We start from the raw sequence: 144179 nt of genomic DNA, 5'->3' as shown, positions 1-144179 counted from the left end.
ATTCCCAAGCCTTTCCTCTCCCATCGTCGCTATAAGACCTATCTGTGTCGGTGCGACTTAAACAAATAGCGAAAAGAATGACGATGATAATAATGCCGAATGTTTAGCCTCTCCGCGTGTTTAATTTGACCGCCGACTCTACTCTGGTGCTCTTAACAGCAAGTTAATGAACTTTTATCAATAAAGTCATACTTTGGAGAAGAGAGTGCCCTACTTTTATATTTGAATAACGGAGGTCTCCCTCACGTGAGGAAATTAATTAGGTAGGAAATAATTTCTTAAGTGTGTATTGGTAATACAGTAAGAAGTGACATTGTCATGCCACCCCTTTTTTATATGGAAGTGACGTAAAGTTAGTCTCGAACTGTGCTTTAAAGAGGCGAGACATTTCGGCTGAGAGGTGGTCGTCTGTTTGGAGGCAGTGCGGTTTATGGGCAGTGACGAGACTCGACGATATGGGACTGGATTCTAATGGACGATGTTAAGGAGACCTATTATCATGAAAGGTAGAGAGAGTACCTGATAATTTGGACTTAAACTTTGGGAAGCTTCCTGTGGACTTTAATTCGGGAAGATGTCTTCGAACTTGGAGTTATGATGAAGATGCCTAGAAACTTTATTATAAAATTCTGTATTTGTTTGAAGTTAGATAGCTCTTCGGATTATTCCCTGATGTGTTATTAACATTTCTCTGAGGCGCGAGTAGAGTACCTTTGTTTACCTTTATTGAATTTGAATTTCGGGTGACTAAAATTTTCTTTTTCTATTTTTCCCCTCATTATTTTGGCTTTCTTAAGTCACCCGGTAGTAGGGATTAGACTCTGTTTCTACGGGATTTGCCCACCTAGGATATTTTCTACTTTTGTAAGGAGCGCTGTCGTAGCATCAGGCTTTTGCTGATTGATTGTTTTTCCCCTGTACAGTCTCATTCAACTGTAGTGAGGGACTTCTGCTCCTGCCTCACTGGATCTTTTGATCCGTACTTATTTTCGGCATGAATAACAAGTGTACTCTGTTCACCCTTAGGTAACATTATGAGGCTAGTAGCTCAGAAAATTGTTATTTACTGAGATTAGTCTCCATTTCTATTGTACAGGCCGGCCTCAACTTTGGACTTTGTCACAATGATCTATGGATCGTTTACTGTTGTGTAGGAGCTTCACATCTGTCTTACAGATTCCATTGTGTAAATGTGGTCTTTTTTCAATTTGCTTTACGTCGCACCGATCCAGATAGGTTTAGATGGGACAGGAAAGGTCCAGAAGTGGGAAGGAAGCGGCCGTTGCCCTAATTAAGAAACAGCCCCTGCATTTGCCTGGTGTGAAAATGGGAAACGACGGAAAACCATATTCAGAGCTGCCGACAGTGGGTTTGAACTCACTATCTCTCGGTTGGAAGCTCACAGCTGCGCGCCGGTAACCGCACGGTCAACTCGCCCTGTATGTGCAAATCTTTACGTGGAATTCAAGTGTAATATTCAATTTAGTGTTGTGCTCCTTTTAGGGAGTGTTTCGGAGTACTTTCCTACTATTTCCTGATGATATTATTGATTGTGATCCACGGGCTTTTCCTGTTACTTATAATTTATATTGTGACGTCGAAAGGAGAAATAAAATTTAAACTTTCCGACATTTTAGTTATGTGCTCCATCTGCCAGTCAACCTACGCGCTTCCTTTCACTCTGTGATGCATGATATTACCGTAACTATAATAGCAATAATAGTAATACTAACCATCATTACCATCTCAATCTTTTGTCCGTGGGCCGATGACCTTCGATGTTAGGCCCCTTTAAACAACAAGCATCATCATCATCATCATCATCTTTTGTCCGTGAGTTACCATGTGGAGGCATTTTGATCCAACGATGTATAGACAACAAACCCGCCAATGTCGGCGTTCCGCTTTTCTCCATTAGATGGCACAAATACGAACGTCTAATAAGGGGGATCTATTAGTAGATTGGTCTGTTAAGATAGCTAACTGCTCAATTCGATCACCGCGACCAGTAACCATTGTCCGATTCGACGTAAGGAGATGGATTAGCAGAATACAGTTTCAGTCTATTACTGAGCTTTAGAGGTAGTAGATTCTTGAAACTGTCGAGTAAAATATCCAACGAAGCGTTCGAAATTATAAATCCAATAGATCCACGACTTACACACCCAGGAAATTTCCCCTACGATCATCACGACGCCGAAATTAAATGCCTGCCCCACTACGCTACATACTCATAGCTCATAGCCGATTTATCCTGCACATTTGATATTGTTATTTAATCACACGTATTTAAATAATATACTTATTTAGAGTAGTCGGTCCAACTCAACCTACAATGTTCAGCACCCTTTGCAATTTAACTGCTTTGTCACAGCCTGTTCAGAATTGTAGGTTCCAGCTGCTAAACACATATAACTTATTTATTTTATTTCGTGTGGAAGATAACCAGTTCCTTTTGATTGACGATCTCGTTATGCAATATTTATTTTACTGTTTCCACACGTACATAGCGTATACCTTCTTGAGAATCAGGGTGATTAATTTTCCTGATCTCATCTAATATTCAATTGCCAAATTATCTCATTTTTGTTCTGCATATGCCATTCATTCAACAAAAACGGAACGTCAGCTCTATTTTTAAATTCACAGGTAAAAAACAGAGGTACGACACCCAGAAACTTCTCTCATCTCTCTGTTGCTTTACCGTTCCAAAGTATTTTGGATCCTCAAATAGCAACAGCGGATGTTATGCAGTTAAAAGAAATGTACAAAATCCATTAACAGCACTATAATGAAGGAATCTCAAATCCATCAAGAATAAATAAAATAAATAAATAAATAAATAAATAAATAAATAAATAAATAAATAAATAAATAAATAAATAAATAAATAAATAAATAAATAACTTTCTGCTGATAGGACACCTCACTTGATAACTTACGTCAACGAAGTTCTGGACATTGTTGTTGTTCAGATGCTGGTCGCCGAAGTAGAAGGATTTAATCTTGGGAATCATAGCATCCCCACAAGACTCATCTCTACAGATTCTCAGCTCAGGCTTGAAAACTTTCGGGAAATCTTGATCGATCTCTTGCCAAGTCCTGTGCGAAATCAATACTGCGACTGAAATATAAGCGTGGAAATAACATGTGATCAGTTATTTACTTCTAGCCCATTGTATGTATTTGGTCAATTAAAAATACTCCATAGTCATTTAATGTTTGATATAGCTGTTGTACCTGTCGTGACAGGTTGGATGTTGTGTGTTTGTAGACTTGCAAAAAGCTTATCTTTTTCATTTAGTCAGTAGAGATGTAATCTAGCGAAAGCGAGTTGCAATGGGAGCGATGAAGTACATAAGTCAACTAACAGCAGTCAGTTCAATGTATTGTCGTTACCCATCACCAGTTACCTCGGAAAATTGTGGACAATATCGCCATAATGATTCCCCGTACGGTAGAAAAGTGCGAAACAGGAATTAAATGATACATTGCAGAACTTTTATGAAGTATTGTTCAGTTTTCAGTACACTTAACATTAACGGAGGAAGTTGACCTTTTATATTTTGGCCCCATACGCCACGGTATACTAGTCAAATAATACGTAGCCTAGTTTACAACCTGGCGTTTGTTTAACTTAAATACAGAGTTTCAAGAACTTCTGCCTTTTCCTCTGACGTAAGAAAAAACAAACAAACATACAAACGAACATGCTGAGAGACACACAAATTGCAATGAACCTACTTCTGACTTTCCACGAACCTACTACGCTGGCGTAGCAGGGGGAGAGGTGATACTCCCACGTGGCACGTCCCAGATGGCGGATAGGTGGGGTCCTAACCGGCATGCCGGCGGACTTGAGGGAAATAAAATACCTCTCGCGGACCAAACACACACCCCCTGTGGGTGGGGGAGGCAGACGAATAATACACCCACGGTACCCCTGCCTTTCCTGAGAGGCGACTAAAAGGGGCGACCAAGAGATGATTGAATTAGAACCATGAAACCACTTTCGATTCGTACCATCACGTGGGGAACACCATGGGTCGCCTTTACTTGCGAGTAGTACCACTCTGTTAGGTACTGAATAGTTTTGTGATTCGTAGCACTCAAGCGGGGTTCAGTGTGGGTTTCCAATACCCGTGAGTCGTACCCATGTGAGCAACACCGCGGGTCTGGGCGTTGACTGTGAGCTGTACCACTATATGAGCGACACCGTGGGTCTGCGTTGCCAGTGATTAGTACCTACTATGTGAGGAACACCACGGGAATGCCGGCGCCCGTGCTTAGTACCCCTAGGTGAGGAACCTCATCGGTTTGCATTGGCTATGAGTGGCCCCATTGTGTGAGAAACACCATAGGTCTGCGTTGCCTTTACGACTTACAATACTTGTGAGTAGTACCTTAATGTTTGGAACACCGTGAGTTTACGCTACCTTTGATTAGTACCGCAGCTTGAGAAATATCATGGTTCTACTTTACTCGCGACATGTACCATACTGAGGGGCCTTAGACCTTGTTTTTGAACCCCTTTACACATCAAGCATAATCGATTCAGGACTGTGCTTTATAAGTGGTCCCTCGGTCAGTAATACTATTATTTATGACCGTTTTGAGTCGGATCCACTGTTTTGTGTTTGTTTGTTTGTTTCTTTTTTGGTTCATGTCCATCCATTCATTTTTCTTGACATTTTTATTTATTTTGGTCAGTGGATTTTTTGAACTTTTTGTTGTCACTTCATTTCGTACCATTAGGGGCCGATGACCTCGATGTTAGGCCCTTTTAAACAATCATCATCATACTTCTGACTTTTGCCGGGCTGAGTGGCTCAGAAGGTTGAGGCGCTGGCCTTCCGACCCCAACTTGGCATGGTCGATCCTGGCTCAGTCCGATGTTATTTGAAGGTGCTCAAATACGTCAGCCTCGTGTCAGTATATTTACTGGCACGTAAAATAACTCCTGTGGGACTAAATTCCGGCACCTTGTAGTCTCCGAAAACCGTAAATGTGGTTAGTGTGACGTAAGAATATAACATTATTATTGTATACATAGTCCGAGATTTAAAAAAAACTCAAAATACAAGGAAAAATTAATGAAAGTATTCGTGCAAAATTATAATTTGATTTACACAGATACTCTGCACGTTATACAAACCAAATTATTTTTACTTATAGATTTAAGAGTAACGGCTTCATTATCACAGTCCAAGTATTACATGTAACCTGTCGCTTAACTTTTTGCAGCTCGGATCAAACCTTTCGATAATTTCAAAATAACTATTATTTTGATTGATCAGTCAATAGGAAACGGTACATTATCTTGAACTAACCTGTTCGACTCTAAGTAACTACCGTTTTCTACTTCTTGTTTTCACGTCCTGGCCTCCCCATATCATACTTCCCCTCTAAATTTCCTTCGTAGATGAGCTGAACAAGTACTTACTTTCTCCAGACGTGTCCTCTCAGGTTCTCACTTCTTCTGATAAAATTGATATAAACACTTTTCTCTTATCTTCATTCAGTACCTTTTAATCTGAGATCCGAACTACCCATCTCACCTTAAACATTTTTCTATAAGTCTCATTTCAAATGCACCTCTTTTCTTTCTTTCTTTCTTTCTTTCTTTCTTTCTTGCTTTCTTACTTTCTTTCTTTCTTTACTAGTTGCTGAACATGTTTCATCTTTATACATTGACACATCTCACACAAAAGGCTCCATAAACATTCTGTAATATTAAATCTACGTTTAAGATGAACACATTTACTTTCTGGGTTGAGGAGGTGTTCCTTTTTCCTTGTTAGCCCGCATATTTATTTACTTCCTTTTTTATTGCTAGTAGTTTAACGTTGTGCCATTTCACTGTTACCTAAAGATACAACCGGAACAAAAATGGAGTCTACATTGTCAAAAACGACGATATTTAAACATCAGACACTATCACAAGCCGAGATGGTAATATTTTCGCCAAGCGCTCGGAGAAAGAACGAAACATAGAAGGCAGTGAAAAAGGAACGAAGTAAGAAGATTGTTACGAGCTATTATTAAGAAAAAATTAGAAAGAAAATTTCATTCATTCACTTAACTTGCTTATGAGAGGAACGACATAGTCGGTTACCAGAAGGAGGATATCAGCGTATCGGAATTTCATTCTGAAAACAGGAGGAAGATTTTATTTACGGCTATACTCTACAGTATTAGCGGGATACATTACTTCGCTCCGCGAAATTAAATTATTTTTAAAAATACAGAATATTCCACGGTGATACGTCACACCACATTCCTTAGACGACGTATTAGCCGATACTCCCAATTTTAAACGGCTAAAGGATTGGATTTTCGGCAAGAACATTGAGAAAGAATATATATAAAACGCAATTTTCACATTTTGAGTGGAATAATTAATTTCACCTATCCCAGACTGTTAATTATTTCTAACATCAATTCTTCCAAGAACGACGTTTATTCATCATAGGCAAATAGTAACAGAACATAGCCATAAGATTACGACGTTGACTGAAATGATGTATTATTCTGTTCCAATTGCTCAAGCCATTACCATGATGCTCTAAGAAGACGGAAGGCGAGACTACCCAGATGAACGCACCGTAGGATGACGTTGTCGCCCCAGGATGACCAGTAACCAGATGAGACGGTCCCGAACGTTCCCAAACACCTAAGGGAGATGAAAGGAGCTATGTCCGCATGTCCAAACGCCCGGACATGAGTTGACTACAGGAGTTGCTGAACAAAGATAAGTCCACTTTGAGTTCAATGTACAAGTAAGAAATCATTCATTTTTCTTATTATTAAAGTGCTATTCTAGTTAATGCAAGTGCGATAATTAAATACGAGTAGTTGGTTACCAAAGTTAGGTTAAAGGATATTACGTATTCTTCAAACCTTAATCGTCAAATCCATATGTAGGGAACAGTCATCCTGTGATAAGAAAGCCTTCGTTCGTAACGCTGTCAACATAATGTGAGAGGAGGCTAGTTTTTAAAGTATTGGTGAGTTTCATACGACGTTGTAATAGAAGTTAGGCATGTGTGAGAACTTATGAGACTGAAGAATTGTAGGAAGGAGATCGTATGTATGAAGTGCTTACTATATATATAAATGTGGTAATATCTTTTGGAATTATGAAAGGATTAAAGCTATGACAGAGTAGATAAGTTCACGAACCATGAAAAAGGTAAGAGATACGTCGAATTAGCATATGATAAGACATATACGGTGAAGTGAAATGTGATATTTATTTGAAATGTGAAATGGTGATTATTTAATGTGAGTAATGATATGAGATATGGTAATTAATATTGGTGGTAGTTGCTATTCTTCGCGAATATAGTCATGGTTATGTTGTTGTGGACATAATGTTCCAGGTTACGTATTTTGAAGTGATTAGTGAACTTATTCTGTTCTCATTTGATTACTTACCCATGAGTAAGCCAAGAGTAGGATAGAATGCGATCACAATGCCGTCCGTATGTTGACATTTATGTGTAAAATCATCAAATGATTTATAATGAGGAGGATGAATTTAAACTAGCTAACACCCTTCTATATCTTCTAATTATAAGATTCTTCTCATGTGTTAGGCAGACTTTGAAGTTAATTCTAAGGCATTACCTAGTATCACTGGTGACTTGACTGCCCAAATAAGAGTTACTAATTCGAGGTAGAGTCTTCGCACAAGGTAGACCACATAGTAATCGTATATTTTGATGGGAGTATGATGATATACACTTGGTAATACAGTGTAGTAGCATGGATACGCACTTGAATTTATGAGTAATCTCGAGTTAAAAGAGTAATGTATCTAATTTTCTAAATGTGATGTTTGATCATCCTTTTGAGAGTATACATCAATTTAAAGGGGACTTGTCGATGTTTATGCAACTGGATGCTTCAAGAAAAATGAATATTACTTGCAATACAACATCTGTAAAATATTATAAATACTATGAGGATATTTTCCAGGTTAATTTGATTGTGTATCTAGACACAAAGAATTAGAAGCAAGAGAAGTTATTGCATTTCCGTAAATCAACGTAAATAAGATGAGAGAAAACAGAACATTTGAATTTAATTTTGTGAGATTTCATGTAGAAAAGGTGTGATTCCAATTTCGTTAAGAGGTTTACTGCAAAATACGAATCAGCGTCCTATATTTTCTAAAACCACCCTCAATCTACGACACTGTACATATTATGTTGTAATGTAAATTTTATTTTTCTTCATTAGATGCATCTAATATCTTACTTAGTCAATATTTTAATCATCTAATATTTTAATTATCTAATGTTTTACTTATCCAATATTTTAATCATTTAGTACTTTAATCTGATATGTTAATTACTTAATATTGTCATTACCCAATATTTCTTTATCCGATACCGTCATTTAATTTAGTTTCTTTCCTTTTCAAATAGAGACTTTCTAGACAAGTAGTTCTTTGATTGAGATCTTTTAAGATCGTGATTATTTATTTTTCAAGCGTCCTAACTGGACATTTAGTTTCTTTCGAGAACCTTAACTTAAAGTTTTCAGAAATGAACTTTTAGATAGAGGCATAGCCCAACACTGATTACTTTTATTCCCAAAGGTGAAATTATGATATTCTTTCTACGGGATGAACTGTGAAATAATTGTAGTATATTAAAATATCAACCTTTCCTTTAATGGCTTTTAGAGTAGTTACTTAGTTGTAAGTACCTATATTTTTGGCGATCTGGTAAACCATGGGGAATTCTAGCTAATATGCGAGTAGGAGACGTCCTTCTACGTGAGTTAGATATTTCCTCGAGCATAATTTGGTGTTCTTCCTTCTCAACCGGAACTCATAGCCCGTAAATGACAAATAGTGGCAAGTTTAATTATAATTTGAGTTAGTCTGGATCTTGTGCGTTCTTACCTGGACGCGGGAACGGCGCAACGTCGAACTAACAGGTAAAAGGTTTCCGTCGACAGAAGGATGGGAAAGGGCTGGGATTGGGAAGGTAGCACTTGTGGCTGTTGTAAAAATGGAAAACCACTGAACACCGTCTTCGGGGATGGCGACAGTGGGGTTCGAATCCACTGGGAACATGAAAATAAATGTAGGGAATATGATATAAAATGTTCAGCCACGTGTTCAAAGTCTTTCCATTCTAATCACCAGCCATTAAAAGTATATGAAGTCTCACAATAAAAATAAAAATAATTTTATATCGTCATTGCGCCTAGATTAACCGCTATGTGTTAATATTTCAGCTTAGAACTCTGACCAGAAACGTTCTTCCATCTAACTTTCAGTATTGTATGAATTATTTAATCGAATTTTCGTTCTAAGTAATAGATGTACTGCGGGTCAGTATTTCTCCAATAACGGTATCTCGAGGCGCAACGACGTCATGACTCACTGATCTAGTCAGTCGGAAATACTAATTCATTATACCTGTATATTGAAATAGTCCTTCAGATAACGTCACTCCTGTAAGGAAGGGTACTTTGTGGAAATTCCCTTCGTCCATAAGAATGAGTGGATCCTGTGTAATGAAGGCCGCTTCTCCTGCTACCACCGGCTCCACTGAAGGTCGTACGTGAAACATACTCGTAATACGGGGCTTATCCTGTACACAAAGAAAATTGCGTCAGAGAACACCAGAAAAACTGAAATCAGGAGTGAAGTGATGCAAAGCTAAATATTTTGGTATGGCAACTCTTGCCAGAAGATTAATCGGATACGAAAATTACACAGAGGATGAGGGATTTGAACTAGCATAGCAAACTGCATGCTAAATTGAAAAAAATATTATGCAATTTAATATGAATAGATGAAGTATTGTGATAAAAGTTGTCTCTAATAAGTTACATGAATCGCTCCTGCATCATGGATCTCCATTATAAACAGTTAAACTTATCGGCACTCAGTCTGCAAGGCTCTCTGAGTTAATTATACTCCTTCATATAGCCTTTATATTTTAATTACGAGTTCCCTCCATTGTTGCCATCAGCACATATTCTCGCAACTTTCAGGTCTGCTACTTTAATTTATGAACATGATATCCTGAGGTGACCTTTCCGTTCAGCAAAATTTGACTACAATAGAACGATATAAAGTAAGGATAATATTTCCGGGTGCCCGCTTCTTTCTTGTAGAATATCCTTGGTCGAAATGCAAGATATCTAAAATAGCTTTATTTCATAATAAGACGTAATTGCCTTCTTCCCGTACTCACAAGAGTGAGAAAAATGGCACTTTACCTTACTGTAATTACTTTCCGGTCCACAGTAATGTAAACATGGATAATCAGAGATGTCGTGAATCAAGAACACCAAACAGTTGTTGAAAGTTTTGTCAGCCTGATTGCACCAATGTGGATCCATACCCATCTACACAAAAATGGCGTATCTGAATTCCCAGGCCAAGCAATCACAATACTGACTAATGTATAGGTTAATCCATTTCCAACAAATAAGCATGGCATATACCACAGTATGTCACAAAGGTCGTATTACCTTGATTAATACAGGACCGGAGGAGTATGTCTCTGGTAGCTTAGCAGACTGTTGACTGCTTCAAATTACATTATTTTTATTACAACATAACCTCACGTACACACTTCTAACATCTTTCATTGCAAGACACGAACAACAAAACCAGAAAAAGTCAATGCACGGATCATACAAGGACGATTTGCTTCGCGACGAATCAAAATTATAATTAAATTAATGTCATTTAAAATAAGTAAATTTACCATTGAAATAAAATATTGTACCCAATAGCAACTAAAGTGACAAGTTTAGTTTACACTTTTCAAAATTCCACCTTCGCCTGCAGCTCGGGCATAAACATATCGCTCTTAAGTTAAAAATAGGCTCACTTTCTGTGGGAATGGCGAAAATAACTATTGCTACAACTTGATATTATTTCTACTATCATCTCGGAATAATGCATGTCCTAAGTACTTGAAAGGATCTACCTGTTTAAGTTTCATATTGTCCCTACTTTCCATGCAGTTCTCTTAGATTTCATTCCATTTGACATTATTTTGCTCTTTAAACTGATCATTTTCATATCGTACTCCCCACATTTGTTTTCCAAGCTCCCATAATTTAGACTGCATGTTTTCAGCACGGTCTGTCATCGGGACCTAGTTGTTAGAATAGGTCAAACTCCACACTACATTCCTATCCGACAGAACTTCTCCCGGTTATTTCAAATGTTTCAGTAAATTGTCCATGCAAACTTTGAACAATAAGAGGGAATGATTTCAGCCTCTGTAAATGCTTTAGACCAAGAACTCATTCTGCCAACAGTTCTCACAGTACTGCTTTCTGGGAAAGGGTTCAGCAGTTACATTTTATGGAGGTCTATTTTCGAAGTACTAAATGAAGTTAATTATAAGAGATTATTAAAATAATTTGATTACCGTAATTATTATTATGATAATGAATTGCGATAAAATGAGTTTGTGTCAAAATTTAAATTCCTAGAAGAAAACTATTCCTATGTCTTTAGACAGATAATTGATGTTGCTCTTGAGAATCATAAAAACAAATAGACTGGAGAGGAAACAAAATGAAAAAGGGGTTAGGAAAACCGAAAAGTAATGAGAAAGATAAACAGCTCACCTCTTCGTTTATGGTGACGAATGATGTTGAGAGTAGTTGATCAGAGCTGACGTTGCGGAGGAAGTTCACCAGGTCCTGGCTGGATTCTCCAGTAAATCCTAGCGCATCTCCAATGAGAAAAGCATTTTCTCTGGGTTTCCTATCAACGGCCCAAGCACAGGATGTTGCGCCACTATGAGCAATCGCGCTGCGAAATAGTCCTGAAATATATGGTCTGCCATCATACATTTGCATAAAAATATCTAGTATAGTATTACATCATTCATGGTGGCACCTGTTCGTGGTGAATATTTTTGAATAGTTTCATAATTTTTAAAAAGCTACTTCTGTGTATTTTTTTGCTATTTTTATTTTATATCGTCAAGAATTTCGCTAAATTTTATTTCCAGTTATCAGCAATCAACCAAAATGTAGTTATCAGAATATTTGAAGTAAAACATACTTTATTTTTACATAAGTTATGTACGGAAAAAATGAGAGTTATGCTTATGTCGAAAACATATCTATATATAACATAACAGTTTGTCTGAACATTGCTCAGAATTTAAAAAAATGGTATTTCTGCTTCGGTCATGTCCACAGTAAGAAGGAAATGCACTTTTAACTTTTCCGTAACTTTTATCTGTCTGTCTGTCTGTCTGTCTCTGTGTGTGTGTGTGTCTGTGTGTCTGTCTGTCTGTCTGTCTGTCTGTCTGTCTGTCTGTCTGTCTGTCTGTCTGTCTGTCTGTCTGTCTGTCTGTCTGTCTGTCTGTCTGTATTGTCCCCTTTTGTGGGGTCGCTCAACCGGCTGCACGAGCGTTCCAAAGGTGGTGAAACGTTCGTAGATCCGAAATTGCTATATCAGGACATTTTTTATATAATTTTTATTCGCAGGGCATTGATGGCAGGATAGGCGAGAGCTGGAACAAGAAAATGCACACAATAAAAACAAATGGACATCTATTTAACACAAAGATAATTCTAGACATGGTTCTCTAAATAAAATGTTAACCTTTTCTTCTCAGCAAAAAGGATGCATCTGGATGTGCTAGGAGTAAGTGATATTCGGGTAAGGGGAGATAACGAGGAAGAGATAAGAGATTATAAAGTGTACTTGAAGGGTGTTAGAAAAGGAAGGGCAGAATCTGGGGTAGGGCTCTTTATCAGGAGTACCATTGCACGCAACATAGTTTCTGTTAGGCACGTAAATGAGCGAATGATGTGGGTAGACCTGTCAGTTGGAGGAATGTGGACTAGAATTGTCTCCGTGTATTCACCATGTGAGGGTGCAGATGAGGATAAAGTTGACAAGTTTTCTGAAGTTTTATGAAGCATTGAGTGACATCGTGGTTAAGGTCAACAGCAAGGATAGAATAGTGCTTATGGGCGATTTCAATGCGAGAGTTGGGAATAGAACTGAGGATACGAAAGGGTGATTGGTAAATGTGGGGAAGATATGGAAGCTAATGGGAATGGGACGCGTTTGCTAGACTTCTGTGCTAGTATGGGTTTAGCAGTTACGAATACATTCTTCAAGCACAAGGCTATTCACCGCTACACATGGGAGGCTAGGGGTACCAGATCCATAATAGACTATATCTTAACAGACTTTGAATTCAGGAAATCTGTTTGGAATGTTAGAGTTTTTCGGGGATTTTTCGATGATACACACCACTATCTAATCGTAATTCACATACACATATTCACACAATGAACTAGCAACACGCATGTTCTAATTAAACAACACCAAAATGAAAGTAAAGATCAAATCTATCCCCTATGTTCCTCCATTTGAAGAAATTAATTAATATAGAATACAATCTGACGAAATCTACAGAAAAAATATTTAATTGGTATTCATGTTTCTTGATGCAGACTGATTCAGCTGTGATGTGTAGACGTGAAGCCAGGTCTCTTTGTGAAACAGTCTAGAGGATACAACTTTGTCTTGTATACTACACCTGGAGACTTCCAACACGTCTACGCAATCTTATGGACTTTGTCTGTAAATGCCTTATGAATTCGTATTTCGACTTTGAGTTAGAATTTCATTCAACGATTTCGTGGATTACTTCGTTCTGAAGTAAACTTGGAACACTTCAAGTCGTCGAGAAGAAATTATTATTTCACGAGTGAATTTGTGAATCCGTTGAACATAAAGTGGATCAACATAGAAGATTACTACAGGGCGTAAGTCAGCTAGAGACAATTTCAAGCAGTTTATGGTGAGAGTTATGCTATGGTAGGACATTTAATCAAGATATTAGCTAGGGTTTATACGTATTGGACACTATTCCAAGGTGCCAGTGAATGAACGGAGGGTTAAATGTTGTACACACCGAGTTCGATAGCTGCAGTCGCTTAAGTGCGGCCAGTATCCAGTATTCGGGAGAGAGTAGGTTCGAACCCCACTGTCGGCAGCCCTGAAGAAGGTTTTTCGTGGTTTCCCATTTTCACACCAGGCAAATGCTGGGGCTGCACCTTAATTAAGGCCACGGCCGCTTCCTTCCCAGTCCCAGCCCTTTCCTGTCCCATCGTCGCCATAAGACATATCTGTGTCGGTGCGACGTAAAGCCAATAGCAAAAAAGAAAAAATATTGTACATGTTTGCGTCAAGAAATAGAGAAGTTAACCCTTTGTTGCCTGAATAGTGAAAAATAATAAGTATACTTGATTTTTTCACCTTGTTCTAATGGAATATATTCAAATAGTAAATACTAATACTTTCAGATCATAATTTTAATTTTTTGTATGTTTTTGAGGCCTGGTACTTTTAAGTACCGTCAGGCATATAGGAGGCTTCATATTTGGGTAGATAAGAATGTTCACATTTTGGAATTTTATCACATTTATTGTCTCAAAATATTAGTAGAACATGTTTTTCATACCTAAAACTATTACAAAAATGTAAAAGAAAAATTTAAAGGAAATATGTGTAATAAGAGTGAAGTTTCCTAATATTATTGTTCATATGTAGAACATCTTGCATACATCCTATACAGCTGACACATTATGATACTCTGCAAAGCAGTTCTTTTTTTCATTGCAGCAAAGAAAAACACTACATGTAGTAAACTTTGAATGCGGTCTTGACTGCACCTTCTTTCTCGAACACACTTCTCATCGACCACGGTTTTTTACAAAAACAACAAAATGATTTCCACGATTACTTAGTCTGATATCACTGGGCACAGAATATTCTGTTTTCCTCCTTTTTGGTAGACAAGTTTGCTCTGGTGACTTTGATGACCTCATATCACGTGAAAGTTTTCCTGGAAGAGCAATTTCTTTCTGGTTCATCAGTCCTAGGGCCACATTACACCGGAATGCCATTAGCGGGATTTTTTCTTGCAGATTACAGTATATGATGTAGGCATTGACATATGCTATCTCAATCATTCCCCAGAATAATCTATGCCACCATTTTTGGATCGACGGTCTAAACCATGTACGCCTCGAAGTCTGTCAGCATGGTCCACTCCACCCATGTGTGCATTGTAGTCTTGCACAACAACCGGGCAATCAACAGTAACATTACTTCCATCCTTCTGTTTCCTAGAAACAGTTGTGGCTTCTGTTCATTGGAAATTAGATGCTAAGCACACACCCTTACTGTCTTTCCATAGAAAACACTGATGTCCATCGAAGGAAAGCATTACTTTCGGTTTTGGATATGACTAACATGAGACCCTCCATATGGCCTGACGGTACTTCTAAGTACCTCGCCACTTACTAGCTATATATCCACACCAATTGCAAATTTCATCGATTTGAGTATTTTATTGCATTACAGAAGCATACTTGCATGTACTAAGATCACTTGCAGGTCGAAGAAATAATCAATCAAAATGTCATTTGTTTACAGTGGTAACACTATGACTACACTCCTAAGAATAAAACGATCTCCCGCGTTTTTCATCAATACCAACCTAAAAAATGAAATATCTCTGTTTCAAGAATTAGTTACCTGAAAGTACCATGAGGAACATACAAGGGTAGGATTTACTGAATAATTCCAGAGCCATGGAATATGAGATGGTACTTTAAAGTACCGTCAGGCAACAAAGGGTTAAGCATAATACGATGTAGTGCACAACTTAGTGATATCATACAAACGGATCAAATATCTAATTTGAATCTTAGTTTCAGCCTAACTACGAGAGCTAGATCATCAGTCATGGATCGTCGAGGGAGGATCTCCTCGAGAATTTCTTTGAATTATCGCCGCAACATCGTATTGTCTGACTTTGTGGACATCATGTACTTCTAAGTTGTGATTGTCAGAGCTAGTCCCATGAAGTTGTATGATATGGTCGTATCTGGTTAATTTTGGTCATTTTATTTCTGCGCCCTTTCTCTCCCTCGACGCCAAGGGGGATTGAACTTGGACTTCAAAAATCCGGCGTGTCACTATTCATATCTTTGACCCCGAAGATTATGGATTCGACACTATTTTTAATTATTTTTACAGTGTAACTCATTCCCCCATCGCCCCCACCCAAACGAGTGCTGTACGATGAATTAAAAAAATTCTGGAGTGTTACTGTTCATGTCAGCTACCCAGAAAACTATGGATTCCACACTATATTCGATTATTTTCGTATCTCACTCCCCCTCGCCCCTACACAAAACCGGGCTGAACGTGGACTTTAAACAATTCCGGAGATTTACCATTCATCTCAGCGTCCTCGAAAACTATGGATTCGACACAATTTTCGATTACTTTAACATCTCACTCCCCCTCGCCCCCCCCCCCAAAATTGGACTAAATCCGGACTTAAAAAATGTGGCGACCCTGAAAATTATGAATTCCACATTATTTTTGATTATTTTGTACCTCACTTCCCCCTTGCCCATCACATGAAAAGAGGCTGAACTAGGACTTTATAAATCAGGAGTGTTACTGTTCATCTCAGCTATCCCAAAAACTATGGATTCGTCACTATTTCGGATTATTTTTATATTTCAATCCCACTCGCCCCCTACCCAAAAGGGGGCGATATACGACTTTAAAAATATACGGAATGTCGGTATTCATCTCAGCGACCCCATAAACTATGGATTCCAGACTACAGTATTTTCGATTAATTTTATGCCTAACCCCTCTGACCCCCCACCTCTAAGGGAGCTAGACCTCGGCCAAAGAGGCTGAACTTTGACTTTAAAAAATCTGGAGTGTCACTATTCATTTCAGCGACTCCGAAAGCTACGGATTAGACACAATTTTCGATTATTTCTATATCTGAACCCCTCACCCCCAACCCTAAGGGTTTTTGTAGATGCGGTGTTAGTCTCCTGATGTTAAGTCGTAAGTGGACCAAGTTTGGTTCAAATCGCTCCAGTAGTCCTTGGCCAATTGTTGTTCTTTCTGAACATTCGAGGCCTAGGGAGTATTTAATTTTTACGTCCATCGTAACTCTTGTCTTTCTTTCCCTGATTCCGTCATTTTTCGAAGTGAGGGATCCCTTCCATTTTTCCCTCAGATTAATGTTAGTAGAGGACGGTTGTCAAGTTGCACTTCCTCTTAAAACAAATATCACCACAACTACCCGATATCAATAGATTTAATATCACGTGAATTAACTCCAGAGAGAAAAAATCCCGCACCTCGGCGTCTCCAGATACCGCAAAGTGGTCATTGAGACACAAACCCAATACGATTAATTATTTATGAGTAATTATACGATTTAGTGCGCCTCTTGTGAGAACTTAATTTATGATATAAAAGCCAAAAGAGTCCTCTATCGAGTGGAAATACATATCTTCCTCACTGTACCGCCAGAGTATTGCTTTAAAAGGAAGCTTGCAGTGGTCTCAACGGTGCAAAAGTCACCAACGTCTTGAAAAGATGCGGCAATCCCACTAAGGCGTGCACTGCCACGCCAGGACACAACGCTGCTAATTTCATAATTGAAGAGATTGGATACTTTAAAATAACACGCGGTTCGCATCTCCGATGTTCTTCTGTATCCAGCGTAAGGCTAAGACTTTGTTCTTCAATACTTCGTTAAGAGATTTAAATAGACAATTGTAGATTTCTTCATGGCATGAAAATTTCAAAATGTCAAATTCTTTTTATTGTCAGAGTTCCACGTCGCCTGAAAATGAAATTTAAAAACCAGAACATTGTAGATTTCTTTGGGGGGCGTGAACATTTTAAAATGTCGAATTCTTTTTTATTTTCAGAGTTCCACGTCGTCTGAAAATCAAATTTAAAAACTAGCACCACTGCTATCATAGGTTTTTATACAGTGATATTATTATGATAATGATGCGTCGCCTACGGAAAGGGCTGATTAAGGAGTTTGGAGTCGACGCCCATATATGACCCGTGAGTCTATGAGGATTAGTTCCAAAGTTAAGAAGGACACCTTTTCTAAGCAGGAGTGTCATTGAAGATAAAAATCACCGAACCAGCCGGAAATAGAGCCCGTGATCCCTTTGACCAAAGACCAGCATGCTGACAAGTTGGCCAAGGAATCGGACTTAAGAGTAATAAAAACACTTCGTACTTTCCGTATCAGATTACTTAAGCCAAGAGCATCGTAATTCCGGACAGCAATGATAGCTCAGCTGAATCAAGTAAATAACTGGTTCGCAATGAACTGTTGAAAGACATTTCTTTATATACGTATTTTATATTTTGTAGTGGACGAAAATGCTCAAAACCAAAATTCCTCGGGAATATACATTGGATTTGAGGAACATGACATAGTATTTAAGAAGTGTCCTTTACTGAATAATCTGTGGTAACATCTTACCTTTGGACATAGGCGACAGCAAGTGGTACTGTACAAAAGTTCCACCAGCGCTCTGTCCGAAGATAGTCACTTGGTTTGGGTCTCCACCAAATGCTGCAATGTTCTGCTGTACCCAACGTAAAGCTAGTACTTGGTCCTTCAATCCAGCGTTGCCAGGTGCAGCTTCATCTTCCGTACTCAGGAAACCTGCAAAAAAATAGAAAGTTTGCAAGCACACCAAGGTCTTCCACTCCGAGACAGACAAGTAGCAATAGACTCTGCCGGAAAAATAATCAGGACACCCTTTGTGAGGTTTCCAGTTCAGTCACGATTTCTTTCAGAAACCATACGTATGAAGAACATGAAATTATTACATTGTTAGATCAATAGCTCCAGCGATTCCGAGTTTCCAGGTATGAACCCTTGCTGAAACGGCCATACTAGTACCTGGAAAAGCGTCAAAAGGTGGCAATGCAAGCACTGACTCTGGCATGCAGTCCATCATACAGGTGGCAAATACTGTCTTGGGATACCTTACTTCATGCGTGATTGACCTGTTCGCATAACTCGGTAGGAGTTATGTGTCGGCGAGTCGAACAAGTCACACTTGTCGTCCACCATGCCCCGTATGTGCTCGATTGGAGGTAAGTCAGGTGATTGTGCTGGCTAGGGACGTTTTCACACGTCTTACAGAGCACGTTGCGTTGCACGGGCAGCGCATGGACGAGCATTACACTTTAGGAACAGCACATCACGTTTCTGTTGCGAAAGAACGGCTGGAATAACGCGTCTGATCACCGTTCACACACACCAAAGGTGAACATCGGGTGCTATAGCTTTCCGCACCCACGACCATAAGGCATGGGGTGGGACCAGTGTGTCTTGGACGAATCATTTTTACGAGATAGCGATCAGTATAGGGGCTGCCTGGCCGAGGCACGGAAGGACGTAGGTTCGAATCCCCGTCAGGAAGTCGTATATTTCAAGAAATGAGATTTCCACTTCCGGAGGTACACATGGCCCCGAGGTTCACTCAGCCTACATCAAAAATGAGTACCAGATTTATTCCTGGGGGCAAAGGCAGCCGGGCGTAGAGCTAACCATTCTACCCCATCAAGTGCCGAGGTTACGGATAGTGGAAGCCTTTACCTTCCACCCCTTCAAGGGCCTTCATGTCCTGTACGGAGATGACTTTGCTTTAGCGATCAGAATGTCTACGTCGTTCGCGCGAACGACCATCACTTGCATACAGACAGAATCTGCCTTCATCGCTGAAGACCATGGGCACCATTCCGGGTAATCCTCTGACGCCATCAGTCGTGCCATGCACGTCGATGCTGTGGCTAGACGTGCTAGAAGTGTGCGCGGCCCACTGCCTGTAACTGGTTCCCAATATTCCGTGTTGACACTTCTGGGGTCACATTTGCTCTTATCTGTGCTGTGTAAGCTGTACGGTCTGCCACTGTTGCCCTTACAATGCGATGATCTTGACGGGCATCTGTTCTGTGTGGATGTTTGGAACTTTGTCTACAAGTGTGCAAATATTAATTTGTCCACTGCTCACAACCTCGCTGCCCAACTGACGTGACACGTCCGGCTTGTGTAACAATTCCCCAGAAGGACCATCCCGCCGCTCGGAAGGTCACAATTTGACCTCTCTCAAATTAGCTCCGTTGGCTGTGGGAAGCACGAGTTCTCATCGAGGCATAGTGTCTGCTTGCTCTGAACTCGTTGGAAATGTGAACGAGTAATAAAGTAGACATGCACTTCGAGGGAAATAACTACACACATCCATAATTAAATCACTGTGCTGAAAGGATTACGTATGTCGCCCTGTACATGACCTCCAAATCGCGAACAGGCAGAATCCGAGAATGTGAAGCAACGACTGAAGCATGTGGCTCAGAACAGACCCGAAATACCTTCAGCAGTTACTGAGAACTGAGAATGTCCCATGAAATGAAATGGCGTATGGCTTTTAATACCGGGAGTGTCCGAGAACAATTTCGGCTCGCCAGGTGCAGGTCTTTCGATTTGATTCCCGTAGGCGACCTGCGTGTCGTGATGAGGATGAACTGATGATGAAGACAACACACACACCCAGCCCCCGTGTCAGCCAAAATTAACCAACGATGGTTAGAATTCCCGACTATGCCGGGAATCGAACCCGAGACCCCTGTGACCAAAGGCCAGCACGCTAACCATTTAGCCATCAGGGTTATTAAGCCACATACCAGAACGATCAAGCCTGAAGAACAGCATTCGAAGAGAACGGCAATTAGACCAACCAATAAACCCTGTAAGCTTAACGGAACTTGCTGAAATACCGATAAGGTACCAAAGGACATTACAAGGAAATACGTCTTGAAGACGAGAATAGGAATCTTAACAATGGAAAATCACGACGGAGTTTAGAGTTTTGAATGAGATGTCATGCTTGGTTACTTGGCGGTTCTCCAAAGTGTCTCCTAATCTGTTTGCTCAATAGTTTATTATTATTGTATTAATAACACGTCCAGACCTTCATCCGAAAGATGAATAAATTCAACTACCTTTACCCTTTTCATTTGCCTTCTTGACCTCCAAGAACACAACATGTACACATTAGTAAAGGAACAGATTATTTATTAATTCGGTTTGTTAATCCAGACTAGGTTATGACCGATTGTGAGAAACAATTGTGCAGTAGTGCAATTTATATTTACTTGGTACGAATATTACATGAGTCTTTCTTTCAATTTGTCCAGAACATTTAAGAAACAAATCGAGCAGAAGGTCTGCAAGAGTTATTTAAAGATATAGAAAATCGAGGTTCTAAATTGTATATGCGCATGCTCAGTGTGCTGAAAGGATTACGTGAGGGTTCCCGTTGAGGACCTCCAAATCGAAATACTAAATTGCACATGCTCAGTGGGTGTGAAAGGAATATATATAACACTTGCTCATGTTGAAGAAACATTTGAAGAACTGACGAAATTTTGATTGATTATGAATTATTTGGAATATTTTATTACTTCGGAATAACTTAAGTTGTTAGAAGAGCACGGATATGACGAAAGGGAATTCAACCTCAGTACCCTCCTTAACTGTGAAACCAGTATGAAGCAACAATGAAGGACAGTCACAGAACCAACAATGTTAACAAAAGTCGGCACAATAAATGTAATATTGTCATGGGTAACGTCATCCGGATATGTGCAGCACTCTGGATGAAAGGCAAACTGAACGGTGGGATATAGAAAACATTTTAAATGAATTAACACTACGAAAGTCTGTTAGGTCTCAGTTGAAAAAGAAATGGCTAGCAGTTCAAAAACGATTGAGAACAGCAGCATAACAGCATAGAGAATACAAAGAAATTAGAAGAATGGACTTTTTCAAAACTATATCATATAACATTCATTTTTAGGAATTAATAAACTTAGGAAAACAGGTTTAGAAGATTTGTATTAGTAAAACTATGTTTAAGTTTAGTACATATATTTTAGGAGAAAAAATGCGTTCGAAAATTTATTTTAGGAAAATTATTGAACAAACAGTGATATGGAATGTACATGATGTCAATGATGGTGGCGATGGTGACGCTTATTACTTTCTTGAGGGAAATTACTGGATTCCACTTCATGAGGTACTTGGACAAGAAAAATAACAGGGACTTTTCTGAAAAACGACTACTAAATCTGAGTGCAGAAATATGTTACGATTTTCTACAAGAACACTGAAAGTAAATGAATTAACCACGTCCTCACATTGAAAAGGAAAATTCTGTGAAATTTCTGATGACAAATAAAAAGTCGTTAATTTGAAATATAAGAGAAAATAAGTTGACTGCGGTGTGCTTGTATACATCGAGGAACTAAGACTGTAAATTGTAGGTGAGGTGAAATACGTACATAGGCCTACCTTGATGCCAGGAGTACCGTGACAAACACTTATGTACTTGTGCACCACACAAATCTCACCGCAAAGTATGACACTCTAATTCTGCCTATCTTAGCATAGATGCTGTTTGCTCTCGGAGTCCCTGGAACATTTGTCGGACACCTTTATGTTCTACTATGCGACCGGCAGGTCGTAATAGCACACAATGACAAGTATTGACCTACGACCCACCTCCATTGTGTTTCCCCAAGGTTCTATTTTGGTACCTTCCTTGTTTAATATACACAGCGGATCTACTGGGGATATTCCACCCTACAGTGCGCATTCTCCAATATGCAGATGATATATACGGAAGGAAGCACTATTGAACCATTTAAATAACTGACAGATGCAAAAAAAGAACTTTCAAGTATAATTCACCGAACATGGTCTCAGCATTTTACCAGGCAAATCGGCAATCTCCTTCTAATCTGTACGCAAAGTTCCGGATTTACAGTCTATGGAATTGGATACGTTTATATTTCCATATAATATATATATTCTCCATATTGTTCACAAACTGTCGTGGTCCAATCATACTAATCAAATCGACCGGAAATGTTTTATACTTCACGTTAATATAATTAATATATTTAAGCCTGCGTCTCAGGTTTCGTGTACTTTAATATGTTAGAAACATGTCTTTGGATAATTTTTTTATTTTAAAATTCCATGGATGCATGTAGATACGGAAAGAGAAGTTATACTACAGGTTTCACAAAATCTGTCTCCTAATCTTGACTGAATGTTGCGATGTCTGTTGCTGGTAGTTACTTACCGAAAATACCCAGACGGTAGTTTATGCTCACATAAACTACTCCTTCATTGAGGAGGAACTCAGGACCTTGTCCGTCTTTGTTACCAGATCCGAATAAGAAACCACCTCCATGGATCCAGACCATTACGGGCCTCAGGGAACCTGACCCAGGTAACTGAAACAAAATAAAGGTCAATTTGGAAACAATTACATGGTCTCTATAAGAGCCACAACCTGCCTGGGAACAACCCACCCAATGAAATTTTAAAGAAGTAAATGGTGTCCACAAAGGCCACCATTTGCCTCAGAGAATATTCTCCAGTGAACTGAAACAATCGTACGGTTCAATTTAGAAGTAATAAGCTGGTGCCCATAAAGACCACCGCTTGCCGCAGGGGAAACTAAATAGAGAGCTGAAATAACTCCACAATTCAATTTAAAAACAACTAAGTTACTTTCTCAGGAAAAATTAACAAGAAAACTGAAACAACTCAAGGTCATTTAATGACTTCTACTGTTCGGCTCCATAGCTAAATGGTTAGCGCGTGCTAGTCTTTGGTCACAGGAGTCTCGGGTTTGATTCACGACAGGGTCGGTAATTTGAACCATCACTGGTTAATTTCTCTAGCACGGGGGATGGGTGTATGTTGTTTTCATCATCATTTCATCCTGGTTACGAGGCGCAGGCCGCCTACGGGAGTCAAATCGAAAGACCTACACGTGGCGAGCCGAACATGTCCTCGGACACTCCCGGCACTAAAAGCCATACACCATTTCATTTCATTTCATTTCATTCCTATGACTTCTATTAACGCCATCATATGCCTCATGAAAACCTAGTCAACGAACTGAAACAACCCTACAATTCAATTTAGAAGCATGAAAAATTGTTTCTAAAAAATATCACCTGATTAAGGTAAACAAAACGAATGAACTGAAAAATCCCACAGCTCAGTTTATCAATTAGTAGTGCAGTTTAATAAATTTATTTATTAGTTCACTAGAAAGGCTAGGCATAGCTGTTAGAGGTAAATTACGAGTATGTATACGATGTTAGTGTGTTAACGTACAACAATCATATAATTACATTACACACTTACATTAATTAGAATAATGATGTTTGGTAAGTTTCTTTTTGAACACACAGGAAATGGGGAAGTCGTTCGGACTTCTTCGGGAAGTAAATTTCATACATTTTCAGAATAGCACCTTAATGTATTTGTGACGTACGTTTAATTAATTAACATGGATTTTAATATTACCACTACTTTTCTAGGAAAGGATATAGGTATGAATTTCGTTACACTTGCCGTATTTTTTAACTTACCTGTTTTTTAGATTATAAATAATTGAGGCTGGAGACTTTTGACCGAAGGCAGAAAGTGGTAGAATATTACATGTTTTTGCATAACTGTACAGGTGGTTTAACCAAATGAATCTTTAAAAAAAGATGTTCGTTAGTGCAATATGTTAGCAGTCTCAAATACCTTTTTGTTACAACATGTCCAAATATGTATCCTATAGGTAATACGCCTTTTTTTTACATCTGATTTATTTACATATAAGAGTTAGTACATAAAATGGTTTCAACTGTTTAACAAATGTACACACAATTAGACAGGGAAAAATAAAAGCAAGAAAACCGTCTTTACAACATCTTGTTGCCGAATGTTCATGAATTATTTGAAGTCTCAGAATATCACAATAATGCCCATCTGCAGACGACAAGAATTAAAAAATGAATGAATCACACAAAAGTATATCACAAGTTCATACAATATATCTAAATGTATTTTATTTTATTTTGTTAATTTATCCTTGGATCATCCAGCATTTCACACATACAGAATGCCCTAAGCTACTCTACATATTCTCCCCACCATCTCTTCCTTTCCGTATACTGAATGCACATTAACACTTAGTCACTTATCTCGGACCTTCTTTTGAGCTCACTGTAAGGCTCGGAAGATTTCAGCATACAGTCGCCATAACAACCTAACAGTAACACGACAGTACTGTTCAGTTGCGGTGATTGTAAACTAAATGCATGGCGGATCACCCATTCAGGTGCGATATATGTGTTCATACGTCCTATGATTCACTTCAGCATCTGTTTAAATTTGTTCCATGTCGGTTGAATCTTCGTACAAGTTATGAGTCTGTGTTGGATAGTGTCTTTATTTTGACAGAAGTTGCACAAATACGTCTCCTTCATATGAATATGATGAAATATATTGTTTTTCGGTATAATGTCACGGATAGGGAGCGGATTTTTATGTACCAAAAAGTGACAAATATTTATTTCTTATGTGTTGAAAAACTTTAAAATATTTGACAATAAAATAAAATTATTTTCCTTTAAATATCATACAACTACTCGCGCTCAAGAAGTAAATAAGTATAACGTTTTGTATTAGAATATGGTGCTACCAAACGTACTCCTTAAGGCAAATTGATGTCTGTGTATGGAAACGTGCAGTATGGTATATTAATTTTTGGTATGCCAGAATAAATGTTATGAATGGTAATTTTTTAAGGTATATTTTGTTTAAATATGTCAAAAGCAACCTATCATCTTTGAAAAACTGGTACCCGGTTGTACTCACCCATTACACGCTGGAATATTAGTTGCTAGAAGTAGTCTCAGAATTGCAGTGAACAACAAAGGTCATCTTTAAATTTTCCATAAAAAATGCATGGCGATTATCTCTAAAGAACGCCTTATAATGCGAAAACGATCGCTCCACATCACAGGAAGTCAGACGTGTATAGTTAAAAGGAGGAATGTCACCAACATTAACGCCATCAATTTCGCCAACATGATCACCCTCTAATACATTAGAAATTTGGCACATTGTTTGAAATCCTCTGTTTTTCCTGAACAATAGGCAGAGGTGGAAGCGCAAGATCCGGGGTTTTCTCTTTAAACAGATCGATTCTTGAGGGTGCTTTTACTAAGTCTATTTTTGCCATTAGACACTAATTTATCCACTTGAGGATACTGAGCCCGCACAGTTTCACATAACCTGTGTAGAGCATGAACAACGCAAGTTACGTGTATCACTTTCGGAAAGCTCACAGAAAGGCCTTCGGCTGTCTTTTTCACGTAAGCTGCACTATCAGTAAGGAAAAGCAATACGTGGTCGTATTTTATACCTTTTGTCCAAAGTAAGTGCATGGGTTCATGAATAAGGTAGTTACAGTGACGTGGTTTGCAGCAAGTATTTCTTTACACGCTAGCAAATAAGTACGTTCACAAGCAGTTTTGTCATTCTTCAAAACACCAACTACAATATTTCCTACTTTTCTGCCACTTGAATCAGTGGTTTCGTCAATACTCACCCACAGTTTTTCGCTATCACGTACTGCCCGAATTATCTGTAAAGTTTCTTCATAACATTTTAAGAGATAGTTTTTCCTTAATGTGGATACGTCTGGAGGCTCAAAATTAATGTACTTTGTTAAGAAATTTCTCAGTCCTGGATTATTTATTTTGCCAAGAGGAATGACGGCGAAAACAAATGCTTTGCACACATCTAAATAATACTGGGAACATTTAGATGGGCCTCCTAGACTGTAACGTCGTTTCGAAGACGAGGGAGATGTGATACGATGAAGGAGATGTTGGAGAAGGTGAGAGGGTTGTGGCCGTGGCCTATACTAGGAACAACCCCGGCATTTGTTTTAGTGAAGGAGAATGGAAAAGCACTTAAAACTATTCTCAGGACAGCCGACGAGGGTAGGTACAGTATATTAGATAGGCCATTCCCGCTCAAAGCGCTCTCATTGGTTGACCGCGCGTGACGTAGACTGGAGGGCTAGGAGTGCGCACCTGTATTTGCTTGCATTTGTTTGCATGCAGCATAAGCCTCTTCTAAAGGTTGGCCTTATTAAAATAAAATGGTATTTTACATACCATCCGCAATAAAATGAAATGTCGTATGGCTTTTAGTGCCGGGATATCCCAGGACGGGTTCGGCTCGTCAGGTGCAGGTCTTTCTATTTGACTCCCGTAGGCGACCTGCGCGTCATGAAGAGGATGAAATGGTGATGAAGACAACACACACACCCAGCCCTCGTGCCGTAGGAATTAACCAATTATGGTTAAAATCCCCGACCCGGCCGGGAATCGAACCCCGGCCCTCTGAACCGAAGGCCAGTACGCTGACCGTTCAGCCAACGAGTTGGACACCATCTGCAATCAGTCATATAATAATGTAGATAGATAATAGAAGAAACTCTGAGTAATAACATCTTAGAAGCCGTCTGAAAAACAATACATAAATACAATCACGGGAATAGTGGTTGGTTTAGTTGTATTCAGAACTCAAGTTTTGATGACTTGGGAAGTTTTTAAAGAAGCTGAAGTTGCCCACATCTATATGATGATTATTTTGTTGAGTTGACGTATTCTAATAAAAGTCCTAGTTCTGACTAAAGAGATAATATTCTCGTCTAGTTTGGGAAATTTTGATTTAATTATAGAAGTCAGTCTGCATCACTCTCTCACAGTTATAAATATAATCAGTTTACCATCCAGGGTTGGCTTTTCCCACGGGACTCAGCGAGTGATCCCACCACTACCACCTCACCTGCAGTGTCATGAAGCATGCGACATCTGGTCGGGGATACAACTGGGGAAGAGAGCTAGTAGGTACTTTGCCCATGTGGCCTCATCTCCTATGTTGTAGAAGGGCCTTGTGGGGGATGGGAAGATTGGAAGGAATAGGCAAGGATGAGGGAAGGAAGCGACCGTGGCCTGAAGAAGAAGTGGGAAACCACGGAGAACCACTTCAAGACTGGCAGAGGTAGAAATCGAACCCCCTCTACTCAGTTGACCTACCTAGGCTGAGTGGACCCCGTTCCACTTTTTCAAATTTCGGGAATCGAACCCGGGCCTATGCATACCTAGTTCATTGCTTACGAAGTTCAAGAAATCTTCCTCATTATCAGCATCAAAATAAAATCTACCCGTACCACTCAGCGTTGGATTTTCAGCTTCCACTGACACACTACTGGAGAGAGGGATTTCGTTATTGCCTGTAAATTTAGAAGTCGAATACTGCTATGAACTTCAGGCAAGAACGGATTGCTATAAAAAACTCTTAGGCCACAGAGAGGTTAAAAATAATTCTCCAAGCAGTCTTACTTTAATCTGGCAGTTAAAATATAAAATATTATCATGTCTTCAAAAAGTCTCAAAAGGGAGTGTATAGAAATTACGAACCCCTCCTGAAACGGAAGTAAAGTATTCCGTTTACCAACTCTCACCTGTGTAATTATCTCCAGAAAGCAACACGTCTGGTGGCCATAATCGTTAAGGCGTTGAAGTCTATATGGTTTGACATAATCGATAGGCGGTTCGAGTCCCGTTGGTCGAAACAACATTCACCATCAGAATGTTGACCGACAGTTGCGAAATACAATTTGTAACCACCAGTTCCGTGCCAAACGCCTGGATTAAATTCCAAATCTCTTCACAGTGCCCATATGTAGTGAAGTCATATGATGTTGATGGTGATTCGTCCGTCGGATGGGGACGTAAAGGTATGAGCCGGTCCCTTGGTGTTATTCGACAGGAGTAGGCTATGTGCCGACACCGGGTTTCACCCTCACTCTACCTCATTACCATCGTCCCACAGGTGGCCCATGTGCGTCAAATAGAAAGACCTGCAACGAACATCTCCTCGAACACTTCCGGCGCTAAAACCATACGATAAATAAATAATAACCTTCAGAAAGCGCTTCGGAGTATTTTCCCGGCTCCTTAAGTTTAAGCCGTATCCACTCCCAAGAGAAGTCTTTTAATTTCAACACTTTCTGTAGCAAGGCAAACATTTCACCTTTATCACCTAAGCTGGCATCTACAGAGAGACATTTGAATGCCAGGTAGCCAGAAAAATATTTGATGTAATCGCATCCTGGTTTACGTCTTCAGTTTCGAAGTCCTGGCTCAAGACTTCTATCCTTAACAACTCCGACGTTTCTTCCTTTCCATCTATGGGTCCAGTTGTTAAACCCCGATGAAGATCAACCTAGGACGCTCTGCTAACGAGGCGTCAGTGATGGATATCGAAATACATTTGGGTATCCTCAGATGACAGCATGGTTATACACAGCAAATAATAAGTAAATCCCATGATATTTCTAAGCATGAAAATCATAGGTGTCGCATTTATATGTAAGACTCCACTTTGTAAATATAATTTTTCAGCATGCTTTTTGACATCTGTTATTACGTGTAGGTGACGCAATATGCGTGTTTCAATGGAGTAAAGTTTCTTTATTAGTTTGATTTTCCACTTTTTGTCTTCTGTGATTGTGGGTTAATCACAAAGTTATTCTATGGATTTTTTGCATGAATTAGTGTTTATGACCCCATTGTGTATTGTGTTTGAGTGAAGCATTCGTAAGTGTGAGTTTGATAATTCAGTGGACTTCGTAATCCATTCCAAATTCAATTAGCTGAGTTGGGTCTTCTCAAATTTTCAAATATATAGTATTTAAATTTTTCACGACTTCAATGCATGTATACAGCTACCTACATTTTAATCTTAAGGATGCTGACAACTGGAAGGAGGAGATGATGATTCGAGGCGCGAACAATGATCTATATAGTTACGCGAGTGAGCGTTACGTTAAGGAAAATACCTGTCGAGTTAGGATCTTCTCAACGTGTAAATAACTTGGGTTTGAGGTACATGTGTGTGAAATGAAGGGTGAAACGGTATATGTGAAAATGTTTTTATGACGACGGATTAAGAATATGACAATATTAATAACGATGATGAAGTGAACCAATACTGAACATGGTTGAAGCGTTGAGATGAAATGATATTTGAATGTATACATAAATGATTAATTGCCTGGAGAATACGAGAGAATTGAACTGAAAATTACGTATTTATAATATATTTGGGTGCGAGTGAAAGTATTATTCCAGCCTACAAAGACAGGCTGTATCTTAGAGAGAGATTTGTGGCCTTCAGATTGAAGGACAGGAGGTAAAGCGCCCGGCCCTCGAGGCTGGTCCGTTATGTCCGTCTAAATGCTCGCAAGAGTCACATAGGAATGTTTCCCTCATTTTCGCACTGTATTAAATATTCACGTGCCAATAATGTGTTACCATGAACCGTTGTATGTTTCGGGATCCGATAGGCGAAGTTATTCTCTAAGTTTTTAATTCACATGAGATCGTAGTAGGGATTTCAGGTAGCACCTCGAAGTCAAACTAGCATGGTTCGATACCCGATTGGTATCGACGTCCTTGGACCGACACCAGGAGACCTGAAAGAGGTCACAGTTTCAGAAGACATTAAAGTGCATACTATACCTTGTGCTGATGTATTTACAGATGATTCCTTCATTCTTACATGTGTTTATATTTACGAGTTGTATCAGTGTATGGCGATTTATGGTGATTTACAGTATACCAACGTCGTGTGTCCGCTTTGTAATATATTAAAATAAGGTATTGCCCCGGAGAAATGCGTGTATGCGATAGTGTGATGAGTAATTAATGTGAAAGAGTAGATGTTGTTAGAAACAAGCGGTATTTGATTTTCATTATTGGGTAAATATACGAAGTATGCGAAGCTGTAGTTCATAAAATGTCCTAATACTACGACATTGTAAGATAATATTGTTTTTCTCACGAGAATGCCACTCTTTTCACATAATTTATGTGTTGTTAGGTAATAATATGGCGGATACCTGCGTGTACCGAAAGTTAGATAAGGGTACAGATCCCTATTGATTAAAAAGTGTAATGTATATGTGTGTAGTGTTGATAATCTGATCTGGGAATGCCAGAATGAGATTCAGAATTGAAAAAGACTGATAAGAAACATTAACGGCATTTCCCATATAAGTAAATTTTTTGTTAAATATTTCCACGTAGGCAATAATATCGCATTTCCCGTGTGTATAGATATTTTCATGTGTCTATCAGTTATTGCATTTATATTTTGAATTGGGAACAATCCGTTCTTATTTAGTAATATGGCGTTTTCTCTTACTATAGCACCCTACATTCAATGTATTTAGATTAAGTGCCCAATTTTCTTACGAACACCACCAATGACCCGTATGCTCTTGAGCGTAGCCAATGTGCCAGTTAAAAGTAGGGAGGATGGGACTTCGATTCCCGGGTTTGAATTCCTAAATTCCTTATCCAGAAGGTTTCCATCCAAATATTTATTTGTGAAATGAAATTCTATATTCAGCGCTCTGCCGACCCCGGGACAGGTGCAATATACACCAGCACGGTGTAAAGTCTGTCCTTGAGCTATGTTCATCGTCATATCGAAGGCATAGCGTAGGAAAATGACTTTTTAAAATGAAATTGAAGAGTGTTGTTGATGGTGTTAAATCAATTCTAAGAATCAAAATTCTCTGTCCAACACTTAACCCCGTAATGATTTTTAGATTCAAACAACTGTTATGAATTTCTCGTACAACTAATCCTGCTCCGTTTAGAAGCCCCTGTGAAGCATTAAAGTTTCTTAATAATATTACAATTGCTCCAGATCTTAATTTAAGCACAGTAGGAGGCAAGCCAATTAATTCAAGGCTATTCGCAAACTCTATGGGAAATTGGAGGGTTTCTTTGTCATCATTTACACTGATAAACGTTCCGGCCGTTCCGGATAGAGATACTTAATTTACGGAATTGATTTGATCACAGAGCTCGATTATTGGGATAAGAATGCCAATTTTGAAGAAACTTATAGCAACTTCTGGTGACTCAAATTTACTCTCGTAAATTTCTTGCTTCGCGATGGTAGAGGATGGTCAGTCAATAACAGATTTCTCTTGCAGTTCATGATTTACTGAAGGATAATCTCTGTTACCAATTTTCAGCAGAAATATGTTTTGGTCTTGCTCGAAAACTGTATTATTAAAAAGATCAAGTACTTTAAATTCTGATCAAAGAGGAAAAAAACCAATACGGATATGAATAACAGCTTGTTTGGGAGCAGGTGGAACAACAGGGAAAATCCGTCGAAAATCCACAGATAGAACAATAACATTCGCTGCAAAAGAGATGAAATTACTTATGATGGCTTCCAAAAGTCTACTAACGTATATCAGGGCATGCACATAATGAAGTGTAGCCTCCGGAGAGACCTAGCGCAGGGCTTTCGATCTGACGCCTTATTGCAGACCTCCATGTATGTAAAGATGGAGCCTAATTTCTGATGAATTCTAATGATGAGGATGGCACACACACCCGACTCTCAAGCCATCGAAATTAACCAATGAATGTTAAAATCACTAACCCAGCCGGTAATCGAACCCGAGACTCTTGGATCAAAGGCCAGCACTCTAAACATTTAGCCAGGACAAAATGCAGATGGTGCAGCGTGTACAATTTTTATCACATCCTATCTCTCCTTCCATTGCTAAATCTCTGGAATCAAGCCCGTACCTTCAAGGACGGCAGCTTTACGCTACGAAGACGGACACTTGGATGAATATTACTTCGTTTTTATCTAGCAAACTTCGCAAAACTGTGAATGATCTGTTGGTTGCCAAATCTCACGTCGGCAGTACTGCACCCGGTTTGACCTCCTCTTTTTATCTCTCGGAAATAATCTAGCCCCTTTATATCAGCGACATCTACAATTTAGATTGACGCAATAATCTTTATAACTTTAATCCCACTGTAATGGATGACATGCTGACGACAAAAGGTATAGCCTCAAAATCGCCGATGACGCAAGTAATTCTTGGAGCGTGACCAGACTTTTGTTTATAGACCAACTGTGTCTTGTGCTTTGGCTATTTAAGTCAAACGTACACGATGTCTAAATAATTATATTGAACAATTATAGTGGTACTCCAGGGAATATGGTTGTAACCTTTCGTTCTAAAGGATACGTCATATATACTCGTTTATATCCAACGATTTTATTGTTAAGTTACGCTTAACCACAACAGCCAAGCAGGGTTAGGATTTCTTGTTCTATTCGTATGCCACTGTATGACGATTCTCCTTATCCTTTTCGAACTACCCTACAATCAGCTGATCGTGACGACTGAAATCATGGCAGACGTTTGTTCAATTAGCTTCAACCAGGCAGCGCTTAGCGCTCTTTACGTTCATCTATTGTAGCTTACTGATATAAACCTTGCTAGAATCGTTGCCTACGAGAATGTAAATATGGTATTGCTTTCTGTTGAATTCTGAATGAACCACTGTATTGCCATCTCTTGTCAGTTGTTGGAACTGCCTGAAACTGCTTTTTGAAGCCGAAAGGAAGCTTAATCCGAATAATAAAAAAAATCATATTAAACAAATAACTATCAACGAGAAACGCAGTGATGTGGAATGTAGAGATAGGTATCTTTAATTTAAAGCAAGCAATTTGAATATCGGCCAAGTAGAACTTGTTGACGGATTGTAGACAGAAACCATACTAGTATATGGGCAAATACTATCTCCAACTACCTTTAGTACCATGTCTGAAGTAAATATTTCAGCAATGATTGCACGAAGGAGCCATACCAACTGAACGAGTAGTTGCTATAGTAGAGTAGCTCGTGTGTAAAAAGGAAAAGGTGATGAGTCTAAAGGTGATAAGTCCCACGATTACACGCCAGTCAAATTGGCATGTGTTGCATGTAAGCTCTGGGAAAGCTGTCTTTGAGATTATATTAGATACATTTGCGAAATTACTAACTGATTTGATAGACGATAGTTCGGGTTTGGGAATGGTTACGCGATTGAAGCTCAATTTATTGGATTTAAGCAAGATATAGCACGCATTATGCGCATGATAATTTCCTAAAATAATTGGCCATAATTGGCCACGGCTGGTCCGTGGCTCAAAAGCTCTGCACTCTGTCCAGCCAACCGAGCAGAGGAGGATTGGCCACGGCTCTACGGTGGCTCTACGCCTCTGCATTCGGGAGACAGGACAGGGCCGGACCTCACGGGTGGCCCCAAACGTCCGCTGTCCTGAGGATGGTTTTCCGTGGTTTTCTATTCTCCTGCACTAAGACAAATGCCGGGACAGTTCATTGTATAGGCCACAGCGGCCAACCCCCTTACCTTCTCAGAGCATCTCCTTGAACGAAACAAATCTTCCTGCCTCATAGACGACGTCACCGTCTAAGAGGCCCGCCTCGCCCTTCAGGGGAGGAATGACAACATTTTAGTAGTAGTAGTAGTACTAATAATAGTTTAAATAAAGAAAACAATAGTATTGGCGCATATACATGTAGCTACCTATCATGTAAATCACATTTAATAAAAACCGCTCCCGTAAGGAGTTGTTGGCGGATTGGAAAAGAAAACGCCTTGAGTTTTAAATATGCAGATAGCTTTTTGATCTCACCTCCGGCGTGTAGACATTCAGGAAGAGGCAATCTTCATCTCCTACTAGTGATGCCGTTCCCGTCGTGCCTATTTGCTTGCACACGTTCCCTTCCTGTAGAGCTTCCAGGGTTCCATTCCACGGCTCAGCGGGGACAGGAGCCTGTAAAACAGATGGAAATAAAATGAATTAGAATGATATTCCTTTCAGTAAGTAACAATGGTAACAAGAAAGTGATATTTTCACTGACTCTTCAGGCCTGGTGGCGGTGGTGCGAGAAGAGGTGGTGTCATGGTGTTGGTTATTATCTTCAGATAGAGTACTGCTGGATAACCATCCTTCTTATCTGTAAACATAAGGAAAATACAAGATGTCTGACACTTCTAAGAATAAATATGGAGGAAAAAGGAAGGGAAGGATCACAATGAAAGACTCACTAGGCCTCGGAAACCTAATCCTGTCGGGATCGGAAGAGAATAAGAGCTGACCAGTGGAGATTGGACAGGAAAGATGAATCAGTTAGCCTAACACTAGTGGAGACAATGTCAGATTCAGCTACGGGAACCGTGGTAGCCAACTCACGCTCTCAAGCGTAGACCGCCTGATCCTCCTTTTAGTTGTCACGTACGGCAGGCACAAGATACCATGGATGAAATCCGACGTCTCTATCAACATAGGTTTTTTCGGATTCTTGATAACCTGTATTTAATTTAATTGCTGTGCATCCGTTGTTGAAGACAGTTGCACCGCAGTTCGTTAGAATTGGTTAGGGGGGAGGTATTTACTTGTTGCAACCATACTGAAAACCCAGGAACAATCAACCGGCAAAGAACAAACCCATAAGATTAAATACACAATCGAAAAAAGTTTATTTTAGGAGAGTCCATTATTTAACGAATACAGAAAAGGTGGAAGTTTCCACATGTACTCTCATAACCCACCCCTCCCTCACCAATTGAGTACTCATGCAATCTTCCTGCTTGTATCTGGGTCCAGGATTTGCGAAAAGACTGGTTTATATGTCTTGAAGTGCATGATGTATTCACAAGTTCCGGCAGAATATCACCTTGAATCGTGTAAACTGGCTTCAATCTCTCTACCGGTAGACTCACTACAGCTCGATCAATTTTTATGGGGAATGTCCAATCGCTGATAAACTGAATGGCGTTTTATACACTGCTGAACAAAAATTAAGGATGAAAGTAACATTCGCATGTTGTGTCACTGACAAGTAACATATCACGATGAAACTTGAACCATATATAGGACGAACTGCTACAGCATGGCACGGTAGGCAACTGAAATAAATATGCGACAAGACAAACATAAATGACACATTTATACAGAGACAATAAATTGCACGTAAGACACTGTGACTCATGATGGTCCTCTGGATATCACAAAAGAAGAGAGATTTTTGTTTAAATGGTGTGTGGTCATCACGGACAATAATGCATGCTCTGCAACGTATTCCCATGCTGGCTACAAACTGGTAAGGAGTTCTTGTGGTAGGGCGTTCCATCCCTCCACCAGCGCGGTTGACAACTGCTGGATGGTCGTTGATGCATGTGGATGTGCTGCAACACGTCTGCCCAACATGTCCCACACGTGCTCGATGGGATTTAAGTAGGGTAACTTGCAGGCCAGTCCATTGCCCGAATATCCTCACGTTCCAAGAGCTCCTCCACCTGCACTGTTCGATGTTGTCGTGCATTGCCATCCATGAACACGAAATCAAAGCCAAATGTACCCCTGAAAAGACGCACACAGGGAAGGAGTACACTGTCACAATAACGTTGACCGGTGAGTGTACCCTGTTCGAAGATTTAGATGTCGGTACGCCCGTGTAACATGTTACCTGCCCACACCATTACACTTGGACCACCAAAATGGTCAGATTCGACAACGTTGCTGGGTGCATTATGTGTTCCCACCTCTCGTCAGATGAGGGTACATCTAGAATAACTACTCATACTGAATCTTCTCTCATGTGAGAAGAGTACGCGACCCCACTCATCGTCGTTCCAGACGTGATGTTCTTGGCACCATCGCAAACGTTGCTGCCGGTGTGCGGGTGGCAACGGAACACAACGTAATGGTCATCAGGCAAACAGACCATCCCCATGCAGTCACCATGCCATTCTGTAGCGTGAGACTGAGTGCCTTGTAGTCCCGTTAAATGTGGTTGTAATTGCACCCGCTCTTTGACAGGAGTGTCTTGCGCATTGTAGCGGTCATGTGCTGCTGTACTTGACCGTGGTCGAACCCGTCCTCTCCTTCGGCCAGCAGTGCCTGTGGTTCGGAATGCTCTCCATGCACGTAAAACAATGCTGTGAGCAATAATAAACTCCTGGGCTACACTCGTCACAGGTCGTTCTCCTTACAGTTTCCCGATGATTCTTCCAAGTGTGAAGTCATTCAAATGTTGCCTCCGGACTGTGTTGTAATGAATAACATCAGCACAGTGCACCGTAACAGCTCGCTTATTGACTCACACTGTCTTTTTACGTTCCTTCAACTGCCTCGTTTTGTGGGGCCGGACTCAATTGGCGCTATAGTAGCGCTGAACTCACGCCAAGTCCCTATGCACGTGTGGGAGACTTCTGGCAACATCTTACCGCACTTTCAATCATTTCAACCGAGTAGTTGATATGTTATGCTGCTTTTTCTATCTTATGCTTAAGTTTTCCACAGCTGTACATTTCTGAATATGGTTTTTGCAAAGACATCTCACACTATCATTCCTCAGAAAAACGTGAGAGCAGCAAAACATATCTCTATAAAAAATGCGCTTCATTTCCTTTATTATGATTGGTTAGAGTTAGTTTAACATTCTCATGTGTCTTCTGAATTTATTCACAAATGATTCAGAAGTTTGTGAAACTAAGCGTTCTGAAATAAAATTTCTGGGTACCTTTAAAAGTTGTACTATATACCAGTTCACCAGATGAGCAAGTATGTAACTCCTCTCATGTTGATATCTGTCTCGGCAACACTTGATGCAATATTTTTTTACAGTGACACATTAAAGCAGCCCTATGAGAATGATGGTATCTTCCTATTAACCCGTTTTTAGGATGATATGCTGTCAGTCTTGTGCACTGACAGTCAATTAAATGTAAGGGTGATTTAAAGAGCATCTCGATCTGCTGTGATTTGTTCCGGGCATCCATACCTCCATATCCAATGTTTTTTGTAATTCAGGATATACAGTGTAATCTTTTATCTCCTTTATAAGAACTGCTTCAGGCGATCGCGTAAATATGTATATAATGCGGTCAGGCAATAACGATAGCCATGTTACTGTTGAAGAACGCCAATAATTATGTCGAAATGAAGATGCTGAATAATCAACTAGGAATAGGGAGGTTTATTTCCTGCTTCGTTCGTGACACTGAACATTACTCAGTTGACATGCAAACTGTGTTAAAAAAAACATTAAATGCCTGTTCGTGATAATGAGACAGAGGAATGATGTTGATAAGAAACCTGAAACGTTCTTTAGAAATGTACACTCAACAGCACAAACATATTGCGAATGTGGAAGGATTCCAAGTATCATTACTTCGCCCACAGGCTATCAAAAGTTTATTAATATCCTCGCATTTCGAGAATGTATAAAATTAAATATTCCTTTGCCGGCCAATGTTTGTGCGTTTGAGAGTACAGCCATTAGCAGGCAGCGCCCATTTTTAGAATTATCTGTGCATGAAAAACTACCGTATCACATGTGTACAGGTTTGTTGTCAAAATGGATAATGACGCGAGTATTCTAGTTGAAATAGCAGATGACTTCTAGGAAGGCGAAAGACTGAGACTGCTATGGTAGCTGTGAAGACCCTTCAGGAACTCTGAAAAGCAGTGGGAAAAGGGGCTCTGATTAAGACGCAGCATGTCGTTATGCAAGTTAGGTACCAAAATGTGTTAAAAAAACAATGCAAATTTAAATATTATAGTATTTGTATAGCCGTAATCCCACATACTGTATATGATTTGATTACGTGTTTAAGTACAGAAGATATTATTAGTAGAATTTTGTAAAAAATATAAATTTATTAAGTATGAGCTGTATGTTTAATAGAAAAATTGTTAATGTAAATGTATATAAAACTCTATTTTAGGAAAATGCTTTTACTTTTAATTAAAAATTTAGTAGTGTATCATTTGCCACTGAGGTAGACAGCTCATTTGCAAATGTAGTACTTTGATTTGATTTGACGCCTTCGGTTCAGAGGGTATCGAGTTCGATTCCCGGCCGTAGGATTTTAATCGCGTTTTAATCGCTCGTGGACTGGTTGTTTGTGTTTGTCCCATCATCTTCCTCTTCATATTCAGGCAACACACCACACTACCAACACGCAGTGGTGATTACATCCCTCCACATTGGGTTGGAGTCAGGAAGAACATCCGGCCGTAAAACATGGTCAGGTCCAATTGTGCGACGAAGTTCGCTCCAGAGAAGCCACAAGGTGTGTAAAAGCGGTAGTATAAGAAGAATTTGTGCAATCAGCATGTAATTAGGCGTACAATTCCTCAACCATAGTAGATTCAATGAAAGAATAGAATGTTTAAAATTATAAATGGGCGAGAATTTTCGCCAGGATAGAGATCATGAGCAAAATCAAAATTGTTGTGAACGTTATGGCACTACTGACATGAAAATATGCTGCTAATCACCGAACGTTTGGTAGCCGTGCCTGAAAATGTGAGACACTCTGCAGATTTCGACAACCATTGTACCAGCGAAATAGAGCCTTTGGGCGACGTAGTCAGCAATCAAGTAGGTTCCAGTGGAGTTTAATCTCATGGACGAGTAAGCAGCGCAGCTTACGCAATATATATTTTACATTTTGCAGATAAATTTCAGTTTCACTGGTCTACTTAACTGGACGTCCATCATGTTTCTTGCAATCTTTCAGGTGAATGGGCGAAGGAATTAGTATACCTGCTGCATTCTTGACGGTACAACGTGTTACAATTCAGCGACCCATGTATGGAAAGTGAGCATCACAAAATCTTGCTCTGGGCTCCGGTTCAATTATGAGCAGAACATTAAATGTAAATGTACTATTGCATAAGTTGGAACTTCACATACGTCATCAGGCTGCGAGGATATAAGGAAGGGAAGATCGCATCTAATGTAGAGGAGGTTAAAGATGTGTGGAAAAGGTACATAAAGGAAATATACGTCTCAAATAACAGAGATGTCTGTAACATTGGACTAGAAGAAGAGGAGGAGACTGATGAGGATAACAGTGGCAATAAGGTTACAAAGGAAGTGATAAAGAAAGCAATAGCAGACCTAAGAGGTAATAAAATGGTGGGTTGTGGTGGATATACTGAAGGTGTTGGAAATAAAAATAATGGGAATACTTAAAGATTTAATAAAAAATATGATGATCTTTTTAATATAGTTGTGATTCCCATTCCGAAGCAATACATAATAATAATAATAATGCTATTTGCTTTACGTTCCACTAACTACTTTTACGGTCTTCGGTGACGCCGAGGTGCCGTAACTTAGTCCCGCAGGAGTTCTTTTACGTGCCAGTAAATCTACCGACACGAGGCTGTCGTATTTGAGCACCTTCAAATACCACCGGACTGAGCCAGGATCGAACCTGCCAAGTTGGGGTTAGAAGGCCAGCGCCTTAACCGTCTGAGCCACTCAACCCGGCGAAGCAATACAGCGCTCAATCTAGGAAGGCCTACGGAAGTTTTCGTTTGATAGCGTATTTGGCAAAACCAGCTGCGAGAATTATATTCAGAAGGACAGAGAGAATGATAGAGGAAAACATGGGAAAGATTCAATTTGGCTTCAGGAAAAGTATAGGCCCTGGAAGGAATTTATGGGATAGTGTTTGGAGAATAATGAATAAAAGCGATCAAGCAATAAGAGTGAAAAGTTAAGGAAACTGACAGGAAATGGTAGACAGTTTAAAATAAACTGGGGAACGATGCGGAATGATTAACATAACTGAGTCAGAAGTCATATAAATAATGCACAGTAGAGTTTTCCACTTATTCAATACTAACGAGGGAACACACACATGTGTTACACTCGGATTCGGTTCAAATTTGTTAGGAATATTCGTGGGAGGCAGTAGAATGTTAAGGTTAAAAGTGCATGTGACCAGCGCAAGTTTAAATGCCAAAATTGAACAAATAAATAGTCGTAAAATTAGAAGTGCCGCGGGAGAATCGGGGTGTGGCGGAGAGGTAGGGAGGAGCGAAGCAGCGGACGTGAACCAACCGGACTGCGTCGAGCTGTGCCTGCATTCCAGGCAGCGTATAGTTAGCGCGTTCCCCTTAACTTCCCGATCAGATGTGCAAAACGTAAATATGAAAACAGTACATGAAACAAGTATACAAAGGACGCTGTTTGAACAACGATGCCAATAAGGTTTGAAAAGTTCACGTCCGAGTTCTTGTTACTCGTTGTATTCGGAAGGTGTTGTGAAATGGAATGGAATAGAATGGAAGCTGTACAGAAGAGAGAGATAAAGAACAGGATAAGAAGCAAATATCACATACGGAAAAGTGAAAGAACTTCCAACGGCAAGAACTGCCAACTTAAGGCTACGGAAAAGATTTGCTAAATGTTTTGTATCGAGTGCAGTTTTATATGAGGTACAGAAACGTGGACGTTGACTTAGAAAGAAGATAAATGCTGGTAAGTGCCTGTGGCTAAGGACGGGGAGAATAAAACCGACAGTTAAGATACGGAATGAAGAAGTTCTAACTAGGTTTGACGAAGGAAAAGGAATATTGAAGCAAATAAGAAAACGGAAAGTTAGTTGGACAGGACATATACTGAGAAGAGAATATGTACGAAAAGGTATTGTAAAGGTGAAGATAAATGTAAGGAAGGTTTGAGGACGAAGAAGGATCGGAATATTAACAGATTTGAAGAGGCGTCGAATGCGTGGTCCTTTGAAAGAAGACTCTAGAGATAGAAGTACTTGGAGGGTGCAGTTTTGTTCATACATGTTTACAGTCAGATACGATGATGATAAAGATGATGATGGTTTCTATGTGATCTACATTCAAAATCTTCTTTGTTACTTACAAAATTAGTACATTTAAAACAAATATAAACTATTGTACCTTAGATAGGCTTGTGTCCTTGAAGGACTATTAACTTTGCCTGACATTTATAAGATGATCGCCCATCTCGTAAGCAGGTTTAAATCCTTTTGTGTTGTTTTAGATTAAAAGTTTACCTTCTATACAGGTTTATGTGTTAGTATTTTTCTCACATTATTTTTTTCTCCTCTAGACATCGAGTTACATTTTCCCAGGCTGTAGATCTATTTTAGTAATGCTTCTTCTTACTATTCTTATGTATATAGTAATGTCTGTATGCTCGCATCCGGGAGATAGTGGGTTCGAACTCCACTGTCGGCAGCCCTGAAAATGGTTTTCCATAGTTTCCCAATTTCACACCAGGCAAATGCTGGGGCTGTTCCTTAATTAAGGCCACTGCCGCTTCCTTCCCATTCCTAGGTCTTTCCTGTCCTATCGTCGCCAAAAGGCCTATCTGTGTCGGTGCGACGTAAAGCAACCAGCAAAAAAATATACCTCTTGTCAGTATATATTGGTGACCTCTTGATTCTTTTCATCTCACTATCCGCAACTAGTCCTGAGACACGGCGCTTCTTATACTGCCGTAATACCGTAATATTTTACTACCATAATACAACAAATGACACATGCAAGGGACAGCACACAGTCATTGTTTAATATTCTTACCTTAAATCGGAGATTTCCTACTGGAGGTTTGGCATATGGTATACCCAAGAAACTGTAATATGGTGAGAGGTTTCCTGGCGTAAATTTTCTTCCTTTCAGAGTGCCTTGAGGTAATGTTATGGTCGGATACTCATCGTCAGAGAGAACCTCAGCTAGCTGATGAGCAACCAGGAGCAGGAGAATGGATACAAGTGCGGCTGTAGCCATTTCTATGTCGTGCAGGCCGCAAATCACTGACAGTAATATATAAATGATATGAGTTCATTTGCGGTAGATATATTGGTGGTCGCTGATAAGATTTTTCTGGCACAACACATCAAGTACGGTTGATAATAACGTCTGGTCAAGGTTTATAATTCGTCGATAAGACACTTCTAATATCTCTCACGCAAATATTGACTCCTCACTCCAAGAAACTACTTGACTGCTTTGCCGTTTGCCAACCTACCGACTTATGGTAGACTTTCTTGGACAGAAATGTGTATGTCGTGCCGGTACGGTCATCAGGGTGAATCCCTCACTGTTATGTTACTCTCTTTGATTGGACTTGTTTGGTATTGAGAATATATATTATCTTAATTGCCCTCGCGAGCCTTAGAGAGTTTACGCTTTAATTCGTTTAAGTTCGTTGCGAGGAGAGAGACCGTATACACAGGTTCCTGTACTAACTGTGTTAACTGCTGTACACTAGCTTCTAGGGAAAAGAGTTGGGTAATACCGAGTGGGCAATATAAAATTCGCCCGGAAAATATTTGCAGTAGGACTGATGTAGGGCTGACCGATATTCATGAACATGAGGGAAGATGCTGGAAATTACCTCTTCTGCAGAAATGAAAAAATAATGAGGATCCAAAAATCCTGACTCCACTTCAGTCAGAAACCACCGGCAGAACTCAATATCCGAAGGTTCGTCTGGACGTTTTAAGGCTTACACAACAGAAAATTTGTTAGGATACAGATGCAGGTCCTTCTTGATAATGTTTCCACACGACGATGTCTTAATTCCGACTTGCACAGAGAAACGGCGTTGAGATTTCGTCGGTCTTCGTTCCAGGCTTTCCGTCACTCGAGCAGAATTTTCTAGTGTTCAAACTCTTTTCGGATAGTTACGGTTTTTATTCACTACAGAACGCAATTTTGCCACTAAGTTTTAGATCGATTACTTTACTGGAGTTTTTTTCAAAACACTTTAAATCTTGCGCACACAGTTCCGCTCGACTTTTCCACGAATCGCGCTTCGCGTAACACTCCACAATGAACACGCGCTGTTTTATCGTGAGCACCATTTTGTGTTGCATTCAACTGGTCAAAAAACACGACTGCCCCTCTCACTCACTCACCCGTAATAATACAGGACGTACTCGTGAAATGCTGGGGATGCGCAACGCATAGACATTTGTCGTCAACCAACTGGAGCATCGAACTCGCAGTTTCCAGCATTTCCTGTGATGGTCACTTCACATTTTCATTAACAAGGATCAATTCGGCGTCAGTCGTATAAATAGTTTACGGGCGAGTTTTATTTTTCCCACATGGACCATTTTTTGCTAGTTGCTATACGTCGCACCGACACAGATAGGTCTTATGGCGACGGTGGGATAAGAATGGCCTAGAAGTTGGAAAGGAGCAGCCGTGGCCTTAAAATTGAGGTACAGCCCCAGCATTTGCCTGGGTGAAAATGAGAAACCACTGAAAACTATCTTCAGGGCTGCCGACAGTGGAATTCCAACCCACTATCTCCCGGATGCAAGCTCACAACCGCGCGCTCCTAACCGCACGGCCAAATCGCTCGGTCTACATGGGATTAGTTATCCTTGCGAGTACAGTAAGTTACAGGAAATTCTTCATCATAATATTTCCTTCATACGACTGCCACCGATTCATCTTCTTCAGACATGACGTCCTTTTGAAAAGGACACCAGTATGTGGCATGTGTATGTTTTAAGGCACATTTATTCTAAGAATACTAAACGTTGTTCAAACCTCTTTTAGGACACATTACCAGCTATCTGTGTCCACTAGTTCATCAACAGGGATGAAAATAGGAATAAATTACAGTTAAAACTCAATTTCTGCAATAACTTAAAGTGCAATTTTCACAAGTTATTGCCCTACCTTGAATCTCTCCTCACTTGGTGAGCAGTCGTGACTAAGAGAAGAGCATTCATTCCTTTATTCATTCATTCATTCACATCCATAATCTCCGTCATTTTGGACATTCCATTCACCCCTTCTCAATGTTCATTCCAAATGAGGCTGAACTTTGGACTTAATCGCCACCGAGAAAGTCACAGTTCATCAAAGCGCTCTTGAAACATGTGGTTTTGAAACTTATATCGGTCGTTATACACTAGAATATTATTTTTACATTCCCCTCCCTCCCCTGCTGATGCTAGTGGTAGCGGTGTCTTACCCCTATAGTAATTTTTCCATATGTGTACTGTGCCCTGACAGCAATCCCTGTGACCATATCCGCAGGGAACTGTTTGATTATTGCTCGTACCATTTCTGTTTCTGTAGGTGGAGAATCAAGCTCCTTCAGTCGATGAAATTGCATCGTGAAGTATTCGGCAAACCTACTCGGTCCCGTTAAAGAATATTTCTTTGAGTATAGATCGAGTCTGATTCCTTGCTGAACGTCGATCCCCCAGAATTTGTCCAAGAAAGCTTGTTTAAAGCCTGCATAATCTTCAAAAACGTAGCGAAAAGCCTTAAACCAAATGAGTGGTGCACCCTCTAGGTGTTTCTCCACTGTCTTTAACTGACGCTCTGTAGATACCTTTGCTTCCCTAAAGTATTCCTCAATCTCTCTTAGAAAACCACGAGGAGTCATACTGGATCCTATATTTCCGTTAAATTTCTTAGGCCTATCTTCATAAGTGCGTATAATGTTAACAATCTGGGTTCCACTTCCTGTATGAATTGTCCCGTTGTCATTAATATCAACGCAAAGCTGTGGTATCTCAAATTGACTGTTTACTTCAGTCTTCCTTCCATCCTCAATTATCGTCTGTCGGTCGTTCAACGATGATACCAAATTCCTATTTGTTTCGTTTTCAATCCTCAGGTTCTGTACGTCCTTTTGAATAGCATTTAAGTCGTCTTTTAATCCTTTTATTTGCTGATTCATCAAAGCTTTATTCTCTTCAGATTCTTCCGTTATCAAATTGAATCTGTCATTGATCTGTTCTCTTGCTTGGGTTATCTCTTTCCGTATATTCTCATTGGTGATATTTACTTCATCCGATACCTTCTTGAGTTTTCCATCCCAATTATTATCAGACTCTTTTATCTTCTCCAGCATCACATCTACTTCTTCTTTGAGCTCTTTAAGGTCATGGTCGACTTGAACTCGCAACTCTTGGATGCTTGACTTAAAATCATCTTTCAATTCTTCGAATTTTTCTTGAAAATTCCTCTTATTCTCATTCATCGCCGCATTCACTTCTTCTTTTAAATTTAATACTTCTCCTTGTACCTCAGCGACTTTCGATCCTAACGATACAATCTCTTCTTGCATCACCTTCATATTTTCTTGCACCATATCGGTGATTCTGTCAAAAGTTCCTTGCATTTTCTCCCGCGATTCGTGGATTTCTACTCTAGTAGTATTCTGTGATTCCTGGATTTTCCTCTCGGTATTTTCTTGTGCCTCCTGAATCTTTTTCTCAGTATTCTCTTGCGACTCACGTACCTCCTGAATCCTTTTCTCGGTACTTTCTTGTGCCTCCTGAATCTTTTTCTCAGTATTCTCTTGTGCTTCTTGAATTCTCTTTTCTGTATTTTCTTGCGATTCTCGTACCTCTTGAATTCTCTTTTCTGTACTCTCTTGCGATTCCTGCATTTTATTCATTTTTCCAGCGAGCTCCTCCAATAACAGTTTTACTTGAGCAAGAGACGCCATCGTAATTTCCTATATCGTTCCTTATTAAGAATATATCACTTTCAATCTCTTTCTACAGTCCTTATCTAGTGTTTCCACAACACCTATACCTGTCTAGCACCTCACGAATTAGATTCAATAAATGAACGTATGGGTCTCTCTGGATCTGACCCGAAATATGACGGACATCCAACAATAAGTGACACGGAACAACCTATCGCTCTATCCGAGTTAAATGACTCATTATCCCGATTAACAAGAGCTGAAACTTTACGGAAAATCCTTCCATAATGTCATAAAATAAAACTAAGTAAAATCGTAGTACTGATTAACGGCCAAATCCTTCCAATATTACTCATAAAATATATGATTAAATAAATATTTCAAACATTCTTCACCAACAACGTTGTAGATTCAATGTTCTCTGATTACCAATGTCTTTTCGAGTTTTCCTTTCTTTAATGAAATAATCTCTACTCTGTTCTCTTCGTCACGAATTCCACTGATAAGCATTAAACGATGATGTATACAGCTCAAGTCCACTGCCAAGCGATAAGTAATTCGACTCTAGTCGTTCGGTAATAAAATAATTCAACTCTGGCCCCACAGTTGGGTGTCAAGTAAAATTATTATTCCTATATGTGCCCTGACAGCAATCCCTGTGACCATTTTTGTAAATTTTAATTCTGTATCTCAGTGCTGGGTTAGGCCGCGGCGAAGCAATGCAGTCGGAGATCCATGAAGGCTCCACTCAAGGGACGTGCAAGTCCGACGAGTTGGGTCACAGGTTAATTAAGTGGACTGTTATCATCGTGGCTTTTAACGTAGAATGTAATCATCATTTCTGCCTAAATTACGTGAATATTTCGCAATAGAGTATTAAGAGATCGAGAATATTGGCATTTTTGTTAAGATACATTGACCATCATTTAATTTTATCTTAAATTAAATAACTAACCTAGTGTTCCTACGCTACTTTAAATGAGAACTCCGTAAAATGTTTTATTTATGGAAGGATTTTCCGTTTAATGATTTTTAAATAACTTCAGATGTATCAATTACATTAAGAGCAAATTATCGGCAACACAAACGGATATAGAAAGGAAAATATTATGTTAAATTGAAAATAAACACCTAACTTCAAGCTCTTGTTACAAATAAGTTATAACATCGTCAATCGAAAAACAAAAAGAGACAAAGTGTCCCTCTGCTGAAGGCTTACAGTGAAAGATCAGTTATCAATCTCGCATTTTCAAAATAAATCACTGGGAATTATAGAATCGTCCACTACAGAATGCTATTTTCTACCCAAATATCTCATAATATTCCGTCATTTCTTTCTTAAAAAATCACCGCATTATATGTCGGTATCTGTCTATCTAGCAACTTGAAAAATAACGTTATTCTAACTTCATAAAATCACCATAAATGCAATAGAAATGTTTGAAAGACACAGGATCGTAACATGATATGACATCCATCAAAATCATGCATTTAAAAGACAGACTCGATCTTCTCGTACATTCATCGGTGACTGCACCTAGATAAAAGACATCAAGAGACATTGCAACGTCTACGATAACCTTGTCTAACTACGTTGATTCTGCGCCTCCGGATACCACTGCGACGTTTGACCTGGAATACTACATTAGCACTAGGCGTCAACTCAAATGATCTACAAAATCCAACTAGCAAAGAAATGATTTACTTACCATGGAAGATCATATTTCCTTTACGACATGACCTCAATATCTTTACGTTACCGATTATCTTGCGAAGACCCTAAACATCCCTTTAATATCGTGCGCACTGGTCAATCTTGTATTTAAATAGAATAAATGTGACGACCAACTACTAGTGTTCGTGAGTGCAACATCCTATGACATTATTCTAAAATACGGCCTCGTACCTAAATAAATTATTCATCACGACAACATCAAAATTCACGCATGACCAACATAGTTCCTACCGTCAATACCATCATCAGGACCTTCACATAACATCATCATAAAATTCGCAATCCTAATGACACGTCTATAATCATCACATCTCTCTATCCACGTAAATACTTTCAAAGATCCTACCGTAACTAACACCTTATTACATCGCACAACTCGTCATGCACAGCGAATTCACAATACTAAAGAACAATCTATTCAGGCAATTACGTAAAATTACTAAATACGTTGCCGCATTAACTCCATATCACCACAATAGTATCACACTTCTATTATCAAACACTGTATTTCCGCACAAGCACATAACATTTTGAAGACCACAGAGACGCGCGTCGCAAAATACCGAGCTCCTCCGAGGTATTCTGAGCTAGAAGTTAAATTAACGTTCAATACCATAACACCATTACGGTACCAATAACATCCATGCCGAAAATCTATCGTAAAACCTTGCTAGCAAACATTAAAGAAATCTTACACAACCATCGCATATTATCACAACGTAGTCTGGCTCACCACACTAGACGTAACGATCATAAGTATTACAACGCAATGTCCAACAAATAACGGTCGCTTTCAAGTTAAAATTGTTCATGTCAAATCGACATTAAAATGAATACTACTCTACATCTACAATAAGCAATTACGTGGCGGAATATATATAAGATATTCAAGTACTCATCCTGGGTTGTTGCTCCACGACGGTGTCACCTTCCGAGTTCAGCTCTCACTCAATAACATTATCAAGTATTGTCCATCACATTTCTGGTCAGATCCTTTGAGGTCCCTCTATTTTAGTTGTTCATGTTGATACGTGCATTCATTTCATCTGAATAATTAATTGCTGACGGTTCCATATTACCTGAAACTCAGAGATATCAATTAGAACAAGGTTATACACCTTAATACAATTTTTACAGTTCAAATGATACACTTGCCTTTTTCATTCAATAACAAGATATCTTGTTTTACAATATTATATGTTTATAATATGCCAATATCTCTCTAATATTTCCTTTCAATATAATCTTTTCCCTATGAATTCTTGCTTCCGATCTTTCTGAGATGCAGATTGAGAGTGTCAACTTCTTCAGAGACAAAACAGATTCTACTACAACATAATAATTGCAGACGGTTTGCTTTTCAGAATTCTTCTCAGCTTCTAGCTCCCATATGTTCTTGACAATTGGAAACATTTGACACATAATGCAAGACGATCTCGTACAAATCAGCTGTACTAGCAAAGGAACTTATTTAATAATTGCCGCCTCGTATTTAGGTTAGTAATCGACAGTTTCTTTTCTTCATCTCGATCGTCGGATCGTGCGAGACTAGATGTACAAGGTATGGCCCTCTCATATGAATTTATTATTTACATATTTCATGGCCCTCAGTAACATTCTGTCATAGATATTCTGCCGTTCATGCATTTCGGAAACTTTACTTGAGGAATACGTATTATTCATTTAATCCTGCCCTATGTTTCACGATGATTAACTGTCAACTCATATTTCCGAGATACCACGGGGTTTAGAGCTTGTTACCAATCCGCTGATATCTTCAATTCAGCGATGCCGTTCACGTAATTAGACAAGTCAACTGCCCTCTAATTCATCTGTAGGTGTGATAACCGGACATAAGATTTCATTGACATTATTTCTCGACATAAACTTCCAATGTGTACACCAATCTCATCCTGACATACATTGGAAGGTTATAGTACCAATTTCGGTTGAGAGGTATGCTGGAACATACACACATACACTTGTGATCTCGGTCATTTTGGAAATTTTTCATCTCTTCTCAACCGCATTCGAATGGGGGCTGAACATGGACTTAACCGACATCCGGAGTATCACTATTCAACTCAGCGATCCCAAAATCTATGGATTCGGCACTGATATTGGTCGCTTTTAGTATTTTTCATATAGTAAATCATATTTTACCAAGATTGGTTGAAAGCTATGCTTGAACATACACACATACATTCCTAACTCGGTCGTTTTCGATAAATTCCTCTTTTCACCCCTTCTCACCTCCATTCCGATTGGGGAATGAACTCGGAGTTAGACGACATGCAGACTGTCGCTGTTTAACTCAGTAACCCCGAAAACTACGGATTCGACACCATTTTCGATTATTTATTTATTTTACCCCCTCTCTCCCCCACCCTCTCAGTGTTTGCCTCTAGATAGAAAGTCGTAAGTGTACCATCTTTGGTTTATGTACCGGGCGGTACACCTCCACGTCGCTAATTCAAACCTTGCGCCAGTTGAAACTCCCCTACTGGAAGAAGTCTGAACTTTATCAACTGTATTAATTTTCAAGTTTCTCAGAAGATGTCACTACTTGGAAATTTTGAAGTTTCTGAACTGGGTCGTTTTCGATGTATTTTTGTTTTACCTGTAGTAAGAAGTGTGAACTTTCTCTTCTAGAGGACACTACTGAAGAACTACAATGGTGCACCCTAGTGCGAAGTGAAAGAACTGTTTTTTGGAGAAATTTTATTTTCAAAAGGTTGTTCCTTGTTAAATTTCTTTCTGTTATTGTTTAAGTTGGCTGTATAACCCTTTCTTTCCCCTTGTTTTGAATTTAGCCAATCCCGAATTTCTTTAATTAATTTATGACCAATCAGGTGTATCTTCTCCAACTTGAATATCTTGCTTAACCCTAGCCAATAAAGATTCTGTGGGAGGGTGTTCTCATTCCTGAAACGCCTCGAACTTTCTGCGAGAGTATATAAACTGCTGATTTTCGGGTCTCCGGGCCACTTCTGTAACATCTTTCAGTGTGTAAAGTACGTAGCAGGGGGCGGGAAGCGCCTCTTTCTTCGGGCAGCAGTTCATCCACAAGGTAATGGCCTTTTAATAACTTCTTTTCTTGCTAGCTCAGCAGTTTAACTCTTGGGGCAGGTCCGAAGCCTTTTCCATATAACTTTCCTTTAATAATGTAAAGACACTCGGTATCAATTCTTTCTGTTTAACTACATATTGGGATAGAGAGTGCTTAACCCTCTCGAGCTCCCACTCATATTGCATTGAGGTGAACTTATTTTCATAACCTTTCTTCCTTAACGTAATGTAAATTGTTTCATTCTATAAGTCACCTCTTTAGTATGGGATTAGCCCTTGCATTAACGGCCTAGTGCCAAGTAGGTTTTAAACAAAATGTATTAGGAGTGCGGATCGCCTCCTCTCAAGTTGGTATTTTAGAGGCCATGTAATTAACCTTTTCTCACTTAATAGGCCTCAGTAGGTTGGGTATTTTACCCCTGTGTTTATGTCCTTAGAGGACAGCTTGAAGGTGGAATTTGGTGTGGCCTTTGACAGGCTTAAATTTTGAGAGCGAGTTGCTCTTTCTTGAAAATTTTGTTTTCTTTGCGCCTCAAGGAGGCTTTTCTGTGTAATTTAGAGCAAGTGCTCCTGGGCATGAATGGGGTTTTCTGCCCCTCTGTTAAAACGTGTTTTGGGGTAAAGTTGGGCTAGTTGCCCAAGAATTGTGAGTTGGGGTCTCGAAGCCCAAATCCTGAAAATACTGTAATTGTACTTTTGTTGCCTTGCTACTCTGTACCTGCCATGCTTGTTATTTCTTGATTTTGCAAAGAAAATATAACCTTGTTAAATTTTAAATTAACTTTAATTTCGTAGCCTGAGACCTGTTCACCCCCGCACCTTCTTTCACCTCTGCTGTTCCACAGATATCTCGGAACAGTTTAAATTGCTCCACTGGTTTAGGACGGGATGTGGACTATACATACATACATACGTATATTTTTATATATTCAGGTGACGCGAGTATATTTTTATCTTTACTAAAGTTATTTGGGTGTTTCAATATCTGGTGTAAGTTTTTTTTTTTTCCAATACATGCGTTTCTTTATGTACTTTAATGGTATGAAAAGTAATAGGATAGATAAAATAATCATATGTTATGCGAATGTTGGCCAGCATTGTGACGTGGGGAAAGCGTGTCTGTCTCCTACTCGAAGGCTTCTGGTTCGATTTTCAGGCAATCCGAGACATAAATTCAAGATTGAGGGCTGAAACGGCTTCACTTAACGACATGATGCATACCAAGGAGCTGATGATATGAGAGGCAATATGGCTGAGGTTTTTGTCTTTCTGAAAACACAACACTGCCTTATTTTCAGGTTATCTGGTTGGGTGACAGTCGTCTTTTGAAAGAAAATTATAACGATTAACTGTATACTGCGTATAATAGATTGCAGAGGTACTTTAAGCAAGTAGCAGATTACAAATTTCAGTTATCAATCTCCAAATGTGTGATGCTTGGGTCCTAAAACATAATATATTATGGTTAATTTTATTTACTTCAAATTCACTGGCACGATTCGTTCGCCTTTTCGTTCCAAAACAATTTAGCTATTAATTAGTGTAGAAGTTGTGACAGCTGCTAATGAAGTTTGCCGAGTTCAGTTAAATTATACATCGTCCGGTAAGACGCAACTGGAAACGAACTGTGCGTCCTTTCCATTCCGACTGTAAATATTGTCGCCAGTGTACTTCAGACCTAATACAGTACTGAACAACCCAGACAAGTAAATTTATTGTGTTGATGGTGGGTTCCATCTACGCGTACACACACACACACACACACACACACACACACACACACCTCCTTTTGATAAGTAGCCATTGGCAGGCCAGTAGATGAAGGTCGTATCAGGCATGTGGTGTGCAAACGTTTCTTGAAGTCAGGTGATCTAAAGTAATAAGATAACTTTTTTTGCTCCATTATAGAGGTACATTATCGAAGAAATTAAATCTCGCCAAAACACTTGAAGTTCAGCAATTGAGAGATAAATCTTATCACAGTTTTCCACTTTATCTACATCAAAAGTTCTTAATCATCTATATATAACTGTAAACGATCCGCGGTCTGCAGAGCATAGACATGAAGGGCACAACAGCAGTACTCTGGACTTTATTCGTCCTGGGCACCAGTCAGGTGGCGGAGGTCTTCTCTGATGACGAGTATCCGGTCATAACACTGCCGCAGGGTACTCTGAAAGGGAGGAAGGTGACTCCAGATAATCTTTCTCCTTATTACAGCTTTCTAGGCATACCTTACGGTAAACCACCGGTGGGAAAACTCCGTTTTAAGGTAAGAAACTGCCAGAAAAATTGTGATGTTTCTTCATTTTGCCATCGAATTTTTAACTTGAGGGAAGTTGGGGCGTTTAAAAGTATTGAGGTTTATGGGTTTCCTCCACACAAAATATAAAAATTGTACCATGATGATGATAGTGAAAATGAGGTAGGAGAATGTGAAACCTGGTGTCGGGATGTAGCCTACTCCTGTCGAATAACACAAAAATCTTAAAATCTACATCGGACGGACGAATAACCATCAAAAACTTCATACGCCCCCACTTGATGTGAGGAGTGTGGAGAGCTTTGGAACTGAATCCAGGATTTTGGCTCGCGATCTAGTGATTAGAAATTCTGTACCGCAAACATTTTACACCAACGGGACTCGGACCGGATACCCACGGTGTCAGACCGTAAGTACTTGACGTCTTAACAATCGTATCCACCAGATGGGCACATTTCCTGATTAAATTAATGTATTAGATGTTACGAAACTCGTTCATAAGTGATGAGTTTCTTTTGTGGCGACAATTTCTATAAAATCATGCTACACACATTCGAACTTCGTGTAAAGAAATCATGTCCTCACATTAGGGCTTATAGCTCTGGAGCTAAAGATGCGATTCCAATGTATTACCCTAAAATATTTTGCAAAATACGGTTCATTTGTACTGGATATTCGTAATAAAAATAAAGATTCGATTCCGATGGCTAACGTAACGTTTGATTGAACATGGAGGAGAAAATATCATATTCACTGGGCCTCAGTTCAATGCACGTGGCGAGGGCGCCTTTCAAGTAAGTGATGATTTTGTGGTAAAAGCTTTGGTCTGTGATTAATAATCCTTAATGCAAAATATATACCAAATGGTTAAGACGACTAAAGATAGAAAATGTTGATGCCTTTCATTCGAATAAAAATTGATTCCAATTCCCAACGAGTAACATGGCAAGGGAGGATCCCAAAATATGAAACTTGACAATTATTTGAAAAATTGATGATTTTATTTTCTGAATAAGAATTGCGACGCCTCGTGAGGTTTACCACCGGGAAGCTTTTTCCGAAACAAAATTAATGATGTCTTAACAGTTTCCTTACGACCCTTAGGGAAAAGTTGTACAGAAGTCAATTAGGTGGGGGTTCATTATTTGCTCCCTGTCTACTTCTGAAAGTATATCCTTGCGATGATGTATTCATGATTGAATAGAGAAATTTACGCCCATCATAATGGTATCACTTTGGCAGAAATTACATCGTGTACAAAAGTTCTAAAATTACATACCACATGTCTTGAAAAAACACCGAGTTTGATATCACTGGAAAGGAGAATTCGAAGAGGATTGAAGTGAGCCATATCAATTTTCTCAGAATTCAACTTCACAGATTAAAAGAGAGAGGAATCATACGACTAAGTGCAAACACAGAGTGGTACTTAATGGTAAGATGCGAAAAGATTCGCGCATGATCGGGCTGTATACTATATTTAGACATCCGTGTTGCTAGATGACCGGCCTGATAGGTTAGAGAAAGTATCAGCTCGTTGAGATCCTTCTGGTAACGTATTACATATCCTCATCACTCTATTATCAGTGGCACGAAGTACATGTCCAGCCCACTCCGATCTCTTAATCTTGATGACCTTAACAATGTCGGGTTCATTCAATAATCTGTTAATCTCGTGATTATATCGTCTCCTCCATACTCCGTTTTCTTCTACTGGCCCAAAAATGTATCTATGAATTCTTCTCTCGAAGATTCCCAGCTGTCATTCATCAGATTTTGACAGGGGGCAATTTCCGGAACCGTATGTTAGCACATATCTCACTTTATGACGAATGTGTATCTCCTGCATTACCATATGCAGACAACATCTATCAGTACTGTCATATCCCAAACGGGAGCCAATTAACAACGTTATGTGTATCAATACCAAATTAGATCGACTTTTCAAGTATTTATTGTATCGTAAACATTTGATCGACAGTATTGATATTCCTTTTCGGAAGGCCACATTGGCAGTCTCCAATGACATCTTTAACAAAGGGAACAAGCCTGTTAAGCAGAATTGTAGAAAATATTTTATTGGTAGTGCCAAGTAAAGTAATTTCTCTGTAAATGCAACAGCTCATGATAACACATTTTTTGTGAATTGGACATATTATGCTCAAATTCCGTTCATCGCGTACTTCTTCAGCAATCTACCCATCTTTATCATTAGGTTAGTAAGGAGTTTAGTATATTCTGGTCTTATATGTTTCACTGGCTCCGAATGAATGAGGTCCATTGCTGGAGCTTTGTTGTTTTTGAAGTTTGTAAAAGCAAGACATGCTTCAGCAATGGCCGGCACTGGTTCCTGCACTTCAGTTTCTAAGCTGTCTGGGTTTTAAGCTATGACTACCCTTCCTTGATTCTCAGGTATATTTCCATTCAACAGTCCATTAAAATGCTAAGTCCACCTGAGAAATCTCACGATATTACTGATCAAAATTGTGCCATCTTTACAAAGAGTTGTCCTTAGTTGAAAATTCTTCCCACTCTTATTTAACTTTTGATAAAAAGCCTTTGTTTCACTGGAGTTTTTCAGATGCTCTAAATCCACGAGCTCTCTTCTCTCATATTTTCTCCTTTTTTGCAGTCGATTTTCTTTCCTTCTAACCACTATGTATTCTTCCACATATTTTCTGGTGTGGTTCTCCGGCATCCTCTTGTATGACTCAATTATAAACTATGCCACATGCTTGCACTCTACATCAAACCAGCCATTGCACTGTTGCCCATCTGTCCTTCCTAAAGTATTATCTACAGCGGAAACAAGGACATCCTTGAGGTTCCTCAAGATCTCACCAATACTCTAATCATCAGAGAGGATTGCCATTCTTTCCTTATAAAACATGTGAGGTACGATGAAAACAACTCAAAATGCTGCTAGAAACACAGAACGGTTTTGACATCAAGTGTGGAGAAAATGAAGCATGAATAACTTTATTATGTTATTAGTCAAGTCTCTGAAACAGTCAGTTTTCCGACCTAGGTTTGCTACGACTTCACTCCCTGTTTCAGCATGCTGTACTCAACCATGCAGTTTACATCAATAATATTGAAACATTCTGATATGTGTGTTCTTTTTACTACTTACGTATTTGATGTGATACTCCATGATATTCTCTTTTATAATAATGATGTATATATGTCTACCCCATAGTCCTATTTCCTGATACGCGATGGGTAGCATATTTCTACGGCAGGATGCGCATTTTGTCACCAGTCTTACTTGAGGAGCGAATGAAGACAAACGGAACATTGGTGAATGAAACTGAGGAAGTAAGTGAAGGAATTCGATGTGGCCTATGAACAGGAACTGTCCCGGAATTTGTCTGGAAGTGAAAATGGTAATCCAAAGGAAACTATTCTCAGAACAGGCGACACCTACAGTAGGGAGGGATAAGTTTTGTTCCGGGCACTACGTCCTTCACAAAACATACTATCTTTATTCGCGAATTGGATGTAAGGGACCCAGACAAATAGTGATATGGTACACTACAAAATGTGAACTACCACGAATGGCATAATGGCCAAACGGATATAAGACGGATTGGAAATGAAAATAGCTGGGAAATAGGACACTTAGGAACCAAGCAGGATTTTCATAACCATTTAAACACGTGATGTAACAAGTTTAGGAACATAATATTGTGTTAAATGATAGATTCTTTTATGAAATACCTTGTCAGATAAGAATATTAAAAATTTGCGAATTTGGATTTTGGACACTTTGGAAAAGATCTTCAATTGTAAAATTATTCAACACTATTTCTGAGAAATTTAAACCTGTTGATTCACGACGTATATAGAATATCATTGTACAGGCGATTATATTAAGTAGACCGAGTGTGGCTGTTATTTTGCTTTCGGGAGATGGTAGATTCGAACACAACCGTTGGCTGGTCTGAAAATGGTTTGCGGTTGGTTTCCGATTTACGCACCAGGCAAATGCTGGGTTTGTACCTTAACTAAGGTCTCGGTCACTTCCTTCCCAGTACCAGCCCTGTCCTATACCATCGACATTGTAAAACCCGCCTGAGTCAATACGACGTTAAACCAACGGAAAAAAGAGATGAAAGAAGATATGTTGAGTAATTTCCGCTTGGTGATATCAATAACACTTTCTGGATTATATCGGTTTCCTCGACGAGATGTGACGGGCTTTGAGCTACTACATAATGAATGGTATTTCATACATTTCCACATTGCAAGTGTTATTACCTACAGAGGCTGCAAACGTATCAACCTTGTGGCCATAATCGTTACGGCGTCAAGTCTTTGTGGTCCGAAACCGACGTTAGTCGGTTCGAATGTCGTTGGCGGAAATATTTTTACGATGAGGTTGTTGACCTTCATGGTAGGGGACGTGGAGGGGTACAATCACTGGATTGCGTGCTGAAAGCCTACCCGGAGTTCTCATACGCACTGAGGCCAAATGACGCGGTTGATTGTGACTCGTCCATCGGTTGGTGACATTAAGCCTTCAGAAGAACACTTGGTGTTATTTCACAGGAGTGGACAACGCCACAAAACTGAGTTTCACCCTCTTTTTACCTTCGTATCAACATCTCAACACACAACGTACAACCATCACACCAGACACAGTGACACACAGTCACATAATGTTCTTCACTTTTGAGGATAAATGTGATCAAAGATGGTGTGCAGAAAATATCACGGCCTACGGACTCGCACGCGCATATATTATGTATATTTTTCAACTTATTTATAAATAACTTGGTGGGCTAAGTTCAAAGAGGAGCACAATTTTCCTTCTTCGTGTGTAGATTTTCCACAAAATCAACATGAACACGTAGTGAAGGTGCATAATAATGCATTCTAGATTGCATCCGAAAACTATAACCGTCGTTCCTTCATTTCCCAGTAAATCTACGAACACAAGGCGGGCGTATTGAACACCTACAATTACCTCCGAACTTAGCCGGGATTGAAACCGTCAACTTGGGCTCATAAAGCCTGCACTCTACCGTCAGAGCTCTCGGCCGACTATATCCATATTATTATTATTATTATTATTATTAGTATTATTATTAGGTTTCGGTAGCTAAGTCATTTCGTTTCTTGTTTTTATGTCCTTGACAGGCCCCTGTCCCTGCCGAGCCCTGGAATGACACCCTGGAAGCACTACAGGAAGGGAACGTTTGCAAGCAGCCTGGAGTCTCTGGTAGTGATGAAGATTGCCTCTTCTTGAATGTATACACGCCGGAGGTGAGTAAACAGGAGTACATTGCCTCTCTGCAATATTAAGACGAAATTGGAAGTTTGACGCATTTTGAGAATGATTATTAATATATACATATGCTCTCGAACAACTTTTACTTTGTTTAGTACTTCAAACCAAGATTATGATTTACACCCCATTTTCATTTATTTCATTTAATGTCGACTACATGAGCGGAAAAGCCACTCGGGAGCGTAAATGTACTTACATCACTCATAGAAGCAAGACATCTAAGGCCTTAGTAGCAGTGTGAGGTAAAGAGATAAGTTGAATGAGCAGGAATTAGACAGGCTTGATGTGTTTCAGAGAGATAGGTTAGAATTTTCTGTTCACTGTTGGCCACTAGAACAGCTCGGACAACAGTGTGCGTCGGTGTTGGATACAGTGGCAAAGTGACGGCACACGCACGCATCGAGAAGGATCGGATCGATTGCGGCGAACCACCAACGGGAAGGATGGTTTCATCATATTACAAGCTGTAAACACTCCACGCGCTCCATCCAGTGACATGTAACAGCAGTTGGGGATACGTTTATGTTCAACAGTACAATATCCAGGCACTAGCAGAGCAGAATCTGTCATTGCGACGTCCCCTACGACGTCTACCATTATGGCATGAGCATTGCCAAGCACGTTTGAAATTCTGCCAAAAACGGGTCGTTTGTCAGATTACGGATAGACGAAAAGCAGTGTTCAGTGACAAGTCAATGTTCTGTCTGGATCCGGCCGACCACTGAATCCGAGTCTGGACACGACATGGCCGCCTCAATTCTCCATACTTTACTGTAGTGCGGCACACTGACCCAAAGATAGGTGTTAGTGTGTAGGGTGCCGTTTACTGAAGTTCCTGCTCCCCACTCTTGGCGTTTGAAAAACATGGTGGCTAGGTTTTACGCCCAGGAAATTCAGCGACCCGGTGTGCTTCCTTTCCTGGTGCAACTCAACAACCCCGTTTTCCATCAGGATTAAGCCCGGCCTCAAACAACGGCCGTAACGTGATGACAACATGCTTCCTTGGACTGCAAGTTTTCCAGAACTCCCACTCATCGAGAATTTTGGGACTAGATTGGACGGCAACTACGGCAGATTTAGAGAGTCAATTGTGCCACCGAGGCAGGATCTCCCTCACGAGAGCATCCGACGCCTATATATCTCGACTACCGACCGTATCACCGTCTGGCTCCATGCTATGGGTGGTCGTACTAAGTGTGTCCATCAAATGTTCGTTCAATCAATCAATCAATCAATCAATCAATCAATCAATCAATCAATCAATCAATCAATCAATCAATCAATCAATCAATCAATCAATCAATCAATCAATCAATCAATCAATCAATCAATCAATCAATCAATCAATCAATCAATCAATCAATCAATCAATCAATCAATCAATCAATCCATCCATCCATCCATCCATCCATCCATCCATCCATCCATCCATCCATCCATCCATCCATCCATCCATCCATCCATCCATCCATCCATCCATCCATCCATCCATCCATCCATCCATCCATCAATCAATCAATCAATCAATCAATCAATCAATCAATCAATCAATCAATCAATCAATCAATCAATCAATCAATCAATCAATCAATCAATCAATCAATCATCTTATAATTCCCTATGGATCATACGGTCTTCACGAAGGCCCCCACAGCACTATATTCTGGGCTAACATTTTTGTGTCTTGCCTTGCCCTTTTGGCAACTGCCAGTTCTTGGTCCGTGGATCTCATCCACGCCATTTGGGGCTATCGCAGTCCCTCTGTCCTTGCGCGTTTCATTCAAGAACACGTTTCGCAATTGATCCTTCGTCTTGTCTCAAGATGTGCCCAAACCACTTCCATTTCTTCTCGATCGGCTCCCCTATCGGTCATTGATTGGCTATTTCCCACAGATGGATGTTGGGTACCACCTTTGGGCACCATATCTCTGATTCGTTCCTCAATCATATTTTCAACGTAGTCTGGGGTTTGTGGGTCAACCCTTTCATCAATTTTCACGATTCACACCGATGCAGCAGCACTGATATTACATTGCTCTGCACCGCGAAGCCTTTAGTTTTTCAGGGGGTCTTAGTTGTGCGAAGGCACGCTTTGCTTCGTTAATGCGGTTTCCAATGTCCAAAACATGTTCAGCTACCGAGATAGCAAAACGTATCTACCTTCTGTACCAGCCGCCATTCCAACAAAATCATCTCTGCAGATATTCAGTTGATGCGCATGTATTTGGTCTTGACAATAAGTTTGAGAAGCGAAGTTTTGGCTGCTTGTTCTCTAGACTCCTGAGTTTTTGACGATCGCGAATCTCTGAGCGAACATACATAAGTCATGCGCATAGTCTATGACCTCAAGTTTGGACTTCGGTTCCACTGTATTCTACGGTAGTGCACAATTCTTTCTTAACCCTCAACTGGTATCATACGTCTGTGAGACGGCCGAAAATTTTCCCAAGGCCATCACCTCTCCTATCCTCAGCCTACTGCTTTCTTCCCTTGTGTACCTCTCAGTTGGAGTGTTGTTTCCCTGCAGGGAAGGTGATGTACCGCTCGCTTTGTTTCACCTTGAGTAAGTGCGTAGGAAACTTACCGCGCCGTCTGACAGACGTATGATACCAGTTCCGTGACTATTGTTCGCGAATGACGTTATTCAGTATTGGGTGTTTATTGAGATAATGGCTAGGCTTCATTTTATGAAGACACTTGCCAAGTCACTGGTCTACCTTCAGATGCATTGGAAGCTTACTGAGGTGAAGAAAATTCCACGTGAACTGACATTCTGCATGAGGATTCATCAGATTGATGACGAACAAGAGGAACCTGAATTCTTCGAGGTTCGTAAAACGTGCTACTTTTGTGATCCTCAACTGAAAAGAAGAACGAAGTACCAGTGCCAGAAGTGCGGAAAACCGATCTGCTTGGAGTGCGCCAAAAAACTATATCCTGTGATAAGGAAAATTGTGCTTTCTAACAAACAGTGATTTTTAACCTTAAAATTTAAATTTATGTTTCGAGTTTTCCAGTAATTTTATGTTTTATTTGTTTGTATGGTCTTTGTATAATACTGATATATCAGCGAAATAATCGTAATAATAATATTTTCTAGATTTTAAGAAAAGCGGAAGCGTCTACATTTTTGGGGCATCGTTCTAATATTTTTAATTTTTTTCTGGGTTTGTAATTTTTTTCTTCTACTTTTTGCACTGACATGTTTGCAAACATATATTTAAAGGAATTCAGTTGAATAAATAACAAACAAGTAAGAACAAATTGTTTAGTTTAAAAGTAAATATCTGGAGTCTGAGAGACGTATGATACCAGTTACGTTACAAACATAGATGATACCAGTTGAGGGTTAATGACCATATCAAGTACCATCAGGAACAAGATAGGTGACAACAGACATGCTTGCCTCACTCCTGCTTCCATACTGAAACTTCCGACAGCGTACTTTGATGTTCAGCCAGGCACGTATAGGTATCCTGTTTGTTACCCTGCGATAAATACTTGGTGAGGTGCAATACTTCGATGTTTTCCGTATGCTAACGTGTCCTGTGCCTGTGCTATGGCTACTTCGTAGTGTACAATTCCTATTAAAAATGAGAGTATTTTGACTGATTCCTTATGAGTTGTGGGTAATTCCAAAGCATGTCATATCTAATTCCGCCTTAGTGGGTGAATTCATTGCCATAATACTGGAAATGTTACTACGTGAAAGTAATAAATGAATATGTTGAAGTAGTAATTTTAATGAAGCCTGTTTTCCAAACACAGAAAAGGGATAAGTACTGAAGTTTCTTGATGCTACCACGAAAGGGATCCACTGGGAAATTTACATTCTTCATCACGAAAGTACAATATGTTTGAGGACGTACACAATCCGAACATACCTTTTCGTCACTCTAGGGTAAAGCCGCACTAAAATTAGCTTTCAGTTTGTGTGACATTAGCCATACTACGAACTTAGTTCAGCAACCTCTTCGGGGTGAATTAATATGAATATACACCTGAAAATTCTCGAGTTTCGTTGACCCTCTGATCCGAAAGCCAGTACGCTGAACGTTAAGCCAACGAGTCGGACAATAATAGCCATAGTGGCGTAATACTGTTACTTTGTACAGGCGAACCGCCCATTTGAGGCACCCACTCTAATAGAGGGAGATACATTAGCATTATCAGTAGAATCAAATCATTTTCTTCTTCTCGTCCCAAAGAAACTCTAAATTTCGGAAAATACAGTAATATCATGTACTAAAACAAGTACATCCCTAAATTTGCCTAACTTTATATCACTGTGCTGGTGAATAAATCTTGCCCACTTCCATTTTAAAATACGGAGTTGGTATCAATATCTTCGTTATTAGTGAGCGTTCGATGGTCATAGTCACTCACTACAGTCTAACAGGTGTTTAATGTTCGAAGGTGAATCAGTGTGGTGTATGAAAACGTGAGTCAAAGCGATCAACCTTGAATAGAGTTAACCGCTTTAATACTGAAGTTTTGAGTAGAATAGTAGGATCGCTTATTTCCACTTGGTCAATGGACTTCTTGTCCAGTATATAGATTGACCAAAATATGGCTTCCGATTGAGATAGCTAAAATTAAAATTCAGGAAACTCGATCGCCAAAAATTGCCAGTGTTTCGCCCAGAGTGTGGCATGGGCTCATCAGTTGGATACCGCACCTTTTCCAAGACACTGACCGGCTAGCACGCCGGTAGCGACACCACTGAAAGCCATACATGTGATAAGCACAATGCAGTGCCGACGTACTAGGGGAGAATTACATCTCCACTTGCTATATTGCCCTCCCGGGCTAGCATGACCAAAATATTGCTTCCGATTGAGATAGCTAAAATTAAAATTCAGGAACTGAATGCTAAATATAAAGTTTGGTTCGAATATCTTCAGTAGTTTTCAAGTTGTAAGAAATACGCTATACACGCACCCGCTCTTGAGTTAAGTCCGGTGGGACTTGTACCGAAGAACGGTCCCTTAGTGATATCTCCCTTATTAATCCTCGTATCGAAATGATGCACACGAGAAAAATGGTTTAGAAATTAATTTCCATTAAGGCAGGTAGATTTCCATTCAGTTTGGTTGTGTATATTTTGTGAGTTTCGGTTTCGTACAAACCCCCAGTCAGTTCAGGGATTTAGAAACAATATTTGCCCTAATATCTACCCAAGGACAGGTGGATTACAAATATGAAGTTTTGTGGAACTATATCCAGTAGATTCTAGCACTCGCGTACATACGGAGTAATTAAGGAGGAAAATAAAACAGTTAAGAAAGTTGAAATTAATTGAAAGTGGATTATAACTGAGGTCAGCTGGATAACGACAAATATGTGAATCCCAAGTGAATGTATTGGAAAATCAAATGCCCCTCAATAAATTATCCTGGTGTGAGTTATGAATATAATAAAGCGGTAACAGAGGAGAAATTTAGGCGCAGTGATTCTTAGGTAAACAGATAAGAAGATGACTAATGGTGTTATTACTTAATCTATTCGAGGGCGGTTATAACCTCCAACGATATTCCGCCAATATCCCAAAGATAGGCCGATTGACGCCTCTCTTGCCTTCTACCCAAGGAACAACCAACCACGAATTGAAAAGCATGATGAGGAAAATGGCAACACGTTACTTCCCTACTGGCAAGCAGTCAGAGACGTTGCCCATGGTAACCTGTAGGTTCGCTGTCGGTCTGTCGGTCAGTCAATGCAGAGCATGATACCCGCAGAAAATTGTAAATTTCTCCATCATGTGAAGAGTAAATTATGAACATAACGAAAGTTTCTTATAATGAAGAGACGTTTCACGTACGGTCCACGGAGTTTACAGAAAATCGATAGTATAAGAGAAAATGGAGGAAAACCGTTCTGGTTTTCCTATACACTCCCCGTCTATTCAAAGATTTTAAACTGATAAGCATATCGAAACCTTCCCCGGGATGAGTATACTCTAAATATGAAGTTTGGTTGAGATCTATCCAGCCGTTTCGACGATGGTGGAACAGACAAACAGAAAAACAGACAAACACAAAAACCGACAGACAGACAAACAGACAAACAGACACGACAAGTAAAAACCACCGATTTGGTCTTGAGTTGACCTAAAACGGATAAATATCTTAAAAATTGGCAAAATAAAAGAAATTACAGACAGTGGACCCCCTACAACTTTATTTATATAGATTCAAGTTCATGGAAGTAAAGGAATGCAAAAGCGATCTCCGATCAGACACTGACGAATGGAATGGAAGGTTAAATAATTAATCCACTATTTATAGTCACAGCGGCTAGTAGGATGGAGTGGTTAGCCAAGTTTGACTTTCATACGGGGTGTCGAACCCACGACCTACCGAGTGAGCCTACCACATCTTTACCGCTTTGGCTAGGTGGACCACTAATGAGTCTAAAATTTGTCACATATTCGTCATCATGAAGATTTAGTCAAAACTTAAGATAGGGTTCTGTGATGTGGAAATCATTTCGCTCGCTTTTAAGTTACACTGTTGCATTGTTTCAGCTTCCCGGCTCAGGCTCCTTGAAACCGGTGTTGGTCTGGATCCATGGAGGTGGTTTCTCGGTGGGGTCTGGTAACTACGAAAGACAAGGTCCCCAGTTCCTCATCAATAAAGGAATAGTTTATGTTAGCATAAACTACCGCCTTGGTATATTCGGTAAGTGACAATCACTTGCTTGTAATTCCCTAAACGCCAATGATTCGTTTCTTCAGTGCACTAGATAATTTTCTCAAAGTCTGATAAGTATAATGTCGAAAAAATGGAATATCTTTAAACATCATTCCCCAGTCGTGGGAAACACTTAGTAGCAAATTGCATATCCGTACCTCCTTTACTGATTGCCCATGGTAATATCAAATGTTTTAAATAATAAATATGATCATGATGTATTTACGCCCACGGTAGAGTGAATAACTGCCTGCCAGAAGAAAGTGAGGGAACTCCACACAACTCGTGCCTCGGCCGCCTGATTAGTAATTCATTCAGAAGGGGCGGCCTACGGCTGCATACGATGCTTGTTTGAAGACATTTCATTTTCTCGACAAGTAATAGACACATATCCAAAATAATAGCTTCCCTGTCCGACTCGTTGGCTGAGTTGTCAGCGTACTGGCCCGGGTTCGATTCCCAGCTGAGTCGGGGATTTTAGCCTTCAATGGTTAATTCCAATGGCTCGGGGGCTGGGTGTTTGTGCTATCCCAAACATCCCTGCAACTCACACATAACACTATCCTCCACCACAATAACACACAGTTACCTAGTATCACCAAAATGATTTTCTGTTATTGAATCAGACCATGGTTAATATTGTCACTTAAACAGAATTTAGATCATTAGTTTCCGAGTTACAAAGTTTGACAATATCAGGTTCCATTATCTGTTGTTACTCTATAACCAGTGAGTTCAATGCCACAAGTCTTACGTCATATGTTTTGAATAAGGAATTATGCGTCTTTCTTCCTGACTAAGACAAACATTAGAAGAACACGTCTCTTATGTTTTAAAAACTGTGTCTTAACCTTCAGAAACGGCATAAATTGTGCAGAGACTACTGTATAACCATCCCAAGTGACGAATAATTCTATCATACGGGGCAGCGTAGACAAGTATAGGCGGGTTGGTAGTTCATACTCTCCTCAGTAGAATGCAGGTAAGGGACGAACTAAGAAAGGGAACTTTTATCACCTAGACCTGTGAATGTACCACCTAGGGATATTCGTTCTCAGATACGTTGAAGCATCTTGGCGTCCTGGGAATCGGAGTGGCTAGCTATCCGAACTCCCTATAAGCTGAGATCAATTAAGAAGACAACTAGTGTTTGGTGCTCCTCTTTCCAGCATTCAAGGAGATTGGTCGTTGTTTACTGTAGGTTGTGGATAGCTCATGGAAATTATAAAAACTCATGCCACATAAAGAGAAAATATCCTCAAGTGTGTTCTTGTGGCGCTGACTTCAGGGGATACGGAATGGGTATTTTGCCAAAAATTTGTCGTTTTTATATTATTGTTATTTATTAATATGTGAAATGTCCTCTTTAAAATGGTGTATGGATTATGATGATATGATAACTACAAGTGTGCTTTTTAAAATAATTTATATGATGATGCACGCTAGATTTCTGCTGTGAGTAGACATGACGGTCTATTGTAAGTCTCTTGACCAACGTTCTATTCAGTGGTTCAATGGTAGGTACTTGTATTACTTAGGGGATGGTGACTCAAAGGCTTCCAAAGTGGTTCAGGATTCTAAACCCTATGGAAATGATTTAAATATAGCCAAACTGGAATGTGTTGGTCAAGTTCAGAAACGTATGAGGACAAGATTGAGAAGACTAAAATCAAGCATGAAGGGAAAGAAACTTAGTGATGGTAGCACATTAGAGGGTAAGAACAGATTGTCTGATTCATTGATACTCTACATAATTACTATGGTCTGGCCATGAGGCAAAATACTGATAATGTGGAAGCAATGAGGAAAGCTGTCTGGGCATCATTCAACATTTATTTCAGTAATGAAAATCCTGTACATGGCTTGTGTCCTTCAGGGACAGACTGCTGGTGGAAATATAACAGGAGCAAAGTAACAGGGGAGAAATATAACCATTCTCACAGTTTGCCATCAGCCATTATGGATGAAATCAAACCAGTTTTCAGGGATCTTTCTGACAAACATCTCCTAAAAAAAATTCTGCACGGCAGGACACAAAACCAAAACGAATGTATCAATAGTGTCATCTGGAATCGCCTACCCAAATAGTGTTTGTGGGTACCAGCACACTTCATTTTGGTGTATATGGTGCTATTACAAGTTTTAACGAGGGAAACATCAAGTTCTGCAAGTTAGGGTTGAATGTTAGGTGTCGTACTGTTGATGCAATGCTGCGTAGTGACCTGGTAAGACTAAGGTCTGCTGAAAATGCCATTAAAAGTAGCTCTTCAAGCCAGAAAGGACAGGAGAGTTGCCAAGAAAAGACTACAAGAAGAATTTGAAGAAGATCCAGATAATCCAAGCTATGGACCTGGCATGCATTGGTGTGTTAACTTTGAAGCCCGTTTCCCGTAATTTTACTTTTTTAATACTTAAGGTGCATTTTCTCAGCCAGTTTTGAATATATGAACTTGAAATTTGTAGGACATACTTATAAATACCTCTTTCAACTGCCGAAACAATAGTTTTTAATTTTTCTGTATATTACAAATTTTATTAGCAAAAATATATTCTAAAAATACAAAAAATATCTAGTTTCAAAATAAAAAAATAATATCTTCCTCAAGTGGGTCGTTATAAAAATTATGATTGTTTCAGTAGAAGTCTAAGATATTCAACTATATGTTGCAAAAATTTTAAGTGTCTACCTCCAGTGGTTTCAGAGAGAAAGTACAATATAAACAGCCGATTTTATCATTGGAAGCATAGGGCATTCCGTACCCCCTTCACCGTGGCCCACATGCTCACACAGTGCGCCGATATCTCTGAACTTAGACGGAACATCGGCCTGCAGGAGACACTCGAACTCATGTTAGCTGACGACGCGACTACTGTTGGCTTCGTCATTCGCTTTATGTGTGGGGGTGGAGTAATCCAGTGTATATAATTATCAAGAGTTCTGTTACTCAGGGAACTTACGTTCCCTTTTTTGCTGCGTTTGATATAATTTTTATTTTATTTTTAAACCATTTTCAAATTGCTACATTGAATCATTTATTTGATTATTTATTTTAAATGAATTTGTTTAGAGAGGATGATTATTACCTAGTTGTACTTCCTATTGCAACAATAATCACCACTACAACCACCATCTAGGACCAAACCCTCTCAAGGAGGAACAAGTAATGTTTAGCTGAAATAACAAGCAAATTTTGAGATAACGGAAGAGATAAAATTTAGAAGAAAACTCTTTTTCAGTCTGAAAGGCAAATTATTGTTACGGTAAGTGCAACGAATCTCACAGAATAATTGCACTGGAATTCAGGACGAGTGATTCTTCCGTGACGAATACAAGTATGGAATTTAAAGTAGGTCGTGAAGTGTGTGATAAACTACTCACAGGCCGGCCCAGACCAACATATCTGTGAAGACAGACGAGCCACCAAAAGTCTGAAGGGAATCGCAATTATTCACTTCCTATCGTTTCGAGAGAATTTGAAGACAGGGAAAAGGAGGTAAACAATGAGTACTTGTCACAGATTAAGAAACTGCGGACTGTATTCCTAGGTATGGCTCCGGAAGCATTTACTGACAAAACTTTATAGGAAGGAAAAGCGGGAGAATAAGGTGGAATTACACATACTTTCCATGTTAGGAATTACAAAAATAGTAGTAGAGTAGTATAGTAGAGTGTGTCCGACTCGTTGCTTGAATGTTCAGCGTACTGCTCTTCGGTCAGACGGTCCCGGGTTCGACTTCTGGCCGGGTTGGGGATTTTAATCGCTTCTGATCAATTCTTCTGGCTCGGGGACTGGGTTTTTGTGTATATTACAACACTCTCCGTTTCATATTCGGACAACACACAGAAATGCGCAATAGAGATTACATCCCTCCATATAGGGTCTGTGTCAGGGAGGGCATCCGGCCGTAAAACAGGGCCAAACCCTCATATGTGTGGCACATTTCGCACCCGGGACCCAACAGGTTTGGGAAAACAGTAAAAAAAAGAAGAAAATAAGTTGATGAACTGGAGTGCTTGGCTCCTTGCTGAATGGTCAGCGTACTACTCGGCCCATGGTTCGATTTAAGATCAGTCGGAGGGTTATCTCTGTAAGGTTAATCACTGTGTGCTTTTAATTGTCATAATAATTTCTTTTTCATCTATTTTCATCTATACACAACTCACCACACTCCCAACCACCAGAGAAACACTCAAAAGAATACATCAGTCCATGTAATTTTAGCGTCAGGAAGCGCATCGGGTCGTAAAAATGACCTAAACCCATATCGAGAGCCAAGGAGAAGTAGCAGAAGAAGAAGAAGAAAAAGAAGAAGAAGGGAAATAAGTTGGTGTAGTGGTTGCTTCAGGTACAAAGGCTACTCTCCGGTAGAAAGACTGGCCTACCTGGTCCGCTGTAGGAGCTTTCATGTGATGCCCAAGATGGTTACACGCAACTACGCTAAGTTGGGAAGTTGCCCTATATTACAGGGCTTGCAGACAAACCCACAACACAATAAATTGGCTGAAACACTGCGTGAGAGCTCTGTGCATTGCTCGTGGCCATGGCTCAAACTGGCGTACTCAAAATCATGGCATTAGAGTGGGGAGTTATACGTATGAAGAATTTGTGGATGTATTGTTTATAACTAGAAAGTGTCATCACAATGAGGAACCAGTGGTAACCAGACAAAAGACATCTATATTATAGTATGTTCCGGAAGTTGAGAAGAGACTGCGCCATATTGAGAAAATAATCTGTTCCCGGAAAACCTCTTACAAGTACTAGAGTTATGGCACGAACTTGAAATACATCATCTTAAAGAACATTGAATTATTATTGAACATAACATGCACTTGTATCCATTGAAACGGCATACAATTCAACGCCTATAACTTGATGACCATGCCCGTCACAAGATTTTCAGTGAGTTGGCCGAGGAAGTATTGAGAAGCGCACACCTGAGTATGTATCTGAAGCTGCCGGAACAATGAAGCAGAATGTGTATCATTTTTAATGAAAAATATTATAATTTAATAGATCAAAAATTTTCTCTTCTGTCTCATTCTGAAAATATTTACTGCAATTACATGCAATGTTAAGAAAACGAGTTATTTTTCCTGTGGTTGAGGATAAAGGAAATACATTTTCAGGAGTCTGCACTAAAGCAATATGATATACTTGTCAATAAACTCACAAATGTTTGCCGTTACAAAATAATAACTAATGTAAGTGTGGTCTTACACTTTTGTCAAGGACTGTAGTAGTACAGTTCGATTTTAAGGAAACGAAAGTTAGAACCGTTAACTCAATACGTATTGATGCACAGGAGAAGTACGGCAACTTCATGTATGAGTCCCTTAGTAACAAAACTGAAAGTAAAAGCAGATTTTCTAAATCTTTGACAGTTCACGAATTATTTGAGGTAGACATTTCAACTGATACATCCCATATAACAAATGCCCTATTGTTAACCATGATATGTACTGTACCATTACGTTACATTAGCGGCCGTAATTGTCATGGAAACAGTGGACAAATATGGCGTACAATAGCTTCAGGCAATATGCAAATGCACAGAGTAGAGATATAGTAAATCGATATCGACCAGTCGCAAAGAAAAGAGTCTCAAGATTAAATAATGATGGACCATAAAAAAATTTGAATGGAACCGATTCTTGACTACCTTGAAAAAAGTTACGAGTTGAAGAGGATCAGCACAACCTACTGAAGGAGAAGAAAAAGATTAGCGCAACGTTAAATATTAAAGTAATAATATACAGACATCGTTGAAGACTTTATCTGCAAAATATCGGCAGGAAAAACGAAGATTTGAAGGAGAATATTTATTATTGCAACAGCCAAATTCAGAAGCAAAAAGAGACTACAGCCGAGTCGAACATTGCCGAAATAAATATTATAGCGGCAAATTTATGCTAAGGAAGGCATAATTTATTGTTTCCAAGTGGGAAACAATATCTGTTTAGGCTAAAGAATTAACAAAAAGTAGGCCGAGTTAAAGAAATTATCAAATTAAGAAAGCTATTTACGACCAATACGAGAATCACAAGGCAATTAATACGTATTGAATAACCTACTGATCACCAGTGAAATATGCATTCTACCATGTATTTGTTGTTTTATCATTTCATGAGAACTGGTGACAAGATGGAGTCAGCTTAAACAGATGGAATTGATCGCTCAAGATGAAAATAGCTCAAGCCAAGATTCCCAGCCGGAGCCGCAGATGACGTAATCTTTGGACTGCAAGGGCTGCTTGTTCCAAGATGTCCTAGACCAGGAGAAATCCAGCAGCAAAATCCCGTTACGAGATAAGTATTATGAGTTGCATCGTATTGAATTTGAAATTAGTTGATGAAAAATATTTCGTATGTGTGCAGGAGTGCTAGAAGTAAGAGATTTAGTGCCAATGAACGGATATCAGAGTATAAATGCCAATTATTAACCGATGATATGTGCCAATTTCTGCAGTATAACTATGGTGCTTATGAGATAATTTTAGGTTAATGGAAACAAGGTCAGATTGAACACATGTGCATGTGTAGTGTTAATCTATACGAGCAGACCGTGAAACGTTAAGCCAGTTGTGGTTGTAGAAAATGCATGCGAGATACGAGACGTAACCTAATATTTGAGGTCAATATGAGTTGCAGTCATGGCCAGTACGATAATTGTATTGTAAGGAAATGTTGAAATATTACGGAGTTGCAGTGTGTGAAAAAATCAGACATCGTTGAAGATTGAATTGCGAATTCCTGTGTTACATATAATATTTATATTAGGATTAGCACTGCAAGTGAAGGATTCAGGCCATGTTAAGTTGAGTGTATGACTTGAGCCAAACATAATATGTTTCGTAGTGACTTTCAAGCTGAAGGTATTCAGGCTATTAAGTATTTCTACCGTAACACAGAGGTTATTTAAATGGAGTTAAATGAATATGTTTTTAAATATGGAGATATATATAAAGGAAATGGAATATTAATGTGGCAAGATGTAGTTAGAATGAGGATATATGTTTTCTGTTCGTTGCATGAGTAAGGGATAGCTGATTGAATTGCGAATTCCTGTGTTACATATAATATTTATATTAGGATTAGCACTGCAAGTGAAGGATTCAGGCCATGTTAAGTTGAGTGTATGACTTGAGCCAAACATAATATGTTTCGTAGTGACTTTCAAGCTGAAGGTATTGATAGGTTACTTGTTTGTTATACGTTACGTAATATAAATATACAAGAATAAAATGGAGTCTCGCATATATATATATATTTGAAGTTCAGCGCGTCAACGCTAATATGAAGAACGGTTTTCTTTGACAAAATCTTGACACAGCGAAGAGATATTTGAGAATAAGTAAATACATTGGCATATGATTAGGAATTCGTGGCACGATTTTCGCAGGTTAGACTGATTTACTATTATATCTATGGCACTCTGTGGTAAGGATATTTGGTTTATTATGTACATATGATGGTGTACAGTTTTAATTTACTCAATTTTGGCTATGCTAGGAATGTTAATAACTGCATTGGTGTTTTTGAACCCAGATTTAAACAACGTAATGCTTATCTCGTGACGTGATGAGTCAGAAGTGAGAATCCAAACAAGTATCCAAATAAATTCAGACAAATAGACCGAAAAGAAAGATGAAAACCTAAATGATGCCCCAAAGACAATCCCAAACAGTAATAACAGGAAAATATTCCACTCCCCCTGGATGAATAAAGTTTTGTTCCCTACCTTTCCCCATGAATCAACTTATATACTGAAAATATGATATATTATTGAAGGTTAACGTAAATTTAAACAAATATAATGGTAATTTAAAGATTTACAACTATATTTATCTCAGAAGTCAAGAATTTAAGAATGATCTTTGTAATTTCGTACGATTTCCTTTTCTTTATTGCCGATAGATGCATTGATATTCCACTTTATAATATATTAGCATGCTAATAAACTATATATAGTATTAATATTGCGTTTCTATTCCTAAAGTAACTTATAGTACGTAGTAATAAGATAATATATGGATCAATTGAATTTGTTTATGCCGAATACTAAGCGTGATCAGGCAATTTCCTAAATGTATGGAGACTGAATGACTCGTTGGGCATATAGCTACTCTTCAACGGAATCTACGACTTATCTAGAGTATATGGGAATACAATGAAAGTAATTTACCCTGAGAAACGAATATGCACCATATTGTTATTGCTCGTGTTCATACATGATATCCCAGTTTTCATGTAAATTATCCGTAAATGATATAATGCAGTGTCTAGGTATGATTCTCGACCCCATGTTGTGAATTTCGTAGCCGGAGCAATGTTTAAAGAGGTGTATATTTAATTAATGCTCCAACGCGGCGTAATAGAGGAAGTCACCGCGGGAACATTAATAAACCAAACGGTGCATTAAATTGGTCCCCCAACGTGGCGCAACAACATAAGACAGAGATACTGGAAAAGGTCGCAAATTAAATGGTGCAGTACGAAGTAAAATAACGTTTGAAAGTGGCCTTTAAAACGGATGGGAATTACGGAATTATCACAATTAATTGATTCAAGGGCAAGGTTCGCTCATTTACTACTGGGTCACTATCCACGCAGTAGTAAATAAAGTAGACATTTATGTTATCACCATCAAAATGTTAGAATACTCATGGTCATTTACTATTCGTAAATATTTCAGGTTAATCATAGTGAGGGGGTTCACATGGTTGGAGGCATATTATGCTATTCAAGAAACATGTAATATGTAATATGTAATATTAAACCTCCAAATTCGGTGATCATGGATTCAAATTCGGCTGAGGTATTCGGAATGTTGATGCGCATGCAAAAGTCTATTGTGCACTTCGTGTTGTGCCAACACATTTTGTGTTTATCTGACAAAATTATTTAAATTGCAGCCACAGATCGCCCAACAGAGGTCTGGCTTACTCTACCGTAATTTGAATGTCGAACTGACGTGTAGACAACCTAAGGGCTGTTAAATTAATCTTTATGCATTTGGTGTGACGTAAGTCCTTTCGCATACAGCAGGGATATTCAGCCTTGGGAGGCCACAACCCGCTCTACAGCAGCGTTAGGGCAGTTGCCGCATCAATCATTCGCTCACAATCATCTATTCAGTTTGTATGTTATTGTTGGTTACCTCGCACACTTGCGCTGGTATTTGTTTACATGGGAAGTTTAAATAAGCATTTCAGACACTTAATTCTCATTATTTTACCATGGGCAAAAATGTTTTGCAAACTCGCAGGAAGATTTGTGTTGTTTACGGTGAAGGTGCGGTTACCGATCGAACATGCCAGAAATGGTTTTCTAGGTTTCGATTTGGATTTCGCTCCTTAAAGGACAAACCTCATACCGGAAGACCCATTGTTACAGACGAAAAAAGACTCAAGGAGTTGGTTGAAAGAGATTGCTAAAGTGGTAAATATATCTTCCCTTATGTGAGAAAATAGCTCAAGAGTCTTGGTTACAACCGTCGTTGCGATTTTCGGGTGCCACATGAATTCCGTGAAGGGAATTTGGTACAGCGCTTATCCATTTTTGAGTCCCTACTTAAGTTTAATGAACCATTTCTGAAAAATCTGGTGGTGGGTAATGGGAAGTGGATCATATATGTCAATATTGTAACGAAAAGCTCATGGTGAAAAAATGGTGGTGGTCGTCCACTCGAATTTGCTAAGTCAAATCTCAATTCCAATAAAGAACTCAGCATTTTACGGGGTTGGAAAGGCATTCTGTACTACAAATAATTTCGTAATTGGCAGATCATAAATTCAGTGTGATATTGTTTTCAGCTGGACCATATAAAAGAAACCATTGAAGAGAATTAGCTAGAATTAACAAACAGTGAAATGGTGTTCCATCATGACAACGCTACATCACACGTGTCTGTTGTGACTCGTCAGAGGGTGCGGTTTTTTGGCTGGGGAAATGTTATTTCACCCGCCCTACAGCCCTGATATAGCTCCATCAGGTTATTACCTATTTCTGTCTATGTAGAATGTTCTGCATGGAAAACGTTTTGTTTCGCTGTAGGACTGGAGAAGGACCTTCGAACATTTCATTCAGAAAAACCTTCAAATTTTTTGGGAAAGTGGTATTTGCATACTGCCCGGTAAATGGCAAACGGTCACTGATAATAATGGAGAGTATTGCACAAAATAAAATCTGTGCGATGAATTAATTCAGATTTATGGAAAAGGAAATAATTTTGATTAAACACCGATGTAGATGTTAATAAATGCATTCGTTTTCCCTTTACCTGGTTACCTGAGAGTCGGTGGAAATTAAGTTTACTTTAGATTATCAATGTTTCCATTGCACATTTGGCGCTGCTCTACTAACCTGCTTCTTTCTATCTTATTACCACAGAGATGTCTGGCTCCATGGTTAGCGTGCTGGCCTTTGGTCGCCGCGGTCCTGTGTTCGATTCCCGGCAGGGTCGGGAATTTTAACCATCATTGGTTAATTTCGCTGGCACGGGGGCTGGGTGTATGTGCCGTTTTTATCATCATTTCATCCTCATCACGACGCACATGTCGCCTACGGGAGTCAAATCAAAAGGCCTGCACCTGGCGAGCCAAACATGTCCTCGGACATTCCCGGCACTAAACGCCATACGCCATTTCATACCATAGAGTAAATAAAAACATAAACATAGGTGTCTTAGCACTGGAATGACTAGGTGTTAAGTTGGCAACTTGACCGTCCACGCCGTTAAGCGGGCGTGCATAACATCCAGGCGTACTAATGGTGATAAGAACAGACATTTTTGCCCACCAGATAGTTAGGTGATCTAAATTTACGTAAATGGTTACGTGGAGTGTTGACACCACCCTAACATTCATTACACAATTAACATACTTTTAATTCATTTTGGGGTATCTTTTATTGTCATTTATATTATATTTGAGTAAACAAAGCAAATATGAAAGTTTTTGTCTCTTTCTGCGGCAGGATTCTGTTTTAAATATTTTAGGTTATTATTTGGTAAAAACATACAATAGTTGATTGTAACTAATCTGAGTGTTGCAAATCACTATATGTTAACTCTTGTTAGGCAAATAGAAAATATGAGAAGGAAACCTGAAAATGATCAAAGTTACTTCGCTAATTTCTGAATTAAAACAAGTATCACTCATTATCATAAGGATTTTCACGGTACTCTTATATAAGCTGTTGCCATTCTTCTTAAAGTGATCTTCGATGTACAGTTACAATATTTCTCTGAGGAAAGTTCGTTGCAGCAGATGCTCTGCTGGATATACAGTGTGTATGATTCAAGCACATAAAACGGTCGACATTTTTATCAGAAGTGCTCGGTATTCTTGTCTGATTTCCTCGAAGACGCAGAACATCATCTTTTTTCCGATAATCACTCGCGGGTGCATCTGTGTCTCAGTGATATTTGACAGTTTCGTTGCCTTCATTCGGTTGAATTTGTAATTGATGATGATGACGCTGTTTTAGCAACTTCAAGTTTCACAAGCTCTTCTCCTAACTGACGATGGAAATGAGGCATTTGAATAATTGCATTTAGGTTATTAGAAAAAGTAATGCTTGTTAAAAGCCAAATTAATCATTCGGAAAAATTCAGCCATGGGCCATCTCTTCGTTTGCCACAGTATAAGTAGCTGATATTTCGTCCACTGTATCCATTGCTCCTTTTGTAAAGTTTTACAAGGTTGGTATTATGGGTTCCTTCTCGCTACCAAAAGAAGGATACATATCCATAACTATACGAGACATCACTGCATTCTTGCCTTTTATTGTTACGCAGATTAAATGGGTCATTTTGTCATAATGTATAAATTTTTTCTGTTCCTTTCTATCGGTTAGCCTCTTAGCCAACTAAAATAGTTTTTTCCTGATAGTACCAACAAGCGACAGTTGTTTTTTTTCTTCAACAATTCTTCTGCAAGGGTCACAACCGTAAACTAATTATTGGCAGTAATATTTTCTGCCTGTGCCGTTTATATGGTCTATACTCTGAGAACAACATATTTTGGTGAATTAAATACGTTGAAAGTTCCCTTACACCGTTCTCCATAGTAGATCTCCACGGCCGTAATATACGAGGTTCTTCCATCACCTTGATGCTATATTCGGCATGATTGCTCGGTAAATATTGTTTGAATGGACACATTCATCTAAAGGGAACAAGCTGCTCGTCAGTGCATGCATATTCTCCGATAGTGTATAAGTATTTACTGTTCTCGGTGAACACAGAACAGTTCTCTAATAGGAGCCAATATGTCCAGCTCTCTACGCTGCGCACGATCATTTAGTGTATGTCATCAAACCTTAGACACCACAATAGAAAGGGAAAGCTTAAATAGACATGATATTGTGAAATATTACTATTCCCAGACCATCTTCGAAAATAAGACCTTCAAATTTAATTTTCCGCTCGATAAGGCCATTCAATTAATTTTAATCCCAAGTGTCATGATGTAGTGTACCATAAATTTCTTTCAGGTTTCCTGAGCACTGAAGACGAGGTAGCACCGGGCAACGCTGGAATGAAGGACCAAGTCCTTGCTTTACGTTGGGTGCAGCAGAACATCGCCGCATTTGGTGGGGACCCAAACCAAGTGACAATTTTCGGGCAGAGTGCTGGTGGTACCTCAATACACTACCACATGCTCTCACCCATGTCTAAAGGTAAGATGTAACCACAGAAGTGTTACTGTATGGTCCAGTGGACCTGGAACTTTGAAGCTTACATTTCCTGAGCTAATCTTTTCTCTTTACACTAATTTCCAAACATATGCTAAGTTAAAATTACATGTAAAATATTTTCACTTAGCACTACACCTAATACAAGTTATCAGGTATAGATGGATACCGAACGAGTTGGCCGTGCGCTTATGGGTTCCAACCACACTGTCGGCAGCCCTGAAGATGGTTTTTCGTGGTTTCCTAATTTAACAACAGGCAAATTCTGTGACTGTACCTGAATTAAGGCCACGGCTGCTTCCTTCACTCTCCTAGACCTTTCCTATCCCATCGTCACCATAGGACCCATTTGTGTCGGTGCGACTTTAAACAACTTGTAAAAAAATTCAAGGATAGATAGATAGATAGATAGATAGATAGATAGATAGATGGTTTATTTTACCTGTCTACGTTATGGATACTTGTTTTCATTGGCTGTCTACTAGTAGTCCAAGTACAAATCTAATATAAATTCAATTTAACGCCTACGCTGCTGTACAATTTAACTTAAAACAGTAAATTCTATACAGCGTACTACATGAAGTACAAAATGGATGTTCATGTTGCTTTCTAAATACACTAAATAATAATAATAATAATAATAATAATAATAATAATAATAATAATAATAATAATAATAATAATAATAATAATAATAATAATAATTTCGTGTGGCTATTTCTAGCCGAGTGTAGCCCTTGTAAGGCAGACCCTCCGATGAGGGTGGGCGGCATCTGCCATGTGTAGGTAACTGCGTGTTATTGTGGTGGAGGATAGTGTTTTGTGTGGTGTGTGATTTGCAGGGATGTTGGATACAGTACAAACATCCAGCCCCTGGACCATTGGAATTAGCCAATGAAGGTTAAAATCCCCGACCCGGCCGGGAATCGAAGCGGCACCCTCTAAACCGAAGGCCGGTACGCTGACCACTCAGCCAATGAGTCGGACTTAACTCGTGTCCTCATCCCGAGGTGATGCAGCTCTTTTCAGGCACACGCCCAATGGAGGTGAGCTGCATGTACCATATCAACCACATACCAGCTCTCCTGCCATTCTTAAATTTCTGGCAATACCACCCCCAAGGACGGCAGCTAATAACAGTAACCGTTACGCTACGGAGGCGGACAACAACAATAGTAATAATAATAATAATAATAATAATAATAATAATAATAATAATAATAATAATAATAATAATAATAATAATAACGTCGTATGTAACAAGTAACAGCTTCAGCTACCTTGGTGGCATTCCCCATATGCAAACTAATAAACGGGAAGCCAATGCCAGCAGCCAAGAGCAGATGGCTACTGTCCACCGTAGAAAACTACTTGTACAAGTAAAAGGCTATCTCAAGACAAGCTAAGGTCAGACATAACAGCACATTAATTAAAACGGAGTGTGTTCATGCAAGGCAGTATTTCCGAGCGACTGTACAAGCTGGACTAGGAGAAACCGAATTATTTGAGAGAGAAGATCCTCCGCAAGATAAAAGGAGTGAAGATGGTGGTAGGAAAATGTAGATAAAAGGAAGTGATGAACTGTATCAGGAAAACGAGTGACTGATAGACTCAATAAGAAAACCAATAGTGAAGTTTTGTGGGTATGTGTTCTGACTGGATGGCAAGCGGCCAACGAAACAGAGTTCTCATGCACATAGCATTTATAGAATTGCGTGAGCATTTCTTAGTTCTAAGCAGTTCTGACTCTGATAATAATGCTCTGAAGAGAAATATCTTGATTTATTACTATAAGTTGTTAACTACCGTATGTTTTACAGGACTATTTCGCGGCGCCATTGGTCAAAGTGGCTCAGCATCATGTGCTTTAGCCGTAGCAGATAAACCCAGAAATAATGCTTTCCTCGTCGGAAAAGCTTTAGGATTCACTGGAGAGTCCAGTCAGGACCTGGTGGACTTCCTGCGCAACGTCAGCTCCGACCAACTGCTCATGACATCAGCTGTCGCAATAAATGAAGAAGTAAGTTTTCTGTCACCACTACTATCATTCCTCTACATTATTCCCTACCTTTATGCCATTTATATTGCTCTAAATAACGGGGTCATTTGATAAGTCATGGTAATCATGTTGTATCTTCCCAACATGAGGGAACAGAGTGAGTGCAGTAATGACGTTTGAAAACATCTACCCGGCGCTTAAAAGACGGACTACCAAGCTCGATAGCTGCAGTCGCTTAAGTGCGGCCAGTATCCAGTATTCGGGAGATAGTAGGTTCGAACCCCACTATCGGCAGCCCTGAAGATGGTTGTCCGTGGTTTCCCATTTTCATATCAGGCAAATGCTGGGGCTGTACCTTAATTAAGGCCACGGCCACTTCCTTCCCACTCCCAGCCCTTCCCTTCCCATCGTCGCCATAAGACCTATCTGTGTCGGTGCGACGTAAAGCAACTAGCAAAAAAGACGGACTGCAGACTGGACTACGTGGACAGCTGCTAAAAACCAAACTTTGGACTGAGCACCACAGGAAGGGATGTAGATTACTATGAATACCATGCGTCGAACACCGTAATAACGAGTTGATATTGAGGCAACTGGACATCAAAACGAGACATTGGCCTTTACCAGCAAGCGGTTCCTCAAGAATATAGGAAGCATTATTAGGAAACCATAGGCAGTGGAGAAATTCCTAATCGATGGGAAGATTGACGTCTGAAGACGACGAAGGTATCCCGCACGATCGCTGTGCATAGTTGGGCCAAATAGGCGTATTATTGGCAAACAAATATTTTTGAATAAGTGACAATATGTTATTCAAACGATAGCTACAACCCTGGAACAAACGATTTTTTTAGTGAAAGGGTCGTTGTAAATGCAGCTGCCGTCACGACATTTATCAGAACCTGAGACTAGGTGGGTCAGTTAAGGGAAAATTCGGTACCTGGGCAGTCGTAATGATTTATAATATCTGCGCGTGGAAGAACAATTTATGGCTAAAAATTATGCGTTTACCATGAAGAAGGAACATTTTCAGGCGATTACTCATAGGTTTCATGAATTAAGCAGTGGTTTTATAGCACGTTAATGCAGTGTATTTAAAACATGCTAAATGGTCAATTTCTCAAGGTTTTAATATATCTCACTACAAGCATGACCCAATTCGCGGTACTTAAATTTATTTCACATACACTGGATGCAAAATATCCAAACACAAGGAAGGGATTGTGCTAGTTTAATTAACGTTAGTAGGCGTGTTTATACACCTGAAAGGTGACGTTTATTAAAATTTCACGCAAATCACATTAGCATGACGCTAGTAGCGGCCCCATGACTTTACAAATCAGGTTTGCTTTAATTACTGGGTGTTGTGGCGAGAGCGTTAGCTACCTGTGAGATTGGACGGAGTGACTATGAGTGGGTCAATAATGCCTACCCGACGACGAAGGGGTGAGTATCAACAGCTCACTGCGGTTGAACGAGGCCATACACTAGGGCTACGTGAAGGTGGATTTTCCTTCTGCGCTATTGCAGAACGACTTGTCAGGGATATCTGCACTGTGCATGCGTGCTGACAGCAGTGGTCACGGGAAAGTACGCTCGCAAGAATAACGGTCTCCGGACGTCCCCATGGCACCACCGAGAGCCTTATTCGGCGTATGGCTGTGACGCAGCGGAGTGTGTCTGCGGCAGCAATTCGAGCGGCAGTTGGTACCACAGTGATGCAACGAACTGTTCGAAACTGGTTAATTGAAGGACAGTTCCGGGTCAGACGCCCTGCGGCATGCATTCCACTTACCTCAAAACACCACCGTCTGCGACTTCAGTAATGCCAAGCGAGCGAGCGAGCGAGCGAGGATGGAGTGGAGGTCCGTTGTGTTTTGTGAAGAATGCCGGTTCTGCCTTTGTGCCATTGATGGCCGTGTATTGGACAGAAGGAAGCCAGGTGAACGTCTGCATTTCACCTGCCTGGGGCGACGACACAGTGGACCTACACCGGGAGTTCTGGTCTGGGGAGCAATTTCCTATGACAGCAGGAGCAATCTCGTGGTTATCCCATGCACCCTGACTGCAGATGTGTACGTCCATCTGGATATTCGACTGTTGTGCTGCCATATATGAACAGCATGCCCGGGGGTGTTTCCCAACAGGAATATTGCACACCCCTTACCGCTGTTGTAACCCAATATTCACTACAGAGTGTCGACATGTTGCCTTAGCCTGCTTGATCCCCCGATCTGTCTCCAATCGAACTCGTATGGGACATCATTGAACGACAACTCCAGTGTCATCCGCAACTCGCATTAACCATCCCTGTATTGACTGTATTGACCGACCAAGTGCAACAGGCACGAAACTCCATCCCACAAGCTGACATCCGGCACCTGTACGACACGATGCATGCACGTTTGCATGCGTGCATTCAACAATCAGGCGATTACACTGATTTTTAATGGACCAGCAAGGCACATTTGCGATGGCTTTGCTCACGGGGTATTGACCTGTAATCTTGTACTTTTAATAAATTAAATATGTTACCACGACAAAGATATTGCCAAAATTTCCGTATTCTGCATTCCTTATTTGAAAGTGTTTGGATATTTTTTCCGCCAGTGTATAACACTTATCAAAAATTACCTGCTCATGTGTGCACCAATTTGAAATAGCAGCGGTTTAATAGTTGACAGCCAGAAAAATATCGGATTGCCAAGACTCTTGACCGAAAGACCCAGGGAACAATCCAGAAATAATCCAGCATGCTTCAGTCCCAATTGTTCAACTAATCGAGGCCATATGACATTTCATTTTAGCCATACGACATTTCAACTAATCGAGGATGCCTAAGAGGCCAGAAACAAGGAATTTTAGAAGTGAAAGTAAGGTTTATCCCTGAAGATGTCCCGGACAAAAATGAATGAATATGTATTTGACGTGCTGCTGATATACTCGGATGTTGTTGTTGTTTGAGTCATCAGTCCATAGACTGGTTTGATGCAGCCCTCCATGCCACCCTATCCTGTGCTAACCTTTTCATTTCTACGTAACTATTGCATCCTACATCTGCTCTAATCTGTTTGTCATATTCATACCTTGGTCTACCCCTACCGTTCTTGCCACCTACACTTCCTTCAAAAACCAACTGAACAAGTCCTGGGTGTCTTAAGATGTGTCCTATCATTCTATCTCTTCTTCTCGTCAAATTTAGCCAAATCGATCTCCTCTCACCAATTCGATTCAGTATCTCTTCATTCGTGATTCGATCTATCCATCTCACCTTCAGCATTCTTCTATAACACCACATTTCAAAAGCTTCTATTCTCTTTCTTTCTGAGCTAGTTATCGTCCATGTTTCACTTCCATGCAATGCCACGCTCCACACAAAAGTCTTCAAAAACATCTTTCTAATTCCGATATCAATGTTTGAAGTGAGCAAATTTCTTTTCTTAAGAAAGCTCTTCCTTGCTTGTGCTAGTCTGCATTTTATGTCCTCCTTACTTCTGCCATCGTTGGTTATTTTACTACCCAAGTAAAAATATTCATCTACTTCCTTTAAGACTTCGTTTCCTAATCTAATATTTCCTATATCACCTGCCTTCGTTCGACCGCACTCCATTACTTTTGTTTTGGACTTATTTATTTTCATCTTGTACTCCTTACCTAAGACTTCATCCATACCATTCAGCAACTTCTCGAGATCTTCTGCAGTCTCAGATAAAATAACAATATCATCGGCAAATCTCAAGGTTTTGATTTCCTCTCCTTGGACTGTGATTCCATTTCCAAATTTCTCTTTGATTTCCTTTACTGCCTGTTCTATGTAAACATTGAAAAGGAGAGGGGACAAACTGCAGCCTTGCCTCACTCCTTTCTGGATTGCTGCTTCCTTTTCAAAGCCCTCGATTCTTATCACTGCAGACTGATTTTTATACAGGTTGTAGATAATTCTTCGTTCTCGGTATCTGATCCCTATCATCTTCAGAATCATAAATAGCCTGGTCCAATCAACATTATCGAATGCCTTTTCTAGATCTACGAATGCCATGTACGTGGGCTTGTCCTTCTTGATTCGATCCTCTAAGATCAGACGTAAAGTCAGGATTGCTTCACGTGTTCCTACATTTCTTCTGAAGCCAAATTGATCTTCCCCCAACTCAGCTTCAACTTGTTTTTCCATTCTTCTGTAAATAATACGTGTTAAAATTTTGCAGGCATGAGATACTAAACTAATAGTGCGGTAGTTTTCACACCTGTCAGCACCGGCTTTCTTGGGAATAGGTATAACAACATTCTGCCGAAAATCGGATGGGACTTCTCCTGTCTCATATATCTTGCACACTAAATGAAATAACCTTACCATGCTGGTTTCTCCTAAGGCAGTCAGTAATTCAGAGGGAATATCATCAATTCCAGGTGCCTTGTTCCTATTTAGGTCACTCACAGCTCTGTCAAACTCTGACCTCAAAATTGGGTCTCCCATTTCATCAGCATCAACAGCCTCTTCATGTTCCAGAACGAAATTATCTACATCGTTACCTTGATACAACTGTTGGATATGCTCCTGCCATCTTTCTGCTTTGTCTTCTTTCCCTAGAAGTGGCTTTCCATCTGAGCTCTTAATATTCATGCACCTAGATTTCCTTTCTCCAAAGGTTTCCTTGATTTTCCTGTATGCAGCATCTACCTTGCCCAGGACCATACAGCCTTCGACATCCTTGCACTTCTCCTTCAGCCATTCTTCCTTAGCTACCTTGCACTTTCTATCCACTTGATTCTTTAATCGCCTGTATTCTTTTCTGCCCTCTTCATTTCTAGCATTCTTGTATTTTCGTCGTTCATCAATCAGGTCTAGTATCTCCTGAGTTATCCACTGATTCTTAGTTGATCTTTTCTTCCTTCCTAACATTTCTTCAGCAGCCCTACTGACTTCATTTTTCATGACTCTCCACTCTTCCTCTACTGTGTTTCTTTCGGTCTTTTCATTTAGTCCTTGTGCAACATGTTCCTTGAAACGATCCATCACACTCTTTTCTTTCAACTTGTCTAGATCCCATCTTTTTGCATTCTTTCCTTTCTTCAATTTCTTCAACTTCAGATGGCATTTCATGACCAACAAGTTGTGGTCAGAGTCCACGTCTGCTCCTGGGAAAGTTTTGCAATCCAACACCTGGTTTCTGAATCTCTGCCTAATCATAATGAAGTCTATTTGATACCTTCCAGTGTCTCCAGGTCTCGTCCACGTATACAGCCGTCGTTTGTGGTGTTTGAACCAAGTATTGGCGAGGACTAAATTATGGTCAGTGCAAAATTCAACCAGCCGACTTCCTCTTTCGTTCCTTTGTCCCAATCCAAATTCTCCTACTGTGCTACCTTCTCTTCCTTGGCCTACCACTGCGTTCCAGTCTCCCATCACAATTAGATTCTCGTCACCTTTGACATATTGTATTAAATCTTCTATCTCCTCATATATTCTTTCAATTTCTTCATCATCCGCTGAACTAGTAGGCATATAGACCTGCACTATTGTGGTGGGCATTGGTTTGGTGTCTATCTTGGCGACAATAATTCTTTCACTATGCTGGTCGTAGTAGCTTATCCGCTGCCCTATTTTCTTATTCATTATTAAACCAACTCCTGCATTACCCCTGTTTGATTTCGTGTTGATAATTCGGTAGTCGCCTGACCAAAAATCCTGTTCTTCCTGCCAACGTACTTCACTTATACCAACTACATCTAACTTTAGCCTATCCATCTCCCTTTTCAGATTCTCTAACCTACCACAACGATTCAAACTCCTAACATTCCACGCTCCGACTCGCAGAATGTCAGTATCCATCTTCCTGATGATCGCCCCCTCTCGTGTAGTCCCCACCCGGAGATCCGAATGGGGGACTAGTTTACCTCCGGAATATTTTACCCGGGAGGAAGCCATCATCAGTACATCTTTCATACAGAGAGAGCTGCATGTCCTCGGGAGGTGGTTACGGCTGTAGTTTCCCGTTGCTTTCAGCCGTGTAGCAGTATCAACACAGCTAAGCCATGTTGAGTATTATTACAAGGCCGTATCAGTCAATCGTCTAGACTGCCGCCCTTGCAACAACCGAAAGGCTGCTACCCCCCTTTCGATGAACCATTCGTTAGTCTGGTCTCTCAACAGATACCCATCCGATATGGTTGCACCTGCGGCTCGGCTATCTGCATCATTGGGACACGCAAGCCTCCCCACCGCGGCAAGGTCACATGGTTCCCAGAGGAGGATACTCGGATACGTTTATCTTTTCTCTCTAGAAGACGTCGAAGAAGATAGCCCCGCAGTTTGAGAACAGGTGATCGGAAATTCTTCGGAAACCACATTTTCGTTCTTCGGCTGACGACACTAGCGACAAAACCGACAGTACGAACGGAGCTGAAGCGTCCAATAGCTTTACAAAAGCGAAAAGTACTTTTTTGCCATGTAAATGAAATGAGAGAACACAACTTGTTTTCTATTGTTTTTGTCAAGAACAAGTTAGTCTGGTCACACTGTTCAATGGGTGAACGTATTGAAGTGTCTAACCAGTGGAAGCCTGCAAGGAGCGATTCATCACACCCAGGACATACTGTAGGTTTTTGGAGGCAAGCTGTTAGTTATCCACCACTTTCCACATAAATTATAGACGTAAAGAAAGTAGGATGGGGACACGAGAGACAAGGTAAACTGCATGAATTAATTTCCACATCATTCCATATTTTTCAATATGGTCAACGAATTTGTTTTACAATCAACTTCCCCAGACTCAAATGGCAAAATCCAGGGTGTGATTGTTGAGCATGTTTATTTGATAGTTTTATGCCTCTTAAATCGCCCCTGTAGCAATTGATGATTTTATCAGACTTGTTCAGGCAGATGATATGAACTCAGTGCTGCTTGGTGTTCACGAAATGTTTTCAACGCCATGAGTCCAGCAGGACATTTGTGGTCCTCGCAACTTGAGGTCTAGCGAAATCGAGGACTATGTCATCATGTCAGGTTCGGATACATTTTCACGACCTTGTAAGGTCTCCTGGTAGGCAGCTTCCTCCCTCAACAACTAGTACAGTCTTGTGATTCATTCCTGTTGCTTTTGCGGTCTCTCTTTGTTGAACCAGCATGCTTATCATGTATTATTATTATTTTACATCATCGTTCGGCTCTTTGGCTGAATGTTCAGCGTAGTTGCTTTAGGTTCATAGGGCCACGTATTCGATTCCCAGCCGTGTAGTATATTTTAACTTCGTATGGTTGATGCTTCTAGATGAGAATTTTGGTGCTCATATTAGTCTTAAGGCATCTGACACTACCAACCACCACAGAAACGCGCAGTGGTGTATACGGTATATCGCTCCACATAGTGTTGGTAGCAGAAAAGGCACCGGCCAACCCCAAAAATCTGGGAAAGAGCCAAGGAGAAGAAGAACAAGAACAATGTGTGTATGTGCGCGTGCATGCGTGTGTGTATTGACAATTTCGCTTGCACCATCTTCCTGAGCTATCTCGTGTTACATTCCGGGTCTCATAACAGTATCTTTGTTTTCTCTATGTGTACACAGGACCGCTTGCGTCTTTTGAATCATTATCATGAAGTACCTACCGTGGAACCGGTGGTAGAGGGAGAGACCGCCTTCATTACAGAGGATCCGGTCGCCCTTGTGGACGAGGGAAAGTTTCACAATGTACCGTATGTCACAGGAGTAACTTCAGGTGAAGGAATATATCTTGTATCAGGTAAGTATAATATATGTATAATATCTGCTGATTATAAGTGAGTTATAAAGACTGCTTCTTTTTGTAACAGCTTTAAACATGTTTAATGCTGGATAGTATGAATACTACAAGTTTCACTCAGAAAGTATACCCTCCAGTAGATAACACCCCATTTCCAATGGCAGTGTAAAATGAATTAATTCCGCCCACCTCCACCCTTGCATTCCAGATAATAACTAAATCAAGCATAGCATGTAAACGATCAACCATAGGACAGATTACGCTAGATTACCTATCACATATTTAGGAACATCCTGCATAAGTAAAATAAGAGTTACAAATGCATTTGCGTGCTGGTCATATCCAGAATAAGAAGGAAATGCAATTTATGCATTTTCATTATTTCTGTCTGTCTGTCTGTCTGTCTGCACGTGCATCACGAGAAAATAACAGAATATAATTAATTAACAGCAGAGGAAAGCCGATAATGCCTACGCTATAAACATATTTATTGAATTTGGGTGAAGTAGAATTTTAGGGGAAGTTTTAAATTTAATTCTCAAATATCTCTGTTAACAAATTCCTGGATCTTAAGAAAAATATTATTTCCTTTATTTTATGTTTGGTACGTTATTAGCGTGCGAGGAATGATAACGAAGGTGTTCGCGATACTTAAAAACTTTTCACATGCTTATAGATATCTACGCAAATGTTACTTCAGTCTAAATAGGGTGCATAAGAAACATTAAAAAAGGCAAAATTTCCGATCATGTAAATGCACCTTTTTAATGTATAACCTCTAACACGGGAGAAATTCACAAATTTAGATTTTTCTTACTATGAAGTCCATCAAGGCAGAGCATCGGTGGCATAGAAATTTGTTCTGTCTTTAAGGGGAACGACGTAACTGGCGATAAGCTGACAACTGCGTGGAATTAGCCGCTATTGATTAGAAAAATAACGAACATGACTCGAAATCTGAAGAAAACAGTGAAGGAACAATCACCGAAAAATGAGGGCGTGGGTTGTATCATACAAACTAGGTTTGTTCGATAGTTCAGCGCGGCTTTGGAACGATCTACCCGCCAACATTAAATGTACAAATTTAAATATAGTTAAATGTTATGTTAGGAAGCACATACGGTGAGGAAATGCATGTGAATATATGGAAGAATGAACGAGGGAGTGAAAGGTTGTATAAATGAGAAAAATATATATATTAGGCTATTCCTTGTTACTTTACCTGTAAATAGTGTATATAAGTATTTTAGTTTAGGATTTAGGTAATTATTTCAAAGGTCAGGGGGCACTAAGTGTAGAGGGGGCCTGTCCTTTTCCCCTGGCCTTCCATAGATACTGTAAAGGTTTATGGTAAATAAATAATGAATGAATGAATGGATGAATGAATGAATGAATGAATGAATGAATGAAAATGGTGGAGGAAGTTTAAATGCAGGTCTCGATGCCCTAATATCGCCGAGTCGAGAGAAAACAATGACGGTCTACAATTGTCCAAGCCCCCTAATATTTATCGATAATAATATTACATTGACTGACTATTGACGTTAGTTGAGCTCTACTCAGATTCTTCTGCTGTCACACGCCTCCTACAAATGGCATTATTACTGCAGTAGAGAAAACTAATCCCTTAACGACGGGTAGGCAACAGCTGGCTTTAAATATAAACATAGCATATAAATATAAACATAGCATATAAATATAAACATAGCATATAAGCATAGAAACATGGATATAATTTTGTGCTTAGAATACGAGAGAGCAAGTACTGTTTCCTTGGTTGTTCCCCTCTTAGCAGACTCTTACAACTTGGCAGGGGTGCAGATAACGCATAATTTCACTCCACTCACATGCGAGATAAAGCGTTCTGATAAATTGAAAGATATATGTAGCATAATAACCTACGTCTAACAAAATGGCAGATGATCCAGCACACAACATTCCCATGCAATGCCACAAGATAGTTCCACCTATCAAGTTCTACGTCCAACAAAATGTTGGTTGATTTGATCCACGATTTTATGGCCATAAATATTCACAAAATACCAAGATGCGTATAATGAGGAAAATTCTGCTGACTTAGGGTATCGTCACTGTGTGTAGGGGGCTTTGCTATGCTCTAGACGAAACGCCAGTAGAACACAGTGAAAACTTGTTTAATATGCGGTGCCATTTGTACCTACTGTATACTGAAGGCAGAGTTTCTGGCACAGAGTGATAAAGTGAGGAAGAAGGCGACGAACACTGGTTGCCTTTTTACTATGCTGTCGGTTTTTCTATTCACGGAAATTTATTTACGCTAAATTTCTGAAGCTAATTCAATATAGACCTCCCAGGCTAGAAACATATCCATGTTAAAAACAACAATATCAGGACTAAATGACCTCTAAACCCATTTCTAATATTAACATTATTTCTCGCTGTATATTACTTAGTACTGTAACTGGATCTATGTATTCTTATACGGTACGTTTAAAAAATACATATATACTTCTATATTTTAGATTTTTTACAGATACGTTTTTCTTGTTTTTCTAATTCTATCTTTCTTTTTCTTGTATTTTTTTCTTAAGGACGACACACATACCCAGTCCCCGGACCAGTGGAAATAACCAATTAATGTTAAAATCCCCGATCCGGCCGGGAATCGAACCCGGAACCCTTTGAACCAAATGCCAGCACGCTAGCCATATAGCCATGGAGCCGACCAGTTAATGGCAATATATTAGGGATGAAATTTATTGCTTATCTTCTGTCCACTTTTCCCTAAGAACGAAGTACTTACTTATTGTATACACGGAGGTACGTAACAACGTGAGCCGGGTATATGAGCGTTAGAGGATTGGTCATGCTCACAAATAATTTAAAAGAACTAATTCGATGCCTCGCACCATTGTCATTTCATCCGCTGCTGGATTCAGGCAATCAGATCACTTCGCGGGCGTATTCAAATGGACTGTGCGAGGCGGTGGATCTGTACGTGGCTGAAGATCGGATTGAGAACACTCAGTCCATTCGCCAGGTTTGCGTACAGACCTCCGAGCTGACAAGATCGCACCAAAGCAGGTATGCTTTGGTGAAACTGGCTGAAACTGACGGTGTGTTTGTGTTTGATGCTGATTTATCGGCATGGCTCTCTAGCCGTACAGATTTAGCAACACTGCCGCGCAAAACCCTTTTGAACTCACCCGCGAAGCGATGTGATTGGCTAACTTGATCAGCTGATAAAATGACAACGGTGTGAGATATCGAATTATTCCTTTCAAATTATTTTTCAGTTTTACCAACCCTGTAATGCTCATACACCCGGTTCACGCCGTTTCCGACCATCCTGTACATAATATTTTGAAATATTTTGAATGCAGTGATGTATTGATTTCTGAAATTAAGTTCTCACAACTGAGGAAAGGTTTTTCATTGTTTCGTGGAACGTTATTTCCGGTCATACGAAGTGGGGCGTCACAATTGGCCAAGTATGCTTCACATCAAAGAACATTACGAGGAGGGATTTAATAAGGATGCACTAAATAACAGAACAATGTTAGCTGTCGGTGACGAATTCCGCCATACAGGATCAGTCTTATGTCAACGAAATAGGACAACAGGGCGCCCAAAACGGCTGGCACGAACGAGAGTTATGGACGACTTCTCCAGAGGTGTTACAGCCCCCAAAGCGCAGTCCACGACGGACATCGTTGAAACCAGCGACTGTCTGTTCGGCGGATGTTTAAAGATCTGGGTGGATTTGCATACTGCCTTCAAGTTGCTCAGTGTCTAACAGAAAGGGATAAGAGATGAGCGAGCCCGATTACAGTACTGCAGCCGAGTTCTCTCCATGACGTCTGAGGATCCAGAATTATTCAGCAACATATATGGTTTTCAGATGAAATCCGAAGCTACGTGTCGTTGAACAGGAAACACTGCGCAGTGCACGAATTACTATTTGGTGCGCCGTGTCCGGGCATCAAACACTGGACATCAAGGATGCTGCACAGATTACGAAAACAGAAGTAGGTGGTCTGTGGGTTCTACTTCAATAATATGGCGGCATTCTGGTAACCGTGCTATGACGCTAAGGTGGACGAAGCTCAGTTTTAGGACAGGCTGCCCTACCCTGTTTGCATGAAGCACTGTTTTACGGCTAGTTGTCTTCCCTGTTTGAATGAAGCAAAGTTTTACGGACGTCTGACCTTCCCTAAGGCCAAGTTTCCCGGCCGACTCACCATCTCTGAGTACTAATTTTATGCCCGGCTGCTCTTCTCTGCTTAGATGAAAGCAGATGACATCGACCCTCTTTGGGTTCATGGATACTGATTAGTTAGATAGTTGGCTCCCGAACTATCTTTGTGCTTATTTCGTAAAAAATAGAGGCGAAGAAAGCTCTTGAACGCACTGTTTCCGAGATATTTACCCTTTTTTCAACCCTGAACACAAAAGTATTCATTGCTCTTAAAACAGTTTAAGGTACAAACTGGAATCCCTTACCGAAAATCAAGCCTCGATGAGCTCTTTGTGATGAAGGGGTGAGAGGGAATGCGAGGGGGTGAAAAACGATTAATTGGAAAAAATATGTCTAAACGGGGAAACTGGTAGGTTAAGCATAAAAATTGTATTTAGAACAGGAATTTTATGATCTGAGCGGTAGAACATTTTCAAAATCTTAACAATAAAAAGGTTCATGGTGTGGGTTACTGTAGTCACGTCCTCGTTAGTGAACCATGGGCAACGGCTGAGTGGCCTAGTAAGTGGTCCTGAGAGTCGGGATACCAGTTGCTATGGAATGGGAGTGGGCATCTCGGACATATTCTGAGCCGTGGCCCTCCTTGTGCTCAGGCGGCTAGGACTACACAATTCATCGGTGGTCCATAACCCGTTAGAGGAGATATCCTCACTTGGACTATGTGCAAGTAGGGTAGCGTCCTGCTTCATGAATTTACCGAGCTCAGAACATTTTAAGCAAGCCTCGGACCTATGGGAGTAACGGTGTCCCACTCCCATTTGACAGGCGAGAGGCTCCTTGGAAACAACTTGGCGAACGAAATGGAATTCGATGGGGAGCTATCAATATTAATGGGGCTTATGGAAGAAAGGAAGTAGAACTGGCTGAGTCTGTAAAGAGGATGTATATGGATGTGCTAGGAGTAAGTGATATTCGGGTAAGGGGAGATAATGAGGAAGAGATAGGAGATTATAAAGTGTACTTGACGGGTGTTAGAAAGGGAAGGGCAGAATCTGGGGTAGGGCTCTTTGTCAGGAATACCATTGCATGCAACATAGTTTCTGTTAGGCACGTAAATGAGCGAATGATGTGGGTAGACTTGTCAGTTGGAGGAATTAGGACTAGAACTGTCCCCGTGTATTCACCATGTGAGGGTGCAGATGAGGATGAAGTTGACAAGTTTTATGAAGCATTGAGTGACATCATGGTCAACAACGAGAATAGAATAGTGCTAATGGGCGATTTCAATGCGAGAGTTGGGAATAGAACTGAAGGATACGAAAGGGTGTTGGTAAATGTGGGGAAGATATGGAAGCTAATGGGAATGGGAAGCGTTTGCTGGATTTGCAGACTGAACGCTGAAAGGCATAACAGTCTATAATGATGATGTATGATGTATGTATGTAACAATAAAAAAATCTATAGCTCTTAAAAGTATTAAAAATACGAATATGATTCTTTTACCTAAATTTAAGTCTCGAGGAGCTCGTTCCGAAGAGGGGTGACCCAGTGCTTCATCCAAACAGGGAAGGACAGCCAATCGTAAATCAGCGCTTCACGCAAACAGAGTAGAGCAGCCTGCCGTAAAACTGCGCTTCATCCACCTTAGCGTCATAACACGTTTACCCAGGACCCCGCTATCTCGGTGAAGTAGAACCCGCTCTGAGTTAGTCGCCGTGCAGACTACCTACTAACATAGGCATCATTATTGCGTCATTAGGGTAGGATTTGTGCCATTTTTGTTGCAGCAGATAGATACCCCTCCAACGACTAATGATGAACAATTTGGAACTACCGTCCAAACTCCAGGGCAGTCACTTGCCCTTCCGCATCGACACTTTGTAGATCACCTAATTTCTCCTTGCACTCCATTCTCGAATCCTTCAGCATCCCGAAACCCACGGACCCAGACAGATACACATGGAAATTGTTGGAAAATCTGTTTTCAAGGCAGAAGACACACATAAAAATATTCCCGAATTATGCGAGGAGATAAGTTATTTTTCGAATTCTTACAGAAACCGTTATTCATCAACAACCTTCAGAAACGATATGAACAATGTGTTGCACATGACGGTGCACATTTAGAACACATACTTCCCCATCGGAATTAAATACCATGTCAGTGTCGTTTGTCTTGTCAAATACGTTTGAATGATATGAGTAAAGAACTGGAAAAACAGGTCAGTCATTTTGTGGGTGAAAATGAAGGTTTTAAGTTTGACCTAGAGGAAATGTCTCATGTTTAATTACAGTGTTGATGTAGTGAAGGGACATGTTAATATAGGAAAGGTCTTAATTGGGGTAATAACATAAATGGGATATTAAATTAAAGACAAAGATATATTCGTATGGTTTTGACGGTGTTTAGGAGTAGTACTAAATATTTAGGGGACAGAGCAAATATGGTTCCAATTATTAGAGTATGGTTACAGACTGTGGGACTCTCACCAGGATTACTTGATTCGAGAAGTGGAAAAGACCCGAAAGAAAGAAGCACGATTTGTTCTGGATGATTCCCGAAAAAATAGTAATTTACGATAATGTTCTGACCATTCAGCTAGGAATTTTTGTGATAAAGGGGACGAGCTGCTTGACTAAATGATGCATTCCGAGCTGTCAGCGAAGATACGGCGTGAAAGGGCTTTTATAAAAGAATGAGACTGAAGTGAGTTTCCAAAAGCAGACATGATCATAATATGAAGATTAATTTTGAATTCTTATTTGGAATTTAGTCAAATATTTGTTTCTAGTAAGAGGATTTAGAGATTGCAATAAATTTCTAATGGAGAGATTCGATAAATTTCCAACTTATTTGAAATAATTAAAGAAGAGGATAAATAAATAACTGATAGGGAATGTGCCACCAGTACAACAGCCCAAAATTCCGATCAGTGGTGATTGATTGATTGATTGATTGATTGATTGATTGATTGATTGATTGATTGATTGATTGATTGATTGATTGATTGATTGATTGATTGATTGATTGATTGATTGATTGATTGATTGATTGATTGATATAATCTGAAGTTGTTTTCTTACATTTTTTAATATTATGATTGTATGTCTCGTATATTGGTAGTGAAAATATGCATAGCTGTTCCACTTATTCTCACGTTCATATTTCAGTCGGAGTATTTCAACACAACAGAACGTTGCAGGAGGTCGATGAAGATTTTTCAGAAACGTTCAAGCCTGAATTGAGGATCTGCAGAGAAGCAACCTGCGGAGATGAGATGATACCCAAGATCAGATCATTCTACTTCGGCGACAAGCCACTGAGCAACGACACTTTAGGGGATCTAATTGATGTAAGTGATTAGAAAATAAATATACTGACCTGTTAAATTGTTCACGACAAGGTGCTATATATAATTTTTTTTTGTAGCCGTGCATTATATAGACTTACTACCCTCTTCTAAGTGTTAGTAGCATAATGTAATGGAATTTGCGATACGAAGTGCTCTAACTAATTTGTTTATCTTCAAAAAAGTGCTTTGGATTCGGCGTACTGTATTATTTGGAAATAATAATAATAATAATAATAATAATAATAATAATAATAATAATAATAATAATTTTAGCACTAGTACGACCTCTTCCTAATGGTAGGAAACACCTTTAACGCATGAAGACAGTGAAGTCTCACGAAGACAGGCAGAACCGAATGAAGAGTACTTAATTTTCGAGATTATTAACAGATGTCACTAGTTTCTAATTTGGAGTGCCATTCAGGGTCTTAGATTGTATTCTGCGTGTTAGAGAATTGTACCTATTAGAGGGAAGGCACTCGACAACCTAATTCTTCTGTTTCTAAGTTGCCACTACTGTCGGCTCAATTTAAACCAACCAATCATTACCAAGCTTGCTTGTAATCTTGGATCTTATGGATCAGTCTGGAGGTTGTGGAGTGCAGTGGCAAGTGCAGGAGGTTACTGATGAACTGGGGCAGTACGTAAGGTAGGCGCCTAATCTTTATCACGTGAACTTGTTTGCGTGTGCCGACGCGAAGATACATGTGTTCCCCTCTAACATGTAACTTTTAGGATGTGCCGCTTTTACCTTAATGTTAATGTAGGCTTCGCAAATTATATTACATTTGTAACATGTAGGTTTCTAGGTTCCTGCGGATGGAATGTAACAATCGTAGTGTGCATCATGTTTTATCGTTAAGATGTACAGCTGTGGATCATCGTCACCCTTGTTAAATTTGCTTTCTGGTGACTGAGCTTTTCTAATTTTTCTAAATTTATCTACATATTTTCGGCTCTTTCTTCCTTTCTCAGTCACCACGCAGTATGGCTTATCGTCGGGGTCACCGGGGTCTTCTGCTGCATAGGTTTTATAGCCAATCACGTCAAGGGATTGCTTGTGTGGTTCAAAAGAAATAAACCAAACCCCATGGCACTACAGCCCTTGAAGGACCTTGGACTACCAAGCGACCGCTGCTCAGCCCGAAGGCCTGCAGATTACGAGGTGTCGTGTGGTCAGCACGACGAATCCTCTCGGCCGTTATTCTTGGCTTTCTAGACCGGGGCCGCTATCTCACCGTCAGATAGCTCCTCAATTCTAATCACGTAGGCTGAGTGGACCTCGAACCAGCCCTCAGGTCCAGGTAAAAATCCCTGACCTGGTCGGGAATCGAACCCGGGGCCTCCGGGTAAGAGGCAGGAACGCCACCCTTACACCACGGTTGTGTGGTTCAGCATTCCAGCAAAATTTGTTTTCGTCCTTTTCTGCTTAACATCTTGTGTTTCTGAATCGTCTGATCTCTATATTAGTTATTCCTGCCCCTTGTAGTAAGGACTGGAGTGTCAAGCTAAGAAGCTTTAGTGTAATCTTCGAGAACCTAATGTGAATGTGAATTCATGGTCCATATGGCCATTGTTAATGATATTTAGGAGTTCTGTGTCCTCTGCAATGTGTACCTAACTGTTCAGCTGTTGTGCCGGGCACGAAATATTCTCTCTGTTGTAGATTGTATCTAATATTAACAAGTCTAGCAAAGTTTATGTTGAATATCAAAGACTCTCTACCATGAATGTATTAAAGATTTACAAATCTTGAGAAACTGTAGCTTCTATTCCCCTGTTAATAATTAAGCTCTAAAGCTTACCTTGTAATATATTGCTATTGCTTGTTCATCTCGTTGTTGTTTGAAAATATAATAGATACTAAACAAAAGAGAAGGAAATATCATTTGTTCAAATCTATAAATTAAGAGAGTTTACTCAAAACAGCTTTGGTAAATCCGTCCGTCCGTTCTACTGGACCGATTTGCCTCATTTATGTTTTATTCTCTCCGCAATAACCTACCGGTGAATTCTGAGACATTGATAGGTCTCTTTCTTTGAATAATCTTAAAATTAAATCACTAAATGACCACTTCAATAATTGCAGGCGATGGCTTACCATAACCCGCAATACATGCGGATCTTGTCTTGGCACTGCGCAATCCATAGACTTGAAATCCCTGTTGGGTACGAAGGTTTTTCCGTCACAAATTAAAGTCATATCTTGACCAACTTTATGCATTATATTACCAGTACGGTAACCTAAAACTTCCGGAGGATTGAGAAATATTTCTGACGATCTGGGCCAGCAAATGCACCATATTGGAAAAATTCTAAGTACTCCTTGGGTAGCTTCAAATTACAGAAGTGTTTCTGAAGTTTGGAAAAATATGGATTATTCGAGGCGCATTTTGAAAGATGAGAATAGGATAAGAACAGATACAAGAGTGAAAGAGTTATGTAAGATGGTCTCTTGAAACAAATTCCGAATGTTGATTTCGTTCTTGATAATTTTCTTCAAGAGTTGTCAGAACTCAGCGCTGAATTTCAAGCACTCGATACGATTCTTTATAAGGCTCATCAAGTATTATCCAGTCATGTTCCTCTGTTTGAAGATACGGAATTTAATAGCAAGTCTTACTATCGTGACGATCGAAGTCTAACTGAGAATTTGAAATTCATGGGAGTTGACCTGGAGAAGAGCAAAGGCTCCTTTGATCCCGAAATGTTCTATGGCAGCTTAAGACGACGGATGGCAAATCTTCTGTTTAAAAAAGAAGGAAGGCAACCATACACCAGAATGGACAAAAGTACTGTATCCTGAATGTCGTCCAGATAATGTTCAGAAAAGTGTCAGTTTTGGTGAAGTTGAAGAACAAAATTTGTGTAGGCAATTAAGGATTCAAGAACAGGCAAGTTCTAAGAATTCCTGGCCATGAAGAAAATGCCTACGGCACTACTACCATGTGTAAACACCGTCAATAGCATTCTTATTTCTACCTTCGAATGTGAACGTTATTCCTCGCAGATAAACTTAATATTGACACCAATAAAGGCATCTCGATATCTCACAACTGTGAGTTAATGGACGTTTATCAAGCTGGTAGGTCCATCTCTACAAGATTTTCGACCTACTATATATCAACTATGGGTACCTGAAAGGAAGACATCTCTCAACCGACACAAAAAGACAAAGGACTTTCATGTGAAAATGGCAGCTTCGTGGTGCAATGCGAAAGCTAGTGTTATGAAAAATGTACTAATGTCATGTCTCCATTTTTACTAACATTTTAGTTACCTATGTTGAGGTCTAAACGTTAATGCAAAGATTAGGTTGTGTTTTGCCCAACAGATTGGGTTAGTCATTATCTGTTTTAAACTTCTTTTTTTACTAATTTACTGCAACTGGCTATCTGGTAGTATGATATTACTTATGACACCATGGAAACCGTGACACCATGTATCGAGAGAAAGACCTATTTACTAATATGGAAACCACATATTAAAGAAACTTCGTAAACAATCGTTAGCCTGCGAATCCAGTATTCTATGTTTGGGAAGGGTCGAGTGAGTACCGGTTAACTTCCTTCCAGAAAATAATTGTTAATAATAATAATCTTAATAGTAATAATAATGATAATAATAAGAAGAAAATGTGCTGTTCGACGGGCTCAAGTGTTACTGGCTGGATGTTTAAAGCTGGCAGACGAACATGGCACAGACACTGAAATGAGATTGTTTGTTAACACACAATCCATACAAGCTCAATTCGAAAAACAAAACAAAAAATGAATTAGAAGTAGAAGAATCGTCTTCATCAGCCAAGCAAGTATTAGTCCAAATGACCTGTAACCGTTTCGATCAGTGCTGCCAACTCATTTTCTATTGTGCCGCTAAATACCACTAGAATTGTCCCTCCATTCACTCTCCAAGTCCCTACTAAAGAGAGCATTTTAATTTATGGTAGTTGCTTTACGTCGCACCGACACATATAGGTCTTATGGCGACGATGGGACAGAAAAGGGATAGGAGTGGGAAGGAAGCGGCCGTGGCCTTAATTAAGGTACAGCCACAGCATTTGCCTTGTGTGAAAACGGGAAACCACGGAAAACCATTTTCAGGGCTGCCGACAGTGGGGTTCGAACCTACTATCTCCCGAATACTGGATACTGGCCGCATTTAAGCGACTGCAGCTATCGAGCTCGGTTTTAATTTATGCAAATAAACGAAATATGTAAGAAAAATAAATAAGAACGAATTATAGAAAAATTACCTTACAGAGATATATGTATCGAGAGAAAGACTTATTTACTAACATCGAAACCATACATTAAATAAACTTCGTTAACACTCGTTAGGTTCTTCTCTTTGTTTCTCTTTCCTAAATGTTAATTGAATGGTGCGGCCGAACAACGGGACAAGCGCCGCTGAGCACTTTCTGCAGGAGAGGGAAAAGTAAATAATAGCAGAAAACACTTGATGCTGCTTCCACCTAGAACTGACTAAGCACGTGTTTCGTTGTTCCATTCTACTTCGTGCGGTAAAACAAGGTTTGAGGAGCGCGTTCTCACAGGAGAAGCACGTTCTAACAGGCTAGATTGTGAGACCTTTATTTTACTTTGTTGAAAGATTTATGTATGCCTCGTGAAGTTTTGTATGATAAGAAAAATAAAACTCATGACTTTTTTGTACGAGAAAACCTATGCCAATAGGAGGGATGTAGGTTGATCTCTGTGTGTGAACAGCTGTCATTGCGAGAGCTGATTTGTATCCTGTCATTGATCCAGGCACATTTTAGATCGTGTGTATTGCCGTAACTATTATGTGTTATGCCTGCTTCATATCCAACGGGCGGCTGAGGGATGCTTTAATATATTTCAATTACACTATTATACGCTATATTATGTACATAACTGAAATCAAGTTTAACGAAAGAAAATGGTGCTTTTACAAAACATTATTTCTATAGTAAGGAAAAAGTATTGCATAATTTACTAGAAAAAATATTATACGTAAATGTTGGTACCGTATTTATTTGTATCCTGTTACGTAGTACGTTTCTTAATTAAGTAGGTACGTAACCCTTGAATTTATGGGTTCTTATATTAGATATGTACCATAGAGGCACGAACATTATTAATAAGAAGTAGAACAACTTAGCATAGTCGGTCCAATTTTAGCAGGAACTTCAACACCTCTCTTCGAAACGTACGATTGCCCAGAATGCCGCCATCTCTTCCTTTTATTACACCCCCATCCTTTTATCACTTTGCGAGAGTTTCACGGCATCCGACATACCTAGGCACCGAGAAAAATGAGTTGAATAAAGATTGAGAAAGCACAAACAAACGTGTTGGACTCGGGAGGAAGGAAAACTAAGACTGGTTAGCGGGGACTGCACGAAACAACAGTGCTTTTATTGGCACGTGTCGCGTTGTTCCACTACACACAAAATACGTCTGATTCAACTAAACTGAGCCTGGCTCGCTTTCTAGTGGTTTTCCCTTAAACATACTACGAATCACGGTAGATGATGTCTCAGTTTCGATGTTCCACTGAAATTTCTACGTTGCTTTCAAATTGATACTTATCCTGTTGTTCGGCCGCAGCATTCAATTTTCGACTTAACTTCTCAGCTATTTCAGGCTCGTTCCGTAATTTCATTTTCTTTTACGATCGAGAAAGTGACTGTACGGTATAAAAGGATGACTGTAGAAAACAGAAGAATGAGAATTACTGTTTGGGAAGAAAAATTTGGCGAGTAATCGCTTTGAGTCATTCTTTGGATTTGCCCTGGTCTACAGGAAATTAGTGAAATAATAGTGTCTATCTGCTCCTTTTCCTTTTCGAAATACGAAAAGGTAGATAACAATACGAGATGTATGAATATTTGTAATAAAATTCAAGGAAACCAAATCACTATAACACAATTAAATATTGAAATAGCTCATTCATAAATGAGAATTACTATTTGGGACAAAGTGATCACGAGAAATCGCCTTGATCAATCAATCAATCATACCAATTAATATTGCCTTAGGCGGTCCTTTAACTTGACGTTCCCGCGGTGTCTTTCTCTTTAATCGCCCCACGTTGGTGCGACATTTAACTTGCACCCGCCAGTCGAGCGGACAGTACAAAGTTCTCCCGGTAACTCGATTTCTTCTCAGGGTATTCTATCTATCGCTCATAAAATCTGAGATTTTATATGTGTTTGTTTTTTACGTGGTTTCGGAAGAGACTCGGTCTGCTGTGACACACATCATGGGGAAACCTATTCGCTCAAGGAAAGATCTGGGGCCGAAAACCTCAAAAAGAATCTCTCTCTTTTGACAAACTCATCAGTTACTTATATCTACAAAACTTATTAGCTAACTTACAAACTATCCGTTACCCAAAAGGAATTCATAACACAGGCACTTTCTAAAAGAAAAGTATAAGAAAATGTATTGAATAAATCATGTTCAATGTAAAGTTAATGTGAATTCTGGGTAGTATTATCTTAATATGTATAAAGGATTAGAGTCAGCGCTGGCTCAAATAAAAGTAAAATAATTAAGATTTTAACTTATTTACACTCAATCAATCAATCAATCAATCAATCAATCAATCAATCAATCAATCAATCAATCAATCAATCAATCAATCAATCAATCAATCAATCAATCAATCAATCATACTGATCTGCATTTAGGGCAGTCGCCCAGGTGGCAGATTCCCTATCTGTTGCACCCTAGCCTTTTCCTAAATGATTTCAAAGAAATTGGAAATTTATTGAACATCTCCCTTGGTAAGTTATTCCAATCCCTAACTCCCCTTCCTATAAATGAATATTTTCCCCAGTTTGTCCTCTTGAATTCCAACTTTATCTTCATATTGTGATCTTTCCTACTTTTGTAGACGCCATTCAAACCTATTCGTCTACTAATGTCATTCCACGCCATCTCTCCGCTGACAGCTCGGAACATACCACTTAGTCGAGGCTCTTCTCCTTTCTCTCAGTTCTTCCCAACCCAAACATTGCAACATTTTTGTAACGCTACTCTTTTGTCGGAAATCACCCAGAACAAATCGAGCTGCTTTTCTTTGGATTTTTTCCAGTTCTTGAATCAGGTAATCCTGGTGAGGGTCCCATACACTGGAACCATACTCTAGTTGGGGTCTTACCAGAGACTTATATGCACTCTCCTTTACATCCTTACTGCAACCCCTAAACACCCTCATAACCATGTGCAGAGATCTGTCCCCTTTATTTACAATCCCATTTATGTGATTACCCCAGTGAAGATCTTTCCTTATATTAACACCTAGATACTTACAATGATCCCCAAAAGGAACTTTCACCCCATCAACGCAGTAATTAAAACTGAGAGGACTTTTCCTATTTGTGAAACTCACAACCTGACTTTTAACCCCGTTTATCAACATACCATTGCCTGCTGTCCATCTCACAACATTTTCGAGGTCACGTTGCAGTTGCTCACAATCTTGTAACTTATTTATCACTCTATAGAGAATAACATCATCCGCAAAAAGCCTTACCTCCGATTCCACTCCTTTACTCATATCATTTATATATATAAGAAAACATAAAGGTCCGATAACACTGCCCTGAGGAACTCCCCTCTCAACTGTTACAGGGTCAGACAAAGCTTCACCTACTCTAACTCTCTGAGATCTATTTTCTAGAAATATAGCAACCCATTCAGTCACTCTTTTGTCTAGTCCAATTGCACTCATTTTTGCCAGTAGTCTCCCATGGTCCACCCTATCAGATGCTTTAGACATGTCAATCGCGATACAGTCCATTTGACTTCCAGAATCCAAGATATCTGCTATATCTTGCTGGAATCCTACAAGTTGAGCTTCAGTGGAATAACCTTTCCTAAAACCGAATTGCCTTCTATCGAACCAGTTATTAATTTCACAAACATGTCTAATATAAGCAGAAAGAATGCCTTCCCAAAGCTTACATACAATGCATGTCAAACTTACTGGCCTGTAATTTTCAGCTTTATGTCTATCACCCTTTCCTTTATACACAGGGGCTACTATACTGTGCCGTTTCACAGTTCTTTATAAGAGCTAGAGCAACAAAGATGGAGTCTCTGCGGTCAAAATCTTAAATAAAATACATTTAACGTCAGTACGGGCCAAATTATAAGTCTTTTCGTCAGTCGGTTACGGTAATAGCCGCGTTTAGAAGGCGCAGAAAAAAATGACAGATGGACATTATTTGAAACCATTATTCAAGAAAAAAGATGCTCATCTTTTATTATCTAATCTGACTTCGGTGTATTAAGAAGACGTAAAACTCATTTTAAAGGAATTATCCAGCGGAGCGATATATTGGAGATTTGGAAACGAAGATTAATTCCCGACTACGCGCTATTTTGCGGAGATCAAGATTTAAACGCCACGCGGGAGATTTAATACGAGAAACAATAAGAGATAAGATATACTACTGTGGAACTACGTCACGCAGTGACGCAAGCCCTTGATGAAATTTGCCCGACACCGTTTAACATTGAAAGACACTTACGGACCAGTAATTGAATGCATTTAGGCTGATAAGAGACGGCGGAAAGAAATTTATTTTCAAATCAGAATATACCGAATATATGTCTTAGACAATTCTGGACTATTTATTGATTTAACTGCGTCCCAGTAAAAACCTATGCAATCTGAGCAACGCAAGAGCTATAGTACTTGGAAGATGTCAGCAATGAGTCAAATATTCTATCATTGTTCTGTTCCATACGCACGAGTCTTCACCATGGGTCTGTAAGGAAGCAAGGCGATGCTGCTTGGATCCTGACGAGGCGAGACGATGTTGGCTGTCCCGGATGACCAGTGAGCGATGATGAGAAGCCACGATGTACCCGACCACTTGTGGAGGAACCAGATGACCAGTTCCTAGTCTCAGATGACCGGAGAGGAGGAAACGCCGAGACCATCTTGAGCAAAGCTAAGTCCAATGTCCAAGTCGTTTTCGTAAGTAAGAAGATATTATTTCATTATTTGCTTGGTAATATTTATTTATGTGAACACAGTGCGTAAATAAACATCGAGCTAAATTGATTGGAAGTAGGTACTCATCCGTATGAAACGTCAATTCCATTTGTAGGCGTGGTCACCAAGTGATGTCCCGATCGTAATGTTTTCCAGAGATATGCGTGAAGAGATCGCTAAAATTATTATTATTATTATTATTATTATCAGTGATGTGTAAAGAATGAAGTAGGCATTTATATCTGCGTGTCCTAAACTTAAGCAACGTCAAATTGTTCGAGATCATGCATAGGATTTGTGTTATGAAGGAATGGCAGTAGACTACTCCAAGTTACGTTAAATTTGGCACTATGACTGTAGTAAATAAAGTAGGCATTTTAGTAATGTCGCGGCACGTTGATGTGCAAGTCAAGGTAATGAATTACGTGATGAAGTGATAGTGTGGTTATATGAAATAAGAGTAATAATTAACGCGTCATGGATATGATATAGAGTTGTTGATGATGTATGATGGTTGTAGTTATTGTTTCTTCGAGAGAGAGTCATAGTTGCATGAAATAAGGTCTCGTGACTTCAAATGTTATAATTGAGAAGGTGACTGATTTCTCGACAATTCCACGCAATGATTCTAAGCCTACGCATTTTATCTAGCTCAGGACATGATCTCGGGACGTGTAGTGCAATGTTTCTTTTATCCATATTAAGTTACCTGGAGAAGCATATGCTTACTCTGGATAGATTTGAGCCTTCACTGATTCGCTTAGGAAGATCTCGAGAACTCTCACTGAATAATTACATTTCTGTATAAATTTCAATCTATAGGCCGATCACTGGTGACCTAGGGTTTCGAAGGAGAATCATTTTCTTTTAGCTGGAGATAGAGTCATCCGATTAAGTAGATTTTCCATTGGTAGCATGTGTTATTATAACCCTGTATAACCAGTGTGGTGACGTTTCTTGCTACTTCGTACGCACGTAGTCTATGTCAATAAGATAAGGTCATATTACCTTAAATTCATGAATTAAATCTTGCGAAGATGTTACTTATTGGATGATTACGGCTTACAATGGACGTAGCTTAGCTCATGATGTGTAACACAAGGAAATATGAGTGTCTAAGAAGCGACTAGATAGGCAGAGATCAATATTTAAGACGTAAAACATATACGTGTGTACTTGTCAGAACAACGCAAGAAGAGTTTATAATAGCCTTATTGATAGTCTTAAAACTACAGACAGCCAATCAGTCAGTGAAAATTTAAGTAATGTGACAGTTTTTAGAATAAATATCAGGTGTTAATTACCATAATCTAATGCGATTTCCAAGAATGGTTGACTTAAACAAATGGAACTCCATTTCTTGACTGAACTTTAGCTCAGAAATTCCATATGCGATTCTTTATTTCTCAAAGCAATACAACTAGAAAGACTGTAAATAATAGTTGATAGGAGTTTTCTTTTCTTTTCTGTGGATGCATCCTACATTTTTAATGTAAATAATTTTCATGTTTTATTTTCTTGCCAAGAAGGCACTTGTAAATACTATTAGCTGTGTTCAATTTAATGTATTTACTCATCACCCAACTCGCTAGGTGAATTGAAAGAGAAGGATAGGGCAGTTTCTTTTTAAGAATCTTCCCACATGTAACTTGTCATTTACACTATTAATTGATGATTTCGGAGATGAATGAGTACTAAGAGAGGAAGCTATTTAAGCCGAGAAGGCATTCAATCATTTAGGGTGAAGTCGAAAGACGTGATTTTTCCAAAGTTATCGACGGACATGGATTACTAGGTCGACAATGAGTCACTCATTACAAAGGCTACTTCATTAGTAAAATTTTGAAATAATTTCTTGAATATCTGATTTAATATTTAAATAAATTTTGAATGGTGAAACCTAAAAACTCTTTCTCTGTGTTCTTAGCATAAGGATTAGTTGTAAGACTGTAGTGGTAACGATCGACGACGATTTCCTTAAGAATTAATGAGATTGGTACCTAACTAAATACGAGTAAGAGACGTCTTTCTGCGTTAGTTAGAGAATACCGTTGATTGACCTGGACGTTTTTCTGTTGCGGAACTCACACCCGTAGAACTCAGTCACCGGATTTATTGAAGTTAGAGCTAGTCTGGATCTCTTGTGTCCTTGCCTGGACGCGGGAACGGCGCAAGTAGAAAATGGCGCCTCAACGTGGGGCGAATGGAGGAAAACGCCATGGGAACTGTTGGTTGCAAACCAAATAGAATTTTTTTTTTGAGATACTCATATATGTGGAAATTCAAGAGAAAGTCGTCGTGGGAAGTCAAGAGAAAGAATACGACACAGAACTGTGAAGAGGTCGATTCCCATATGTAGCAATAAGAATGAGGAAAACGAAACCTAGTAAGAAGATGACAGAGATGATAGTCGAATGACGGGTCTTCGGTGCAATATTAGAATAAAATGGGAGAATTTACTCAAGAGAAGTGGGTAAGACGAAGGAGATATTTTAGAAACTAATGGATGAGGAATTATTGATGGTAACAGCAGGATGATTGCATGGAAATGGAGACGTTATACGGTAATTTCTTTACTGGACTGTTAGGCGTTATTGTCTTATGGGATCGAAGTGGACACAGCAAGATATTAGACTGTGAGAACGAGTAGATGCCCAGTATAGATAATGGAACAGGAGAAAGAAGAAATGGATGGTTGCTCTGAAGAGGATGACAGAAAATAGCTGGTAGCAGTCAGAACTAGGAAAGAAGGATAAATTACTGCTAATATGTCAATTTATTTAGATGTAACTTAGATATAAGAGATAGATTGTAAGAGGTTATTTGAGTTATTTTCAGTTAAGAATTGGAGTCATAAGTACATGAACAAGTACCTCATATTTCCTAGTGTGATTGGGTCAACATCGTGAGCTGAATCAGATCCAAGTAGTGAAGCCTGCCTGTGTATTTGCTGAATATATATATATTGTTGATTGGAGTAGTGGGAGAGACATTGTTGGAGAACTTAAGTTGTGGAGAATTTAGGGAAACCATAGAATTTATTAGGATTTTTAGAAGTTAGGATACTAATTGAATATCGATATGACGACGTTGAGCCATTTGAAAGCTCAATTTGAGGAGTATCAAAGGGAACAACGAGAAGAACAAGAACAGTATCGGAAAGACCAAGAAGAGAAACAAGAGAAATATCAAAAGGAACAGGAAGAGAAAGAAAGAAGACAGAAAGAAGAGCATCGAGGATTGTTACAGGCTATAAAGGAAATGATGGAAGAAGCTAGAAAGCGCGAGGAAGAAGCTAAAAAGGAGAGATTAGAAGAGAATAGAAAGCGTGATGAAGAAGCTAGAAAGCGCGATGAAGAAGCTAGAATGCGTGATGAAAAACGGGAGGAAGAAGCTAGAAGACGCGACGAGGAAGCTAAGAAAGAGAGGCAGGAAGAAATGAGAAAGCAGGAAGAGACGTTGAAGAAGATGATGGAGGAAATGAATAAGAAACAGATGGAAGAAATGGCTAAGAAGCAGGAGGAAGAGAAGAATAAAGAGAGACAGGAACGTGAGGAGAAGGAGAAGAAGCAGGAGGAAGAGAAGAATAAAGAGAGACAGGAACGTGAGGAGAAGGAGAAGAAGCAGGAAGAAGAGAGGAAGAGAGAGAAGCAAGAACAAGAGGAACGATATCAGAGATTCATGGAAAATTTGGAGAGAAAAATGGGGGAGATACAGGAAGCAAAACATAGAGAAATGATGGAGGAAATAAGGAGAGGTCAGCAAGAACAAAGGGAAGAAATGAATAAATATCAGGAGAAGATGGAGGAGATGAAGAACAATATAGATGAATGGAAAGCTGAAATTAGTGGAAGTATGGAAGAGAAGAACCGAGAGATACGAGAAGAAATAAACGAAATTAGGAGAGAAACGGCAGGAAACAATAACTATCTCCAATCTTTAAAGGAGAATGTCATAAAAGATTTATCAGATAATATGGAAAGATTAAGCCTAGATTCCCAAGAAAAGTGGAGATTATGTGAGGAAAGTATAGGAAAACTAGGTGAGGACGTGCTAACCACGAGTACAAGTCTGGAAAGGAAATACGACCAAGCTGCAAACCAAATTGGAAGCAGAATAACGGAGATAAGAGACGAAATAGAACAACATAAGGATGAATTAAACCAAAGAATAACGAAATCTGAAGAAGGGCTTAGACAGATGCAAGCTCAGTTACAAGAAATTCGGGAGGAAGGAACAGGAAAGACTGTTATGATGTCTAGTAGCGAGCGGAACAGAGGAGTTGAGTTTCAAATAAATGAAAGAGAAGTGACACCCATACCAGCCACACGTTCTAACCACAGTATGGGGGAGACAAATGTGGATAACGGAAACAGTGGTTATCCTACGATTATTAATGTCATAAAAACCTTCGATGATAGACCGAAGCACTTTAATAATTCCACCAGTATTTCGCCCAAACGTTTCCTTAGGGAAATGGAGGATTACTTCAAGGAACATGGCATCGCTGAGGAGAAGAAATTGAAAATAGTGGAAAAGCATTTAGATGCTAATCCAAGCTTATGGTTCCAAGCATTTAAATATACTTTCCATGAGTATAGTGACTTTAAAACGGCGTTCTTACAGAAATTTTGGAGTCCGGAGGTGCAGCAGAATTTACGCTTAGAGTTGTACTCTCGCAAGTATGCTACGAACGGTCAAACAGGGTTTAGTGATTATTTCGCCTACCAGTTTCATCGTTTTCAAGACCTTGATTCGCCACCCAGTGAGCTTGAAGCGATCAAGACGATACAACGACAATTTCCTTCCGATATACAAAGGTTGTTGGCTACTGCTAACCCAACTACGGCAGTGCAAATGGAAACGACACTTAGACAGATCGATATGACTACAGCACCACACCCTCAAAGAATGATTAGGAACGCTTACAGTGAAGAAACGGTTAATGTGCTCACACAGGAAAACGTCGATGGAAATACCCCTGAAGAAAGAGGAAAAATGAACAGGAAGAGACAATGGGGAAACCAGGAGAATGGAAGGAGAGATGAAGAAAAATGCTATTGCAGGAAAGGGTCCTACAACCAAGAAGCATATAGGGGAAATAGAGCATATAGACCCAACATGCGGTACAGGAACCCGTATAGAGAAAACAGAGGAAGAAATAATTTTAGAGGAAGATATGGTTATGGAAGAAGAAATACGAGAGATGACCAAGGAAGGGAAACTTATAATCGGAGACCTACACGCGATGTAAATGAGGACCGAAACGAAAAGATCAAGTGGGAAAAAGCAATTAGAGAACAGGACGTCAACGCTGATGTAGAGGGAGCGGAGAGTCTTGAGTTGCAAAAGTACAAAAAGAGGAAACAGGAAGAACAGATCCTCGATCCAAACGCGAGAGAATTCGAATGTAGAAGAGAAAGTGAAAAGATAACAAGCAAAAAAAAAACGCCGATTTTGAATTAGAAGGTGAGGTTGAGAATATAAAGAACGCATTGGATTCCAAAATTTATAGTTATTTCATAACACAGGTGGATTCGTGGGAAATCGATTCGGAAGAACTGATGAAGGATTTGACAGTACATCACATGAAGAGAAAGTATGAATTGCCTATTATCGTAGCAAGAGTTGGAGAGATGAAAGTACGTTGTTTAGTTGATTCTGGGGCTAGCATCAGTGTGCTTTCGAAGGAATTATTCCAAGATATGAGTAGAAGAATGAAATTATTAACCATCCCAGTTTCGAAAATTAAAATAAGAGGGATAATTCCAGATAAAACAGTGGAATGCAATATACAAACATATTTGGAAATAAATATTGGAAACCGGCACTTTGAGCATCCATTCATAGTCATGAACAAGATTAAATATAATATTATACTAGGAATAGACTTCATGACGGTAACTGGAATGACGATCGATATGAAGAAACAAGAAATAAGGTTCCCTATATCTGACGAACACACCAGGGAAAACCAAGAACGGATTAAGATCAATGACGACATTATGATCATAGATAACAAGGAGGTATCGGAAGAAGAAAAAGTACCATCGGAAGAGCATTCCAAGAATTAAAGACCTTGTTAACAAAAAGCATCAAATTAGGCTATCCTAACTATGAAAAAGAATTTATAATACAGTCAGACGCATCTAATGTTGGCATCGGAGCTTGTTTATACCAAGAAGAGGAAGGAACACCTCCCAAAAGGATATATCTAGCATTCACTAGCCGAAAATTAAGGAGCCACGAGGTTAACTATACTACGACAGAACAGGAGCTATTAGCAATCATCTACGCATTACAGCAATGGAGAAAAACTATTTACGGATACCCAATAACGGTCAGATCAGACCATAAGGCATTAACATTTGGATTGAAAGCTGCAATGACTAATGAGCGGATAACAAGGTGGATGTTGTTCACGCAGCAGTTCCAGATAAAAATAGAGTATTGTAAGGGAAAGGAAAACATCCTTGCTGACGCCTTAAGTCGTAACCCTGTGGAGAAAGAGGAAGTAATTCATAGAATTGAATTGGTCCCGGACGATGAAGAAACATTAGAGAAACTACAGAACCTAGTACACTTGCAGCGTCAAGACGAAAGGTTGAAACAAATCATAGATAAATTGGAAGATGGAAACTGTGAAAGTGAAACAAAATTGAGAATTACGAAAATCTACAGCTTAGAGCAAGGCATACTAATGGCTAGATCAGGTAAAGGTCATAAGAGGATACGTATAGTACTACCTTCGATGTTATACAAGGAAGTAATCTGGCACATACACAGAATTACAGGTCACGGTGGCGTGGAAAAGGTAACACAAGTCATACTCGAGAAATTTACTTGGAAAGGTATTCGAAGAACGGTGAGGAATACCGTGAGAACATGCGACATATGCCAAAAGGTTAAACATGGCAGTGGTACAGTAAGACACGAACCCAGAGCTATACTGCCTCATAAAGCTCGAGAACTATATGCTATAGATATCTTTGGCAGACTCCCAACTGCCAGAAGGGGACACAAGTACATAGTCGTAGTGATGGATGTGTTCTCTAAATATGTGTCGTTGCAACCAATTCAACGCGCCAACACAAAGCAGGTATTACAACGTCTAATCAAAAACACCTTACCTAACATGGGAAAGCCTGAGAAATTACTGTCAGACAGAGGGACACAATTTACGTCGCTTCAATTCAGAGAAACCATGGAAGAGTTAGGAATTAAACACATTCTTTGCTCGGTGAGACATCCAGCGTCCAATCCTGTTGAAAGATGCATGAAAGAAATAGCGAAATTCTGTCGAATCTATTGTCCAAACCAACACTGGAAGTGGTTAGAGGTAATAGGAATAATAGAAGACAGCATGAATAACACAATACATGAATCCAGCGGACAGATACCTAAAATTATTCATCATAGTATTAAACCTGAAAGACCTTGGGACGCAATTGTTCACCTACCAGCTGAACCTAACTTAGATATCGACGAAATTAACAAACTGGTTCGCGAAAGGCTGTACAGACAAGCACAGAGAAGGTTAAGGAGGGTACAGCATAAGAAATTCAAACCTGAGTTGAAGAAAGGTGACCTTGTATTAAAAAAGAAACCCGCAATTTCCAGTGTAACGAACAAAATCTTTGCGAAATTCCTGCATTTATTCGAAGGACCATTTAGGATTAACCGTTCATTCCGAAATAATGCCTACGAAATTCCCGACTTAGATGGAAACAGTAAAGGAGTACATAACAGTGCAAACATCAAGTTATATTTCAAGGAATAGAGAAGGGGCAAAGCATCTCAGGTGATGACGAGTCAAAGAAGTACAGATTGAAGCCACTTACATCATGAATAAACAGATTGTTCGGAAGAAAGGAGTAATAAGGCAAAAGAGAACTCCTAAAGAACAGTGAAAGGTCCCATTATAAGAAGGAAGACGAATATAATAAATATATGGCAAGCCATATATTTCTTTCAACGTAGGGGAAGTTAATGTGCCGTTTCACAGTTCTTTATAAGAGCTAGAGCAACAAAGATGGAGTCTCTGCGGTCAAAATCTTAAATAAAATACATTTAACGTCAGTACGGGCCAAATTATAAGTCTTTTCGTCAGTCGGTTACGGTAATAGCCGCGTTTAGAAGGCGCAGAAAAAAATGACAGATGGACATTATTTGAAACCATTATTCAAGAAAAAAGATGCTCATCTTTTATTATCTAATCTGACTTCGGTGTATTAAGAAGACGTAAAACTCATTTTAAAGGAATTATCCAGCGGAGCGATATATTGGAGATTTGGAAACGAAGATTAATTCCCGACTACGCGCTATTTTGCGGAGATCAAGATTTAAACGCCACGCGGGAGATTTAATACGAGAAACAATAAGAGATAAGATATACTACTGTGGAACTACGTCACGCAGTGACGCAAGCCCTTGATGAAATTTGCCCGACACCGTTTAACATTGAAAGACACTTACGGACCAGTAATTGAATGCATTTAGGCTGATAAGAGACGGCGGAAAGAAATTTATTTTCAAATCAGAATATACCGAATATATGTCTTAGACAATTCTGGACTATTTATTGATTTAACTGCGTCCCAGTAAAAACCTATGCAATCTGAGCAACGCAAGAGCTATAGTACTTGGAAGATGTCAGCAATGAGTCAAATATTCTATCATTGTTCTGTTCCATACGCACGAGTCTTCACCATGGGTCTGTAAGGAAGCAAGGCGATGCTGCTTGGATCCTGACGAGGCGAGACGATGTTGGCTGTCCCGGATGACCAGTGAGCGATGATGAGAAGCCACGATGTACCCGACCACTTGTGGAGGAACCAGATGACCAGTTCCTAGTCTCAGATGACCGGAGAGGAGGAAACGCCGAGACCATCTTGAGCAAAGCTAAGTCCAATGTCCAAGTCGTTTTCGTAAGTAAGAAGATATTATTTCATTATTTGCTTGGTAATATTTATTTATGTGAACACAGTGCGTAAATAAACATCGAGCTAAATTGATTGGAAGTAGGTACTCATCCGTATGAAACGTCAATTCCATTTGTAGGCGTGGTCACCAAGTGATGTCCCGATCGTAATGTTTTCCAGAGATATGCGTGAAGAGATCGCTAAAATTATTATTATTATTATTATTATTATTATTATCAGTGATGTGTAAAGAATGAAGTAGGCATTTATATCTGCGTGTCCTAAACTTAAGCAACGTCAAATTGTTCGAGATCATGCATAGGATTTGTGTTATGAAGGAATGGCAGTAGACTACTCCAAGTTACGTTAAATTTGGCACTATGACTGTAGTAAATAAAGTAGGCATTTTAGTAATGTCGCGGCACGTTGATGTGCAAGTCAAGGTAATGAATTACGTGATGAAGTGATAGTGTGGTTATATGAAATAAGAGTAATAATTAACGCGTCATGGATATGATATAGAGTTGTTGATGATGTATGATGGTTGTAGTTATTGTTTCTTCGAGAGAGAGTCATAGTTGCATGAAATAAGGTCTCGTGACTTCAAATGTTATAATTGAGAAGGTGACTGATTTCTCGACAATTCCACGCAATGATTCTAAGCCTACGCATTTTATCTAGCTCAGGACATGATCTCGGGACGTGTAGTGCAATGTTTCTTTTATCCATATTAAGTTACCTGGAGAAGCATATGCTTACTCTGGATAGATTTGAGCCTTCACTGATTCGCTTAGGAAGATCTCGAGAACTCTCACTGAATAATTACATTTCTGTATAAATTTCAATCTATAGGCCGATCACTGGTGACCTAGGGTTTCGAAGGAGAATCATTTTCTTTTAGCTGGAGATAGAGTCATCCGATTAAGTAGATTTTCCATTGGTAGCATGTGTTATTATAACCCTGTATAACCAGTGTGGTGACGTTTCTTGCTACTTCGTACGCACGTAGTCTATGTCAATAAGATAAGGTCATATTACCTTAAATTCATGAATTAAATCTTGCGAAGATGTTACTTATTGGATGATTACGGCTTACAATGGACGTAGCTTAGCTCATGATGTGTAACACAAGGAAATATGAGTGTCTAAGAAGCGACTAGATAGGCAGAGATCAATATTTAAGACGTAAAACATATACGTGTGTACTTGTCAGAACAACGCAAGAAGAGTTTATAATAGCCTTATTGATAGTCTTAAAACTACAGACAGCCAATCAGTCAGTGAAAATTTAAGTAATGTGACAGTTTTTAGAATAAATATCAGGTGTTAATTACCATAATCTAATGCGATTTCCAAGAATGGTTGACTTAAACAAATGGAACTCCATTTCTTGACTGAACTTTAGCTCAGAAATTCCATATGCGATTCTTTATTTCTCAAAGCAATACAACTAGAAAGACTGTAAATAATAGTTGATAGGAGTTTTCTTTTCTTTTCTGTGGATGCATCCTACATTTTTAATGTAAATAATTTTCATGTTTTATTTTCTTGCCAAGAAGGCACTTGTAAATACTATTAGCTGTGTTCAATTTAATGTATTTACTCATCACCCAACTCGCTAGGTGAATTGAAAGAGAAGGATAGGGCAGTTTCTTTTTAAGAATCTTCCCACATGTAACTTGTCATTTACACTATTAATTGATGATTTCGGAGATGAATGAGTACTAAGAGAGGAAGCTATTTAAGCCGAGAAGGCATTCAATCATTTAGGGTGAAGTCGAAAGACGTGATTTTTCCAAAGTTATCGACGGACATGGATTACTAGGTCGACAATGAGTCACTCATTACAAAGGCTACTTCATTAGTAAAATTTTGAAATAATTTCTTGAATATCTGATTTAATATTTAAATAAATTTTGAATGGTGAAACCTAAAAACTCTTTCTCTGTGTTCTTAGCATAAGGAAATTAGTGGAATGATTGTGAATCTTTCCACTTTTTCCTGTTGGAGGTACATAAAAAGGTGCTCAACAATGTGACATTTCGAATATTTGTAAAGACGTTATAAGGAAACCAAATGACTCCATTCATCTGGTATAACTCCTTCGACCAAACAATAATCAAATAAGTACTTCAGATATGGTACTATATCCCAACCCACTGTCTTTAGTATATCCCCAGAAATTTGATCCATTCCAGCCGCTTTCCTAGTTTTCAACTTTTGTATCTTATTGTAAATGTCATTGTTATCATATGTAAATTTTATTACTTCTTTGGCCTTAGTCTCTTCCTCTATCTCGACATTATCCTTGTAACCAACAATCTTTACATACTGCTGACTGAATACTTCTGCCTTCTGAGCCACTATTTACATTATTTTTCGTTGTCTGCAGGAAATTAGTGGAATGATTGTGAATCTTTCCACTTTTTCCTGTTGGAGGTACATAAAAAGGTGCTCAACAATGTGACATTTCGAATATTTGTAAAGACGTTATAAGAAAACCAAATGACTCCACTACACATGAAGGAGAATGGTTGTTTGGGAATAAGTTATCGCGACAAATTGCCTTCAGCCATTGTCTCTGTCTGATGGAAGTTTGTGAAATGATAGTGTACCTTCTTTTCTCGTCCTGTACGTAGTACGAAATGGCATACGCCAGTATCACTATTCGAAGATTTACAAACACAATTTTAAAAAATTACCTCTCTGCACAATTAAAAAATGGAATTAGCGTGTAACTGTCAAATATCAACAACAAATGAACGTCTTATTATGAACCCGACAGTAACACTAGCAACAACAGAATAATACATATGAAACTGGCAACATGATAATTAAGGTACACCGCTTCCTGTTAGTATCACTGACGGCTAGAGCACCTGCGGCATTATGGAGAAACTTCCCAATTTATGCTTATGCTAGCCTTCACAAAATTATTAAGGCCCATATAAAGAGCGCAGCGTAAACCTAGTTGACCGTGAAAAGATCTGCTTTGGGATGTCATCCCTTTCCATTCTGTTCACATTGTCCTTCCAGTTCTTATGGTACCTTCGTAGTCATTTTAACATGAATTCTTCCTTCACTTCCTTCATCACAAACTCGTTCCTCTAGTGATCCTGTACGTTTTATGAATTTCATCTCAGCACCGGTGATTCTGATTTCTCCTCTTTTCCCGATTATCCATACTTCATTTCCGTACGAAGAGACTAGTTTTGTTTGTGGGCTGTTAATATAAAGTCTTGATTTTCTCATGAATAAAGACAGATCACTGATTTTATTGTAACCGAGCTCGATAGCTGCAGTCGCTTAAGTGCGGCCAGTATCCAGTATTCGGGAGATAGTAGGTTCGAACCCCACTATCGGCAGCCCGGAATATGGTTTTACGTGGTTTCCCATTTTCACACCAGGCAAATGCTGGGGCTGTACCTTAATTAAGGCCACGGCAAATTCCGTCCCACTCCTAGCCCTTTCCTGTCCCATCGTCGCCTAAGACCTATCTGTGTCGGTGCGACGTAAAACAACTAGCAAAAAAAAAAGATTTTATTGTACACTTTGACGTATTTAGTTCATTTTACTGTTTTCTTAATCATAGTAATAAATATTTTTGGTTTGAAAGCAAATGTTTTTTTCAGCTTTTCACATTTATATGCTACTGTATTAGGGTGGTGTTGTGTGTTATTGTACTAATTATCAGTGTACAACAGTGTATCGATTTATAAGCGGTTATTTAAGATGGGGGAGATCCAATCTTTCGTAATAGCGTTCTTGTAGATTATGAAAAGCGAGGGGGATAGGCCGCAAATCAATCCTGCGACTTTGTAGTTTTGTTTCCATTGTGATACTTTGTGTCTATTTGAAAATACTACCTTAATGAACTCTCCTATAATATAGACTACTTAATACTTATATTTACAGATGACTACAGATATAATGTTCGCTGAAGGAGTTGTGTATGCAGTCAAGAAAATGTCATCATTAAGCTCTGCACCGGTTTACCTTTACCAGTTTTCATATGACGGTGGTCTAGCGAGGACAAAGCTGTCTAACCCAGATATAATTAAATTCCCAGGTACGTAAAATCATGATATTATGGGGCATCCATAGGAGCAAAACATTTGTAACTGTATTATATTACCCTCAGAAATATTATTATAGTCCAAACACATTCAGTTTGCAAATTTGATAAACATTGCATGCGTAATTACTCGGCTTTTCGAAGATATGAACACTGTTTCATGACTGGAACATTCCATGACGAATCCGACAGCAAATGAAAATATAATCTTAGAGTATTTTCTTATAACATTAAAGAGGTAGGAGATTTTTATTTATGTGCAGTATCAGCTTCCTTCATGTAAAATACAGTGTATTTTTCAGTCACTTATTTGGTTAAAGAAATATTATGAACAAACTATTACATATAGGATCTATATTTCCTTACAGTTAAAATTATAACACTATATAGGCCGTAGATTTGATTGATTTATTGACGTGTTAGGAAAACATAGGCTATTAGTTAAACCTTTCTTCTTTTTCTTAATCTACTTACCCTCCAGAGTTGGATTTACCCTCAGACTCAGCGAGGGATCCCACCTCTACCGCCTCAAGGACAGTGTCCTGGAGCGTGAGACATTGGTTCGGGGGATACAGCTGGGGAGGATGACCAGTACCTCGCCCAGGCGGCCTCACCTGCTATGCTAAACAGGGGCCTTGGTGGGTGATGGGATGATTGGAAGGGATAGACAAGGAAGAGGGAAGGGAGTGGCCGTGGCCTTAAGTTAGGTACCATCCCGGCATTTGACTGGAGGAGAAGTGGGAAACCTCGGAAAACCACTTCCAGGATGGCTGAGTTGGGAATTGAACCCACCTCTACTCAGTTGACCTCCCGAGGCTGAGTGGACCCCGTTCCAGCCCTCGTACCACTTTTTAAATTTCATGGCAGAGCCGGGAATCGAACTTGGGCCTCCGGGGCTGGTAGCTAATCACACTAATCACTACACCACAGAGGTGGACAGTTAAAACTTTATAAGGCGAAATATCCATTTGTCACAATCTTAGGTATGTTTACTATAGTCTGGGGAAGGCCTGACTAGATCCTATGTATGTATATACCACGACTTCTTTAATACTCTAGGTTTCTACGTCAAAACACAGGTCGTACTTAATGGGATGTGGTGGTCGTGATTATTGTTTTTTTTTTTTTTTTTTTTTTTTTTTTTGCTAGTTGCTTTACGTCGTACAGACACAGATAGGTCTTATGGCGATCATGGGACAGGAACGGCCTAGGAATGGGAAGGAATCGGCCGTGGCCTTAATTAAGGTACAGCCCCAGCATTTGCCTTGTGTGAAAATGGGAAACCACGGAAAACCATTTTTAGGGCTGCCGACAGTGGGATTCGAACCCACTATCTCCCGAATGCGAGCTCACAGCTGCGCGCACTTTAAGAGGAACTACAAATAGACAAACATCCTCCATTAACACGAATTAGAAAGAAAACTGGAAGGGATCCCACACTTTGAAAATTGAGGATAACGGCCGAAGAAAGACATGGGCCACGAAGAGAGTGAACATGAAGACTCCTTCGGCGCCGCCACCTAATATCGGGATCGGAAAAGAACAAGAATTGACCAAGGGAGGTCCGATAGAAGAGATGAAAGAGAGGAGCATGATACAAGTGGAAGCAATGCCATGACTCAGCTAAGGGCTCCTTGTTTGTTAACCCACATTCCGCAGTTAACAGACCCTGGAACACTCTTAGTCGCCTTTTACGACAGGCAAGGGATACCGCGGTTGTTATTCTACACTTCTCCACCCACAAGGGAACCCTTATAGGGACCACAACCCAATGAGGTAAACGTTAAGCGGACCACAAATGCAGTGTATCAGAAATATTTTTCTTCTAGGAATTCCAAATACATATTATTAAGACATGCCTTTGCTGGCAGGACCTAGTGTTTACGCTGCACTATGTCTTCTGGTATGGGCTAGAGCAATTTTGTTACTTTCATTGATCTGTCTCTGTTTTATCCTTGGCTTTGACAATACAAAAGTGACTGAGGTATGAACGATACTAGTAATGTCATTCCTTCTGCAGCCAGTCCCTGCTATGAATGGTGTGAAAATGTTGCTCATAGGGCTGGTTGGTGCATGCATTTCAGTGGGCTTGGCAGACTGATATGTAATAGCAACGTCTGGCCCGGTGAGGAAAGCAACGGGAAACTACCTCACTCCTCATTTCCCTAGTACGCCTCTTCAGTGATACCTGGGCAATCTATGACAGCTAATGGCGGAGTTGTTGAGGATCCAACCAGCCTTAGGGCTGAAGACTGAACATACATACACAATATTAAGACGTGAGTTAATTGGCAGTTTGGAATTCTAAATACATACTAATATTTCAGATAGTTAACATATTGGAATTCGAAATACATAAGAAGTCAGGAAGGTAGCATATTTTAATTCTAAATACCTAAGTTATATAGTTAGCTGAATTTTAAAAACGTAACAATAAGTTTGATCTGAACAAAAAACAAAAAAAGGAAGAATCATTCAAAATGTCAATGACAATAGCCGTATATTTTATACTATAGCAGCTCTATAGAGGAAACTAAATTTTACTCGAGTCTACACTGATAGACAAATGCACAGTACTCATTCTCCTGAGGATGTCAACAGACTTTTCGAAAAAAATATCTTTCTTTCTTTCTTCATCTCGCTTATCCCCCAGGGTTGATTTTTCCTTCAGACTCAGCGAAGGATCCCACCTGTACCGTCTCAAGGGCAGTGTCCTGGAGCGTGAGACATTGGGCCGGGGGTTACAACTGGGAAGGATGACCAGTACCTCGCCCAGGCGGCCTCACCAATGCTGAACAGGGGCCTTGTGGAGGATGGGAAGATTGGAAGGGATGGACAAGGAAGAGGGAAGGAAGCGGCCGTGGCCTTAATTTAGGTACCATCCCGGCATTTGCCTGGGGGAGGGAAGTGGGAAACCACGGAAAACCACTTCCAGGATGGCTGAGGTGGGAATCGAACCCACCTCTACTCAGTTGACCTCCCGAGGCTGAGTGGACCCCGTTCCAGCCCTCGTACCACTTTTCAAATTTCGTGGCAGAGCCGGGAATTGAACCCGAGCCTCCGGGGGTGACAGCTAATCACACTAACCACTACACCACAGAGGCTGGACCGAAAAACTATCTACATATAAAATGTGTTACTGTACGTCCCAAGTCAAAAATACTTGCAGATCCCAGTCCTCGAAAAAGATGAGTTTGAAAATACCCAGGCAACCTACAATAACGAGGAAAATATCAATCTAGAAACTGCATGCAGCGTAGAAATCCGGTAATTATGAGCATTTCACAGCTACAACAAATGTAAAAGTTATAATCAAATTCGCCAAAGCATTTTAAAATAAAATAATGTAGGGCTACTCTTCTGGGAAGAAACCATTAATATACATACATGGAGTGATGAAATACCTCAGTTAGCACGGATGAGTGGCTATACACTTCGCTTTGAGATTTCATTTCAGCACTCCTGGTGGCCATGATCGTTAAGGAGCTGTAGTATAAACGGTCTGACACCGAGGTTAGGCGGTTCGAGTCCCGTTGGTCGAAAAAAATTTCACCATCAGAATGTTGGCCGCCAGGGTAGGGGAGGTGGTGGTATACAATTTCTAAGCACTAGATTGCGTGCCAAAAGCCTCTCCGCAATGCTCATATGGAGTGAGGGCATATGACGCTGTTGATGGTGATTCGTCCGTCGGATGGAGACGTTAAATCTTGAGCAGACCCCTTGGTGCTATTCGACAGGAGTAGGCTATGTGCCGGCACCGGGTTTCTCCCTCTCCCTACTATCATATATCACATCATTCATTTCATCTCATCAACTCCTCTGATGAGGTTGACGTCAGGAAGGGCATCCAGTCATAAAAACCCGCCACGACAGATTCATCTCACCTCATACCCGAACCCGTAGGGAAACGGGATAAGAGTTGAACAAACAAACAAACTCCTGTGCGCACTGCAACGTAAAAGGAGATTTATGCAGAATAACCCAACGACTGAAGTAAACATTTTCGCCTATAAGTAGTTGGACACTCTGCTCTGAACCGTTTTTCAATTTAAAATAAGCCTGTGTATAACATGGAAGTTCTAATGCAACTGAATTATACTGTACATATCAGTGGATTTAATAATTGCCATAGAAACTTGGAGACTTCCACGCATTCGCCAGCGTATTTCTACACGTAATACCTGATACTAGAAAATAAATAACAATCTCTCTCTCTCGCTAGTTGCTTTACGTCGCACCGACACAGATAGGTAAATAACAATCATACATGGGATATTTCTTATATCCGTTCAATGCTATTTTCTTCAAAAGTGCCAAAAACATCACTCAAACACTCACTGTTAACTGGTGCGAAGACGGTGCAGCGTGTATATTGTGGTTCTCAATGGACCTACATCAGCCAACTGAAGAACAAAACATGTTCCACTAACCTTTTCGAGTGAAATGTTGTGGAATAGAGGAGCACGGAATATTCAGGGATATCAATAGTGCCACAAAGATTGATAATTCTTTAATGACAGCTTAGATATTCGAATATGTCCAAACGGGGACCGATAGTCTATTAAAGGGTTAAACTTGACCAACATTCCAAATTAAGATATATTTTAAAAGTTACTACGGTTTCGTCTTCAAAGCAGGAGACAGATTGCGTTCCCAAAGCATTGGGGGTTCTCTTATGAATTTACTTGCTAATTTTCAGAAACTCACCCCTGAACTTGTGCAATCCTTCTGGAATATTTGCACACTGGTTTAGCTAACTACGTGTTTCTTGTTGGGACCCAGAAATTATTTATTCATGTTTTATTCCTACTGTACATCAGTCATGCCCCGATTAATTTGACGACGTAGATTTATTCAACTGCCGAAATTGAAAGTATTATTATATTGAGATATTTTCCATTGTAGAATAAAAAGAAAATTAATTTATGATTCTAATTACCACATATTGGATACAAATAATTAAAATTAAAATTGTGTGAAAATACTACCTCATTAAATTTTCTATCTTTTTATATATGTAGGCCGTGGAAGTTAGGAAAATTTATATTACACCACAAATGTCACGAAGTTTGCTGTCAGGAAAATATTATTTATATAATCTTAATTTTCAGGCTCTATTTTTTATCTATTTTAAAATTTTCATAATTTTCAAAATCTCAAGTTCTACTTTTGCGGCTTTATGTCCGACTAGAAATGGAATGTCCAGAAATATAATGATTGCAAGTTAACCGTGAATTATTTTACAAATAGCATTTGTAGTTACTAAGCTATACAATTTGAATTTAAATATATTTAGATATTACCAAAAAATGTACCATCCCCATAACTTTATTAAGAGCTGTTATTTGACGCAGAATTTGGCTCTAGTTTCAATGTCGCACTTGGGTCGATGAGCGTTGTATGAATGTGAACGTTTTCGAATCGAAACAAATTTTTTATTGACAAGTTTGACGGCAGAGTTCAGTATCTCATGCAAAAGTACCACGTTCTAGTATACCAGTCGCGAGACTCTAATAGGAGAAAGGTTGATCCATTTGACAGCTCGAGCGACGGCAGCAAACAAGAGGTAATATCACATCACAGTCTGAAACGGTCATAAATTCTGAACCATTCTTGCAAATTATGTACTCACAAGGTTATTTCCATCCTTATAAAGTAGTGGAGGAGGTCAATTAATTTATTTTGGTGAGGAATTTGTGAATAATATAAAAAATATATTTAATTTTAAATAGTTATAATTTTACCGCAGACTATATCATAAAATAGCGACGAAATCAGTTTATAAGCCATTTGGAGGGATTGAATAACAACAGACTTATTTATCAAATACACAAATTTTCGTAAACCAAACATACCAGATCAAAATGGTATAAGCAAGTAGAGAAAGACCTCACTGAATTAAGATCACCAAATCTGCAAGATAGAAATGTAATCAGGAGAATTGTTCACACAAGGGGATTAGAGGAAGACAAGAAAAAACAATAACAACACGACGTACTTGGTCGGAGGAACAGAAATACGACACTCGATGAAAATGAAGAGCTATTGGGCAAGGTGGAAAAAGGCATACGTGTTCCTATCTGACACATTCACGCAGAAGAATAAGAAAATAGCTTTTAGAGTGTAACCGGTTGGAATAGGTATATAGCATCGCGGACATTTTTGCGGACATTTCTTGTAGAGCTTTCTATGCTCCACAATTCGTACACTTAGATTTGGGAATTATCGTTGACGGTTCAGACAGCGTGAGCCAAGAAAGCGAGCGACCGACCGACCGACGTTTTTGCCTCTTTCTTCCCTTTTACTGAACATCGGGGATACTGTATTGTTTCACGTGCTTCGAAATATATCAATATATATAGGGTATATACATTGTTAGCACATAATAATGTCAATGTTATTGTTCTTACCTTCTGTAACTAATTTTACGTCGAGGCTGACGTATTTGAGCACCTTCACCTCTGGACTATTCCAAGATCGAACCCACCAAGTTGGGTTCAGAAGATCAGCGCTGTACCATCTGAGCTACTCAGTCCGGTTATCAGCACATAACAATAATTAGAGAAAATATAATTTTCCTTCACTCATTTATATCTGACACCCTTTTACCGCACGAGTAATAATAATGAAGATATTCCAAGAGTTTAAATTTTTATTACAAAGTCCATCAACAGCAAACATTGCTGACGAGGAAGAATTGTTATGCCATCACAGTAGTAAACTAACTGACTATGGTGGTACATTTCGCTGTCGTGATAGTCTTCATAATATGCATAATAATAATAATAATAATAATAATAATAATAATAATAATAATAATAATAATAATAATAATAAAGGTCGCCTCTGTGGTGTAGTGGTTAATGTGATTAGCTGCCACCCCCGGAGGCACAAGTTCGAATCCAGGCTCTGCCTCGAAATTTGAAAAGTGGTACGAGGGCTGGAACGGGGTCCACTCAGCCTCGGGAGGTCAACTGAGTAGAGAGGAATTCGATTCCCAACTCAACCATCCTCGAAGTGGTTTTCCGTGGTTTCCCACTTCTCCTCCAGGCAAATACTGTGATGGTACCACACCTAAGGCCACGGCACGGCCGCTTCCTTCCGTCTTCCTTATATATCCCTTCCGATCTTCCCATCCCACAATAAGGACCCTGTTCAGCATAGCAGATGAGGCCGCCTGGGCGAGGCACTGGTCCTCCTTCCAAGTTGTATCCCCCGACACAAAGTCTCACGTTCCAGAACACTGTACTTGAGGCTGTAGAGGTGGGATCCTCGCTGAGTCCGAGGTAAAATCCTACATTGGAGGGTTATTTTATTTATTTATCACATGATGAATGTATGTGTATACTATAGTTTTAGGGTAAATGTGCGCAGTCACAATTCCGTACAATACTGCAACTCTAGGTCTAGTTTTTTAACCCAATCAACTGTTTCATCCGATGTGCGGTGAATATCCATTAGCTTTCCTTTGAAAGCTCGAGTTAGGCAGTCAGCAACAATGTGGTGGATTGACTGAGAAGGGCCACGACAATCACAATTTGCAGAGCTAGTCCAACTCCAACCCCATTTGCACAATAGATAACGACATCTGCCTTGCCCAGTTCTTATCCGATTGATGATTCTCCACTCTCGCCTTGGAAGATCAAATCCTTGTACACGTTTAGAAGGGTTCTCAACTAGATGGTTTTTCACTAATGAAGACTGATCCCACTGGGCTTTCAGTAAACTGTAATCATGAAAAGATGTTCTTTCAAGATCTGTTGCTGTACGCCAAGGTGGTTTCCTTGATTTCAGTCGTTGATGGTCTGTGTTTGTAATATTTTGAGGATGGGTAGTTGAGGGTTCTGCTGAATGTTTTTTGAAACCTTTAGGAGAGCCTCTGATCGTCTTAGGGCTGCAGGTGGAATGTTGCTGAGAACAGGAAGCCATAGCGTGTTTTTGCTCCGAGTGCATCCTGTGATTATGCGCATTGCCTGATTGAGTTTTACATCATTCTTCTTAGTGTGAACACCATTGATCCAGGAGAGGCATCAGTATTCGGCAACAGAACATGATAAGGCTAATGCTGTTGATCTTAGAACATGAGTATTGGTTCCCCATGATGTACCAGCAAGTTTTTTTTTAACTTTGGCAGCTACATTTGAGAGATGTTGCTTTCAAATAAAAGTTCTATCAAGTGTAATTCCCAAGTATTTTGGTGTAGCGCAGAATGGCAACACTTGACCTCGGAATTTGATTGATTGATTTAATTAGACTGTCTGTTGCGTAAGTGGAATGTAGATATGACTGTTTTTTGAGGATTCAGGTGCAGGCACCATTTCTTGAAGTATACACTGTCTGAGCAAATGCCATGGGATAGCGAAGCACTAATGCGCACGTGTGTTGTCTGCGCACCACACGCCCACTGTGCCAGCGGCACTTGTATAGGAGACCTTGTGAGCAGTGGCTGTGCATGTGTCAGGTGTAACATGGAACGTCGTCGTGAGCTGACACCGTTCGAACGGGGTATGGTGGTCGGTGCCCGACGGATGTGAAGTGCGATTTCGGAAGTGGTGCGGGAATTCGGCTTCACACGATCAACCATGTCCAGGGTGTATCGTGAATGGTTTCATGCGGGCGTGACCATCCACAAAAGACGAACGACCGCCATCAAGCCACTCACGATGACCGTGGCCGGCAACATCAGAGACTTATTGTCAGTAGTGACAGGCGGGCAACCGTGCAACAAATCACGGGTCAATTCAACACAGGCCGTGCTACACACGTCTCCCAGTAGACAATCCGTAGGAACATGGGTTCTATGGGGTATGGGAGCCGGCGCCGCACACGGGTGCCACTGTTAACCCAACGTCATCGGGCACCACGATGCGCATTTTTTCGCCAGTCACCAGGGATGGACACTGGAACAATGGCGTTACGCGATATGGTCGGACGAATCACGATTTCAACTGCACCATGCCGATGGGAGGCACCGTGTATGGCGCAGGCCACATGAAGCGATGGATCCCGCCTGCCTCGAAGGTGTGGTTCAGGGCGCCGGTGTCTCTGTTATGGTCTGGGGTGCATTTTCGTGGTGAGGAATGGGCCCCGCTAGTTGTTCTGGAAGAAACTTTGAATGGTACGCGGTATGTTGAGCTGCTCGGAGACCATCTCCACCCATTTTTGGCCTTCCAGTGCCCAGACGGTTCTGCGATGTTTCAAGATGATAACGCGCTGCCATATCGCTCCCACGTCGCCCGGAAATGGTTCCGGGAACATGCAGCGGAGGTCCAACGAGTGCCATCGCCACCCAGCAGCCCCGATATGAACCCTATCGAGCATATCTGGGATGTCCTGGAAAGCAGGCTCCGTGCCATGGATCCTGCACCAACGAACAGACCAGCATTGGCGGCCGCTTTGCAAACGATTCGGTGTCAGCTGCGTCCAGAGGACTACCAGGGACTTGTCGACTCACTTTCACGGCGTCTCTCTGCAGTTCGCAGGGCCAGAGGAGGCCCCACACGCTATTAGGTGACTATCCCATGGCATTTACTAAGTCAGTGTACATCTAAGGCTTCCAGAGAAGTAGCTAAAGTAGTTTCAGCGTCATAAAATTCGGAGCACTTAGTCACCAAACAAATGTCATAAGCATAAATGAATTGTCTTGAAGATGTGTTTGGGAATTCGTATGAGTGCAGACTGAAAGAGCAGGGGAGCCAGGATAGATCCTTGAGGTAAAGCATCGCTTAATTTAAACACTCTACTTCTGTCATTATCTGCGCAGATCTGGAGGTATCTATTACTAAGCACATTGCTAAGTAAGACTGTATGTTCACGACATGGGTTAATTCTCAAAAATTTGAGGAGTCCTTCTCGCCAGACAGTATCGCAGGCAGCTGATAGATCCAAAAGACAGCCACGCTTACTGATTTCCTCTCATATCCATTTACGATATTCGTTGAGAGGGACAGTACTTGATCATTACAACTTCTTCCAGGTCTAAATCCTGCTGCGCTATAGGAATGTAGCTGTTGATTGTTTCATAAATTCTATAGTAGATTAGTCGCTCAAGGAGTTTATATATGACACTTGGAAGTGCTATTGGACGGTAGCTTTCCACTTTAGTTGGATTTTTATTTGGTTTCACTATGGCTATTATCTTTGTTTTCTTCACAAAAGGTGGAATTATTCCAGTTTGCAGAATATTAATGAAGAAGTTGTTTACAATTTTATTGTGGCTAGTCCGCAATGAGCCAAAAATTCAGGATAAATTCCATCAAATCCAGCAGCATGTGACAGGTGTAACATGGAACGTCGTCGTGAGCTGACACCGTTCGAAAAGGGTATGGTGGTCGGTGCCCGACGGATGGGAAGTTCGATTTTGAAAGTGGTGTGGGAATTCGGCTTCACACTATCAACCGTGTCCAGGGTGTATCGTGAATGGTTGAATGCGGGTGTCATCGTCCACCTTTTATTGATGTTCAACTTTAATTTGAATACCCTTTTTGGTCGCTTGCCCTTTGTGTTTTTGGGAACTGATATTAGATGATTAGCAAAATCATTCACATTGATGACTGTTTTTGATCTGCAGGGTTTGAAGAGTCCAATTTCTTCACTATACACAAGGCCTTCCTGTTAGAATGGGTGTAATCTAGGGATTATACACTTTCATGCCAGATCCTTCTTCGACTCTAATCCAAGGATTGGAGGAGACCAGCTGCATTGTCGGAATTAGGATGTTCTTCATATTCTCTTAGTTATTTCTCACTCTCTGAACTCCAGCCAGGGATATACACCTTACGAGATCCTATAGGGATGCATTGTCTGGCTTCACCTTTTATAACCCCTACAAATCTGCTGCAGTTGTTGTATGTTGGTTTGATCCATCTTATATTGGAGTCTGTTTGCTTTGCAAATTCAGTCCAGCTGGCTTTCTTGAAGTTCCACCTCGGTTTAGGATGTGATCGAACAACAGGTATAGACATCCCAACCTCCAAGAGAACAGGCCTGTGTTGACTATGTGGGACATGGTTGAGCACTGTACGTCGAACTTGATTGTGTGAATTATGAAGCCGATTTGTGAAACAAAGATCATGAGTCACTCTCTACCAGCGCGTACGATCCAAAATAATATTTAAAGTCCCCTTACCTATGTTTCTTTTCCATTCTTATCAGACTGAATTTTCGAGGCGATCAATATATCCCCTAAACGTCAGACACTGAGCTGAACTGTTATGCTACTTCTTTAGTTGATTTACACAAGTGTAATAATATTTGAAATGAAGCCATTTACAGTTGCAGGCACGGATCATCCAATATTTTCAGCTCTGCTTCATTTGAACTATTCATTTCTGGAAGTAACTGCACTATAAATCATTATTTCTTTAAAGTTGAGATTTCGTGTATTTTCATTATTTTAATAAATGTGGATTTTGAAGAATAACTCTGTTACCCCGCAGGCGCTGCGCATGGCGATGATCTTGGATACCTGTTCGAATTTGGAGTACAAGTTTCGGACGACTCTCTGGACGCCAAAGTGAGATCGAGAATGGTCACCCTGTGGACAAACTTCGTTAAAACTGGGTAAGTTTTTTTTTGTTTTTTTTTGCTAGTTGCTTTACGTCGCACGGACACAGATAGGTCTTAAGGTACAGTCCCAGCATTTGGCTGGTGTGAAAATGGGAAACCACGGAAAACAATTTTCAGGGCTGCCGACCGTGGGGTTCGAACCTACTATCTCCCGAATACTGGATACTGGCCGCACTTAAGCGACTGCAGCTATCGAGCTCGGTAGACTGGGTAAGTAACGGGGTGTTCTCTATGAAGTGAAAATAAAAAAAATCACTTTCAGCAGTATTCCTTGGCTCATTAGTCGGTGCTGTGGTGACTACGGGGTGACAACCAATCTTTCTGATGAATGTGCAAACTGGGTGTTGTCGTCATGCACTTGCCTGTATTCCAACAAAACGTATCATGGGATGTTTCGCATTTTTTTAAGTTCTTATATATATTTACTGTTAAGGCAGAATATGTATATAGTTTCGGACCAGCTCCTGGGCCGGTGAACGCTAGAAACGTATCAAAGTCATCAAATCAATATAATGTTTTCTACAGAACACGTCGGAGACAAGGTTCAGCATCTCATGTTGAAAAGGAAGGACCACTATTATTGACAACAAGAGCCTGGCCTCAGTATGACATCATCAAGTAGTGCGTTCGTGCTGTCATTTCAGTCATTAATATCATCGTTTCGCGATGGATTATCACACATCGAATGGAGGGACGGCTGCAAGATGACTGGGAATGAAGCAACAGTTCGTGCTGCGCGCGGAACGACCATGGACAGCAAACGTTTTAGGCGCTGCCTTAATAAGATTGAAATACTTACACATGCCCTTGGTTCCTGCCAGCATAGCAAGACTCTGCTCATCGCTAGGTATTATCAAATGAGAAACTTCATCATCCAGGTCCTCAGAAGAACCCGGGTTCGCCGCCCATGACTAGACCCATGATTTGGCAGAGAATGGAAGTACCTGAATGATCGATTAGATTGCTTAAAGAAAACAATGTAGGATATGAAGCTGATACAACCGTCGGCCCCGAACACCCCTAAAGTATACCAGGCGATATTGATCATGATAATAAGTGAATATATGAGCCCACAATTCCGTTCTACAAGAAAGCACATAACCTGAAAAAATATCAGTCATAGACTTGTTGATCGGGAGTAGGGACAAAATACCCCGAAAGTTCGTTGAGTTCTCCAAAATCTTTGATTATTTACATTGCACTTTCTGCCTAAAATCATTAAGAAACATTTTAAGAAGCCATCTCCAGTGATTTGAAATTCAATATGTTTTATTTACTTTCCTATTACACATTTTTGGCTGGTACGAAGTATACTTCGTCATTTAACAGTTTACAAATGGAGGAAGTGTTACTGTACAATAAATATATATATTTATTTGATCTCTCTTATTTTTATTGATATCCATAAAAGTACAGAATCTCTCATTTGATTGGTTCTCGGATTTAAAATATCTACAGCAGGTGTGAAATAACTGAATAAGTCTTAGGAAACGAAGAAATACAGATTATATTCACAAATACAATGAGTGTTAATGCACAATAAGGAAAATAAAAGACAGTACCCCTGACAGGCCTTGCCCTACCAAGCGACTACTGTTCAATCCATAGGCCTGCAGAAATTAATTAATAGTTTGCTAAAATCGGTATCAAGGAGTACAATAGATATGATTTATATTCTAGTTATGCCAGTTCTTCTTCACGGCCCCAAAACTGGGGGGCCTGAATAAAACAAGATGTCGAGTTCTAACTTCTGTTTAAAAATAAAACCTTACCGAGCTCGATAGCTGCAGTCGCTTAAGTGCGGCCAGTATCCAGTAATCGGGAGAAAGTGGGTTTGAACCCCACTGTCGTCAGCCTTGAAGATGGTTTACCGTGGTTTCCCATTTTCACACAAGGCAAATGCCGGGGCTGTACATAAATTAAGGTCACGGCCGCTTCCTTTCAATTCCTAGGCCTTTCCTATCCCATCGTCGCGATAAGACATATCTGTGTCGGTGCGACGTAAAGCAAATAGCAAAAAAAGAAAGAAAGAAAATAAAACCTATTAGGGGACACATTCGTGAAAGTTGTAAATTTCGGACAGTGAATTTTTGATTACATACACATTTTTCTAAGTCTGACTGTTTTTATCTGTTCCTATTATACAAATACCGTGATACAAACTGATATTTTATTTTTTGACCGTGGGGCACATGCCTTGATACTGCAGACACACCACTAACATATTCGACAGAATGTATACAGTTCTATCTCAACTTAATTATCAATACCTAGTATTGTTCTTTTACTGATATCAGTTTATTTTATTATTAAGGTATTTGTTGTTATTACTATTATAATTACATCTATTGTTTGTATTATCAATATTATTATTATTGCTTCATAATTTCTATTGATACCTATTACTGAGATTATTATTATTATTATTATTATAATTATTATTATTATTATTATTATTATTATTATTATTATTATTATTATTATTATTATTATGGGAAGACGGTAGTTTCATTTAATTTTGAATTTTCTAAGTTAATGTGTTCTTATTAATGTTTTCTCAGTCCGGCTCCATGGCTAAATGGTTAGCGTGCTGGCCTTTGGTCACAGGGGTCCCGGGTTCGATTCCCGGCAGGGTCAGGAATTTTAACCTTTATTGGTTAATTTCGCTGGCACGGGGGCTGGGTGTATGTGTGTCGTCTTCATCATCATTTCATTCTCATCACGACGCGCAGGTCGCCTACGGGAGTCAAATCAAAAGACCTGCATCTGGCGAGCCTAACTTGTCCCCGGACACTCCCGGCACTAAAAGCCATACGCCATTTCATTTTTCAATGTTTTCTCATATTTATAATCAGAAAAAGTATTTTTTTGAAATATCTTTAATATCCATTTCACATAAGAGTCACCACTGTTACTTTTATCTTCGCTTGATATCCAGAATCTGTATAGTGTAGCTTATTCATTTCATTTTGTTGTGTACTTTTTTCGTTGTATATTTCATGCTGGAACCGATTGCACGCCACTTGTAGTAAAATTAAATACTTATTTACTTACATTACCTGGAGACTTCGCAGCAGTAAGCTACAAGAAGATCTTACATGAAATCAAATCTTAATTAAAATTCGATGACTGAAGCGTGTTTATGTACTCGCCTTAACTTAATATACCAAGCTCGAGCTAAGACTTCACTGGCGAGGGTGAGAACTGGACTTTTAGGATGTCTGAGAAAGTAAGGATGAAGCACTCGGCAAACAACATGGTGAATGGTCGTTAGATAGTAAACTACTTACGATAACAAATGCCTAAGATATATCTCATTCAGATATTTTATTTCAATCTCGTTCATTTCAGGAATCCAACACCAGAGGTGACAGAAGAATTCCCCGCTTGGCTTCCTTATACGAGTGATGCCACGAATTACTTGGAAATCGGGTCACAGCTGGAGGTGAAGAAGGATCTCCATAAACGCCGTATGGACTTTTGGGACAACCTCTACAGTTTGAAACAGACATAACATATACTGTATGTCTTGAATATCTCTGGAACTGTTTTGAATATGTAATATGTAATACGTTTTATTAAAAATTTCTTCCAGAAGATAAGCGCATATGGATTTATTCATTATCTCAGCTGAGTAATTAACAAGAAAATTACTAAGAAAAATTAAATACGTACATTGTCCATATAAATTTCAGTAAGTAAAGTGAATTCGTGTCCTCATCCCGAGGGGGTTGAGCTTTTTTCAGATGTATGTGTCATTTTAACGACATAACAGCCCCCTGTCATTCTAAAATTTTTGGCAGTATCGGGAATGAAATCCTGACCCTCGAGGACTGTAGTGCTAACCGTCACCCTACGGATGTCGGCATAAATTTCAGTGATGGATATAATAATAATAATAATAATAATTGTACCGGGCGGTACACCTCCACGCCGCTAATTTAAAATTTGCGCCAGTTGAAACTCCTCTGCTGGAGGAAGTCTGAACTTTATCGACGGTATTAATTTTCAAGTTTCTCAGAAGATGTCACTACCTGGGAATTTTGGAGTTTTTGAACTGTGTCACTTTTAATGTATTTTTGTTTTACCGGTAGTAAGAAGTGTGAACTTTCTCTTCTAGAGGACACTACTGAAAAACTACAATGGTGCACCCTAGTGCAAGGTGAAAGAACTGTTTTTTGGAGAAATTTTTATTTCAAAAGTTTGTTTCTTGTTAAATTTCTTCCTGTTATTGTTTAAGTTGGCTGTATACCCCTCTCTTTCCCCTTGTTTTGTATTTTGCCAATCCCGAATTTCTTTAATTAATTTCTGACCAATCTGATGTATCTTCCCCCAACTTGAATATGCTGCTTATCCCTAACCAATAAAGTGATTGTGGGCGGGTGTTTTCTTCCCTGAAACGCCTCGAACTTTCCGCGAGAGTATATAAACTGCTGATTTTAGGGTCTCGGGGCCACTTCTGTTCCATCTTTTAGTGTGTAAAGTACATAGCAGGGGACGGAAAGCGCCTCTTTCTTCGGGCAGCAGCTCAATAACCAGGTAATGGCCTTTTAATATCTTCTTTTCTTGCTAGCTCAGCAGTTTAACTCTCGGGGCGGGTCCGAAGAGTTTCCACCATGTAACCCTTTTCCTAATATGAGCGTCTATTCTCCTTTAAAGCTACATATTGGGATAGAGAGTGCTTAACCCTCTCGAGCTCCCACTCATATTGCTTTGAGTGGAACTTATTTCTCACAACCGATTCTTCCTTAACGTAATGTAAATTGTTCTTTTCTAAAGTCACCTCTGTAGTATGGGATTAGCCCTTGCACCAGTGGCCTAGAGCCAAATTAGGTTTTGAAACAAATACATTAGGAGTGCAGATCGCCTCCTCTCAAATTGTTATTTTAGAGGTCATGTAATTAATCCTTTTCTCACTTAATAGACCTCAGTAGGTTGGGTATTTTACCCCTGTGTCTATGTCCTGAGAGGACAACTTGAAGGTGGAGTTTGGTGTGGCCTTTGAGAGGCTTAAAGTTTGAGAGCGAGAAGCTCTTTCTTGAAAATTGAGTGTTGTATGCCTCGAGGAGGCTTTTCTGTGTAATTTGGAGCAAGTGCTCCTGATCATGGATGGGGTTTTCTGCCCCTTTGTTAAAACATTTTGGAGTAAGGTTGGGCTGATTGCCCAAGAAGTGTGAATTCGGGGCTCGAAGCCCAAATACTGTAAATATTGTAACTATACTTTGTTGCCTTGCTACTCTGTACCTGCCATGCTTGTCATTTCTTAGTTTTGAAAAGAAAATATAACCTTGTTTAATTTTACATTAACTTTAATTTCGTAGCTTGAGACCCGTTCACACCCGCACCTTCTTTCACCTCTAACTACCGCAAAAACACGGTAACAAGTGGTAGCAGAGCGTGGTTGAATGGGTCTCAATTTAGCCCCTTTTGACGGCTAAACATTGCTTTGATTCAAACTCTAACAATTTTCTCAGTTGCTGGATTTTTTTTTTGATCTTTCCTGTTTCAAAATTTTTCTGTCATCATGCCCGGCCCTCGCGATGTTCTCCATCTTAATTATTTGCACAAGGAGGAGTTGATCTATGAGCTAACTATCAGAAATGTGCAATCTGGAGGGACGGTTGCGATAGACACCAACAAGCTTAGAGAGTCCCTTGATTTGCCCATTTCCATCCCCAATTTGGGAGAGAAAGAAATTGACGACTCTCTTTCCACGATCACCGAGAATACTACTGGGCTAGCATCGGTAGTTAGTTTTTTGATGAAAATGATCCTTCTCCTAATCAAATTAAGCGTGTGCAAGCTAGGCTATATCATTTTTCAAATAGAGTTAACAATCTGTTGTCTCTGAAGTTGAATGACGTTCAGAGGAAGGAAGCTAGTACGTTGCTTGAAAGTATTTCTGAATTATCTAGCAAGGTCACTCAATTGTTAACTGGGGAAGTTCCTCCCAAAATCGATCAACCCACCCCGATGAATGCAGGTAGCGAGGAAGAGCCTCCTAAGGGAGAAGTCAATAGGATAACCGTTGCTGCTCAAACTATCTCTGCCCCATTGGACAACGAGTCTGAACGCCGTGCATCGTTGAATAATGTACGTTCTGAATTAACTTCTTTGCCACTTAAACCTTTACCGACTATGTCACCTGGGTTCAGCAGTTTGCCTCATCCATTAGCAATGTTGCTCAGAGGTATCTCGAAGTTTTTTGTCAACACCACCAGTGAAGTTATTTCCTTCTTAAGGTTTTTAGTTGAATTTCAGGATCATGCCCTTGTGTTTTCTCTTTCCCCATGTCAGATTTTGCAAATCATCTATCTCTATGCAATTGGTATTCTCTCAGACAAAATAGTAAGAGCCATTGCCGAGCAATCATCTATTGAGGATTTCCACGCCCACTTGCTAGCTAACTTCATCCCGGCTAGGGCCAGGTCCTCCCTTATTCAGAAGTACTATTATCGGGTACAGCGTTTGGACGAAAACTTAGCAGACTTCATCCAAGATATTAAATTCTATACTAGGGTGTTTGCCCTTCATTTTCCTGAAGATCAGATTGTACAGGCTATTGTAGAAGGAATTTCACCATCCTATAGGTCATATTTGTGTTTCGCGGCGTGCCCGCAAACCTTCTCTGAACTTGAAGCATTGGCCGTCTCAGCGGAAGGAGTTAGATACGCCGATTCTTTGCGTGTCGCGAAAGAACCCCCTCCTTCGTTTAGTAATCCTCGGCCTCCACCTCGCCGACCAGTCACACCCCGTAAATGTTATGCTTGCGGGTCGCCTGACCATCTTCGCAATAAGTGTCCATTGATCAAAGCTAGTAGGGCAAATAATGGAGCTGGCTCATCACAAGGCTGTTTTAAATGTGGGGCTTTCTCGCATATCGCCAAGAATTGTCCCAATTCGAATAGCACCCCCTCCTGTTCAACTTCAGGTGCAACTTCCAACAACAATCAAAAGTGACTAGGGGCTTCGGCTGAGTCGACTAATCCATCTTCCCGAGGCTCAGCCCCTGGCAAACAGGTCGTAAATTTAGGGAATGTTCAATCTGCAAATCTATCTTTTGAATGCCCCAAAGAGTGTCTTAGGATTGCGGCGGATACCCCCGCACCGGTCCCTTTTCTCAAACTTGAGTTAAATAATGAACCTGTAACAGCTCTTTTAGATTCAGACAGTGTTTGTTCGATTATTTCGGCTGAATGGTATTCAAAATTGAAATCTGTTTGTAAACTACCTGACTATGTCTCATCTCCTGTTCAATATGTTTCGGCTAATTCATCTCCATTGGAAATCCTAGGTTCTGTAAATGTCAAAATTCGTATTTTTAAATTTACATGGAAAATCAAATTGTTTGTGGCTAAGCACCTGTCTTGCCCCATCATATTGGGAGCTGACTTCATTTCTCACACTGGTCTTGTGCTCGATCTTCAGAGTAAGTCGTGCACGTTCAAATTTGCGTCCAATTGTAAAATCCCCTTGTTAAAGTGTAATTCTGTATCATGTTCATCTATTTCGCCTACCCAGGATGAGATGTTGTTAGACCTTAGACATCTACCTGAGGAGCAGGCTGATAGTATTCGTAAATTATGTCAGTCATTTCCAGAGGTGTTCTCGGATACTCTTGGTGTTACTGACCTTATTGAATACAAAATTGAGGTCACGGATTCAATTCCTGTCCGTTTTCCACCTTATAGGCTATCTCCACCTAAAATGAAGGCTCTGAAAGAAATCATCGATCAGATGTTGAAGGATGGTATTATTAGGCCCTCTAAGTCGGCGTATTCGTCACCTATTTTTCTAGTCCCGAAACCCCAAGGGGGCTTCAGGCCTGTCATTGATTATAGGGCTCTCAATCGGAAGGTGGTGTTACAATCTGTGCCCCTTCCCGACCTTCATTCTTGTTTTTCATGGTTCCGTAAGGCCAAGTTCTTCACCATCTTGGATTTGAATCAAGCCTACAATCAAATTCCCCTTGCGGAAGAGTCTAAACATCTTACAGCGTTTGCCACGGACTGGAATTTATACGAATACAACCGCGTGCCTTTCGGGCTCCCCACGGGAGCAGCTGTACTCACTAGGCTGCTAGATAGGGTCTTCTCCGACATCAAATTTGAGTACTTGTATCACTACTTGGATGATGTCGTCGTATTTTCGGAGACCTTTGAAGAACATCTAGATCATCTGCGAGAAGTTCTCAATCGCCTTCGTAAAGCTGGGTTAACTGTCAAGTTGTCCAAGGTTGCCTTTGCTAAGCCCTCTATGTCATTCCTAGGGCATATTGTGTCACCTGATGGTGTTGCTGTCGATCATTCTAGAACACAGGCCATCCGTGATTTTAAACCTCCCAAGGACATTAAAGGGATCGCCAGGTTCATTGGTATGGTGAATTTCTTCAGGAAGTTTATTCCTAACTTCGCTAATAGAGCGGCGCTCTTGAACCTTCTTCGTAGGAAAGGCATCAAATTCGAGTGGGGACCTTCTCAACAAGCCGCTTTTGAAGATCTTAAATTAGCTCTCTGTAATGACCCTGTCCTTGCTATGCCTGATTTCTCAAAGAAATTCATCGTCCAAACCGACGCGTCGTCGTCAGCAGTGGCTGCAGTCCTTCTTCAAGAGACTGAACTAGGGAGGCGACCCATCGCCTATGCATCTAGGACCTTGTCGGCTCAAGAAGCCAAGTATTCCATCTATGAGCTCGAAGGTTTGGCAGTCTTATTTGCCTTAGAAAAGTTCCGTCTGTATCTGGAACATGTCAAATTCGACTTGGAGACAGATAATCAAGCCTTAAGCTGGGTCTTAGGTAGGCCGCGTCGTACTGGTCGTATAGCCCGTTGGGCCATCCGTATTTCTGCCTTCCAATTCGATGTCAGGCATATCCGAGGTACCGAAAATGTTGTCGCTGATGGACTCAGCCGTATGTTTTCCAACGACGTCGAGACCCAGGAACCGGTCGACAGTTCATCACCTCCCGAGTCCATACTATCTGATGTTAATGCCATCTTAACAGATACTCCCATGCTCTTTAGGGATATCGAGAAATACCAACGTGAAGATCCGACGCTGGCTCCGATAATGGAAACCCTTTCTTCTGGGGATCATGTCGTCCCTTATGTTCTGAGGAATGGTGTTTTATGTTGCCCATCAAGGCATGATAAGATGATGAAGGTTGTCGTTCCAGCGGTTCTTGTACCTATGATCTTCAAGTATTATCATGAAACCCCATTAGGAGGGCATCTAGGCATCTTTAAAACTCGTGAGAAGATTCGTGAAATATTCATCTGGAAGGGTATGGACGGTGAAATCCGTGAACTAGTAAAAGCTTGTAAATCTTGTTTGCTTAGTAAACCAACTATGTCCACCAAGGTAGGCCTTTTGTCTTCGCATCAAGCGTCGCGCCCCATGGAACGCCTGTATATTGATTATGTAGGACCCTTCCCCCAGTCAAAGAGAAATGCCAACAAGTTCATCTTTGTATGCGTAGATGGTTTTACAAGATTTTCCTGGTTATTTCCGACTAAGCTGGCTACCGCTCAGTCCACCATTACTTGCTTAAATTCTATTTTTGCTTCTTTTGGTCCGTGCCAATTCATTGTGTCTGATAATGCTAAGGCTTTTACATCTAATCTATTTCGTAAATTCTGTTTTGACTTGTCCATCTCTCATGTGACGACTTCGGCTTATTACCCTCAACCATCTTTGGCTGAACGGGTTAATCGTAACCTCAGGTCCGCGCTTATTGCCTATCATCATGAAGATCATCCTAGGTGGGACACGTCCCTGCATTGGTTAGCTTTTGCTTTGAATTCGGCGGTTCATGAATCTCATAAATTTACTCCAGCTTCTTTGATGTTCAAGTTCGTTCCCAACACGCCGCTCTCTAACCTCTGGTCTCTGAGTGACATTCTGCCTGAGACAATAGATCCGGACAACATTAAAGATCTTTGGAAGAAGGCTAAAGCCAATCTTAAAGTGTCTCATGAAAAGGTTAGGGAAAGGTATGATCGTGGACGGAGACCCACCCATTTGAAGGTAGGCGACCAGGTAATGGTCAAGAATTTTGTCCCTGCGGGCAAGCTTGCCCCCAGATTTCATGGGCCGTGTGTCATTCTCGATTTCCTTACGCCGGTTACGTTGTTATTAAGCAATCCAGCCACCGAGAGGATATTTAGAGTTCACCTGTCGCAGGTGAAACCCGTTTAATTTCTGTGCTAACTTGCCTCATATTATCTTGAAAGGATTATGAAGGTTATATTTTTTTCTGAGTTTTAACTTTTAAGGCATTCTGCCCCTTCTATAATATTTTGTTTTATATGTAAGCTTTTTCCCCCGATTAGTTAAACTGCCATTCTGTCCTTTCCACGGCCATTACCACGCTCCCGTCTCCTGCTCCACTACACACAGTGGCTCGCATCTGAAATGAATTGCTGCACGCTGCTGGCCCCTCAATCTCCACAATGAATGTACCCTACTATTATTCTGGTCCAACAGAAATTCTGCCGCCTAACTTTAATGTTTCAGTGCCCCCGCAGCCGCGCGGCACTGTGCCGCGACTGGGGTAGAGGAAGGGCCCCCTCGATCCCAGCGAAGACGACATGTGCACGGCGAGCCGGAGCTCTCCTCCCGGCCAAGGCTGATGTGCGGCGCACGACCTGCTACTGGCCCGCAGCCTGTATATGTTCACCGCGGGCGCGGCGTGCTTCAACACCTCTGCTCCCCTCATAGTGCGGGCGAGCGGTATTTCAGGGTACTTGAGGGGCCCGGGCGGCCTCCTCTTAACGCAAGCAGTGGCGGCTGGTCTGGCCGTTAAAATCATCAACGTTTGAAGTACATATCCAGCTATATGGACATTCCAGTTCAACTTACTACCTTTTCTTCGGTATTCTACTGCAATATTTGGTGCACTTAGAAAAATTTTCCTCAACTTTAAAAACTAAAGTTTTCCTTCTGTATTCAACTTCTACAAACATAAACACTTTACTTCACCAGTTACTACAAAAATTTTGAAACTGAATCAAACCAAATTAAGAAAATCTTATAAATACTTCTGCAATTAATCTCCATATCAATATCAAAACTTGGACCTTGTTTTTAAACAAATTTCATGTGTCACCCCTGGAGGAACTTTTGGGGGGGGAGGTCTGTACCGGGCGGTACACCTCCACGCCGCTAATTTAAAATTTGCGCCAGTTGAAACTCCTCTGCTGGAGGAAGTCTGAACTTTATCGACGGTATTAATTTTCAAGTTTCACAGAAGATGACACTACCTGGGAATTTTGGAGTTTTTGAACTGTCACTTTTGATGTATTTTTGTTATACTGGTAGTAAGAAGTGTGAACTTTCTCTTCTAGAGGACACTGCTGAAAAACTAAAATGGTGCACCCTAGTGCAAGGTGAAAGAACTGTTTTTTGGAGAAATTTTTATTTCAAAAATTTGTTTCTTGTTAAATTTCTTCCTGTTATTGTTTAAGTTGGCTGTATACCCCTCTCTTTCCCCTTGTTTTGTATTTTGCCAATCCCGAATTTCTTTAATTAATTTCTGACCAATCTGATGTATCTTCCCCCAACTTGAATATGCTGCTTATCCCTAACCAATAAAGTGATTGTGGGCGGGTGTTTTCTTCCCTGAAACGCCTCGAACATTCCGCGAGAGTATATAAACTGCTGATTTTAGGGTCTCGGGGCCACTTCTGTTCCATCTTTTAGTGTGTAAAGTACATAGCAGGGGGCGGGAAGCGCCTCTTTCTTCGGGCAGCAGCTCAATAACCAGGTAATGGCCTTTTAATATCTTCTTTTCTTGCTAGCTCAGCAGTTTAACTCTCGGGGCGGGTCCGAAGAGTTTCCACCATGTAACCCTTTTCCTAATATGAGCGTCTATTCTCCTTTAAAGCTACATATTGGGATAGAGAGTGCTTAACCCTCTCGAGCTCCCACTCATATTGCTTTGAGTGGAACTTATTTCTCACAACCGATTCTTCCTTAACGTATTGTAAATTGTTCTTTTCTAAAGTCACCTCTGTAGTATGGGATTAGCCCTTGCACCAGTGGCCTAGAGCCAAATTAGGTTTTGAAACAAATACATTAGGAGTGCAGATCGCCTCCTCTCAAATTGTTATTTTAGAGGTCATGTAATTAATCCTTTTCTCACTTAATAGACCTCAGTAGGTTGGGTATTTTACCCCTGTGTCTATGTCCTGAGAGGACAACTTGAAGGTGGAGTTTGGTGTGGCCTTTGAGAGGCTTAAAGTTTGAGAGCGAGAAGCTCTTTCTTGAAAATTGAGTGTTGTATGCCTCGAGGAGGCTTTTCTGTGTAATTTGGAGCAAGTGCTCCTGAGCATGGATGGGGTTTTCTGCCCCTTTGTTAAAACTTATTTTGGAGTAAGGTTGGGCTGATTGCCCAAGAAGTGTGAATTCGGGGCTCGAAGCCCAAATACTGTAAATATTGTAACTATACTTTGTTGCCTTGCTACTCTGTACCTGCCATGCTTGTCATTTCTTAGTTTTGAAAAGAAAATATAACCTTGTTTAATTTTACATTAACTTTAATTTCGTAGCTTGAGACCCGTTCACACCCGCACCTTCTTTCACCTCTAACTACCGCAAAAACACGGTAACAATATTAATAATAATAATAATCTTCTAAGCAAGCATTAGGCCAAATGGCCTGTTACCGTTCCGGTCACTGTTGCCAACTCATCCAACTCAATTTCCACTGTGTCACTGAAGATAACTCGAAATATCCCTGCATTCAGTTTCCGAGTCCTTACCAAAGGAAATATTGTATTTTTGGAAATAAACAAAGTAAGGAAGAAAAATGAATAAGAACAATAATTGTAGAAAAAGAACCTTATAGTCATTGAATAGTTACCAATATGGAAACTACGCTTTTAATAATGTTATTGTCCGTTAGGTTACTGTTTCTGCTTCGGTTTCTTAAATGTCCATTCTCGACAATGTTTCTCAGTTATATCAGGTTCTTCGCCTAATTCCCTTTTTCCTTTATGGCTTTGGAACTATCAAAAGTTTAAAAGGAACTAATTACCGCTACCAAAGAAGCAATTTATTTCTTTAAACTTACTTACCAAATTCCTTTTAGCTTTCTTACACTTTGCTTTACGTCGCACCGACACAGATAGAATTCATGACGACGATGTGATAAGAAAAGGATAGGAGTAAGAAGGAAGCGGCGATGGCCGTAATGTAGGTACAGTACAGCCTCAACATTTGCCCGGTGTGAAAATGGGAAACCACGGAAAACCATCTTCAGGGCAACCAACAGTGGAGTTCCTACCGAATGCAAGGTCATAGCTGCGCGACTCTAACCGCACGGTCAACTCGCTCGGTCAACAGAAAACTATGAAGTGTGAACTGATTATCCCACTACGCAATAAAGCGACTAACTGAACTCACTGCTCGATCACAAGACGTAAATACTGCGGTCGGGAGAAATACGTGGGGATTTTTCCAACGCACATTTCTGCCCGTGATGAGGTCATGCCCCTAAAATATCCAAAGTCGGTAGAGATGATATCTTCTAGAGTGAGAAGTATTATGCTTTTATTACTTTTTCTCTGTAATTGCCTGAAAAAAATTACTTAACAAACTTTAGAAATACGTTTCTATGACCCTAATTTATATCGAAATGAGGCAAACTTCCGTATGCGTTGCGACACGTCCGTACCTTTGGCGACACTGGTCTCGATTCATCTCTTAGCTGGACGCCCTATAGAGCGACTACCTCTGGGCTGGCGTCAGATGATCACAGCCTAATCAATGCCTCGTTCCAGCCAGCTCCTTTACTGGACTTCAAAAACGGGTCCCCGCACTGTACTCAGAGTAGTTTCATATCTCGATACGTGGCGCTAATCGCCAATGATTGCATGGCAGAAATACATACTCCTCTGTGTAAAAGGTATTGGCGTTGATTGTCATTGTATCTTAGTTTAGAGGTATTGGGCTGGTTTCATACCATATTGTTTAAATTAATAATCCCGAAGCGTACTTTAATTGATATTTAACAAAATAATATCGAGTGAATTATTTAGGAGATGGAGCAGTCCATCTGGCGTTTCATAACTGTGGGTAATAACAGCAATTATTTATTATCTACACTATTTAGATTGATATTAGAAATTACCAGAAGTATCTCGTTCAATACATTTGTCTTCTGGTGTTAGAAAAGTCATGACCTTGAGATTAAGCGGCATTATTCAGTTGGATTTTTAAAATTCATCAAGTGTTGTAGTCTGCAAAGGACATGATAAAAAAATCTTTATTTTGAACTAAAATATTCAGAAGATGTTCCTGATAAAACCATGTGTGACAAAAAGTATGACTTCTGATTGAGGTAACTAAATAAAACTCACGAAACTCAATCATCAAACATTACCAGTGATCCTCCCGAACGCGGCATGGAATCATCACTTGGATACCGCACCTATCCAAGACACAGATTGGTTATCATATCAGTACTTTTTATTTCGTGGGGGCCCCCCTAAAGCCCACTCCCTCCGCGTTGCGATCGACTCTAATCTACATTGCCTCCGACATGCTATTCATTCTAAGAAGAAAGAGATAGCAGGAGGTTTGGGAGTATGATTCTACAGAAGTATCCGCCTGTCCCCATGCGCAGCACGCTATCAGGCCAGATATGGTGGTGGGTATCAATAGCGGTGTAATCGGGTAGTAAGGGTCAGGACAAAACCATATAGGCGAGAATAGACAGATGCTTACATGTAAAACCTGACATTTTGTAAATGGCACATGCAAGGATGTGGTTCTCGAGAGTGCTTTAGTTGGGATCATGCACAAGCCTCTACCTCTTGTCCTCTTCAGCCCAGTTCTTCCGAGGATCAGTTCTTCAGGGCATTGCTGTGACTAGTGCGGGCCTTGCAGGTTGCCGAGTCATGCGGCAATAGCCACTAGGGCCTGTTGTACGGCTCGACTCCCTTGGAGACTGTCGTACCCTGTCTCCGATCCCGCAGAATGAGGCCAAGCCCGTGAAGACGGAGACTTGCTGGATGGATGCGGGTCATGGTTCCAGGTCTCCTTCCTCTCTGCACGGGCCATGGCCCGGTATACAAGGCTACTGCAATGAGAGGCTAGGTTGTCCCCCACGCAGTTGGTGCACTCCGGCACCTCCCTAGTTGTAGCGCAGGTCATGTAATAGTGAACACCATCACAGCGTTTGCAACTAACCTGGAGCCCACAGCTAACCTGACGGTGGCCTTACCTCAAACAGCGGAAACACTGTAAGAGCTCTGGAGGGGGACGTTCTGATCTCACCTGACTCCCGCTACCGACTGAGGTGCTCTCCTGATTGGCTCCTCGCTCGACAGCCTTCCTGGGAGCAGTCCTGGGCTGCGGCTGGGTGGCCCTCTCCTGGTTGGCATTGTCCTCATCCTCCTGGTCCGGGGACGGCGTCTGCTTCCTGGCGGTGGCTGTCTCGGCGGGGGAAGAGGCCTCCTACTTGAGTCCCTCCTACCGGGCTGGTTAACGTGGTGTAGGGGGTGGCCCCGCTGCAGTGACCGCTTCTCCCTCCTGGCTGGCAGCGGCGGCGTCGCTCGTTTAAATATGACATACACTAGTGTTAATGGTTTACTGCTGATGGCATTAGCTGAAGATGTCCAGTAACTG

The 144179-nt window shown here is 40.0% G+C and overlaps 2 protein-coding genes across 2 annotated transcripts in view; one reads left to right on the top strand and one right to left on the bottom strand.

The window, feature by feature from the left end:
* LOC136877326 (esterase FE4) overlaps positions 1-42332 on the bottom strand; it is a 47550-nt gene extending 5218 nt beyond the window's left edge. The window contains exons 1-7 of the mRNA XM_068228614.1: positions 42087-42332; positions 34356-34496; positions 23035-23188; positions 18357-18542; positions 11617-11816; positions 9437-9611; positions 2943-3124 (exon numbers count right to left, since the gene is read on the bottom strand). Of these exons, the coding sequence (XP_068084715.1) occupies positions 2943-3124; positions 9437-9611; positions 11617-11816; positions 18357-18542; positions 23035-23188; positions 34356-34496; positions 42087-42293 (1245 nt within the window). The 5' untranslated portion in view covers positions 42294-42332. The remainder of the gene's footprint in view (positions 1-2942; positions 3125-9436; positions 9612-11616; positions 11817-18356; positions 18543-23034; positions 23189-34355; positions 34497-42086) is intronic.
* A 10506-nt stretch (positions 42333-52838) lies between these two features.
* Positions 52839-132145, top strand: LOC136877731 (esterase FE4). Its single transcript, XM_068228724.1, has 10 exons — positions 52839-53048; positions 58182-58307; positions 64859-65012; positions 77524-77709; positions 79545-79744; positions 87287-87461; positions 94810-94991; positions 116822-116975; positions 128420-128543; positions 131901-132145. The coding sequence occupies exons 1-10, from the start codon at positions 52839-52841 to the stop codon at positions 132061-132063; spliced, it is 1674 nt and encodes a 557-aa protein (XP_068084825.1). The 3' UTR covers positions 132064-132145.
* The last annotated feature ends 12034 nt before the right edge of the window (positions 132146-144179 follow it).

The sequence above is a fragment of the Anabrus simplex genome, chromosome 7 (assembly GCF_040414725.1).
Source record: "Anabrus simplex isolate iqAnaSimp1 chromosome 7, ASM4041472v1, whole genome shotgun sequence".
NCBI lineage: Eukaryota > Metazoa > Arthropoda > Insecta > Orthoptera > Tettigoniidae > Anabrus > Anabrus simplex.
Note: the sequence above shows the minus strand (reverse complement) of the source record. Positions and strands in the feature narration are given on the sequence as shown.

What these genes read in the sequence shown, in the direction of transcription:
- LOC136877731 (XM_068228724.1), top strand. Translation starts at nt 52,839, where the DNA reads ATGAAGGGCACAACAGCAGTACTCTGGACTTTATTCGTCCTGGGCACC. An exon ending in CTTTAGGGGATCTAATTGAT is followed by an intron (nt 94,992 to 116,821) that starts GTAAGTGATTAG and finishes TTATATTTACAG; the next exon opens with ATGACTACAGATATAATGTT. An exon ending in AGATATAATTAAATTCCCAG is followed by an intron (nt 116,976 to 128,419) that starts GTACGTAAAATC and finishes GTTACCCCGCAG; the next exon opens with GCGCTGCGCATGGCGATGAT.